The 124,941-nt window shown below is 39.8% G+C and overlaps 1 protein-coding gene and 1 non-coding gene across 11 annotated transcripts; one reads left to right on the top strand and one right to left on the bottom strand.

The window, feature by feature from the left end:
• The first annotated feature begins 10,707 nt into the window (after positions 1–10,707).
• METAP1 (methionyl aminopeptidase 1) lies at positions 10,708–123,189 on the top strand. 10 transcript variants are annotated; one of them, XM_031664410.1, is made up of 15 exons: positions 23,740–23,996; positions 24,084–24,133; positions 25,234–25,567; positions 47,749–47,851; positions 90,075–90,126; positions 93,053–93,146; positions 95,736–95,848; positions 96,898–96,958; positions 100,806–100,897; positions 102,486–102,569; positions 104,698–104,836; positions 106,941–107,072; positions 110,495–110,638; positions 119,007–119,072; positions 121,530–123,189. In XM_031664410.1, the coding sequence occupies exons 6-15, from the start codon at positions 93,104–93,106 to the stop codon at positions 121,691–121,693; spliced, it is 1,038 nt and encodes a 345-aa protein (XP_031520270.1). In that variant the 5' UTR covers positions 23,740–23,996; positions 24,084–24,133; positions 25,234–25,567; positions 47,749–47,851; positions 90,075–90,126; positions 93,053–93,103; the 3' UTR covers positions 121,694–123,189. The 10 variants fall into 10 exon arrangements, with proteins under 10 accessions (XP_031520271.1, XP_031520270.1, XP_017814365.1 ...); XM_017958876.3 differs by adding an exon at positions 46,862–46,946 and having other exon boundaries at positions 23,740–24,133; XM_031664411.1 differs by lacking the exons at positions 23,740–23,996; positions 24,084–24,133 and adding an exon at positions 10,708–10,772.
• On the bottom strand, positions 28,119–28,180 carry LOC116274317. Its single transcript, XR_004182945.1, has one exon. It is a non-coding gene; the product is annotated as a U7 small nuclear RNA (small nuclear RNA).
• Positions 123,190–124,941: the final 1,752 nt, after the last annotated feature.

The following is a 124,941-nucleotide window of genomic DNA, read 5'->3' as shown; positions in this document are numbered from 1 at the left end:
TCAAACAAAGAAATATGTTAATAGGTGGGAGTTGACTGCTTGACATCTATAACAGAACAACCTAGAATGACAATATTTGGTAATCCATCTCCAGCATTGTCCCAGGGACAGGGTGCCTTGGCACAAAAATATGAATCTCTGGTCCATTGGACTTTGTTGGGGTTGGTTGCTTGAGGACACAAACCGTACGACTAATTCACCTTGTTTGAATTCCAGATTCATCAGGCAACTATATGATAAACGTATCTTCCCATATTGGTTTACATGTAGGGCTGATCAGAAAATATAACTATCCAGACCACAATAGTTACATTGCTCAGAGTCCGTTTTAAAAATGGTATTCGGTTTTCTGCTTTGTTGGCTTGTCATAATTACCCTCTATGAGTTTGGCTAAGGGAAAGATACCCCTCTGGACTGGATTTTCTCTGAGTCCTGAGACTGTGATGATTCTCTGAGGAAATGCTATCCTATAGGTATTGTCTGGGTAACTGACCATCCTTCCCCAGGAATTGCCATGAGCCTCTCTTTGTACTCTAACTATATCACTGGAGACCTGTGAATTAGGAACTCTTTTAAAATATAGTTTAAATGGGGTCTTGCTCTGTCACCCAGGTTGGAGTGCAGTGGCATGATCATAACTCACTGCAGCATTGTACTCATGGGTTCAAAAGATCTTCCCACCTCAGCTTTCCAAGTAGCTGGGGCTACAAGGCATGTGCCACCACACCTGTCTAATTTTAAAATTGTTTTCGTAGAGACGAGGCCTCGCTATATTGTCCAGGCTGGTGTCAAACTCCTGGCCTCAAGTGATTCTCCTTCCTCAGCCCCTAAAAGTGCTGGTATTACAGGTGTGAGCCACCATGCTCAGCCTTAATGTATTTTAATAGCAAACTTACAGGAACTGCACAAAAGACAGACACCGTTAAAAACATGTACTTGCTGTAGGACAACCCAGAAAAGTATAGTGAATGGATAGAATCTATTGAATGATAAAAACTATAGATATCATTTAGTTGCCATCAATAATAAATTTACTTATTTTTATAAAATTCAGATACTAGCATTTAACAGGTTTCTTTTTAATTGTTATAAACTACTGAAACTTGCTCACTGAAATATTTGACCTGCATTAATGATTAATGCTTCATTTAAACACTTTTTTCTTTTTTTTTTTTGAGACGAAGTGTCACTCTGTCGCCTAAGCTGGAGTGCAGTAGTGCAATCTTGGCTCACTCCGCCTCCTGGGTTCAAGCAATACTCCTGCCTCAGCCTACTGAGTAGCTTGGACTACAGGCGTGCACCACCACGCCGGGCTAATTTTTGTATTTTTAGTACAAATGGCCAGCCTGGTCTCCAACTCCTGACTTCGTGATCCACCTGCCTCGGCCTCCCAAAGTGCTGGGATTACAGGCGTGAGCCACTGCGAACCCTTATTTTAATGTTACAGTTTGAGAGATACCAATTCCCATGACCTACTCAGGACATTGCTTAAAAACATGGGATGTACTCAAACATGACCAAGGAATCTTGAAAATTAAAAGATTGGAGCAAAATTGGAATGTAAAAAATTATTTTATTATTCTAGTTAGTTTTTTGTTTACTCTTTCCTTGGTGATTTTTATGAGACTGAAGCACTACCTACTGCCTAATAAGGCACCTTGGTTTTTTTTTTTTTTTTTTTTTTTTTTTGAGACAGAGTCTTGCTCTGTCACCCAGGCTGGAATGCAGTGGCACTATCTAGGCTTACTGCAAGCTCCGCCTCCCAGGTTCATGCCATTCTCCTGCCTCAGCCTCATGAGTAGCTGGGACTACAGGCGCCTGCCACCACGCCTGGCTAATTTTTTGTATTTTTAGTAGAGACGGGGTTTCACTGTGTTAGCCAGAATGGTTTCAATCTCCCTACCTCATGATCCGCCCGCCTCGGCCTCCCAAAGTGCTGGGATTACAGACATGAGCCACCGCGCCCGGCCAGCACCTTGATTTTTAAAAGAAAATCAATAAAAAGAAAAAGTAAAGAAAAAAAATTTTTAAGGGAAACCTCTTCTATTCTAATATATCCATGTGCCAACACTTTATGCTTTTACAATTATGGGGTGCAAAGAGTTTTTGTTTGTTTGTTTAGAGACAGGGTCTTCCTCTACTACTAGGCCGGAGGGCAATGGCACAATCCTGGCTTACTGCAGCCTCTAACTCTGCGGCTCAAGCAATCCTCCCACCTCAGCCTCCTGAATGGTAGTTAAGACTACAAACATGTGCCACCATGCCTGGCTTTTTTTTTTTTATTATTTTTTGTAGAGAAAAGATCTTGTTATGTTGCCCAGGCTAGTCTCAAACTCCTGGGCTCAAGAGATCCTCTGGCTTCGGCCTCCTAAAACTCTGAGATTATATGCATGAGTCACCCCCAGCCTGCACAAACAATTTTGAATTCTACATTTTTTCCGCATGACATCTTATTGCAAATATTTTGGACATTCCCTATAGATGGGATAACAGTTTTTAAACTTTTTTTTTGGAAAAATTTTAAACTTACAGAATACTTGTAATAGTAACTCTTCTTCTAAGCCCTTCTAAATTCACCAATTATTAATTTGTTGCATTGCCTCTCTTAATCTCATTACTTCTGAACCATTTGCGAGGAAGTTGCAGGCAAGATGATCCTTTACCTCTAAATACTTCAACATGTAACTCCTATGAATAAAGACGTTTTCTTACAGCACCGTAATACAAATAATGAAATCATGAAATATAATAGTAGTTTTATCTAAAATAAAAATCATAAAATCAATATTCATATTTTGCCAGTTTCTTCAGTCATTTTGACAAATAGTACAAAAATAATATTGTATTCTTCCTGGTGCATCACATCATCATTGGTAACATTAGTGGCTTCAGAATATTCTACTGAGTAGATATATCACAGTTCCCTTAATCGGCTCCAAATGGTTACATATTCAGGTAATTTCTGTCTTATGTTATTATAATGTTCTAATGCATACATTTATGAGAAATGTGTTTTCCTATTTAGATGATTTCCTCAGGATAATTTTTCATCAATAGAATTAGTTCATAGGATACATAGTTATGACTGTTTATACATAATGGAATTCATGTTGCTCTCCAAAAGTGTGGTATCAGCATAAGATGTCACAGCCAACTTATCAGTGTTGGGTGTTAAAGGAATTAAGAATGTATTGTTAATGATTCTTGTTGCTAGTTTCAATATTTACTTATTCACAACCTTTACCTTTGTTCCATTACCTGTTATTTTGGAAATGTTGAAATCTACAAAAAATGTGAAACAATACAACAAACACTTATAAACCCTTCACCTAGATTCTCTAGTTGTTAATCTTTGAATCAATAAGGATTGATAAGGGCTGGGTGTGGTGGCTTACGCCTGTAATCCCAACACTGTGAGGCTGAGGAGGGTGTATCACTTGAGCTCTGGCGTTTTGAGACTAGCCGGCCAACGTGGAGAAACCCCATCTCTACTAAAAATGCAAAAATTAGCCATGCATGGTGGCGTGCACCTGTAGTCCCAGCTATTCAGGAGACTGAGGCAGGAGAATCACTTAAACCTGGGAGGCGGAGATTGCAGTAAGCCGAGATCGTGCCACTGCACTCCAGTCTAGGCGACAGAGTGAGACTCTGTCTCAAAACAAACAAATAAGGACTGATAAGAATACTGGTGTAATTTTGAAAAGTATGTAGTAGCCAAGGGGCCTGTCCCATATGGAAGAGTTATGGAAATGGTTAATAGAACATGGAGTCTCTAGGTGCAATACAGATGGGTAGCCAAGAAGGGTACTATTCAATTTGTACTATGAAAAAATATAAATAAATAAAAATAAGGGCCAGGTGAAGTGACTCACATCTGTAATCCCAGCATTTTGGGAAGCCAAGGCAGGATTGCCTGAGCCCACCAACCTGGGCAGCATGGTGAGCCCCAGCCTCTTAAAAAAATAAAAATAAATGATGGATGATAAGGAGGCCATACGCAGTTGTACCAATAAAACATCACAATCTCCTGCCAAGTTCCTGGACCTGAGCCAATTTTTAGACCCCAAATCCATTGACTAAAGAAGTTAGGTGCCAGAAGAAAGGAACTGTGGCAAGCAACGGAGTTAATGATTCCCCAGTTCTTCCCCCAAAATGATCTCTGGCTGTTTACTTGTGTAATTGTATACTTTGTAAAGGGGAACACCCAAGCAGTTCTAATACTGTCGGACTCAGGTTTGACTTGACATTCATACCCAGAGCCTGAAGTACTATCCTAGCCTTCCTGTTTGAGTGAGGATATATGGGGTTCAGGTAATACATGAAAAGCAAATAAAAATGGAAGATCCAAAATTCCTTAAACGTGTTTTAAGCGACATTAATAGGACACTATTACATACAGTTTACCCTTGAACAACTTGTATTTGAACTATGTGGGCACATTTACACATGGACTTTTTAAATATAAATATATTGCAAAATTTTTTGGAGATTTAGAACAATTTGAAAAAACTCACAAACTGCATAGCATAGAAATACTGAAAAAATTAAGAAAAAGGTATGTCATGAATGCATAAAATATGTGTGTTAATAGATAGACTATGTTATTGGTAAGGCTTCTGGTCAACAGTAGGCTGTGAATAGTTAAGTTTTGGGGGAGTCAAAAGTTATATGTGAATTTTCAACAGGGCATCTCATGCCTATAATCCCAGCACTTTGGGAGACCAAGGTGGGTGGATCACATCCAGGAGTTCGAGACCAGCCTGGCCAACATGGCAAAACCCTGTCTTTACTAAAAATACAAAAATTAGCTGGGCATGGTGTCATGGACCCATAATCCCAGGTACTTGGGAGCCTGAGGCACGAGAATCGCTTTAACCCAGGAGGCGGAGGTTGCAGTGAGCTGAGATCATGCCACTGCACTCCAGCCTGAGCAACAGAGCAAGACACTGTCTCAAAAAAAAAGTGTTTTAAATTTTTAAAAAATTTAAAAATAGTTATATGTGAATTTTCAATTGTGTGGGGGGCTCAGCACCCCTAACTCACACATCGTTTAAGAGTCAACTACTTGGAAACCAATGGATGTGTCTTCTATAATGAAAACCACACAGACTCTGTAGAATGTAGTGGTCACTGATTTTGTAGATTTGAAATGAAGAGGGAATAGCTGTTGTACTCTCTGGGAGAAGACTATCTGTAAGAGAAATAACATCCAGGCTGATGAAATTGGTAAGGTACTGGCCAGGCGTGGTGGCTCACGCCTGTAATCCCAGGATTTTCGGAGGCCGAGGCGGGCGGATCACAAGGTCAAGAGATCCAGACTGTAAGATCCAATGAATTTCTTTGAGCTTCTCCTCAAAGGTTTAGCTTGCTAACATCCTTGTCCTTTCTTCTCAAACTCAACTTTCCTGTTCCTCCTTGCCCCTAGTTACTGTAAAACAGCCTACCCCCTTCCCATCAGCTCTAATCAATAACTCACATCTTTTCCCTTGGCTACCTGCACCCATTGTTCTCCCGAAACTGCTCGTCTCAAACAGTCTCACATGCTTCACCACTGTGCCTCACATCCCCCTTCCCTTCCATATTTAGAAAAATATTTGCAAGTAGCCAATTGGGTCAGCTCAAATTGTGCAGTCTGACCCCAGCCCATCGGGGAGGGACAAAGAGGTAGGGATTGCATTAAGAATATAAAAACCCCCTGGTCTCCTTTATTCTCGGTGCTCTTGTGATCTTGATTGACACAAGTGGCACCCTTCTTCAGAAGTAAATTGCCCTGCTGAGACAACTTTTGTTTGAGTGCTCGTTTCACTTTGCGGCACCAAGCATTTATTTCCAGAACATTTTTATATCCAACAAGACCATTCTGGCCAACATGGTGAAACCCTGTCTCTACTAAAATACAAAATTAGCTACTTGGTGGCGCGCCTTAGTCCGAGCTTTTACTTGGGTATAATTTGAGGCAGGAGGAATCTGTTTTGAACCCAGGAGGCTACGGAGGCTGGCAGTAGGGCTGAGATAGCTGGCCACTGCACCCAAAGTCTGGTGGACAGAGCAAGACTCTACCTGAAGGAAGGAAGGAAGGAAGGAAGGAAGGAAGGAAGGAAGGAAGGAAGGAAGGAGAAGAAGGGAAGGGAAGAGGGAGGGAGGGAGGAAGGAAGGGAGGAAAGAAAGAAAAAGAAAGAAGAAAGAGAGAAAGAGGAAGGAAGGAAGAAGAAAGAAAGAAAAAAAGAAAGAAAAAATTGGTAAGGTACTGATATGAAATTACAAAGTGCATTTTAGTCTAAATAAATAAGAAAGAAAAATAAGGTATTAGAGGAATCTGAGACAAGAGAAAGTTGGCTGGGGATAGTTAAAATATTTCTAAGGCCCAGTCTCTTGAGATAGAGCTGTAGCCAATAATTTACAAAACAATAACAAAAATTGCAAGGGAGTGAGTAAACTTAAGTGGTTCACAGAGCTAAAAGCAAGGCATGATGCAAGGTGTGAACGGAACAAGTAAGTGAAATGTGTTGTCTAGGTATGTAGAACTTGATATTTGTTTTAACAAATTTAGAAACTATCAGCTGCTACTTTAAGTGGAGACAGAATTTCCCCTTAGTATGTTTTTATTCTGAGAAGAATCACAGTAGTGGCTGCTTTTAGTTACGTAAATGTATGGACAAAAGCATAATTGCAAACTAGGGCTGCTGGTAGACTGGTCCACTTCTCTAATTCTCTCTTCAAGCTAAGGAGCTTGGAATTAGGACAGTCCTCTTGGACTGGTAAGTTTCTAGGCTTTTTAATTAATTCAAAGGAATGCAACAACATAAACTACTTCCCCAATAATGAGTGGAAAGTACCAAAATCAAATAAATATAACTAAGGTGTAATTTTAGGGAAGAACAATTGGATTGTGATTTTAACCAAGGAATGTAAAACTGTGTGGTTGCAATATACTCTGCCTGAACTAAAAAAGTGCTTTAACAGAGGAAAGGAAATTGGTGGTAGTCTCCCTGTCACATTGAAAAGGAAAGTCCAGAAAGATTTGGCTGTGTGTTGCCTGCACTACTCAGGGCCCTAGAATACAAATATGGTAGCTGACTCATGGGTTAAGTATCTCCCTATATCAGACTAAGAAATTTAGTGACACTTGTCATTATTGAATAGGTTATAAAACTCAAGAACAGGACAGGTGTGGTGACTCACGCCTGTAGTCTCAGCACTCTGGCAGGTCGAGGGAGGAAGACGACTTGAGTCCAGGAGTTTGATACCAGCCTGGGCAACATGATGAGACCGTGTCTCAATTTTTTGAAATAAATAAATAAATAAACAATCTCAAGGACAACCTTATAAAATTAATCCTGATAATTGCTCCCAGATGAATGCTGATGAAGGTAAGTGAAGTCTAAAAATAGTACTAATCTCTCTTCTACCTCACCAAATATGTTTCTTTTCCTGAATTCTTTATCCTTGTTAATGATAAAATCATCTTCCAGTCACTCTTTTCCTAAAATCTTGTCATCATCTCTCCAATGATGGTCACTCTTTCATCCTCCACATCCAGTAAATCAGCAAGGTTTAGCAATTATTATTATTTTTTCTTTTTAAGACTGAGTCTCCCTCTCTTGCCCAGGCTGGAGTGCAGTGGCTCAATCTTGGCTCACTGCAACCTCTGCCTCTTGGGTTAAAGCGGTTATTGTGCCTCAGCCTCCTGAATAGCTAGGACTACAGGCACACCCCACCATGCCAGCTAATTTTTGTATTTTTATTAGAGACAGGGTTTCACCATGTTGCCCAGGATGGTCTTGAACTCCTGACCTCAAATGATCCACCTGCTTCAGTCTCCCAAAGTGCTGGGATTACAGATGTGAGCCACCACACCTGGCCATATTTTTATGTTCTCAAATATTCTCTCTCCTCTTCATTCTCACTGTCTTAGTATAGTGGACATTTATAGATCTATAATTCAGCTTTCTTTTTGTAATAATTGCAATTCTTATCTTTTGGGGACCTATTCCTTCTCACTCTAACTATGTGGTTCTACTGGGACTTGCCTCATGGTTCCCCTTACACCATTATTGGAGGCACGTGACGTGGGTGGAAAATTAGAAGGAGTCATAACTGAAAGGGTGAATGCAGACACTTGACTTTATGCAAGTCAAGGTTATCGTAGTGGTCATGGTGGATGACTTCTCAACAAGAATCTCTCACAATGATTAGTCTAAGTCAGAAGTCACCATACTGTTGACATTTAGGGTCAGGTAATTCTTAGTTGTGGAGGTTGTTTTATGTATTGTGAGATGTTTAGCAGTATCCCTGGCTTCTATCCTTTAAATGCTAGTGCACCCTTTCTCTAATGTGTGACAACTAAAAATATCTCCAGATATTGCCAAGTGACTCCTAGACAGTGAAATCATCTCAGGTTGAAAACTACTGGTCTGAACTATTTGTGGCAATCCTGTTGCTTTTTCATTGGTCTCCAAAAACAGGCCGATGTATGGTGTTAAAGTTTTGTCCACTAGAGGGCTTCTGGGAAGGTTTCTACAATCCTGAGAAAGTAGACTCGAAGTAAGAGCGTTTTCTTGAGAGAAGTTGGTTTTATGTGAATACTTAAACTGGCTGCAGTCAACATGGAGGGGGAAATGGAGAAATAAGGAATGTAAAGTAGGAGATGGAATAAATTTTACTCCTTAATTATTGAGCTGATGATTTCCCTGCATGCACCTAAAACAATCTTATCTCCGTACTGCCACTTATTTTTGAGTATATATGTATGTACTAAAAAAAAAAAAAACACATGCTCAAATGGGAGTATACTGTATATGCTTTGTGTTACTTATTTTTACATATTTGTAGGTGATACTTTCATATAAGTATATAGAAAGTTGCCTAATTCTTTTCATTGACTGCAAATTATTTCATTTCATAGATGAGGAATAATTCATCTAACCAGTATCTTGGAGTCTTTTCTGTGTGTGTTTTCTTTTTAAAAAAACAAAAACAAAAACATTTTTTCTAATGCAAAGAATGGTTCCATAACTTTCCATTATACACAACTCATTGGAATAGACTTGAGAAGAGGAATTATTAGGATGGGTGCCATGGCTCATGCCTGTAATCCTGACACTTTAGGAGCCCGAGGCAGGTGGATCTCTTGAGCTCAGGAGTTCCAGACCAGCCTGGCTTACATGGTGAAACCCCGTCTCTACTAAAAACACAAGAAAGTTAGCTGGGCGTGATGGCTCACACCTGTAATCCCAGCTACTCAGGAGGCTGAGGCAGGAGAATCACTTGAACCTGGGAGGAGGAGATTGCAGTGAGCCGAGATCATGCCACTGCATTCCAGCCTGGGTGACAGAGTGAGACGCTGTCTCAAAAAAAAAAAAAAAAAAAAAAAGACAAATTATTAGGTGTGCATATGTGATTTTCATAGATATTGTAAAACATCCTGGGCAGAGATTGAATTAACATTCTCATTATCAGCATATGATAGTGCCTATTGCCTCATACTCTGATTAATAAATTATCAACCTTTGAGATGGACTCTCGCTCTGCCGCCCAGGCTGGAGTGCAGTGGCGTGATTTCGGCTCACTGCAACCTTCGCCTCCCGGGTTCAAGACATTCTTCTGCCTCAGCCTCCCAAGTAGCTGGGATTATAGGCATGGGCCGCCATGCCTGACTAATTTTTGTATTTTTAGTAGAGACGAGGTTTCACCTTGTTGGCCAGACGGTTTCGAACTGACCTCAAGTAATCTGTCCACCTCAGCCTCCCAAAGTGCTGAGATTACAGGCTTGAGCCACTGTACCAAACCAGTTATCAAAGTTTTTGTGCTTTGGTGATTTCATGAAATATTACATGCAATGTAATCTCAGTTTATATAATAAAACTTGTCAGAATGAAAATGGAATCATTTGTGTAAAACCCTGGCAAATGGAAGGCCTTGAAAGGAGGGTTCTCACACACGTATGCCTGATAACAAGAACTGTCACGAAAGACAGCAAAAACCACGACCTTACGCAGAGGCTACTTCAAGCTCACACACAAAAAATACTTCTGTGAAAAATAAAAATACTTCTGTGAGCACATGTGCTGAGCAACTGCATGTCCAGCCTTGGACCGACACCATCCTTGTTATTGGTCTCTGTAGTCAAAGATAATTGTTTCAAAATAGTTATGTAATCCCCCTCATTTTTCCTTGAAAAACCTTTTTACCTCCCAGAACATGCTCCCTGTATTCTCATTGCAATGCTCAATCCCCAAAACCATTATTTTCTTTTATAGAGTCTCTCTCTGCCTGTTATCTAGGTTGACACAATCTGGTGTTGAGAAGTGGGACCAAAGTGAGCTCGCCTTGATGGATCGGTGACCCTGGAATCACGTGAAGTTCCCACGTTGACCACTTTGAGCTCTCCAATCCTACAGCTCACCTTTTCTGTCATGGTGAATCTCCTCTCAGGTTCTTGAACTCCCTCATTTTGGTGAGTTCTTTTGACTTTCTTTGGGATTTGTTTTGGATAATGGCTGCCTTAATAAAGGACCTTGTATCGCTCTTGAGACTAGAAAATACATATTTTTCTGACAAATCCTTTCTGGTACAAAGACATTTTATCTTTCTGGAGAGTATACTCTTCTGATTTCTATAAAATTTACCTCATGTATTTTCTGGTGAGTTCTTTTTTTTTTTTTTTTTTTTTGCATGCCTCAACAGCCATTATACAATTCAGTGAGTCCTAGCTGAAATGTAAAAACACTTGAGAAACTAACCACTAAATTTGAGGCTTTAAAAAAAAAAAGGTAAGAGAATTTTTTCTTTTTACCGACTGCTATGGGGATGTAACTTAGATCCAACCAATGAATTTGTGTTACTATATTGTACAGTCTTATGAATACATTTCAAAGTGAAAGCTATTAAGATCTTTGTTAACATATGTGTTTATGCATGTTATATGTTGTGTCTACATGGTAAAATCTGGCATAATTGACCAGAAATCCCTAAAAGAATCCTATTTAGATTGGCTTAGAGATAAATGGGTACTCATGTAAAATTATATCTAAAACTGTTGAAATATGGAGTAATTAACCCAAATGACTTTTCGTTTATGTGACTTAAGTGAATCTTTGATAGATAAGCTGGTTTTAAATTTGTCAGTAAAATAGAAATGTTTTTAGAATTGTGAGCATATATTTTTGCCTGCATTTATTGTTCAGACAATTTTATATTTGTTCTAGCTGTTTTAAAGTGTCAGGACTCAACACAAAGGTCATAAAACTATAATTCCAGCCTTAAAAGCAAAATGATCTTTGTGTGATGGTTAATACTGAGTGCCAACTTGATTGGATTGAAGGATACAATGTATTGATCCTGGGTGTGTCTGTGAGGGTGTTACCAAAAGAGATAAACATTTGAGTCAGTGGCCTGGGGAAGGCAGATCCACCTTTAATCTGGTGGGCACCATCTAATCAGCTGCCAGCTAATATAAAGCAGGCAGAAAAACATGAAAAGGAGAGACTGGCCTAGCTTCCCAGCCTACATCTTTCCCCCATGCTGGATGCTTCTTGTCCTTGAACATTGGACTCCAAGTTCTTCAGTTTTGAGACTTGGACTGGGTTTCCTTGCTCCTCAAGCTTGTAGACAGCTTATTGTTGGACCTTGTGATCATGTAAGTTAATACTTAATAAACTCCCCTATATATCTATAAACATATATATGTATATATATGTATCCTATTAGTCTATCCCTCTAGGGAACCCTGACTAATACAGTTTATGGCACCTTTTTTTTTTTTTTTTGAGACAGGGTTTTGCTCTTATTGTCCAGGCTGGAGTGCAATAGTGCAATCTCTGCTCACTGCAACCTCTGTCTCCCAGGTTCAAGTGATTTTCCTGCCTCAGCCTCCTGAGTAACTGGGATTACAGGCAAGCGCCATCACGCCCAGCTAATTTTGTATTTTTAGTAGAGATGGGGTTTCACCATGTTGGTCAGACTGGTCTCGAACTCCCGACCTCAGGTGATCCTCCCGCCTCAGCCTCCAAAAGTGCTGGGATTACAGGCATGAGCCACCACACCCGGCCTTCCTTTTTTTTTTTAAAGACAGGATCTTGCTCTGTTTCCCACTCTGGAGTGCAGTGACATGATCATGAGTCATTGCAGCCTCAACCTCTCAGACTCAAGCAATCCTCTCACCTCAGCCTCGCAAATAGATCGGACTTTTTTTTCTTTTCAATTTTTTTATAGAGACAGGGTTTCACTATGTTGCCCAGGCTAGTCTCAAACTCCTAGACTCAAGTGATCCTTCCACCTTAGCCTCCCAAAGTGTCAGGATTACAGGCATGAACCATCATGCCTAGCCTATTTTTGTGTAACTTTTTGATGAATAAGACTAGTTTAATATTATTACTTTAGTGAAAACAGCTGTATCTTCTAAGTTATCGATAAACTATCCATATACTTAACTTTAAGGTTCTTACTTTAGGTGAACATCTAGCATTCACATGCTGTAAAAATGGCTAACAGAAAGGTAACTTGAAATAATGATTAGCTCTGTGTAATATCTGTTTTCATAAGTAATCTAGGCATAATTTTAAAAAAATAAATTAGGTAAATGAAAAGGGAATAAGCATTTATAAATGAATTTTTCATATAATTTGAGATCTTAAAGTTATGTTAAATAAATAATAGTTATTCATTAAATGTCTAGGTCATAGCCAAATAAGATAAAATATAAAAACATTAATTACTGAACATAGATTCAAATTAATTTACTTTTGGCTTTTTATTTTCTTTTTTGAAACAAAGTTTTGCTCTTGTCCCCCAGGCTAGAGTGCAATGGCAAAATCTCAGCTCACTGCAACCTCCGCCTCCCAGGTTCAAGTGATTCTCCTGCCTCAGCCTTCCAAGAAGCTGAGATTACAGGTGCCTGCCACCATGCCCGGCTGATTTTTGTATTTTTAGTGGAGACAGCGTTTCACCATGTTGGCTAGGCTTGTCTCGAACTCCTGACCTCAGGTGATCCACCCGCCTTGGCATCCCAAAGTGCTGGGATTACAGGCATGAGCCCCTGTGCCTGGCTTTTTTTTTTTTTTTTGTGAGACAGGATCTCACTCTCACCCAGGCTGGAATGCATGATCACAGCTCACTGCAACCTCTACCTCCCAGGCTCGAGCAGATCCTCCCAGCCTAGCCTCTCAGTAGCTAGGACTACAGGTGTGAACCACCATGCCCAGCTAATTTTTTGATTTTTTTTTTGAGCTGGAGTTGCACTTTTGTTGCCCAGGCTGGAGTGCAATGGTGCAATCTCGGCTCACTGCAACCTTTGCCTCCCAGGTTCAAGCGATTCTCCTGCCTAGCCTCCCGAGTAGCTGGAATTACAGGCATGTGCCACCACACCCAGATAATTTTGTGTTTTTAGTAGAGATGGGGTTTCTCCATGCTGGTCAGGCTGCTCTCAGACTCTTGACCTCACGTGATCTGCCTGTCTTGGCCTCCCAAAGTGCTGAGATTATAGGCGTGAGCCACCAACGCCCGGCCTTTGATTTTTTTTTTTTTTTTTTTTTTGTAGAGATGGGGTCTCTGTATGTTGCCCAGGCTTGTTGTGAACTCCTGGGCTCAAGAGGTCCTCTCACCTCAGCCTCCCCAAGTGCTAGGATTATAGGCATGAAGCACCACACCTGGCCTACTTTTGGCTTCTTAAGTTTCAAAGAAAGAGAAAAGGTATTTGGGCTTATTAATAAATACGTTCTGTTTCACACTGGAAAATTGTTTTATGAGAAAGCAAGTGTTTCTACAGATTATGAAATACATATTCATAGGAGGTTGATGTATGTCAGATAGTTCCGAGTTTGCTTGCTTCCTGGGCTTTCACTAGAAATTAGGGTTACTGAGAGTTAATAATTCTAATTACCATATGTGATTCTGCATGCAAGATGTGCAAGAAATTAAGGTGTATTTTTGATGAGAAAAATTGTGAAGATGAGAATTTTTTAAAAGAATAGTTTTGTCTAAATTCAGAGGTTATTTAAGGTTATTTTAAAAGTAAATTTAGAAAGAAGATAGCAGCAAGACAGAAAGCAACCAGTAGGTAGAAGACAGGCTTGCATAGAAAGTTATAGGTATAAAGATGTATTTTTGGAAAGGGAGGTTAAAAAGAGAAGAGGTTTTTTTTTTTTTTTTTTTTTTTGGTATGAGAGAGAATCTCAAGTGGTCAAAATCAAAAGAAAAAAAGTAAATTTTGTCCTAAAGTAAAATGACTGGTTGTTAAAGAAAGAGCAACTATAAATAGGACAAAACCAAAGGTCTGAGTAGGTCACAGATTTTTTTGAAAGATGACTCTTACGAAAGAAATTTTGTGTGTGATCAAGTTGGCTAAAATTACACTTGGTTTCAGCGAAAGGGCTGAGAAGTGATGAAGTTGGCTAAAATTAGAAGATAATTATTTATAAATATTTCTAAAGATTTAGATTTAGGCCGGGCGCGGTGGCTCAAGCCTGTAATCCCAGCACTTTGGGAGGCCGAGACGGGCGGATCACGAGGTCAGGAGATCGAGACCATCCTGGCGAACACGGTGAAACCCCGTCTCTACTAAAAAATACAAAAAAAACTAGCCGGGCGAGGTGGCGGGCGCCTGTAGTCCCAGCTACTCAGCAGGCTGAGGCAGGAGAATGGCGGGAACCCGGGAGGCGGAGCTTGCAGTGAGCTGAGATCCGGCCACTGCACTCCAGCCTGGGTGACAGAGCAAGACTCCGTCTCAAAAAAAAAAAAAAAAAAAAAAAAAGATTTAGATTTAATTATATGTATTATTAAATAAAAATGGCTACATATGTATACATATATACAAATATGTTATGGATACAAAACTAAAATTTTAGTTCCCTATGTTAGAACAACTTTTTTTGGAGTATTGATCTGCTCTTCATACAATTTGTAAGAGGTTTTGATTTCTAATTCTGAAATCTGTTTCAAGTTTTTAACCATCTTTTAAACTAAGCTTTTTTCTGTTTTATAGTCTCCATTTAATTTCCGTAATTCCAGGTTAAAAATGCTATCTTCTTCATTTAGAATAGTAATTTAATTTCTCAAAATAGAGTTTTTCTTTGGAAGCTTTTCAGATTCATATCTCAGAAGTTCAAATTTTGCTACATCTCACTGCATGTGATTTGCGGGTCAGGCATCATTACCTTCTGTTTCTTCTCTTTTTCTCCTTGAGAAAGTACTCTTTTTGTTTGGCTGGGGTGATGACTCTTGCCTTTTTTGTCAGCTATTTTAACTTTTTTTCTCCAGTCCTAACTCTGCTGTTGTGACCTGACACTGAGTATGTTTGTCTTGAAGGCCTAGGAGAGCAATGCTTTCCTCCAATATAACTAGATTCTGTGCTCTTGACTTTTCTTGATGTATCTGGAATGTTCCATGTAATCAGGAAATTTCACATGCTTTTGCTTTTTTTAAGAGCCATATATTCTCTGTGCTCAAGGGACTGGTTTTCTTGTCTACTTCTATGAGGCAGTGTACACTCATAACCTTGGACATACACTCTTCCAGTGTCTGACTGAATTCAAGTACCTTTATATCAAATCTGACTTCCAGGTTATCTGAATGTGCTTCCCATAAAGAAAAGCAATCACAACGCAGGAGGTTTTTCTTTATGCTTTGGTAATTGGCCTAGGAAACAAAGATTTGGTGTTTTATCAAGATAATTTCCTGTGTATCATATTGTTTTTATTAGGTTTTTTATTATGTAGGAAAACTGAGCTTTCAAAGAGTTAAAGTTCCTTTGTTTTATTTTGTTTTTGTTTTTATTTTGCATCTATGTAATATTCTATATTTGCTTTTGAAATATTTTAATTACCACTCTGGTTAAGTGAATGACTATTATTTCACAATGACACATAATCCCATTTTGATCAGATGTTTTAAACCTTTTGACATCTTTGGCAGGCTTCCTCAGTATCAAACTTCTAAATTAAGTTTTCTTGACCTACAATTAACTTTGAGATTTTTCCACTTGGACCTCTGGAGAGCCTCCAAGAATGTATTTCTCTCTGGTAGAAATGTTAATAATTAGGCTTGTTAGATGTATTAAATTGTATGGGAAGCATTGTCAAATAAACGATGTTAAATCTTTGTTAAAGTTATATTTATATGAATATGATATTGATATTCTATATATTAACACTGTGACTGTTCCGAAGATTATGTAAAATTTCTGAAAGTCTGATGATCCTGATGTGTTGCTGTCAGTCATGATTCTGGTTATCTTAAAATGATATATGAAATAGAAATAACTGAATTTCCTTGTCAATTGCTAAACTTTCATTAGATTTTTCACCATGGTTATTGAAAGTCTCTGTCATCCACAGTTTTGATTTTTCACTAAAAGCATCTGCATTCAGCCTGGGTATGGTGGCTTATGCCTGTAATGCCAGCACTTTGGGAGGCTGAGACAGGAGGATCACTTGTGGCTACAGGTTCAAGATCAACCTGAGCGATATGACAAGACCCTGTCTCTATTTAAAATAAAATAAAATAAACAAAAAATAAAAGCATCTGCAATCAGATTCATGGAAAGACTCTAGCAAATGCTCTTGAATACAGGTTTCTGATAATTTTAAAATCAATGGTTCTAGTAAAAATTTACAGAATTCTAATGAAGAAACTGATGAGTTCATGAAACTGTTCATCAAGACCAAGTAAAACAAAAATTAATTACATGAGATTGTATAGCTGAAAAGGATAATGTTTTTATAACTTTTATTTGAAACATTGTTGGCTTTTTACTTAAATGTTTTGTTTTCTAGATTTAAGGAAACTTTTTCTCATAACTAGTTATAGTTTGTCGAAATTTGATAATGCATACATTTGTAAATAAAACCGGAAGAATTTACTTTTTCTTCCTACTTGATTCCTTAAAAATTCGGAAACTATTTGTATTTTAGTTTAAATTTTTAAAAATCAATAGTTTTGGCCAGCCATGGTGGCTCACACCTGTAATCCCAGCACTTTGGGAGGCTGAAGCAAGTGGATCACCTGGCATCAGGCGTTCCAGACCAGCCTGGCCAACGTGGTAAAACCCTGTCTCTACTAAAAATACAAAAATTAGCTGGGTGTGGTGGTGGGCCTCTGCAATCCCAGCTACTCCGGAGGCTGAGGCAGGAGAATCGCTTGAACTGGAAGGCGGAGGTTGCAGTGAGCTGAGATAGCACCATTGCACTCCAGCCTGGGCAACAAAGTGAAACTCTGTCTCAAAAAATAAATAAATAAACAAATAAATGATGAATTAAATAAAATAGTTTGCATAAGTTCAATAAGATCTGCTCTCTTTGTAACAGGATACAATTGAAAATGTTGGCTTTGCTAGCAAGATTTTGACTGGGATGTCATATTTAAATAATTTAGGCGAGGTGTGGTGGCTCACGCCTGTAATCTCAGCACTTTGGGGGCAGGCGGATCACGAGGTCAGGAGATCAAAACCAGCCTCGCCAACATAGTGAAACCCCATCTCTACTAAAAATACAAAAATTATCCGGGCATGGTGGCCCGTGTTTCTAATCCCAGCTGCTTGGGAGGCTGAGGCAGGAGAATCGCTTGAACCTAGGAGGCAAAGGTTGTAGTGAGCCGAGATGGCACCACTGCACCCCAGCCTGGGCGACAGAGATTTAAGGAAACAAATCTGATTGATAAAAAAATTAAAAAAATTTTACACTGAAGTAAATCTGAAGTCCCTTTCGGTTTGGCTTCCCAGCCTCAAATAGTTTTTAAATATGATATTTCTGCCAGGCGCAGTGGCTCGTGCCTGTAATCCTAGAACTTTGGGAGGCTGAGGTTGGCGTATCACTGGAGGCCATGAGTCTGGGACCAGCCTGGACAACATGGTGAAACCTATCTCTACAAAAATGCAAAAATTAGCCGGCCATGGTGGCACATGCCTGTAGGTCCAGCTACTTGGGACACTGAGCTGGTAGGATTGCTTAAGCCTGGGAGGCCGAGACTGCAGTGAGCTGAGATCATGCCACTGCACTCTAGCCTGGGTGATAGAGCGAGACCTTGACTCCAAACAAAACAAAACAAAACTAAACTAAAACAGAAAAGAAATGAAATTTCTGTGTGAAAAATAACTATTCTTGCTGCACTTCTGTAAAAGATCATACCAATATTGATGACACTAAATTATTTTACAAATAATTTTGTCTTTTTGTGATTGTTTTTAGTAGAAATTGGGATGGCTGGAAAGAAAGTTATGTGTTTTTCTTTGTTGTTGTTTGTTTGTTTTTTAAAAAAGCTATAATACACCTGTGACTAGATTGTAGCCCTGTGTCATGGCTGACCTCTGTTTAAATTGAAAAACAAAATTGTAGCCCTGTGCAGTGTTTTGAGTTTTTGATATCTGCTTATAGACTAGATTAGATCCTGAATTCACCTCATTCCCACCAATATCTGGCTACAACTATTCAACTAAGTTTAAGAACTGTCCTGTTTTAGCCAGGCGCGATGGCTCATACCTGTAATCCCAGCACTTTGGGAGGCCGAGGCGGGCGGATCATGAGGTCAAGAGATCGAGACCTTCTTGGCCAACATGGTGAAACCCCGTCTCTACTAAAAATACAAAAAATAGCCAGGCGTGGTGGCATGTGCCTGTAGTCCTAGCTACTTGGGAGGCTGAGGCAGGAGAATCGCTTGAACCCAGGAGGCGGAGATTGTAGTGAACCGAGATTGAGCCACTGTATTCCAGCCTGGTGACAGAGCAAGACTCTGTATCAAAAAAAAAAAAAAAAAAAAAAAAAAGAGGAACTGCTCTGTTTTTCAGGCCTTATAAGATAACACCGAATAACTTTTAAGGGACAAATCTCATGCTTAATGTAAGGGCTTCCCCAAAAGTTCACTGGACCACCCAGTGCCATGACCAGAAACATTCACACTGAAACCAGGATATGAATTTGACAGTTTCATACTGTGGATGGGTTTTCCCAAGACAATGGAATAAGATTCTCCATCATAATGACTCTTATCCCTATTAATTTTTGCTTTGCTTATGCCTACCTTCTGTCTTTGACAGGTGTAATGGAAATTTCACAATTAGTAGCTATTGCATGTAACTTGACAGAACCTGATCTAAGAAATCCTTTAGTTAATGGATAACTTTGGCAACATCCCTAATACAACTTTCTGTTCATATTATGCTAATAATTTTGAACTAGCTCTCTCTACTTTAATTTAACCAAGCCATGGAATGCTAACTAACAGGATTGCTACCTACTAGCTAAACAGAGATATCTGTATCAACACTAACACTACATGCTGTACCAGGACAAATTCTTCTGGGGACATTGAGACCCAAATACACAAAATAAGAAAAGAAGCCATGGTTACAGCAGATCTCATATGGCTGGGTGCGGTGGCTCGCACCTGTAATCTCAGCACTTTGGGAGACTGAGGCGGATGGATCACTTGAGCTCAGGAGTTCAAGACCAGCCTAGCCAACATGGTGAAACACCATGTCTACTAAAAATACAAAAATTCGCTGGGCGTGATGGCATGCACCTGTAATCCCAGCTACTCAGGAGGCTGAGTCAGGAGAGTCACTTTATCCCAGGAGGCAGAGGTTGCAGTGAGCCAAGATTGTGCCACTGCACTCCAGCCTGGGCAACAGAATGAGACTCAGTCTCAAAAAACAAACAAACAACAACAGCAGCAACAAAAAACAAACCAGGGTCTCATCCAATTTCCCATGGCCATTTGATTTATTCAATTGGTTGCCTTTAAGCATAGGCTCATGGCTTAAAAACATTATGCAAACTGGGATTATCATATTACTATTAATTTTACTTAGTGTTTTCCTTTTTAACTTTGTACCTGTTGCCTGTCACATTTCTGCAGATATACAACTCTTTGCAGAATAATGCTGGTCCAACACTTTGAGAGGATAGACAACACTTATGGAACACACAAAAACTTAACAATGGACTCCCGGCTGATTTAGCCCGAGAGTCACTTCCTCCAAACCTCCCTCGCTAAAAACATTTTGCTACTCTTAGTCATGAGTCACTCCCTCCAATGTAGGACTAGACAAGAACCTGGGACACATAAGTCTTGGTAATGAGGGACAATCAAAACCTAACTCCATAGCTGGGTGTGATGGCATTTGCCTCCAGTCCCAGTTACTCAGGAGGCTGAAGCAAGAGGATCACTTCAGCCCAGTTCAAGGCTATAGTGCACAGTGACTGAGCCTATGAACAGACACTCCAGCCTGGGAAACATATCAAGACACTGTTTATACTTTTTTTTTTTTAAAGACAGTCTCACTCTGTCACCCAGGCCGGAGTGCAATGGTGCAATCTTGGCTCATGGCAACCTCTGCCTCCCGGGTTCAAGCGATTCTTTTGCCTCAGCCACCCGAGTAGCTGAGACTACAGGCATGCACCACCATGTCTGGCTAATTTTTGTATTTTTAGTAGAGACAGGATTTCACCATGTTGGCCAGGCTAGTCTCGGACTTCTGAGCTCAAGTGATCTGCCTGCCTTGGCCTTTCAAAGTGCTGGGATTACAGGCGTGAGCCACCACACCTGGCCTACTTTTTTTAAAAGTAGGAAAAAACAAAAACAAAACAAAACAAAAAAACCCTAACAACGGGATAACTGATCAGCAATGCTTGTAGAAAAAGATTTTGATCAAAAGGGGGACATATGAAAGTTGTCAGGATCAAAAAGGAGTCACTTGTGTCAAATCCTGAAATATGGAGCCAGAGAAGGCCACAAAGGGAGGGTTGTCACGCTTGTATACCTGATTAAAACTATCAAAAAAGACTGCAAAAACCACAACCTTGCACAAAACCATCACAACAGTACACAAAAAATATTTCTGTGAGTACATGTGCCTAGCAACTGCCTGTCCAGCCTTGCACTGATGCCATCCTTGTTATTGATTCTTATAATGAAGAATAATTGTTTATAGACACTTATGTAATCTTTTCATTTTTTAACAACTCTTGTCTTTCATTACCTCCCTGAATATGCTCACCATGTTCCCATTGCTATGCTTAATCCCAAATATTATCAATCCTGAATAATTATCAATATTTTTAAAATATCTTATATGTAATATATGTATATAAAAATATATATTTATAGTATATATAAATATTTATAATATAAAAGTATGCATGTTATACCTTTTTTTGAGACAAGGTCTCATTCTGTCACCCATGCTGGAGTGTAGTGGTGTGAACATGGCTCACTGCAGTCTTGGCCTCCTGGGCTCAAGTGATCCTTCCACCTCACCCCTCTGGGTTGCTAGGACTACAGATGTGCACCACCGTGCTTGGCTAATTTTTTAAAAAAAATTTGTAGAGACAGGATCTCCTTGTGTTGCCCAGGTTGGTCTCAAACTCCAGGCTCAAGTGGTCCTCCTGCCTTGTGAACCTCCCAAAGTTCTAGGGTTACAGGCACTTACAGGTGAGCTACTGCACCTGGCCCTATTTATATATATATTTTTAATCTACCCATCTGCACACTGAGTGTGTGTGTGTGTGTGTATTTAATTATTTTTTTATGTAGTTTCATGTTTTTAGATCTTAAGTTTAAATCTTTGGATTGTTTAGCAATTTTTTTGGCTTAATGTGTTATATAAAAACCTTTATAGAGTGTGTTATATAAAAACTTTTATATAAAAACCTTTATTTTTTCTGAACTATTATCCAATAGTACCATGATGTTTTCTTTCTTTTAGTTTGTGTACTTATTTATTATAGTAGACTTTTTCCATGGTTCATTTATGAGCAGTTCCGTCCAAATCTGCTTTTCACCCAAAAAATGTTGGTGAATTCTGCTTGACTGTCCACTCTCTTTTTACCTGGGAACTGTAAACTGTACCATAATATTAGGAATGGGTATATTATCTTTGTAATAACATCTACACTATATTCTGTGATATGCAGTGTGTACAAACTCAGCTTCTGGAATGAGAATGTCTGATTTTGTCTGTTGTTTACCATCTGTGTGCCCTTGGATTTCTTTTTTTTTTTCTTTTCTTGAGACAGTCTTGCTCTGTCGCCAGGCTGGAGTGCAGTGGCATGATCTCAGCTCACTGCAACCTCTGCCTTTTGGGTTCAAGTGATTTTCATGCCTCAGCTTTCCAAGTAGCTGGGATTACAGGCACGCACCACCACACCCAACTAATTTTTGTATTTTTAGTAGAGATGGGGTTTCACCATGTTGGCCAGGCTGGTCTCAATCTCCTGACCTCATGATCCACCTGCCTTGGGCTCCCAGAGTGCTAGGATTACAAGTATGAGCCACCGTGCCCAGCCGCCCTTGGACTTCTAAACTTTTCTGTGGCTCAGTTTCCTTATCTGTAACAGGAGAATACAGTTAGGATTGAATGAGTTAATGCTTGTAACATGTATGAAATGGTTCCTGGTACATAGTCAAGGCTTTATAAGTTTTAGAATTAGGATTATCCCCTTCTATGGCTTAAGAGAGAGAGGAAGAGGGCTGAAGCTATGGGAAGCTTGAATATTTTGTGGGTCTTGGTTTCTGATTTAGAAATGAACTCAGTCTTGCTTACAGACTGTGTTCCTAACCTCTAATGTTTTTGTCTTTCTATTTTTTCTTCAATTTAGTCCAAATTCTTCTGTATTTGAGAGATGTTTCTCAAAATTTAAAAAATTATTTAAATTTTTTAATATAAAAATCTCCAAACATTAAACAAAAGCTGGAGGAATAACAATAAATCTCATTTACCCATCATCCAGTTTCATTTTTTATGTTATGTTTCTTCCATCTTTTAAAAATAGAGACGGAGTCTCAGTATGTTGCCCAAACTGGTCTTGAACTTCTGGGCTCAAGTGAGCCTTCTGCTTCAGCCTCCCAAAGTGCTGGGTTTTGAAGGCATGAGTCGTCATGCCCGTCCCATCATCCAGTTTTAATTGTTATTATCCTATGACCTTCACAGTTCTTGGTATGGTGGGAGGATTACTTGAGCCCAGCAGGTTGAGACCAGTCTGGATGATATAGAGAGACTCTATCTCAAAAAAAAAAAAAAAAAAAGAAAAAAGAAAAGTTATTGGTATAAGATTGAGAACTCTTCCCTAGTTTCCACATAGATGGTGCTATTGTTCCTAGCGCCTAGGAGAAAGAAGCTTTGTGGGTCTGTACCTGTCCTTTCAGATTTGCTGTAGGTCATAAACCCAATACTTGAGCTATCATGATTTAACCACTTTTTCTTGCAACTGTAGCGGCTCATCAGGCTGTTATATCTATATCTATCTCATCCTCTTTATTTCTACTCTAATTGCCCTACTTGGACCTTCACTGCTTTTCATCTGAATTATTGCCACAGCAGCCTAATTGGCCTTCCTGTATTCAGACCTCTATATTCAGTCCACCCTTCATACTGTTGAAAGTTTATTATTTTTTATATCACAAACCTAATTACGGCACTCTATTCTAGAAGCCAAGCAATTGCTCTCGGCTGCCTATAGAGTAAAATTCAAATGGTCTTTTTTCCACAAGAATCTGAGATAGGCCTTTTCAGCCCTTCACTAGAGTATCTTTCACTATATACCATAGTTCCTCAATTCTAACAAGCCATTGATTATATGACTATGTATTATGATTATATGCCATTGATTTCACAACAGCTTTGGGTCAGGGACCAAGAGGCACAATGGAACCTACGCATCACTGATAAGATACATTGTGATTTCACAATTATGAAAATGTAGAGGCATGTTAAATGATTCCCGTAATCACAGCAACAGTATTAAGGTAACAGCAAGAAATGGGTGGCATATTAGCCTGCGTAATTATAGGAGATTTTTAGTAAGGGAATTATTTACAAACATGGGCAAAGTTTAGGGAGCCAACAGGACATGGTATAGTATTCCCAGGCTGGCTTTAGGGTGTGTGGGGGACTGTTACAACTGAATATCTAGGTTTGAAGGCTGAGGGGAAGGAACTCTGCCAGGACCCAGAGAGAGAAGTGTACAGAGCAGGACTCTAGACAGAAGTTGTGGACTTCAGCAGAGTGAGTGAGCCATGGAAACATGGTAGGGGAAGGGTACAAAGGAATAAATATCTCGAATACTTCACTCTCTCCCCACCCTCTTACCTCCAAGCTAGCTAAACCCAACTCGAATCCAGAGGATAAACAAGTCCACCAATGCAGGTAAGCTTCCCAGGGCACGGAGCATGATGGAGAAGAATGGAGCACAGTGGAGAGGGAAGCGAAAGGCTAAATGGGCAGTGTCAGGCACATCTTCCATTCCATTTACTCTCCATTTTATTTTATTTTATTTTATTTTATTTTATTTATTTATTTATTTGAGATAGAATCTCACTGTTGTCACCCAGGCTGGAGTGCAGTGGCGCAATCTTGGCTCACTGCAATTCTGCCTCCCGGGTTCAAGTGATTCTCCTCTCTCAGTCTCCTGAGCACCTGGGACTACAGGTGCGTGCCACCACACCTGGTTAATTTTTTGTGTTTTTTTTTTTTTTGGTAGCGATGGGGTTTCACTGTGTTACCCAGGATGGTCTCGTGAGCCATCACGCCCGGCCTTTTGTTATTGAGTTCTGTGAACTACTGACAGCTTTCTAAATTATTCTAAGATTCTAGATTTCAATGATTTATTATTTTTGAAGAAATTTCTGTAAAGTTGCTGAAAACTGCAAGTCTGTAATGGTACATATTAGACTAAGCAGTTGGCTCTGACACAAATGAAGTGGATTTTGTTTTTCTCATCTCAACAGTATTTTTAATCATTATGTTATCACTTGCTAATGTCTGTGGGGATGTCTTGGTTCTCTTTCAGTGGCAGAGACAGCATATGTATTTGTGCATTACTTGAAGATATTTCCACTAGATGAAACTGGGAAAGGACAATGTACCAAAGAGTATCCAAGCACAGAAGGGAATCTCAATTTGAAGTTAGGTGAATTCCAAACATGAACAGGAATGTCTGGCAAACTGGTAGTGTGGGCCCAGTAGGTATCACTTTTATAAGGAAAAATTTCCCTCTTGGGAGAAATCACGTTGAAGAAAAGCTGAGTCAGAAACAATAAACTTGAGTTGGTAAGAGAGCCTTCATAGGAGGAAAATAGTGCTCTGTAGGCAGGCTGGTGGCTATCATTCAGTTTCTTATTATATACAAGTCCCCTGAGTGGGTGTCTGGGACCTAGAGAAAGAGTGGTCTGTAAGTAAAAATCGAAAGTGCTATTTCACTGAAGGTTGTAAAACACTGATGCCACTGGTTTGAATTCCTCCTGCAGAATTGAATCCTAGAGGAAGAGAAGCATCCTTCCTTCAGTGCCTTTGTGGTGGTGCTTGGTGAGAGATAGTGGTGAAGGCATTGCCTAAAGAGAGAGGCACTAACAGGCAGAGGAGTGGTTGAGACCAGTAAGAACTGCCCTGCCTGGTGGAGCAGAGGCAGAAGCTGATGTCCAGGCTCTGCAGCATCTATAGGGAATTTGGTGCCTACAGTGCTCATCAAATGATCCAGAGGCCTCCCTGAACACTGCAAAACCCAGAAGAAATTACCATGTCAACAGAGCAGAACCAGATCCTCTGAGGAGGCACAGTGCTGGTGGAAGAACTATAGCTCCAGTAAGCAAATGTGGTGCCTGGTGGGTGGTTGCTGAATCAGTGTGTGTTTGTGAGCATATGTGAGACACCCACTGAAGATGCCTAAAATCACCTCTAGAAACTGACATTTTAAAAGGAGACTGAAGTCCTGCATTATGCAGGTGCTGTGAGCCTGTGACTACTGGGTTATTCCACTGAATGTGACTTATTTGTATCTACAAGCTAGTGGAAGCTGGGTGCTATAGTTTAGATATTTGTCCCCCCAAACCTCATGTTGAAATTTGATCCCCAATGTTGGAGATGGGGCCTAATGGAAAATATCTGGGTCATGGAGGTGGATGCTTTATGAATGGATTAACCTCCTCACTGTGGGGGTGGTGAGTTCTCACTCTCTTAGTTCCATTGAAAGCTGGTTGTTAAAGAGAGCCTTGCTGGACGCAGTGGCTTATGCCTATAATCCCAGCACTTTGGGAGGCCAAGGTGGGCAGATCACCTGAGGTCAGGAGTTCAAGACCAGCCTGGCCAATATGGTGAAACCCCATCTCTACTAAAAGTACAAAAATTAGCCAGTTGTGGTGGTGCATGCCTATAATCCCAGCTACTTGGGAGGCTGAGGCAGGAGAATCACTTGAACCTGGGAGGTGGGGGTTTCAGTGAGCTGAGATCATGCCACTGCACTCCAGCCTGGGCGACAGAGAGAGACTCTATCTAAAAAAAAAAAAAAAAAAAAAAAGAGAGCCTGGCACTTCTTCTCTCTGTCTCTCTCATTCCTCTCTCACTGTGTCTCTGCACATACCAGCTTCCCCTTGCCTTCTGCCGTGAGTGAAAGCAGCCTGAGGCCCTCACCAGATGCCAATTTTGAATGTTCCAGCCAGCAGAGCTGTGTGCTAAATAAACCTCTTTTCTTTATAAAATACTCAGCCTCAAGTATTCCTTTATAACAACACTAAACAAGCCAGGTGCAGTGGCTCATGCCTATAATCCCAGCACTTTGGGAGGCAGGGGTGAGCCCATGTGTTCAACACCAGCCTGGGCAACATAGTGAGACCCTGCCTCTACAAAAAAAATTTAAAAATTAGCTGGGTATGGTGATATGTGCCTGTAGTCCTACCTATTCAGAAGGCTGAGGCCAGAGGATCACTCGAGTCCAGGAATTCAAGGTGACAGTGAGCTATGATCATACCACTGCACTCCAGCCTGGGCAACAGAGTGAGATCTTATCTCCAAAAAAGATAAAATAAAATAAAACAAAATATAACAACACTAAACAGACTAAGGCATTGAGCAAATGGATCTACAAAATAATCTAGAGATTAGAAGTTGTCATCAGAAATGTTGGGAATATTTAGGGGGCCGCTGGGCAACTTATGTTATAATGACTTAGGTACAAATAGAAAGTGGAATTTCATTTTGTAGTCATAGGTTACAATGTTGTATAAGTTCTTATTTAAGACTAAATAACCTAGACTGTGAGAATGTACCAATTTACACTTTGGTCATCTCATAGAAGTCGTAGGACCAAACAATGTCTTCATGAGTTGGGGTGGGATTTTATTCCCAAAGAGGAAGGATATATGTATACCATCCTGAGAGTAATATTTGCCTTATGCATCTTACTTTTAACAGCAATACTGAATAAGCTAAGCCTTAAGATAGCTGTCTGCTTACAGTCTCTTAGAAAGGATTTTCCCTATAGTCTTCTTCTAGAATATTACTTCTGTGTGTAGTTCTTTTCTTGTATAAGACGACCCTGTCACCTTAACCACAATTGATGTGAATGAGAGCAGTTATCTAATCCAAGGAAAAGCAACCCATCGTTCAGTCAAAAACCTATGATTTGTCTGGTCATGAAGACTGTTCATCGGAGATAATTGTAGCTAACTAGACTGAAGAATATCACCTTTCTTTGAAAGGAGTTCAACTGTTAGCAAAGGCAAAAACTGAAAGAAAAAGAGAAATGTAATTAGTAGAAGCCTACAAGCAGGAGAAGCCAAGAAGGAGAAGCTAATACAACAGAGGCCATTATGTTGAGCAAAAGAAGAGGGTACACGTATTGGTGACTTATTGGAAGGACAATCAGATTCAGAATAATTGTCTCCATTATAGTGGAGCATACAATGGAGCCATTAGAAGCTACCCAGTTACCAGAACAGCTGGACATCAAGAAGGAATTTTCAATTCTCAAATCATGTTCTGTCCCCTTGAGTCCTGCAGGATAGCTTCAGCATGTCTTTATTCCTGTAACCTACTAAACTCTAGCTACGCCCACATGGCTGCAATGAATTTTACCAGTTTTAAAAAAATCAATACTGATTTAAATAAGTAGGAAAGCATATTAGTAGGCATTAGTAACGAAGTGAAACAAGACTGACAGAAATCAAAATTTAAGAAAAATAAACTAATAAATATTATTTTTTCCTTTTCTTTCTTTCTTTATTGTGAAGATGAGGTTTTGTTTTACTGCCCAGATGGTCTCAAACTCCTGGGCTCAAGCTATCCGTCTGCCTTGGCCTCCCAAAGTGCTGGGATTACGGGTGTGAGCCACCATGCTCAGCCTTCTTTTTTTACTTCTTTTCCCCCCCCGGTGAAAACTGGAAAAGCTGCTAGACAAATTCTAAAAGAGATGTAACACTGGTAAATATTCTTAGTCTGTGGGTACTGAGCATGAAATTCCAATCTTGGCTTCCAAGTATCTAAGGCAAAAAGAAAAAAAAAATGAGAACAAAAATATTTTAAAATATTTAACTTTTATCTTCATTTATTTTTCCCTTTCCTTCCTCTCATATTAGCCAGATCTGTGCTTTCTTCTTCAAGGGGAAGTCTGTTGTAAGGATGGACGTTGAACTTGCCTGGTTTTATTTCAAAAGGCTAAGCCTCAGTAAAGGAGAGAAATAGCGGGAAAAGATAAAATGACTTGCAGAAAGCTGAAGTAAAGAACTTTGCTCAGTTGATAAAACAATATCCCACACACTCGATAATACCAGAGGAACTTGTATTTTGGACATGAGGACCCTGATCCAGATTTGTGGTAGTATTGCTAGGGAGAGAGCAAGAGACCCCAAAGTATGAAATTCTCAGCCTTGGCAAAAAATACCCATGCTGCAAACCTGGTGTGGAAGCAGCTAAGTGCTACTGGACCTGAAGGGATGATTCAGAAAGAGCATGGACAGGACTATGAAGAGTGGGTCAACGACCAGTGGGTCTTTCTGTTACCTCCTTGATGCCCTGGTACTGCATAAGATTCCAGAACCATGAACAGCCGTGGGGAGACTGGCATCAAGCTTGAAGAATGAACAAAGTTAAATTTCTACATGCTGGGTAGAATTGTGGGTGGGGGAGTATTACTCAGAATCAGAAAGTATCTTGATGTACAAAATTTTTTGCATATCTATACCTGAGAACTGATATTTCCCCCCTCCCCACTATACCTGAGTTATCAGAAAAGACAAGAATCAAGCTCACTTCTGAGTTTCAATGGATCACAGTGGTTGCAAGGACAGTTAGGCTCTTTCTAATCACAAGACAAAACGACATGCTCAGGGAATCTTAGGTAATGGGACGTTAAAGTAAAGAAGACAAATTTCTGTCTTACAGCCAGTCCTTTCACCCGTGTTGGAATGAATCTGGGAAGTCATTTGGGATATTACCAGTTCTTGCCATTGTGTTCTCATGCTGCTGTAGATTCCTGTTGCAGTCCTATACCATTCTGGTGACTCAGCTAATCTCTGTAGCTGCTATTCCTGCTACTGAGCAATGAACTGACTTCTCTCCATTGTCTTTCTTAGCTTTTGCCATTCATGGTTTCTGACTACTCTTGGCTTTTATTGTCTCATGGCTTCTGATCATTGCCTTTTCTCTGGGTGAGAAAAGGTTGGCTTTGTTCTTTTCTTTTTTTTGAATTCTACCCCCGTGATAAACTGCTGACTTATTCTGTGTGTTGTACACTCAGCTTTGTAAGAGAGAATATTGATCCATTCATTCAGTCATGGCCACCTCTGTTGGGCAAGGCTATCACTCCTGAATCATTTGCTTATGCCTGGTCCAAGCTGCAGCCAGGGATAGGAGTTCTCAAGCTTTTCTTTCTTTCTTTCTTTTTTTTTTTTTTTTTGAGCTGGCTTCCTCTCTTGCCCAGGCTAGAGTGCAGTGGTGAGATCTCAGTTTACTGCAACCTCTGCCTCCTGGGTTCAAGTGATTCTCTTGCCTCAGCCTCCCAAGTAGATGGGTTACTGGCTTGTGCCACCAAGCCAGGCTAATTTTTATATTTTTAGTAGAGATGGGGTTTCACCATGTTGGCCAGGCTGGTCTTGAACTCCTGACCTCAAGTGATCCACCTGCCTCTGCCCCCAAAGTGCTGGGATTGCAGGTGTGAGCCACCACGCCCGGCCGGTTCTCAAGCTTTTCTGAGCTTACCTCACAAGGAATTGTAATCGTGGCAGACCCTGTGAGAAGAAGACTAAAAGCAAACACTTATGTATTGCTAACCGTGGGCCATTGTTCTAAATGCTGTATAGTCTGTTCGCCCTTCCAAATAATATACCCATTTTACAGATAAGGAAGCTAAGATGGTTAAAGTTGACAATATTTCAAAGATCACATAGCCAGTAAGCAGCAGAGCTAGGATTCTAGCCAGGCAGTCTAGCTTTTTTACAAGCAGTGCTCTCTGCTTGTATTCTGTGAAATATCTTTATGTTAGGATCTGTTCCTTTATTTTCTGAATTGAGACCGATAATCCAGCTTTTCAATTAAGCCAAGAATATTCTTACTAAACCGTTGATTGCATTTCAATCTTTGAATATCACTAACAGTATTAGTAAGGACGATTCTTTCAACAATCCCAGAAATTCATCAAATGCTTACTTCCTAAGTGAAAAAGAAAAAAGAAATGTTATTAGGGTAAATATTTTCTTTCAATGTTATTCAGCATTCCAAACTATCAGGAGCATAACATAATTCTGTTCAGGGACCTGTACTGTTGTTTATTTTCAAAGAGGACAGAAGCCTTAAAAGAGCAGTTTCATTAATATCAGATTTTTCAGAGTCCTCCAAAAATGTTTTATGGCATGTCCTATTCAGTTTTTCTAAATTAGAGACTCAAGTATTTATAGACAATAGCATTGCTTTAAGTAAGATGAAATGATGTTAGGAATCGAAAGCCTATCCTGTTCATCTTTGTAAAAAATATCAGAATAGTGGGAGCTTAAAAAATTAAGACAATTGAACTCATGAAGATAGACAGTAGAATGATGGCTACCAGAGGCTGGGAAAGATAGTTGAAGAGAGAGTGGTTAACAGGTACAAAAATGTAGTTAGAATGAATTAGCACAACAGGATGACTACAGTACAACAATAATCGTACATTTTAACATAACTAAAATAATATAATTGGATTGTTTGTAGCACAAAGAAAGGATAAATGCTTGATGTGATGGACACTCCATTTACCCTGATGTGATTACTATGCAATATATGTCTGTAGCAAAATATCTCATGTGCCCCATAAATATATACACCTAGTATGTACCGACAAATTTTTTTAAAAAATTAAAAAATATCAGAATACATGTAATAAACAGTAATGAATATAAAATTACTTGAGAATCCCTAAAGACACATTACTTATATTCTTGTAGTAAAGACTATTATTGGAAAAAAACTTGCCTAACTGCAGCAAGTGTTTTGAGAAGAAATATGATTTAACTGTAAGATACGGAAGGAGACTGAAATGCATTATTCAATCGCATTATTCATTTTGATGCTGATAAGACTGAGATAAAGCAAAGTGGATGGCTTATGCAATCCCAGGTTGCATATTGCCACTTTTTGAATTACCAAGAGACATTTAATTAAATAGCATCACACAGTCACGGTGGTCATTCTCACAACAGCAGCTGGACTCACAGCTGGGTGTAGTGGCATTCTCACAAAGGCGTTCTGACCTCGGCAGCATGTCTGACCTCTCCTTTGAGACTTCTCTGCTAGCCCCTGTGGATCTCATCTCTTGCACTGCTTTCAGACATGCCCAGAATAGAGCTGAAATGGAGTCCTGCCATAAATCAAAATCTGTGAATGGATACTATACAATTCCTAATTTATATGCTATGTGGTGTGTGTTCCTTTGAGAGACATGAAGATATGTAAATAGAGTAACCAGAAAGGACTGATGTAAAAGTACTATTTTGCTAAGAAAAGAAGCAACAGAAATCAGTAAACTCACTTCATGTGAGTGTACCACTAAGCAGTGTGGAACGGCAGCTGGAGAGGGGCTTGTAAGAAGCTGATAAACATCTATCAAACAGAGGCTTTTCTTTCATTTCCAAGCTGGTTTGGTGTGATGTAGTTGTCTTTCCTGCTGTCTACTTGGAAGACATGACAAATTATTCTGTGTAATTTAAGCCCAAACTGGAAGGTAGGAAAGAATTCCTCTTTCTGGGCCTCTTTCTGCTAAAAGGGTTGTTATGAACTCAAGCAGAATATAAAAGGTTATTTCCTAACACAAAAATGTCATGTTCCTGGAGAATCAAGTTTTTAGATACTACTAGTCTGTGTGATGTATTACTTTTGCAGTTCAAATGAGAAATAAAGTTTTGCAATGAGGCTTTGGTGTTAATGTACATATCCAATATTCCACAATTTATGGATATTTGTCTTAAGTCTAATTACTCATTTTCCACTTATTTTAAATTTGTCACAAGCACTCAAGACAGAAATCAGAATGGTGCTTATTTTATACCACATCCCTAGACCCACTTTGTAAAAAATTACTTTTAGTTCAACTTGCCTCTATAATCAATCTTAGAACAGTTTTGTAATACATTGTATAATACGTCAGCAGAAATCAATTCGAGCAACTCTTCAGCATCTCCTGCTAACCTCAAAGGAATAGCAGATGACACCACTTGCCATTTTAATTTGTTAAATGGTATCGAGGAAAACCAGATATGCAACACATATTTCCAATTAAACTTTGTAATGCCTGGTTGATATTTATCTGAGGCATTGCATTTTAGATGGTAGAATTGTAGTAGCACAAAATTTTAGTCAACTAATTTTGAGGCTGAATTGTAGAATGAAACATGTTGTTTTCTGTGAAAAGTAGAAAGGGTAGTACCTGCAGTGTGTTAGGCTTGTGAGTCCAGAACTCTTTCTCATGCTACTTTTTAGAAATGCTGATGTAGAATTCTCCATTGTTATATTTGAACTGAAATTTAGACCTTGTAATAAATTAAAAAGAAATAGAAAAGTTTGGACAAATAATGTGGGCATTACATTATTGTAAATAGCATACTATGTAAGTTTAAAAATAATGTTCCTTCTTTTAAAAATAGCTTTTCCCCTTCTTTTAAAATTATTTTAAATTAACACATAATTGTATGTACTTATGATGTTCAGTGTGATATTTCAATTCATGTAGACAATGTGTAATGATAAAATCAACCCCTTAATTTATAAAAAAAAAAATTTTTTTGAGAAACGGTCACTCTCTGACACCCAGGCTGGAGTGCAGGGATGCGATCACGGCTCATTGTAGCCTCAACCTTCTAGGCTCAACCAATCCTCCTGCCTCAGTCTCATGTAGCTGGAACCACAGGTGTGTGCCACCACACCCAGCTAATTTTTGTATTTTTTGTAGAGACAGGAGTCTCACCACGTTGCCTAGGCTGGTCATGACTCCTAACCTCAAGCGACCCTCCCACCAAGGCCTCCCAAAGTGCTAGGATTACAGATGTGAGCCACTGCACCTGGCCTCAATCCCTTAATTTTAAGAAAGTACATATTCGTTAATTGATACTAGAAAATTTGGAAAAGTATAAAGAAAAAAACTGTCGTTGTCCAACTAAAGATAGGTATTATCTATATTTAGGTATGTTTCCTCTCTCTATGTTTTTTTTTTCTTGAGATGGAGTCTTGCTGTGTTGCCCAAGTGGCAGTGCAGTGGCAGAATGTTGGCTCACTGCAACCTCCACCTTCTGGGTTCAAGTGATTCTCCTGTCTCAGCCTCCCAAGTAACTGGGATTATAGGCGTGCGCCACCACGCCTGGCTAATTTTGTATTTTTAGTAGAGATGGGGTTTTGCCATGTTGGCTAGGCTGGTCTCGAACTCCTGACTTCAAGTGATGCCCCTACCTGGGCCTCCCAAAGTACTGGGATTACAGGAGTGAGCCACCGCGCCTGGCCTTTCCTCTATACTTATTCTTTTGTTTTGCGTTGTGTGTTTCATTTATTTTATTATATTATTATTATTGTTTTAGAACTGGGATTTCACTGTGTTACCTAGGCTGCCCTCCAGCTCCTGGGATCAAGTGATATTCCTGCTTCAGCTTCCTGAGTACCTGGAATTACATGTGCATGGTCCACTGTGCCTGGCTGTGATTGTGTTTATTTTTAGAAAATTTTTTTTTTTTTTTTGAGACGGAGTCTCCCGCTGTGTCACCCAGGCTGGAGTGCAGTGGGGCAATCTCGGCTCACTGCAAGCTCCGCCTCCCAGGTTCACGCCATTCTCCTGCCTCAGCCTCCGAGTAGCTGGGACTACAGGCGCCCGCCACCACGCCCGGCTAGTTTTTTGTATTTTTAGTAGAGACGGGGTTTCACCATGTTAGCCAGGATGGTCTCGATCTCCTGACCTCGTGATCCACCCGCCTCGGCCTCCCAAAGTGCTGGGATTACAGGCTTGAGCCACCGCGCCCGGCCTTAGAAAATTTTTTAATTCTTGCCTTTTCAGTTAACAATATATATTAGCATTTCTCTATGAATGCTAATATATACCTTTACAAAGAAATTTAAAGTATAGTACAATTTTACATTACTTGCAGTTTCCATGATTTATTTATCTAGTCTCAGATCTTTTTAGGTTGACCTACGTTTTCACTTTCATAAAGTATGCTATTATATCTTTATGTATGGAAAGTACTCTTATTTTTGAATTTTAGATTTTATATTTAGGCTTTTTTCTCAGAAAGGAAATGAAATTTAAAGATTCATTCAAAAAATGTGTTATCATCAGAAATCTATGACAATGCTTTGCTTTGTGGCAGGCTTGCCAGCATTGAATAGCATCATGTATATGTATATATGACTTCCTATTAAACATGGTAAAATGACCATATACATTTATTTTCTCCTCTACTCAAAATTTTATTAAAGAGGCAGCAAAAGAGTAAAATATATGTACAGACCCATAAGATCAAAGAAAATGAGAGTGAAAATAGGAGATCTGGAGCACAGAAAGCTGTGACTTCAGGAGCTGAGTAGGAGAATAAAAGAAAAATAGATAAACTCTTCTGAGTCTCCTAGCCTCAAACACAGACAGTCAGACGTATGCCTTTTTGGCATGAAATAGGAGAGTTTTTTTTCTTTTTTGAATTACAATATTAGGAGAAAGAACAACCAAATAACAATATTCTGGGCTCCCAGTACAATTTCCAGCTTTTTGTCCGAAATATTCAAACAAAAACTTGGAGAAAACAAAGGATAGAAATAGAAAAGAGCTTAGAAACCATATGGCACATGAAGAAGTAATAGAATATATGTGTAATTGAAATTTATTTTTAAAATTTCAGTATAAATTGATAATTATATATATTTGTGGGGTACAAAATGATGTTACGATTTATGAATATGATGTGGAAAAATTAAACCAAGTTAATTAACATATTTATCACTTCAAAAACTTATTATCTTTTGTGGTGAGAACATTTGAAATTTGCTTTGTTAGCAATTTTGAAATATACAATACACTATTATTAACTATGCTCACCACCTTTTTAAAACCACCTTATTCCTCTTGTCTAACTGAGACTTGTAGCCCTTTGACCATCATCTCCCCATGTCCCCCACCCTCCAGCATCTCATTACCATTCTACTCTCTACTTCTATGAATTTGATTGTTTTAGATTTCATATCTAAGTAAGAACAAACAGTAATTTGTCTTTCTGTGCCAGACTTATTTCACTTAGCATAATGCTCTCTAATTCCATCTAAGTGGTTGAAAATAACTGAAAGCTGAATGGTATTCCACTGTGTGTATGTGCCACATTTTCTTTATTCATTCTTCTGTTGGTGGACACTTAGATTGATTCCATAATATTGCTGCTGTGAATAACACTGCAATGGTCATGGAAGTACAGATATTTCTTTGACACATTGATTTCAAAATTTTTGAGTAAACACCCAGAATTGGATTACTGGATCATATCGAATTCTATTTTTAATTTTTGAGAAACCTCTACACAGTTTTCCATAATGGCTGCGTTAATTTACACTCCCACCAACAATTGTACAGGGCTGCCTTTTTTCCACATCCTTGCCAACATTTATCTTTTGTCTTTTTGAGACTAGCCATTCTGACATATGTGAGGTGCTTTGTAGTTTTAATGTGCATTTCTCTAATTATTAGTGAAGTAGAACATTTTTTCACCTATCTACTGGCCATTTGTACATCTTCTTTTTTTTGAGAAATATCTATTCAAGGTCCTTGTCCCCACCAACCTTTTTTTGAGACAGGATCTTGCTCCTAAGCTGGAGTGCAGTGGCACCATCATAGTTCACTGTAGCATCAAACTCCTGGATTCAAGCAATTCTCCCTCATCCTCCAGAGTAGCTAGGACTACAGGTATGAACCACTGTGCTTGACCTTTTTGCCTATTTTTAAATTGAATTTTTTTGTTTTCTTACTATTGAGTTCCTTATATATTTTGAATACTACCTCCTTTTGGATGTAGCGCTTTGGCTTACAAATGTTTTCTCCCAATCTGTAGGTTGAGTCTTCACGCTATTCATTGTTTCTTTTGCTGTGCAGAAGTTTTTTAGTTTGATGACATCACATTTGTCTACTTTTGCTTTTATTTCATGTGCTTTGGGAACCAACTCAAAAAAAAAAAAAAATCATGTCCGGAAAAATGTTACAAAGTTTCTCTTCTATGTTTTCTTTCAGTAGTTTTACAGTTTCTGACCTTTAACCCACTTTGGGTTGATTTTGTATACAGCGTGAGGTAAGGGTCCATTTTCATTCTTCTGCACATAGATATCCAGTTTTCTCAGCACAATTTCTTGAAGAGACTATCCTTTTCCCACTGTGCATTTTTGGCAGTTTTGTTGAAAATCAATTGACTGTACATGTGTGAGTTCATTTCTGGGATCTCTGTTCTGGTCCATTGATTAATGTGTCTATTTTTTTTATTCCCAGCACTACGCTGTTTGGGTTACAATTGCTATATAGTATATTTTGAAGTCAGGTTACTGTGGTGCCTCCAGCTTTGTTCTTTTTACTCATCATTGCCTTGGCTATTCTGTTGTTGTTGTTGTTGTTTTTAATGGTTCCATATGAATTTTAGGATTATATTTTCTAAAATGACATTGGAATTTTGATAAAGATTGCATTACATCTGTAGATTGATTTGAGTAGTATGGACATTTTAACAATATTAATTCTTCTAATTCTTCTAATCCATGAACATGGGGTATTTTTCCATTTATTTATGCCTTTTAAATTTCTTTCCTCAACTCTTTTTTTCATGAAAATCAAACTATCTTGTGCACCCAAAGACACTATCAACAAAGTAAAAGGCAACTCACAGTATGGGAGAAAACATTTACGAGTCGTAGAGCTGATAAGGGATTAATATCCAGAAAATATAGTAAATTCCTAAAACTCAACAATAACAACAACAACAAAAACAACATGTTTAATGCCACCTGACTATTTAAAAATGGTTAAAGTAGTAAATTTTATAATTTTACCATAATAAAAAAATTGGAAAAAAACTTATAGGATATCCAAGGTTTCAACTATATTCTCAACACTTATACCACTGTATCCGCTGACTCCCTTTCCCAGCCCAAGTGTGTGTAAAAAAAAAAAAAAAAAATGATGAAAACACTAAAGAATGCTGCAACTTCTTAAATGAGTTAAAATATTTAAAGTCTCTCATACGTAGTAAGTGTTCATAAAATGTTAGTTATTATTCTATAGATGCTAATTTTTTAGGAACAGGTAGAGGCATTTTTTCAAATTCATTTATTTATTTAATTTTTTTTTTGAGATGGAGTCTCGCTTTGTCACCCAGGCTGGAGTGCAGTGGTGGCATCTTGGCTCACTACAACCTCCGCCTCCCAGGTTCATGCAGTTCTTATGCCTCAGCCTCCCAAGTAGCTGGGATTACAGTCATGCGCCACCATGCTCGGCTAATTTTCTATTTTTAGTAGAGACAGGGTTTCGCCATGTTGCCCAGGCAGGTCTCTAACTCCTGACCTCAAGTGATCCACCCTCCTTGGCCTCCCCAAGTGCTGGGATTACAGGTGTGAGCCACCGTGCCCGGCCATTTTTTCAAATTTAAAAATAAGTTGCAATCTCGTTATAGAAAAGTATATTATAATCCAAGAGAAAGTATAACAAATAGGATGGAGCAATCCTTTATTTTTTACACACTTTGACAAAAACGTTTTCAGTAAACAATGTTTCCTGTGGAGAATAGAGAACATGAAAATCAGCCTCCAGCCATTAGCAGCTGCTCTGCTCAGGGCCTAGGATCCCCTTGCCGAATCCGTGAGGTGGAGAGGTATACTTCCTTTACTAGCTTGTTCTGTTGCTTCTGGATGGTACTCACACATCACATTGTTTCCTGCCAAAACAAACACTATGAAATCATCAGATTTTATCTTGTACTCTTTCTCTGCCCGGATACTATGGATTCCTTATGCACATTCTTTCCATTCTTTTTCAAGCCCATGGCATTGAGCAGGAATCTTGTAGGGCTGTTCAGCACTTTGGATTGTCATCCATCAGTCTATGTTAAGGCCAGACCTTTTTTGCACATCCAAGAAAGGCATGGGCTGGGCATGGTGGCTCATACCTGTAATCCCAGCACTTTGGGAGGCGGAGGAAGGAGGATCACTTGAGTCCAGGAGTTCGAGAACAGCCTGGGCAACATAGTGAGTCCTCGTCTCTACGAAAAGTAAACAAAATTGGCCAGGTGTGGTGACATGCACCTGCAGTCCCAGTTACTTGGGAGGCTGAGGTGGGAAGATGGCTTGAGCCCAGGAGATTGAGGCTGCAGTGAGCTGAGATTACACCACTGCACTCCAGCCTGGGTGATACAGTGAGACCCTGTTGGAGGAGGAGCAGGAGAAGGAGAAAGTTTGTGGAATTTAGTGGAATTTATTTTTATTTATTTATGTTACTATTATTTTTTGAGACAGAGTCTTGCTCCATCACCCAGACTGGAGTGCAATGGCACGATCGCAGCTCACTGCAACCTCCACCTCCTGGGTTCAAGCAATTCTCCTGCCTCAGCCTCCCAAGTAGCTAGGAATACAGGCACCCGCAACCATGCCCAGCTACTGTTTTCTTGTATTTTTAGTAGAGATGGGTTTTCGTCATGTTTGCCAGGCTGGTCTCAAACTCCTGACCTCAGGTGATCCACCCGCCTCGGCCTCCCAAAGTGCTGGGATTACAGGCATGAGCCACCGTGCCCGGCCAGGAGGTTATTTTTTAACATGTGTTGTAATGAGAGATATTGGCTAAGAATTTTCAAAATCTGGCAAGAGACATTCATCCAAAGCATTCGTAAGCTCTAGACTCCAAGCGGGATAAATACGAAGAAAATCACATCTATGTACAAATATAGCAAAACTACTGAAAGCCAAAAACAAAGAGAGAAATCTTAAAACCATTTGGAAGAAAAAAAAAATTACTTTTGAATAAGCAATAAGACTAACATCAAACTTTTAAACAAGAAGTATGAATAAAAAAAGACAGAAAAAGTGTGAAAACCAAGAGACATTGGAATAATAACAGTAAAGTCCTTTTCAGGAGGGAGCACTTCCAGGAGTCAGCCTTTATATCTTTATTTTTCTTTTCGCTTTGCTTCAAAGTTATTTTTTAAATCATGAAACCACAGGACACAGAGCAAAGTAAATTTTTAAAATTGAAATATAATTAATCTACCATAAAATACAGCATTTTGCAGTGTACAATTCAATGACTTTTAGCATATTTACAAAGCTGTATAACTATCATCACTATCTAACTCTAGAATATTTTTACCACCCAAAAAGAAACCCTTAGTCACTCCCCATTTTCTCCTCCCCTAAACCCCTAGAAACCACTGATTTATTTTTTATGGATTTGCCTGTTCTGGATATTTCATAGAAATGGAATCATAAAATATGTGGTTTTTTAAATGTTTGGCTTCTTTCACTTATTATAATGTTTTTCAGATTTATCTGAGTTGTAGCATGTATTCATTTCTTCATATGGCTGAATGATATAAATTATAGGGATATAGCACTTGCTTAAAAAAAAGTCCACTCATGGGTGGGAGGAGGGTGAGGATTGAAAAACCACCTACCAGGTAGAATGCTGATTACCTGGGTGACAAAATTAACGCTACACCAAACCTCCATGACACACAATTTACGCATGTAACAAACCTGCACGTGTACCCCCTGAACCTAAAATAAAAGTTGGAAAGGCAAAAAAAATAAAATGTTCTTAGTCTCTAGGAAAAAGCAAAGTCCATTCATCACTGGATGGATATTTGGTTTGTGTCTTAGTCTTTTTAGGCTTCTGTAACAAAAGACTTTAAACTCGGTAATTTATAAACAACAGAAGTTTATCACTCACAGTTCTGGAGGTGAGAAAGCCCAAGCTCAAGGTGCCAACTGATTCAGTGTCTGGTGAGGGCCCACTAGTCATTGATGGTGCCTTCTATGTATCCTCACATGGTGGAAGGGGTAAAGAAACTCCTTTGGGTCTCTTTTCTTTTGTTTTCTTCCTTCCTTCCTTCCTTCCTTCCTTCCTTCCTTCCTTTCTTCCTTTTCTTGAGACAGAGTCTCACTCTGTCGCCCAGGCTGGAGTGCAGTGGCGAGATCTTGGCTCACTGCAACCTCTGCCTCCTGAGTTCAAGCGGTTCTCCTGCTTCAGCCTCCCAAGTAGCTGGGATTACAGGTGTGCACCACCACACCTGACTAATTTTTATATTTTTAGTAGAAACAAGGTTTCACCATGTTGGCCAGGCTGGTCTCAATCTCCCGGCTTTGGGCCTCTTTTATAAGAGTACTAATCCCTTTTATGTGGATGAAACCCTCATGCCCTAATCACCTCCCAAAGGCACCACTTCTTAATACCATCACATTAGGGATTAAGTTTCAGCAGATGAATTTTGTGGAGACACAAACATTTAGACCATAGCAGATTATTTTCATGCTTTGAAAAATAAATGTATGAGTTTATTTCTGAACTCTCAATTATATCCCACTGATTCATGCCTATTTATAAGCCTGTATGTTCTTTTTCTTGATAGTAGTTATCTACTCCTGATATTTATTTGATTATTGTCTGAACCTTCAAAAACATAAATTCTATGTTGTCTACTGCTCATTGGTGTATCTCGAGAACCTAGAACAGTGCTTGCAATGTCGTAGGTGCTCAATAAATACATGATAAAGTTGAATTTTGGACATATTCTTCCATTTTTAATAATTTTTAAATATAATTTTAGAAAATTCTAAATATCCAATTGTATTTCTTCTAGTTATTCTTTGGCTAATCTTATTATCTTTAATTTTTTACTTTTGCTCTTCAATTCATCATTTAAGATTTTTTCCAAATTGTTAACTAATTTTTCTAAAATTATTTATTTAATCATTCTTCCCTTTTACATGAATTTGTCATATTTTCATTAGACATCATATATGAAGAAATCATCATATATAGGAGAGGATAGGGAGAAACTAACTGCAAAGCAGATGAATTATAACTTGAACTATGGCCAAGCATGGTGACTCACACCTATAATCTCAGCACTTTGAGAGACTGAGACGAGAAGATAGCCTGAGCCCAGGAGTTTGAGACCAGGTTGGGCAACAAAGCAGGATCTCTTCTCTACAAAAAAGAAAAAAAGGAAAAAAAGAAAAAGAGAGCAAGAAGAACTTGAACTCTTGAACTCAGATATTCTTATTTTTCCCACTCTGCTTTCTAGACTGTTTTGTCCTTTGGGACTACATTATTATTATGGTAGTATCTCTATATGGTAGAATTAGGCTTTTCATTTAATTTATATCTCTTCCATAATTTTGTGGCTATCTTTGCCTTCTTCAAAAAAATTATTTAAAACATTTCAATACAATTAACAAAACAATATTTCTCACTGGTTTTGTAGTTGTAACTAACCTATATATTAAGTTGGGACAAACCGATAATTTTTTTTCTTTTTTTTTTTTCCTGAGACAGAGTCTGTCTCTGTCACCCAGGCTGGAGTGCAGCGGCATGATCTCGGCTCACTGCAACCTCCACCTCCTGGGTTCAAGCGATTCTCCTGCCTTAGCCTCCGGAGTAGCTGGGACTAAAGGTGACGCCACCACACCCAGTCAATTTTTGTATTTTTAGTAGAGATGGGGTTTTGCCATGTTGGCCAGGTTGATCTCAAACTCCTGACCTCAGGTGATCCAACTGCCCCAGCCTCCCAAAGTGCTGGGATTACAGGCATGAGCCACTGTGCCTAGTCTCAAACTGAATTTTTTGAAAAATTTGTCTTCCTGTATATAAATATGTGTCCCTCCATTTATTTAAGTCTCTCAATAAAGTTTTCTAAATGTTTTCATCTGATAGTAATCCATTTCTCAACAAGCTACTCGTTGGTATTTTAAAAATTGCTATTATAAAAGACATATTGGCCGGGTGTGGTGACTCAAGCTTGTAATCCTAGTACTTTGGGAAGCTGAGTAGAGTGAATCATTTGAGCCCAGGAGTCCAAGACCAGCCTGGGCAACATGGTGAAACCCCCATCTCTACAAAAACTACAAAAAATTAGCCGGGTGTGAGGATGTGTGGCTATAGTCCCAGCTACTTGAGAGGCTTAGGTGGGAGGATCACCTGAGCCTGGGGAGGTCGAGGTCTCAGTTAGCCATGATTGTGCTACTGTGCTCCAGCCTGGGCACAACAGAATGAGACCCCATCTCAGAAGAAAAAAGAAAAGAAAAGAAATATTCTTTGTTATTTTTCTTAGTTTGTTATATCTACTAGATGTTCTTTACAAAGTGAGAAAATCATCCTCTTAAAAGCACTAATAAGGCAGGGGGTGGTGGCTCACACCTGTCTGACCTCAGGAGTTCGAGACAACCCTGAGCAACATGGTGAAATCTTGTCTCCATTAAAATACAAAAAAATTAGCCGGGGTGGTGGGTGCACCAGTAGACCCAGCTACGCAGGACAGGAGGCTGAGTCATGAGAATTGCTAGAACCCAGGAGGCAGAGGTTGCAGTGTGTTGAGATCACTCCATTGCACTCCAGCCTGGGCAACAGAGAAAGACTCCGTCTCCAAAAAAAAAAAAAGCACTAACAGATGTTTATCAGCTAATATTTATTGAAAATCCATTTCTGACATGGTTTTAAATGCAAATTTCATATTTTAAATATTTTAAGAACCTGTGTTATGTGTAAGGCACATCATCATCCCTGATGATGATTCCACATACACATTGGTAATTTAAGACTAACAGAAATTTTGTTATTCATATAATTTAATCAAAACCGCTATTAAAATGCATTCAGTTCTTTATAATTTAATAAGAACAAGATGCCTTTGTTCAGAATTAAAAACAGCCTGTCATAATCTGTTTTTTAAAGAAAATTTAAAAAGCATATTCTGGAAAGGCACTCTATGACAATACAGTAAAGGAAATACTGACTTTTAGAGGGTCTTCAGCAAAACATGCTAATTCTATTGCAATTCCTTGGTAAGAACCATTATTGGAGATGCAATTTACCATGTCTATTGTCTAATGATCCCATGGATATTGAATATACGCACACAGAGATATATTTTATGTAGCTCACGGCTGAAATGTGCATTTGTGTGACTCTGTTCTGTTATTTTGTTACTCAGTACACATAGACATCCAAAAATGAATGTACAAGTATATAACATTTGTTTGTTAATTGTAAAAACTATTTTTCAGTAGAATTAAAATATGCATATGCTAAAATTAAAGCATTTCAATCAAAGTCAAGGTATCTCCTCGGAATAGGTCAGACAATTTTCACAACATCTGTGGGTCAGGCACTGGCTCTGCCCATAATTAAAAAAATAGTTTATTGTACTATACACTAGAAAAATGCATCAAGTTAGCATACATAAAGCATTATTTTATAAATATCTTGCATTGGGTAGGCAACATTTCTTGAAACAATCTGAAACTTACAGAAAAGTTGTAAATATAGTACAAAAATTACTTTTTCTTAAACCATTTGAGAGTAAATTGCCAGCCTGATGTCCCATCAGTTCCTCATACTTCAGAGTATATTTTCTACAACTGGGACATTCTCCTACATAGCTAAACACTACTAAAAAAATCAAGAAATTACCATTGGTACTTTACTACCATCTAATCCTCAGACCTCGTTCAAGTTTCACCAAATGTTGGAATAATGTCCTTTAGAGCAAAAGGATCGATTTCAGAACCGTGTCTTAATTGTTAATATCACGTCTCATTAGTGTCCTTCAGCCCTGTCTTAGTTCAGATGGAATGGCTTAAACAATCAGCATTTATTTCTTACAATTCTGGAGGCTGAGAAATCCAAAATCAAGGCACCTGCAGATCTGATATCTGATGAGGATATCCTTCCTGGTTTATTGGGTGCTTTCTTGCTATATCTTCATATGGGGCCGCGGGGGGAGAGAGACAGAGAGAGGAAGCAAGCCTTCCTGTCTCTTTTTTATGAAGGCACAAATCTCATTCATCCAGAAGTTCACCTTCATGACTTAATTACCTCCCAAAGGTCTCACCTCCTAATAGCATCTCACTGGGAGTTAGAATTTCAACATGTGAATTTGGGGAGGAAGACATAAAACATTCAGTCCATAACAAATTCAAAAACATTTCCTTAATCTTTCCATTATTTTCATGACCTTAACTCTTTTGAAAATTATAAGGCATGTTTGTATAATGTTCCTCAATTTGAGTTTGTCTGATGTTTTCTCATAATTAGATTCAAGTTATGCATTTTTGGGAGGGGCATCACAGAAGTCATGCTACATTCATTTTATTGGAACCTATCATGTGGAGAGCACAGTTTCAATTTCTCCCATTGCTGATATTGTTTACTTTGATTACTTGATTAAGGTCGTGTCTGCCTGGCTTATCAACGCAAATTACTTTTCACCTTATAATTAATAAGCATTTTGTGGGGAAGTACTTTGGGATTATGTAAATATTCTATTTCTCATTAAACTGTCAGTTTATTCATTTATCATTTTATATCAGTATGATTCATCGTTTACTATTAGTATGAAATCATAGCCTATTTCAACAGGCTGTAACCTATTGCTATCATTATTTATTTTGGTGCTAATATTCTCTGTGATTTTGACTGTGGGAACTTCATCAAGCATACTTTTCTGGTTCTTTTGTATACTTGTTTGTTTTATATGTCCCCACAATTATCTGATCACTTTTGCTTTCTGGCATAGGATATTTCAGATTTTGTGCTTTCTTGCCCCAGCTGAGAGATCAGTCATTTCTTCAAGGTGCCCTGGTTCCTTGAAGCAGAGTCTAATATTTAGAAGCTGAGATCAGGGTACTAGGTATGATCCTGGCTATTGGGATGTTTTAGACCTCAGAATTGCTCAATGGACAGAGCTGGTGAATGTGTATATTTATATACACACATATAAATATATATATTCACATCTATATTTAGTTCTATAACCATCTATATATATTGAAAACTGTTGTTCACACTGATTCCTCCAAATCCAGTTCAACACTACACAGTTTATTTTCATTTTCTCCCTTTCCATATTTGTGACTTCCTTCTCTGAGAGTGAGAAACTGGCCTAAATTATCCTTAGCATGTTCATTCGCTTCATTGATATCCCTGTATAAAACCAATCTCCATAGCTGCTGCTGCACCCCTCTTCTTACCATCTTTGGGCTCCAACATCCCACATCAATCTTCCCTTTCTTTTCTTTTTCTTTTTTTTTTGGAGACTGGGTCTCACTCTGTTACTCAGGCTGGAGTGCAGTGGCGTGATCTTGGCTCACTGCAACCTCCACCTCCCAGGCTCAAGCAATCCTCACACTCCAGCCTCCCAAGTAGTTGTGACCATCAGCCTCACAAAATGCTGGGATTACAGGTGTGAGCCACCATGCCTGGTCTACAGTCTCTCCTTTCTAAGCGATGACTTCCTCATATGGCTTAGGCTCCGACACCCTATACCTGCCCCTTTCCCCATGGACTCCTCCTCACCGCACTAGGGTTCTGACTCCCCATGCTGGTTCACCCCTGGAGGACACCCTCCTGACCCCACCAGGTTCTGACTTTTCATCCTGAGCCTCCTCCTGTGTGGGCACCCTCCTCATCACACTTAGCAGATGACTCCCCTTGCCAGGCTGCCCCTCTGTGGTAATGCTCTTGTCACCATACCCAGGTTATAACATCCCAGCCTGGACCTTACACTGCAGAGACACTCTCATCATTGTTCTGGGGCTCTGACATCCTACTCCAGGCCATCCCCTTCAGGGAGACACCCTCTTGATACTGAGTATTAGAGCCTGACCAAGATGAAAAGGGAATTCCCAAAGAGAGGACGTCTAGGGTGGTAGTCAGAACCTGAGCAAGGTGAGGTGTGTGTCAGGCTCTGGCAGTCAGTCTCAGTGCTGAGCTGTTTCCTTGCATGGACCCCCTCCACATCTTGTGTAGGTTCTGACAGTCTATTCTGAGCTGCGTGGATCCCACCCCTGCACGTACCCTTTCCTCTTGAGCTCTTATACTCTCAGCCTCCCTTGGTGTTAAGGACTGCAACAATCTTGAAAAAAGAACTAAATGTGAGGGTTTGCTCTTTCAGATATCAAAAGTTATTATAAAGCTACAGTAAATAAGGCCGTATTGTACAGAGGCAAGGGATAGTCAAATAGAATAATAAAGAATGTTAAGACATGACTGTGCTCACATATGGTCACTTGATAGAAGACAAAGACGGTCTGCAGAGCAGGGGGGAAAGGGTGGGCTTCAATAAGTGAAGTTTTCCTGTCCTCTTTAAGGAATCATTGCCTTCCATAAGGTTGTGAGGATACTGTCCAATGTTATCATCTAGAAGCTATATTGTTTACCTTTCTTATTTATGTCTCCAATCCCCCCAAAATCAAATTTTTAGGCAGCTATCCATATAAGACAAAGAAAAGAAATGTGACCTCTACACAAAAGTCTTATATGGTTGTTGGGTACCTACTGAGAAAGAGTGTTATAAGAGGGTTAAGGTTGAGGCTCCAGATCTCTGAAGGCCTGACTTCAGAAGTTTTAACATTCACTTGATCCAGGGCTGCCCACCTGTGAAGAAGATTGAGGGAGTAGGAGCAAATCCTCAAGTGGTGCCGTTTTTGCTTCAGAATGGAATAGAAAAAGGTTAGTTTCTTGGCCAACAGAAACATATTCTGAACCATCCAAGTGAGATTTTGGAAGCAAAATTTCAAGAAAAAGAACTTTTGGCTCTGTCTCTTCAGGAAGGTAGATGCTGTCACAACATTATCGGAGAATGGGTCTAGTCCGTGAGGCCCATACTAGAGAATGGACCTCCTAATGAGAAAACAGCAGTAGTTGGTGACAAATTTCTCCAAATCCACCTCTGGGAAATGGAACTTTTTTTTTTTTTTGAGCTGGGGTCTCGCTCTGTCTGCCAGGCTGGAGTGCAATGACAAGATCATAGTTCACTGCAGCCTCAACCTCCTGAGTTCAAGTAATCCTCCTGATTCAGCCTCCCCTGTATCTGGGGCTACAGGCATGTGCCACTATGCCTGGCTAATTTTTAAAATTATTTGTAAAAATGGAGGTCTCCCTATTTTGACTGGGCTGGTCTTGAGCTCTTGGACTTAAGCCATCTTCCTGCCTTGGCCTCCCAAAGTGCTGGGATTACAGGGATGAGCCACCACACCCAGCCGGAAATGGGACTTTTGGGAAGCTACTATTCTCTCAGTGGGGCCTTAACAGCAAACAGAGAAAACGCTTTAGGCATTTTAGCTGATGCAAATTCAACTTTAAGGCATTATTGAGAAGCTAAAAAACCAAACCAAACCAAAAGGAATATAAGCTACATTTAGATATGTATATTTTATTTATTTATTGATGTATTTATTCTATAAATATTTATCAATTGTTGTAGCAAAGATTGGCCAGATGTTGATCAAACCAATTTTGTTTCATTCCTAAGGCCACAGCTGAACTACATTTTCTAGCAATCCTCAGAATAAGATGCGGTCATCGACTGAATTCTGGACAACGGAATGGAGTAGAGTGAAATACATCACTCCCAGGTTTGGCCTGTCAAATCTCATGCACAATTCTGTACATTCATGTGCCAGCATCTCCTCAGGTGGGGACTCCAAGCACTTTGGAGTTGGTGGAGCCACAAGATGGATCTGAGATCTTTGCTAAGATAGGGTTTCCCTGGTTGGCCTATAGCTGACGATGACATAAGAGAGAAATACATTTTGATTTTCTTAAGCTCCCAAAAGTTTTGAGATTGTTTGTTACAGCCATTAGTCTTCCCTGATTAATACATATGCAATGCCTATTCTGTGCCAGCCTTATTCTGGGTACTAGGGATGCAATGGGAAACAAATAAGAGAGACATGGTTCCTCCTCTCACAGGAGATACCTTATAAAAGGGGTGGCACACAATAAACAGTGACAACTTACATTTGCATGGTGCTTTACTGTTTACAAAGTGCTTTCATGGGCACCAACTCATTTAATTTTTTTTTTTTTTTTGAGATAGAGACTTGCTCTGTTGCTCAGGCTGGAGTACAGTGGCGCAATCTCGGCTCACTGCAACCTCCGCCTCCCAGGTTCAAGTGATTCTCCTGCCTCACCCTCCAGAGTAGCTGGGATTACAGGTGCATGCCACCACACCTGGCTAATTTTTTTTTTATCTTCAGTAGAGACAGGGTTTCTCCATGTTGCCCAGGGTGATCTCGAACTCTCAACCTCAGGTGATCCACCTGGCTCGGCCTCCCAAAGTTCTGGGATTACAGGCGTGAGCCACTGTGCCTGGCCCGATTTTTATAACAGTATTTTACAGATAAGGAAACAAAAGCTCAAAGATTTTAAGGGTCTTGTATGAGACAAGGAATTAGGAACTACACACATGAATCAGCTTTCTGGCTCCCAATCCATTACTCACGATGATTCTAAGTATGAAGATATGACAGACCAAGGAAAGTGCTAATCCTTGTCAGAAAATTCCATTATTCAATTTTATGTCTTAAAATAATGTATTCTACAGAAGTGTAAGACTATTCATGGCAGCATTGATTGTAAGGGCAAAATATGGAAAACAAAGATTTAAATATCCGTTGGCAAGAGAATACACATATTGTGATATATTCAGAGAATAGAAAATCATATGGTAGGGAAAATAAAGAAATTAGGGATTCAAGTATCCCTAATTTCAAGGTGAATCTCACAATCATGATGAAGAATAATGAAGGCAAGATGAAGACTACGGAGTATAATGCCATTACAAAGGTTAAGGTCTTCCTAGGAATGATAAACACCAAATTTAGGATAGTGACTCCACAGAAGAGGAAGAGGGCAGATGCAATCGGAGAGGGTTACGCTGAGGAGATCAACTGTATTTGCCATATTTCACTTCTTAAGCTGGGTGGTGAATACAGCATTATTCTGGATTATCTTTTGTTCGTCTGAATCCATTTTCCACCTTCTCATTTCTGCCCTCTGTCCTGAGAGGCTGACTTGTGTGGACTTCTGTAGGATCAGTGGGCTCCTTGTCCCAGCTTTCAGAAGATCATAAGGTGGAAGAGAATGAAGTCTCAGCTTCCTGACCTTTTAGGATGACCTTGGGCTGGCCAGGTCTCTTAAGCAGAGGTCACATCTCCTGTTTGGCGGCCCTCTCTACCCAGCCCACTGTGAGTTTTGGTAATTGCCCAGTCCCCTTGTGCCTGCAAGGCCAGAAATGGAAATGTCCTATTGTTAACACTGAGTTACCGCACCATTCCTTACAGTTTTCCAAAACCCTGCCACCCAAGTTGGAGTGTGGTGGCTGGATCATAGCTCACTGCAGCCTGGAACTCCTGGGCTCAAGCAATCCCAGGGAGCTGAAGCTAAAGGCATATGCTACCGCATGTGACTAATTTTAATTTTTTGTTTTTATTTTTTTAATTTTAATTTTTAATATCTTTTTTTGAGATGGAATCTCGCTCTGTCGCCCGGGCTGGAGTGCAATTGTGCGATCTCAGCTCACTGCAACCTCCGCCTCCAGGGTTCAAATGATTCTCCCACCTCAGCCTCCCCAGTAGCTGGGATTACAGGCACTCGCCATCATGCCTGGATAATTTTTGTATTTTTGTAGACATGGGGTTGCACCATGTTGTCTGGGCTGGTCTCGAACATCCGCCCACCTCGGCCTCCCTGAGTGCTGGGATTACAGGTGTGAGCCACTGCACCCGGCCTTTTATTTTTTAAGGAGATGAGGGTCTTGCTATATCGCCCAGGCTGGCCTGGAACTCCTGGCCTCAAGCCATCTTCCTGCCTCAGCCTCCCAAAGTACTGGGATTACAGGTAATTTGAAAAGAATGAAGAGTTTAATCGAGACTATAGCCATCTTGAATTAAGGACCAGAGGAGGGGGCAAAGAAAAAGAAGAGACTATAGTTGGACATGGTGGCTTGCACCTGTAATCCCAACACTTTGGGAAGCTGAGATGGGAGGATGGCTTGAGGCCAGGAGTTGGAGACCAGTCTGGGCAACATTTGGAGACTCCGTCTGTATAAAAATTAAAAACAGCTGGGCGCGGTGGCTCAAGCCTGTAATCCCAGCACTTTGGGAGGCCTAGACGGGCGGATCACGAGGTCGGGAGATCGAGACCATCCTGGCTAACACAGTGAAACCCTGTTTCTACTAAAAAATACAAAAAACTAGCCAGGCGAGGTGGCGGGCGCCTGTAGTCCCAGCTACTCGGGAGGCTGAGGCAGGAGAATGGCGTAAACCCGGGAGGTGGAGCTTGCAGTGAGCTGAGATCCGGCCACTGCACTCCAGCTTGGGCGACAAAGCGAGACTCCGTCTCAAAAAAAAAAATTAAAAACAAAATAGCTGGGAGTGGTGGTAAGTACTTATAGTGTGAGACATTCTTATTTGAGCCCAGAAGCTCAAGGTTACTGTGAGTCATGACTGAGCCACCGCACTCCAGCCTAGGGGACAGAGTGAGACCCTGACTCTAAAAGAGATGAACAGAAATACCATTTTATTCATTTGGTATTACCCAGCTTGAGAGTGCCATCTGTGTTTTTGCTGGGTTGCTGAGTTCTGACTGATAGAATAGATACTCTTTCTCTTTTTCTCTCTCCAGACACACAAATCTTTTTTTTGCATATTTGACATAATGTGCTAACAAGTTGAGAAGAAAAAACTTTTATTTTTAATTTTTGATACAAGGACTTGTTCTGTAGCCCAGGCTTCAGGGCAGTGGTGTGATCATAGCTCACTGCAACCTCAATCTCCCAGGCTCAGGCGATCCTTCTGCCTCAGCCTCCTAAGTAGCTGGGATGACAGGTGTCCACTACGATGTCCAGCTAATTTTTAAAATTTTACTTTTAGGCTGGGCACAGTGGCTCACGCCTGTAATCCCAGCACTTTGGGAGGCTGAGGCGGGTGGATCACATGAGGTCAGGGGTTTGAGACCAGCCTGACCAACATGGAGAAACCCCATCTCTACTAAAAATACAAAATTAGCAGGGCGTGGTGGCACATGCCTGTAATCCCAGCTACTTGGGAGGGAGGCTGAGGCAGGAGAATTGCTTGAACCCGGGTTGCAGTGAGCCAAGACTGTGCCATTGCACTCCAGCCTGGGCAACAAGAGTGAAACTCTGTCTCAAAAAAAAAAAAAAAAAATTTACTTTTAGCAGAGATGAGGTCTCGCTATGTTGCCCAGGCTGGTCCCAAACACCTGAGCTCAAGTGATCCTCCTGCTTTGGCCTCCCAAAGTGCTGAGATTGTAGGTGAGAGCCGCCATGCCCAGCCAAACACTTATTGAGCACCTATTATATATCAAGCATTGTGCTAGGGTTAAGGTTTGGAGATAGAGAGAAAAATAAATTAAATCTCTTGTTACAAGGAAGTCACAGTCTAGTAGCAGACACAGGTGAAAAATTAAAGGTAATGAAGTATAGTCGCTAAAAACATGGGATTTGTAGTCTGAGAAACCTGAGCTCAATTCTAGGCTCTGTTACCTATTGGCTATGTGACCTTGGGCTACAGAAATAAAAATGGGATTACTACTGGTACCTTCCTTATAGGGTAGTTGTGAGGATTAAAAGTAAAAGCACTAGTATCTATACTTTTACATCTCACTAGTTATGTGTTGCTTAACCATGGGGATATGCTCTGAGAAATGCATTGTTAGGTGATTTTGTGGTTGTGTGAATATCATAAAGTGTCCTTACACAAACCTAGGTGGTATAGCCTACTACACGGCTGGCTCTATGGTGCACAGGCAGTCTATTGCTTTGAGGTTACAAACCTGTACAGCATGTTACTGTACTGAATACTGTAGGCAATTGTAACACAGTAGTATGTGTGTATCTAAACATATCTCAAAATACAAAGGTCCAGTAAAAATATGGTATAATAATCTTATGAGACCATTGTTGTTGTATATGTGGTCTGTCATTGACCCAAGTGTTAGAATGTCATACACATGTATGTCTATGCCTAGGATATATTATGTCCTTAATAAATATTACCTAAAATTATTGTCAATTGTAGCAATAGCACTTTGTACTTGGTTTAGAGGTAGCACAGAGGAGGGACTGATTAAGTAGAGCTAAGGAGGTCAGCAAAAGTTTAATGGGTGAAGTGATGTCAGAGCTGGATCTTAAAGAAATAGTACTTTCACCAAGAGATCAAATGGGGAAAGGCAATCCAGACAGAGGAAACAACATGTATAAGAACATGGAAGAATGAAATAGCACTATGTGTTCAGGAAAACATGAGCATATTGCTCTTGCTAAATGGTCAAGACCTAGGCATGAAAAATAATGAGATGAGGCTGAGTTAAGTGGAGGTATATAGAAAGAGCCTGGATTGGACTTGATCCTGCAGTTGTGCATCTAGGAAGAATTTTTAATTCTAATTTTTAATTTTTAGCACCATTTACTTGCTTTTGAGAGGAAGAATTTCTAAAACTTTATTTTATTTTAAAATAATTTCAAAGCTGTAGAAAAGTAGCAAATTGAAAAAATAAAGAACTCTGGTATACCCAGGTTCTCCAATTTTTAATGTTCTCTCACATTTGTCTTATCATTCATTTCTCTTTCTGACTCCCACTATGTGTAACTGTCAAAAATCAGGGAATTCATAAGCATACAATGCAACCTAATTTCCTTTATAGCAAAAACATTTCTTTCTTTTGATCCAAAAATCCAAACCATGATCATGTGTTGCATTTAGCTGTCACGTCTCTTCAGTCTCTTTGAGTCTGGAAGAGTTCTTCAAATCTTTGTCTTTTGGGACATTGGCATTTTGAAGAGTACAGGTCAATTATATTGCAGAATGTGTTCAGCTTGGGTTTGTCTGATATTTCCTCGTGATTACAGTCATTTATGCATTTTTTTCAAGAACACTGCAAAAGATAATGCTGTATTCTCCTGAATGGTTCATATAGAGAGGGTACAATATCTATTTGTCACATTATTGGTGATTTTCACTTTGATCACAATAAAGAGAGTATCTCCCAGGTCTCTCCACTTTAAAGTTACTATTTTTCCTTTTTAAATGATAAATGCTTTGTAGAGAGTTACACTGAGATATGTAAAAGTATGGCAAACTATATAAAGAGTAAAAGACAGTGAAAACTCTTAACGTGGCAATTCCACTTTTAAGACTATATCTGAAGGCCTCCTCGCCTCACGCCTGCATGCAGGCTGCATGCCTGCTCATCCCAGCACTTTGGGAGGCCAAGGCGGGTGGATGGCTTGAGACCAGGAGTTCGAGACTACCCTGGGCAACATAGGGAGACCCTGTCGCTATTAAAAAAAAAATAAAGAATATATCCTAAGTAAATAAGGATGTATGTAAAGTTTTAGGTAAATGGATAGTCACTGAAACCTTGTTTATGATAGATAACAATTTAAAATAACCTATATATCTATTATTAGTGGATTTGGTCCAGTAAATTACCCGTACAATAGAATATTATACAGACATTAAAATTATGTAGTAAAAGTATAATTGATGGCAATAAAGAATGTGTGCAGTGGCTTATGCCAGTAATCCCAGCACTTTGGGAGGCGGGGGTGACAGGATCACTTCAGCTTAGGAGTTCAAGACCAGCCTGGGCAACACAGCGAGACCCCCGTCTCTACAAAAAAGGGAAAAAATTAGCTGGGCAAGGTGGCGTGTACCTGTAGTCCTAGCTACTCCAGAGGCTGAGGCAGAAACATCACTTGAGCTCAGGATGTTGAGGATGCAGTTAGCTGTGAACACCACTGCACTCCAGCCTGGTTGACAGAATGAGATGCTATCTCAAAGAAAAACCAAACAACAAACAAAAAGTTCACATCATAGTAACTGAATAAATCAGGTAAGTAAATTACTTTACATGGTGTGGTACAGTTTTTATTTAAAAAATATTTTATATATACATACATACTTATACCGATTTTTCTGTTTTCTTGTATACAAAACTGTATGTACGTATGCATGTAAACATTTCTACTCCTTGATTTTATTACATCATTCGTACTGCTTATATTGCAAAACTAAGTTCTTTTTTTTTTTTTTGAGACATGGTCTTGCTCTGTCGTCTGGGCTGGAGTGCAGTGGCGGGATCATAGCTCACCATATCCTTGACTTCTCAGGTTCAACGGATCCTCCTGGCTCAGCCTCCTCAGTAGCTGGGACTACAGGTGCCCACCGCCACGCCCAGCTAATTTTTTAGTTTTTAGTTTTAGTTTTTGTAGAGACGGGGTTTTGTCATATTTCCACGCTGGTCTCGAACTCCTGGCCTCAAAGAATCCGCGGGCCTTGGTGCCCTGGATGCCCTGGCCTCTCAAAGTGCTGGGATTGATTACAGGCGTAAGCCACTGCTCCTAGCCAAAACAAAGTTCTTAAAAATAAAAGTAATATGAGCTTTTCCGGTGTATTAAGTACGGAGAAGCTAAAAAAATACAGTAAGATAACAAAGTTCACAGCCTTTTGTGATCAGTAAATGCTAGTTTTTCGCTCCTCCCTAGTGACAGGGAGGCACTCAAGCATGAGTTACAACACGGCAGACCTGGAATACAGATGAAAAGATTGAGGCAACAGGTTCGCAGCGGAAGGCCTCTGCAGCTTCTTTCGACTCTGACATTTCAGGATCAGCACAATTCTCCCCTATTTACCGCGGAAGCAATCAACTGGGATAATACAAACAATTATTATTTGTATTGAATACCTGATAGTTGTGTTACTATTACTAGCGCTATCGTTTTTGAAGGGGGGTTGGTGGTGTGGAAAAAAAAATCGGGCAGGAGGGAGGGCAGATGTGAATTCCAGTCCAGCTTCTCGTTGACAGTTCTATGGCTCTCCTTTCTGTGAATGAGCGGTAGTCTTTAGGCCTCAGACCTGACAATGTCAGTGAGAAATAGAACTTAACCCAGGGGACTGTTCTCCAAAGAGCGTCCGGGGGGAACCAACGCAGAGGAGCGCAGCGCCCTCTCCAGCCGCCTGCGGGTGTCGGGGATGATCAGGGCTCTTGGGTGTTTGTCAGTGAGGACAACTGCCTTATCAGACTGTAGGTACAGAGAGTGCGCCGCGAGAGGGCGGCTCCTCACAGCCAGGCGCAGGCAGGTCATGCTCTGCGCTGGCCGACGCCCGAAGGCGCCGAATGGGAGGGGCCCTGCCGAGCTCCCTTACAGCCCCAACGTGCGCGCCGCTAGGAGGCTTGGGCACTCAGCCACCGCGAGCGGCGGGCGGGGGGGCGGGGCGAAGGTGGCGGGGCGGGGCACCAGCTGCGCGCGCGGGGCGGGGGCGGGGCGCGCTGCGTGGTCCCGGTCGGCCCTGGGCTCCTCCCCCTTCCGCGCCGAGGCCCGCGGCAGGCCTTGCTCCTCCCCCGACTCGGTCTCTCTCTCCCCTCCCCTCCGCCCGGCCGTTCTTCCCTCCCGCCGCCGCCTCTTCCTCGGTGAGGCGCTCTTCCAGCGGGCAGGCAGCATGGCGGCCGTGGAGACGCGGGTGTGCGAGACAGACGGCTGCAGCAGTGAGGCCAAGCTCCAGTGTCCCACCTGCATCAAGCTGGGCATCCAGGGCTCGTACTTCTGCTCGCAGGTAGACGCCCGCTGCCCCGCGGATCTGCCGCCACCGCGGGACTCCTCTTCGCCTCTCCCTTGCTGGCTCCTCCCGCTCTTGGGGCGAGTCGGGACGCGCTCCTCCTCCTCCCCCCGGCCGCGTTTCCTCCTCCCCCCACCCGCGTCGCCACCGCCCCCTCCTGCCTCCTGGGGTCCCCGGGTCCTCGGGAGCCGCGCGGGGCTCACGCGGGGGCGGGGGCCGCCGCCCGCCGCGGCCATGTGGGCTGGGGCGGAAGCTGGCTTGTGCGGGGTCGCGCGGCCGCGCTAGACCTCCGCGTTCTGGGGCTGGTTCCTCGCGCTGGGGCTGGGGCCGGGGCCGCCAGGTGTGCGGGCTGCCGGGGGCAGGTAGCGGCGCCGTGAAACAGGGCAGCCCGAGCGTCGCGAGCCTCCACAGCCGCGGCACCGGCGGGGCTCGGGTCTGGGCGCTGGAGGCTGCCGGGCCGTCCGTCGGGTCCCTGCGGGGTGGGGGGTGGAAGCGACCCGCCGGTCTCTGAGAGATGGGTGGCCGGAGGACGGTCGGAGTAGCAGAGAGGAGGAACAGAGGGGAGAAACGCTAGGTAGGTCCAGCCCCACTTCTTTGTGCTTTACTACCGTGCGTTGACACTTAAGCAACTTTGGGGGTGGGGAAGGGAGAGGTCTGTGTAATTCGTTCTTTTCCCTCGGTATATAAAATTATTAATTTACTAAACTGTAAGCTAACGGGATGAGTCACCTGTGACTGAGTTTCCCAGAGTGAAAAGGACAGTTCCATTGAGGGTTAGGCGTGAAGGCTGTAATGTGTTTTAGTAAGTTTTGTGCAGTAGAGCAAACCCAGCGTTGAATGGGGTCCTGACTGAAGCGCGTGCTCGTGTTTCTGTTTACTGAAGAGTAACTAGTGTTGCTGCTGCATTTCGAGACCCAGGGTGAGGGCTGGGCGGCAATAGTATGGCTCTTACTTACAGTCCAGGTTTACTGAAGAGAGGCACATGAATATTGAAATATTAAATTGGTAGTGTCCTGTGGGGAGGAGAGCAGGAATAAAGAGAAGGCCTGATTGGGGCCCTGCTCTTGCCAATTACTGTGCGATCTTGAATTAGTAAAGTTACTTAATCTTTCTGAGTTCCAGTGTTACCCTGTACAGAGGGGATGATTATAGCTTTCTTTGTAAGTTTCACAAGCTTCTTCTGAAACCCAAATTATCCAAGGAACGTGAAATGCTGTTATAATGTAAGACCTTTTATTTTTTCAAGGATTGTAGTACAATTTAACTCTGCCATAAATAAAAATATGAATAAGAGTGAAGGCAGACATATGAACACAATACAAATAATAAAAGTATTTCCCAACATAAAACATATAAAAACGTAAAGATATAAATAAATACAATTTTTATGTCACAGTACTTGTAGATAAGCCATTGCAAGAGGTCTTAGCTGTGTTATATCGTCTTGTTTTTAGATAGGATATGATCCTTGACCTTGTTAGTATCATTTGGAAAAACTTGCACGTGGAGGAGTGTTGCTTGATCTAAAAATAGCATTACTCAACAATCTAAAGGATCTGTGCTAGGTTTAACATGTTGAGCATTACTCATGTTAAACCTAGTACAGGTCCTTTAGATTCTTTAAAATTTCCAAATTCTATCCTTTTGTGGCCTGTGTGGGACCTGAACTTAAGAAACAGTGTTTGCTTTTGACATTTGTGTACCATCTGAGTAGAATAACTTTAAAAGTAGGTGGCATTTTGAATTAATATCTCTGACCCTCTTCTGTTAAGATTTTAAAAAGGTAGCATGAAACACACATTCATGAAACAGGTAGAAAGAAGGTTGAATCATTGGGGTTTGTGGGAAAATGCTAGACACATTTGCGAAAACAAAACATTCAGGGTTTATTCCGTGTATTAGGGTTTGAGGTATTTACATGTTGGATTCTGCAGGTATATTTCTGGTATCGCTGTTAGACATGCACTCAAATATTCCCAGAGTGGCTGTCCCAACTGTCTCTTTTTCTTCTTTTCTCTTACCACCTCCTCGGGTCAACTTTTAAAATTTCCCACCAAATCAGTTGTCGTAGTCTCTCAATTTATTTCTCTACTGTAATTCCTCCCCTTGCAAACAGACACCCACAAAAAACCCTATCTCAAACAAAACCTTTTGTACAGAAGTTGTTTTTCCCGCAGTCTGATTATGCATATCCCTCATTGCTTTCAGGATTCCAGCCCCACATTCAGGGCCCCTCTTCTGAGTCTCTTGCTCTAGCCAAAAGCTGTGTTTATATTCTTTCCTTTCCAAAATGTCACCTGTCTTCTGAAATCACAACTGTTTCCTCAATCCCATCTTGAGAACTTGATCAAGTCACTGTAACTTATCCTAAGCCACTTTATACATCTGTGATGAAATATGGGCTTGGCCAGGCATGGTGGCTCATGCCTGTAATCTCAGCGCTTTGGGAGGCCTAGGCGGGTGGATCACCTGAGGTCAGGAGTTTGAGACCAGCCCGGGCAACATGTCAAAACCGTGTCTCTACAAAAAATACAAAAATTAGCCGGACGTGGTGGCACACGCCTGTAGTCCCAGCTACTTAGGAGGCTGAGACACAAGAATCACTTGAACCTCGGTGCTGGAGGTTGCAGTGAGCCGAGATTGCACCACTGCACCGCACTCTATCCTGGGCAACAGAGCAAGACTCCGTCTCAAGAAAAAAAAACCACAAAAAACCAAAAAGAAGAAATTAGGGATTTTCCTTAACACTCCTCTGATCACTAGGATGATCTTTCTTCTTTCTACTGCTCTGGTCCCCGGCCTGGCTGTCTGGCCAGCTTGTCTTTGGGAACAAACAGAACAAAACTGCGAGAGGCCTTTCTGATGCACCATTAACAGAAGTAAGGCATTCCCAGTTACTCTGTCACACCACCTTGTTTATTCCTCTGTGACCTTTTGTACAATCTATGATTACTTCACTTGTTAGAAAAATGAGGATATCTTTTTTTTTGTTTTTTTTTTTTTTTGAGACGGAGTCTCACTCTGTCGCCCAGGCTGGAGTGCAGTGGTGTGATCTCGGCTCACTGCAACCGCTGCCTCCCGGGCTCAAGTGATTCTCCTGTCTCAGCCTCCTGAGTAGCTGAGATTACAGGTGTGCACCACCACGCCTGGCTAATTTTTTTGTGTTTTTAGTAGAGATGGGGTTTCACCGTGTTAGCTAGGATGGTCTCTAACTCTTGACTTTGTGATCCGCCTGCCTCGGCCTCCCGAAGTGCTGGGATTACAGGCATGAGCCACCGCACCCAGCCTAGGATGTTTAATTTTAAGGAAAGTTTTCGTTCTTTAGAGGAGTACAACCAGTTTTACTTGAAAATTGAGTTTTCCAAGAGTTCTTGATGTTTGATTGTATTTATTGATAACAGTGTTCCTTCCTATTTAATAGTTCGTGTATGTCTTTTTCATTTGTGTGTAAGAATTTTTTGAGGACAGAGGGTGTGTTTTACTTATTTTTGTATTTTCCAAAGTGCCTTGCCCACAGTAGACCTCCCTCATTTCCTTAAATGAAAGAAAGGAGATCAGTGGGCTTGCAATGGAAAACAAAGAAATTCTGTATTTACATTATCCTTTGTAAACACTGAATAGTATGCTATATTGTGGATATACTGTCATTATTTGCTTATGGTTGAATTTAGTAACTTTTCAGTTTTTTAGCTGATATTTGTGAATAGCATAGGGCAGTTGCTGTCTTCTCTGGTTAGAGGATCAGCTGGAAGGGACCTGAGTGATATGTAACTATTTGTATTTATAACACATAAAAGGTAGTAAGCATAGTGTAAGTGGAAGGAGACCTGGATTTTGCTCCCATGTGCTTGGATAAGTCCCTCCTATGCCTAATGAAGCATCCTCTTCAATGGAGTTGAGTGGAAGGTGACTTAAGAGAGCATCCAGAGTGCCTAGTAGAGCATATAGTAAATTTGGGCCTTATTACGCATATAACCTCATATGTAATGTTTTAAAATCAGTACCAAGGAGGGCTTAAAAATCTTTGAGGAGAAATGTTACTTGTTTGTGAACATTTTTGACAAATCCAATAATAGGTTCTTTCGAAGAAGTGGCAGGTAACATGATTAACTGAATCCAAGAAGAAAGTCTCTCTCTCTCTCTTTTTTTTTTTTTTTTGAAATAACAAGACAGTTACTCTTCTTTTTTTTTTTTTTTTTTGAGTTGGGGTCTTACTCTGTCAACCCAGGTTGAAGTGCAGTGGCGCAATCTTGGCTCACTGCAGCCTTCACCTCCCAGGCTCAAGTGATCCTCCCACCTCAACTTCCCAGGTAGCTGGGAACACCAGTTTGAGCCACCACACCTGGCTAGTTGGTAGAGATGGGGTTTCACCATGTTGCCCAGGCTGGGCTTGAATTCCTGAGTTCCACTTTGCCTCGGCCTCCCAAAGTGCTGGGATTACAGGCGTGAGCCACTGCACCCAGCTGGAATAAAGTCTTGTTGAGCATCTTGTAGGTTGGAGTTAGAAGGTAGGGAAGAAATTGCCCTTATAACATGCAGTATCTTTGAAGTGCAACCCTTTCTCTTTCAGTAACAACATTCCCACCAGTGCAGTGTTTCTGGAATTCATCTTCATTAAAGGAGATATTATCATGTTCTGCTTTTTTATTTATAGGGATTTTCTTTAAATTCCTCATATCACTTTAGACCACCCTTAAACACTGCTGTAAGTTAGCTGAGTTTAGGTACAAATGTCATAGCTTCTTATAAGCAAAAAGATAGGATGGAGGTAAAGAGAAATTACGAGTCTTTTTAAAACAAAAATAATTCATGAATTATTTATTGTAGAAAAATAGAAAATATACGTGAAGGTAATCAGTTACCCAGAGATGATTTCTGTGAAATTTTGGTGTGTATTCTTAAGAACATATTTGCGTATTTATTCATGTGCACATAGTTGTGTATGTTTTTACAAAAATGGCAACCATAATACATATAATGTCAGATAATTTTCTCATCCTTATGTCTTAACCAGTGTTTTGGTAGTGTCATGTCGTGGCTACGTTTACATGATTCTTTATAAAGACTGTTATGGGTGTACTGTCATTTATTTATTGACTTATAGTTGAATTTAATTTCTTTTCCATTTTTTAGCTGCTGTTTAACTACTCTTCAATCAATGTTCCTCGAAAATTAAAATCATCTTGACTTAAGAACATATAATAATGGTACATGATTTGGTGCATGAACCCAGAATTGAACCATCCTAAACTAATTCTGTATCCTTGTCCAGAACGGTGGTTCTCACAGTGTAGTTAGTGGATTATTGTTGGTTTGAGGGCCTTCTGGTCATCTATGAAGTTTTGGCATGAAATATACCTATGTTACAGTAGAATTTGTAAAACAACAACAAAAAACAGGCATCGTTTGGCTGATAGGCAATCAAAAGTTACACAAGTCTTTTGTTACCTTTTTGGAAATTGAAGTGCTATAGGAAATGTGATCTTACATTGCTCATTTGGTTTGTGGGTTGAAATCAAGTTTTAGTCATGTTTTTTAAGGTGAATTTTTTTCATGTTTAGCATAGCTGCAAAATTTTAGTTAAGTTTTAGTAAATTTGGTAGAGGTGACAGACATAAGTGCATAGCTAAGCTCGTTCCAGCTCTAGATATTTGGAAGAAAAGCAGTGGCATGGTAACTGCTTCTGTAATTGTCTTTGGTATTACTGCAATAGCAAACCCTTTTAGATAGATATTAAATAGGCAGAAATACTTTATAAAGCAACCATTGAGCTTCATTCTGTATTAAATGTTTAATATAATGGAATATAAATGTAATTACAACCCTTTCTGCTTGATCTGAACTTCGCCTGACCTCACAGTTTTAACATGAAGCATTCTTTTATTCATGCTTGGGCAGGTAGTGCTCCCAGCTCAACAATTATAAGTCTTTTACTTTGATTTCCTTGATTGGTATCAGTCTTGTCTCTGGCTTTGAATAAAGAGCAATTCAAAACACTCTGTAAACCAGGCCTGCCTTTCTCACTGTGTGTGTGTGTGTGTGTGTGTGTGTGTGTGTGTGTGTGTGTGATCTTATGGATGAAACTAGGATAGGGACTGTGTGTGTGTGTGTGTCACCTTATGGATGAAACTAGGATAGGGACCCCGTGGAATTTCTTATGCTTTATAAGTTCTCTCCTGTTTTTATCTTCAGTAACCTGACTTATTGCAAGGCTTAGTAAAGATTTCTTCCTGATATACCAGAGCTGTGCCATGTCTGTTGGAAAGCATTTCTAAAAACCCTGTTAAGGCCAGGCGTGGTGGCTTATTCCTGTAATCCCAGCACTTTGGGAGGCTGAGGCGGGCAGATCTCTTGCTACGAAATCAGCCTGGTCAACATGGTGAAACCCTGTCTCTACTAAAAATACAAAAATTATCTGGGTGGTGATGATGCATGCCTGTAATCCCAGCTACTACTCAGGAGGCTGAGACACAAGAATCTCTTGAACCCGAGAGGTGGAGGTTGCAGTGAACTGAGATTGTGCCACTGCCCTCCAGCCTGGGCAACAGAATGAGACTCTGTCTCAAAAAAAACCAAAAAAAACCAAAAAAAAAAAAACCAAGAAAAACCCCTGTTAATTGGGGTCTGCTATCCGCTAATGTGGCATTTATCTGGGTCACAGGCTCAAGCCTTTAAGGAGTGGTTAGGATATAAATGATAAGTGAAATTATAACTTTAGCAATTTCCCTTGCAACAGAGACTTCTCCGTGTTTTGAATGTGTGTTTAATGATTCTGCTGTGATTTAAGTGCAAAACGCAAACCAATCTTTGCATCACATTCTGAAGGTTAACCCTGTCTTATCCAGCAAGTTACAGGCTTAATCATTCAATAAAATAGGTAAATGTAAGTTCTGTTAGGTTTTAGAAATGTCATAGCTTTTTTTTGTCTTCTGAGTGGGGATTTATGTTATTACTGATTATTTCACTAACTGGTAATAGGGATGGGATTGACTGTTCGAATACTGATAGCTTCTTTACTAAACAAATGATAGAGAAAAATGTAAATGTTGTTATATGAATAATTTAATATTGCTTTTGAATTAAAATTTTAAGGACTATAAAGTCAGGATCTATAGATGTTTGTTTTCTAAATTGTTTTTGATACTGAGTAGAATAAAATATGAGTAAATGTTTGGGAAAAACTCAAACTTTTTTCCCGCTGTTCTCATACCACAACAGTCATCAACACAGAAGACTTCTGTAACCCAAACGTATGGGGGTTTCTCCTTACCACCAAGCGAGCAATCATTTCTGCAGTGGACACCAACTGGGTGTCTTTTAGTTCATTTCCTACCCTGTTTGACTGGATATAATGTCAGATCCCACAGATTGAGGGCTTAGTCCTCAAAATTGCCCCTTTCTCACCCCGTTCAGATACCAGTCACGAGTTTCGGCTTCTGGAACTTAAAACTTGACTGGCCTCAAGTTGGGGTTCCCATGGCCCCTGCTTTGGGTTTGGTTAATTTGCTAGAGCAGCTCACAGAACTCAGGAAAATACTTATTTTACTAGTTTATTATAAAGGATATTGCAGAGGATACAGATGAAGGGATGTATAGGGTGAGGTATTGGGGAAGGGATGCCGAGCTTCCACGAGTTCAGTGTTCAGCTAGCTATTTGGAAGCTCTCTGAACCCAGTCCTCTTGGGTTTTTATGGAAGCTTCATTCCTTCATGGTATGGGGTGGAACCCTCTCTGGAATGAGAGTCTTATGACCCACATCAGAAAGGTGGGGGGTTGGGGTTAGAGACCTGCCTTCAGGTAGGGTGAAAGGAAGAGAGGAGAAGGCTGGAGAGAGTCTGTTTCCTGAGGCCTAAAGCACCCAACGTTATAACGAGACTGCAACAAGGCTAGGGGAGTTATTAGCCAAGGAACTGTGGATGTATACACACACAAACACACACAGTAACACAGCAAATCATCCACGGGATCTAAAGAAGTATGATATAGTAAATGCCTATATACCTACCATCTAACTTACTATAAAGAACATTACCAGGAAAACGAGTGAAAACAGAAGGCTCCTTTGTCTTTGTCCCTCATCTAAGAGGTATTCCATATCCTGAATTTTTTGTGAACAAAATGACTACATGTATTCTTCTACAACATGCCTTTTTGTGTCATTATGTTCCTGAGATTTATCCATGTTTCATTGTAGCTCTGGTTTGTTCATTTTCATTGTTTTCACTGCTATGTGATATTCCAATCAATTAATGTATCATAACTTTTTCATTCTTCTGTCAGTGGAAATTTGGGTTGTTACAGGTTTTTCTATTATAAATAGCGCTGCTCTAGACATTCTTGTGCCTGATTCTTGGTGCCTATTTGCAAGAATTTCTCTTGGGTATGCCCCTTAGGAGAAAATTTTTTGGGTCGTAGGATATATGTTTAGCTTTACTTTGATGATACCAGATTGTTTTCCAAAGTAGTTGTGCTTCAAAATAAATAAATGGGACATAATTAAACTAAAAAGCTTCTGCACAGCAAATAATAATATAATCATCACAGTAAACAGACAGCCTGTAGGGAAAAAATATTTGCAAACTATGCATCTGACAAAAGACTAATACCCAGAATCTACAAGGAACTCAAACAAATCAGCAAGAAAAAAAATCAAATAATCTATCAAAAAGTGGGTAAATGACCTGAATAGAATTTTCTCAAAAGAAGATATGGCCAACAAACATATAAAAAAATGCTCAATATCACTAATCATCAGGGAAATGCAAATTAAAACAGCAATGAGATACCACCTTACTCCATCTAGAATGGCCATTACTAAAAAGTCAAAGAACAATGGATGTTGGCATGGATGTGATGAAAAGGGAATACTTGGGCCGGGCGCGGTGGCTCAAGCCTGTAATCCCAGCACTTTGGGAGGCCTAGACGGGCGGATCACGAGGTCGAGAGATCAAGACCATCCTGGCTAACACGGTGAAACCCCGTCTCTACTAAAAAAATACAAAAAACTAGCCGGGCGACGTGGCGGGCGCCTGTAGTCCCAGCTACTCGGGAGGCTGAGGCAGGAGAATGGCGTAAACCCGGGAGGCGGAGCTTGCAGTGAGCTGAGATCCGGCCACTGCACTCCAGCCTGGGCAGCAGAGCGAGACTCCGTCTCAAAAAAAAAAAAAAAAAAGGAAAGGGAATACTTAAACACTGCTGGTGGGAATGTAAATTAGTACAACCACTATAGAAACCACTGGGTATCTATCCAAAGGAAGAGAAGTCATTATATAAAAAGACACCTGTATATGTATGTTTATTGCAGCACAGTTCACAATTGCAAAGATATGGAACCAACCTAAGTGTCAGCTGATGAGTGGGTAAAGAAAATCTGATATATATACATCATGGAATACTATCCAGCCATTAAAAAAAGAATGAAATGATGTCTTTTGCAGCAATTTGGAAGGAACCAGAGGCCATTATTCTAAGTGAAGTAACTCAGGAATGGAAAACCAAGTACCATGTGGTCTCACTTATAAGTAGGAGCTAAGCTGTGGGTACTCAAAGACATTCAGAGTGTTATAATGGACTTTGGAGACTCAGAAAAGGGGAGGGCGGGCTGGGGGTGAGGGATAAGAAACTTCGTATTTAATACAATGTACATACTCGGATGACTGCACTAAAATCTCAGACTTTAGCATTAAACAAAAGACAAAAGTGGTTGTACTTACAGAGCGTTTATGTTGTTTCATATGCTAGCTAGGACTTGTCGTTAACAGACTTTATTTTTGCCAGTCCGGAGTTGTGTATTATTCATGAACAGCAGTGTTCACTGGGCTATTTGCATCAGTACACTTGCAAAAATTTAAAAGAGTTTAACTGTCTTCAAGGGGCTTATGTTATTCTTATATAGACGGGAAGTACTGGAAAAAAGGTAACAGTGAAGTGCTAGTGAAAGTTATAGACAAGGAACTATGTTTTCCGTGAATTTTTTAATAATTTTACTGAGTTTGTCTAGCTTTTTATTGTGAAAAAATTCAAACAAATAGAAAAGTTTAAAGAAGAATATAGTATAATTGCAGTATACTCATCACCTAAGTTAACATATTGCTGTATTTGTTTTATTTATGTGTGCTTGTGTGTGTATTGGGTGTGTGTGTATATGTGTATTTGTTGAAACATTTTGGAAATAAGACACATAAAACACGACACTGAATCTGTTAAATATTCAACAAGCATTTTCTAATGACAAGGGCATTCTTAACTATAATACCATTATTATACCTAAGAAGATTAATAGGAATTCTCTGATTTCATCTAATAGGCCAATCTTACTTAAATTTCTCAATTATCTCCCAAATGTCATCCATAAAAGCTTTTTTGTTTGTTTTGCTTTTTTGGTTGTAGAATCAGGAACCTATCAAAGCACAAATACAGCATTTGGCTGTCATGTCTCTTAATTTAGAATAGTCCTCATCTTATTTTCATGATACTAACTTTTTTAAGAGGCTAGTCAATTGTCTTGTAGAATATTACACATTTTTGATTAACTGATTGTTTCCTCAGAGTGTCTTTAAGTTGTTCTTTTGTCCCCTGTGGTTTCTGTAAGCCAGAAACCCGACTGCTTTGTTAGATTTGTGAAACTTTTTGTTTTTTTAGGCAGGTTCTAAAAAAAAAAAAAAAAACCTGCCCAGGCTACAGTGCAGTGGTGTGATCATGGCTCACTACAGCCTCCGGGGCTCAAGTGATGCTCCTGCTTTGGCCTCCAGAGTAGCTGGGACCACAGGCATGCCACCATGCCTGGCTAATTTTTGTACTTTTTGTAGATATGGAGATCTCCCTATGTTTCCCGGGCTGCTGTCTAACTCCTGGGCTCAAGTGATCTGCCTGCCTCGGCCTCCCAAAGTACTGGGATTACAGGTGTGAGCCACTGCGCCTGACTGTGAAATGCTGTTGACAGGACTCACAGGTGATGTTACCCACTTCACATTTCATCACATCAGGAGGCACAGAGTGGCTGGTGGTTCTCTTCCTAGCAGAGCACCATTGATTGCACAGGTGCTTCTTTTTAACCTCACAATTGGCATTTAATCTGTGGGATCATATTCTGGCACTTGGAGAATATGCATTTTCTTAACAATCTTTCTCTGAGTAGTTTTAGCATCGCGATGATCGTTACCTGATAATTATTTCAGTGGAGGTTGCACATGGTGATTTTCTCCCTAATTCTGTCATTTAATAGCTGATTTTTTTTTTTTTTTCCTGTAAGGAAGAGTTTTCTCTCATCAAATGATGAATGAACTATGTTCCACCATTCCTACCAAGAAGATAGAAATGGTTGTGTACTGGGCACTTCCTAGTAGTTGCAAATGTTTGTTGTTTTCAATTAAGACCTTTGTATTGTTTTCTTTTTCATGTTCAAATTGTCTCAAATTTGATTAGTGTTATCACCTTTAAAGTTGCTTCTATATCCTTTTGAGTCTCCTCCATTACTCTCTTGATTGCTTCCTAGCTCTCTGGCATATGATAAAACACATTCCCTTATAGTTTCCCAACCCCAGATCTGCAGTCAGTCTTGTTTCTAAGCAGCCCTGGTTTCTGGGAGGAATGTTTTTAGAAATCTAGATCTGAGTGCTAGGTATGCTTTCTCCTGTAATGTCCTCGCCTTTAGAAGTGGTAGTGACATCTTCAAGGAACATTGCTGATGTGGAGGACACAGATAAAACAGCTAAAGAACAGTTTTAAAAGCAGTGCACTAAGTAGCTGAACGATGGACTAGGTAAAGACAGGCTCTGAAAGGCCTCATGAAGGAATTAAGAACTGAATTTTGATAAATAAAATAGGTGAAAATCAAATAGATGAGTAGGTAAATAAAACGGTATATATTAAGGTGAAGGAGAGGACATTCTCTGCAGGGAAAGGATGTGTTTATGGAAGTAGGAGCAAGCTGAGGCATGTAGGTAGTAGCAAGTAGATTAGCAGCTTTAAGGAAGAGTCCAAGAAATATAAGGAAATGAAATGATTGTTAGTAGGGATAGAGGCCTTGCTGTTCAGTTGAATATTTTTTTTCCAAAATGTAAATATTTCCTTTTAAATATTTTATTATAAAAAGGAGTACATAATCTTTGCAGAAATTTAAAACAGAGGTGTGTTAAGTGAAAACTATCATAAATCTAGCATCCTAAAACCAAAGCATTGTTTGGTTTCTTATCTTTCCAGACTTTTACATATGTATTATATACAGGTTAAGAACATGGATGCTGTCTTAAGAGGGCCTGCATTCAAAACCTGTACTTGCCGTTAATTACCTCTGTGTTTTTTGGACATGTTAATCTGTTCCTCAGCTCTCTTATCTGTAAAATGAGGTATCTGTGATAAATGTGATGGTGTTGTGAGGATTAATTCTCTGCCTGATCAGTGCTTGTTATATAGTAAAATCTCAAATGTTAGCTGTTGTTTTTTTCTTTCAAAATAAAATAGAATATTTGCTCTGCATTATATACACCTATACGGTTTTGTAATTTACCATTTTTTACATATCTTTTAAAAATTTGTTACAAAAAACACATTTAACTTTACTGTCTTAAATATTTTTATGTGTGTAGTTCAGTAGTGCTAAGCATATTTACATTGTGAAACAGAGCTCTAGAACATTTTCATTTTGCAGAACTGAACTCCATACCCCTGAAACAGCAACTCTTGTTTTTCCTGTTTCCCAAACCCCTGGTAACTACTATTCTACTTTTTGTGATAATTTGACTACTTTAGATACCTCTTATAAGTCGAATTACACAATATTTGTTCTTTAGTGACTGGCTGATTTCACTTAATGCCCTCAGAGTTCCTTCATGTTGTAGCCTGTAACAGGGTTTCCTTTGTAAGGCTGCATAGTATTTCATTTTATGTGTACCGCATGTTGTATTTATCCATTCTTCTCTTGTTGGACATTTGGGTTGTCTCTACCTGTTGGTTATTGTAAATAGTGCTTATGAACATGAGAGTGCAAATATCTCCTTGAGACCATGCTTTCAGTTCTTTTAAACATATACCCAGAAGTGGGATTGCTGGATCACACGATTATTTGTTTTAGTTTTTTGAGGAGCAATCATTCTGTTTTCTGTAGTAGTTGGATTGTTTTACAATTCCAACACAATGTGCAAGGGTTCTGATTTCTCCACATCCCCACCAACATTTGTTCTTTTCTGTTTTGCTTTTTTCATAGTAATCATCCTAATGGGTATGAGCTGATATTTCATAGGGGTTTTGATTTGCATTTTTCTGATGATTAGTGATGTTGAGCACCTTTCGTATGCCTGTTGGCTAGTATATATCATTTTTGGAGAAATGTCTGTTTAAGTCCTTTGCCCATTTTTAAAATTGGTTTAATTCATTTTTTGATGTTACGTTGAAGGAGTTTTAAAATATAACCTAGATATCAACCCATTACCAGATATATTATTTGCAAATCTTTTCTCCTATTCCATCGGTTGCCTTTTACTCTGTTGATTGTGTCCTTTGATGAACAAAAGTGTTTAAGTTTGAATAATCTCATCTGTCTGTTTTTACTTTAATTGCCTGTGCTTTTGGTGTCATATCCAAACAGTCATTGCCTAGTCCATTGTCATAAAGTATTTCCCCATTTCCCGTACGTTTTCATCTAGGAGTTTTATAGTTTTGGGTCTCATGTTCAGGTCTTTACTCCATTTTTAGTTAATTTTTATATATGGTTAAGACAAGGGCACAACTTTATTCTTTGGCACTTGGATCCAGTTTTCCCAGCAGTGTTTATTGAAGAGACTATTCTTTGTCTATTGGCACCCTTATCAAAAATCATCTGAGGCCAGGTGTGGTGCCTCACACCTGTAATCCCTGCACTTTGGGAGGCTGAAGCTGGAGGATTGCTTGAGCCCAGGAATTCAAGACCAGTTTGGGCAAGATGATGAAATCCTATCTCTACAAAGAATACAAAAATTAGCCAGGCGTGTTGGCATGTGCCTGTAGTGCCAACTACTTGGGAGGCTGAGGCAGGAGGACCCCTTGAGCCCCAAGAGTTTGGGGCAGCAGTGAGCTATGATTGTGCCACTGCACTCCAGCTTAGGTGACAAGGTGAGACCCCATCTCTAAAAAACAAACAAACAAAAAACCCCAAAAAACACATATGACCAAATACACAAGAATTAATTTCTGGATTCTGTTCCATTTGTCTGTGTATCTGTTTTTATGCCAGTATTACACCGTTTTCATTACTACAGCTCTGTAGTGTGTTTGATATCAGGAAGTGTGAGTCTTCCAAATTTGCTCTTTTTCTGAATTGTTTTGGCTATTTGGGTCCCTTGAGATTTCATATGAATTTTAGAATTTTTTTCAATTTCTGCAAAATATGCCTTTGGGATTTTGGTAAGGATTGCATTGAATCTGTAAACTGCTTTGGGTAACATTGACATCTTAACCATATCAAGTTTTCAGATCCATGAACATGGGATGTCTATTTGTGTTGTCTTTACTTTCTTTTGGCGATGTACTGTAGTTTGCAGTGTACAAGTCTTTTAACCTCCTTAGTTTAGGTTTATTTCTAGGTATTTTATTTTTAATGCTATTGTAAATGGAATTGTTCCTTAATTTATCTTAAAATTATTCATTGTTAGTGTATAGAATTGCAACTGATTTTTGTGTGTTGATTATCCTGCAACTTTATTAGCTCTAACAGTTTTTTTTTTTTTTAATGAAATCTTTAAGGTTTTCTACATGTATAAGATCATGTCATCTGTGAACAGAGATAATTTTGCTACTCCCTTTTTAATTCGGATGCCTTTTATTTCTTTTTCTTGGCTAATTGCTCTGGCTAGGACTTCCAATACAATGTTGAGTAGAAGTGATGAGAGCTGGCATCTTTATCTTGTTCCTGGACGTAGATGAAAAGCTTTCAGTCTTTCACCATTGAGTTTGATGTTAGTTATGGGCATCTTGTATATGAGCTTTGTTATGTTGAGGTAGTTTTGTGTATTCCTAGTTTGTTGAGTGTCTTTGTTTTGAAGGAGTATCAGATCTTGTCAGATGGTTTTTCTGAATCAATTGAGATGATTATGTGATTTTTATCCTTCATTCTGTTAATGTGATGTATTAAATTGATTTTTGTTTTCGAATATTCTTGCATCCCCGGAATAAATTCCACTTGGTCATGGTGTATAGTCCTTTCAGTGTGCTGTTGAATTCATTTGTTACTGTTGTTCAAGATTTTGCATCAATATTTATAAGGGATACTGGTCTTTAATCTGTATCTGGCTTTGGTATAAGGGTAATGCTGGTTTCAAAGAATGAACTTGGGCTGGGTGTGGTGGCTGACGCCTGTAATCCCAGCACTTTGGGAGGCTGAGACAGGTGGATCACCTGAGGTTGGGAGTTCGAGGCCAGCCTGACCAACATGGAGGAACTCTATCTCTACTAAAAATACAAAGTTAGCCAGGCGTGGTGGCACATGCCTGTAATCCCAGCTACTCGGGAGGCTGAGGCAGAACTGCTTGAACCCAGGAGGCGGAGGTTGCGTTGAGCAGAGATCGCTCCGTTGCACTCCAGTCTGGGCAACAAGAGTGAAACTCCATCTCAAAAAAAAAAAAAAAAAAAAAAAAAAAAAGAATGAGCTTGCAGGTTTTCTCTCCTCCTTTTTAGTTATTGAGTCTTATCTCTTTTTTTCTTCGGTAATCTAGCTAAGGGCTGGCCACTTTTTTTCTTTTCATTGTTTTTGTTTTTTTGGGTACAGTTGGGGTCTTGTTATGTTGTCCAGGCAGGTCTTGCATTCCTGGCCTCAGGCAGTCCTTCCACCTCAGTCTTCCTTATTGCCTATTAGTTGCTAATATTTATTATTCTGTTAGCCTTAGGTTTTATCTTTTTTTCTTTTTCTAGTTCTTGAGGTAAAAGTTGGGTTGTTAATGTGAATTTTTTTTTTTTTTTTTTTTTTTAAGACAGCGTCGGAGTGCAGTGGCACGATCTTGGCTTACTGCAACCTTTGCCTCCTGCATTCAAGCAATTCTTCTGCCTCAGCCTCTCGAGTAGCTGGGCTTACAGGCGTCTGCCCCCACGCCCGGTTAATTTTTGTATTTTTCGTAGAGACAGGGTTTCACCATGTTGGCCAGGCTAGTCTCGAACTCCTGACCTCAGGTGATCTGCCCTGCCTTGGCCTCCCAAAGTGCTGGGAGTACAGGCATGAGTCACCACACCCGGCTGAGGTGTTTCTTTTTTAGTGTATGTGTTTACAGCTGTAGACTTTCGTTTTGAGACATCTTTGGCTGTATCCCGTAAGTTTTTTTTTTTTTTTAGGATTTAAAGAAGTTTATTCTGAACCAAGTAAGAGTGACCAAGATCTGTGACACAGCCCCAAGAGTTCTTGAAAACGTGTACCCAAGGTGGTTGGGTTACAGCTTGATTTTATACATTTTAGGGGGACAGAAGTTACAGGCAGACATTAATCAGTACATGCAAGGTGTGCACGAGTTTGGTCCGCAAAGGTGGGACAACTTGAAGTGGGGGCTTCCAGGTCATAGGTGGGTTCAGAAAGATTTTCTGATTAGCAGTTGGTTGAAAGAGGCAAGTTATTATCTAGGGGCCTGGAATTAATAGAAAGGAGTGTCTGGATTAACATAAGGGATTGTGAAGACCAAGGTTCTTACTATGCATTCCATAAGGTTTGGTATGCAAAACTTATGGGGTATGTTTTTGTTTTTATTTGTGTAGAAGTTCCCTTGCGACTTTTTCTTTGACCCATTGGATTGAGAGTATGTTTCATTTCCACATATTTGTGGATTTTTCACTTTTCTAACTTACCTAATTTTTTTTTAAACCTAAGACATTGTAGACTTCTTTGCATGTGTAAGATTAATTTCATTACTTCTTTCTTTTACAAAAATATTTTTATTTTCTATAAATACATTTGGAAGAAATTATTTCTTCCCAACTGAGTCCACCCCATTAACTGTCAATTTTTTCTACATAAAAAAGATGCTAATACCACCCTCACCTGTGACTGCTAAACAGAAAAAGATTACCTGGACTAAGCATTATTCCCCTAGTTGGAAATAAAGGCTGTTGGGCACGGGAGTTTGATCTTGTAAAGAAATCAATACTGACAAAGGATCTCAGCAAGGCTAGTTTACTTTCTGCAGAAAGGGTGCACTCGCCAGCAGTCCAGCCACGAGAGCATACTGGACAAAGGAGACGGGAACATTTATAACCTTTACATCCTGATGCAATCCCCGATGGCTGTGCCCCATTCCCATCGGCTGGGATGGGACCTCACACTCTAAACTTAACTCGGTTGGCTAATAATTTAAAACTTTCCTAAATAGGAAGAAGGGAAAGAGGACAAAGAAAAGAGGAAGTTAGTGATGAGAAGTCAGAGGGGTTCCCAAATAAGGAATGGCACGTATCCTGATCTGGGACTCATTTAGCCTTGTGTCAACCTTCCGGAACAAGTTGGGGCAGCCTTGGAATATACACATACAAACATTTAAGTGGGGAATGATAAATCCTTTATGGATTTAAGAAACTTTGAAGAACTTCTCCATTCCTTACAATTCCCTCCTCTTTTTGTTTTACAATTCTTCAAACCTGTCTAGCAAGTCTCTACTTTGTTGTTTGGCTTGATCCCCTAATAAAAGCAACCTTTCCAAATAGGGTTGGGGAGAGGCAGAGGATAGATTAAGGGTTGTACTGATGAGCCTTTGTATAAGCCCTTGAATACAGGGTATAACACAACGTCCCCCAAGTAGAAGTATACCTAACACAGTTATTGAGGAAGTGAGGATTGAGGTTGGGGTGTCTTTCCAATTTCCAAACCAGTTTTCTAACCAGCTAGAGACGGGTTATTTATGCCAGAGTTCTTAGCTAGCTCGTTTGATAAAGCAGCAAGTCCCTCTAGGGCTCTTGTTATACTTCTGTCTGAGGCCGTGTTATTCAGAATGAACGTGCAGCACTGGGTTTTCTGTTTTCCTGTGTCATTTGGCTGGTAGATCTTAATTGATCTATAGTTCCCCTAACCACGTCTTTGGTGTAGTTAACTTATCATTGTTGATTATACTAAATATAGCTTATCCAGTCTACATTTTTGTTTATCCTGACCCACCAAAATAATGTTGACTCGAATCTAGTAGTTATCTGATCTCTGACCTTAAATTCATCAGGAACCCCCCCCTTGGAACACCTGTTGCTTCTAGGTAGATAAGAGGATCAAAGGATCCGCAAGGAGCTCTTCTAGCATGTTGGTGGTGGGGCGTTTCCTTTTTTTGTTGGTGAAATGCCAGGGTAAAAGGGATAGGCGATTGGACTGGAGTGCAGGTACCACTCCAGTTATCCGGTGGAGTATCCAGTAAGTGCCCTCCCACAATGCCACCATATGTTCCACTTAAGGATGGCTGATGGAGGCCTGATGGGTTAGCTCTTAGAAGTGCCTTACCTCCTTGCATTCCTGTGAAATTTCCAAGGAATATTGAGTTCTCCTGCCGTGAGAGGCATGAGGCAAACTTTACCCTGGAAGATGGAGGCTGAATGGCCCTCAGGGGCTGACCTGCAGGGTGTTGTATCTCTCTGCAGGATATAGCAGAGAGAGAGCTTGGCAAGATTCATCATTCCAGGCTGTAGAATCTTGAAAGAGAGCTACCACACACTCCAAATCCGTCGCATGTGAAGACCATTTAAGTGGAAAGGGGACAGTCTGGGCCTCTGGCCTACCGTGTGCACAAGTTTAACAGTCGATTTTGTTTAGAGTGCGGACAGAATATTTAATCCATTCTAACCAGGCATTTGCATCTTGATACCCTGTCTCAATAGCTAAAGTCTGCTTTAAGTCATTTACTTGTGCTACTGATGCTTTTGTCTTATCATTTAGTAAGGGATTAATCAGGATAATAAAAGTTTGATTTAAAGCCAAGACTACTGGGGTTGGAGAAGGGAAAGGAGGAGGAGGGAGAAGGCGTATTTCAAACATGCCTATAGGATCCTTCCTGTTGACATTTGCCCCAATACCATAGAGATGGCTGATAGCTGGCTGATTATCCATATTAGTTGAATCAGCAATAGAAATAAGAAAAAGGTTACACTGACAAAGCTTGCAATCAGGGGAAGTGCTTCCTTTGGTAAAATAAAGATTAGGCCTAAGCTCAGTACAAACCCTTCCTGTAGAGGTCCAGCCTCTGTATTGAGTGGTCTGTAGAACACCATTCCAACTGCTGCAAGGCTGCCATTCGGTGGGAATGAAGAAGCGGTGTCTTGGCCGTAATTGATCGCATCTATGGGAGTGAGAGACTGTTAGATTAATTGGGGGACCAGGACATAAATATTTTTCTGAGGAGGCCAGTTGTTTTTGGTTATGTAGGTCCCCGCATAGTGTCACTAGACAAGTGTCAAAGGGTATCACTTGAGGCGATTCCAATCTAGTTATGTTAATAATAAAATGAGAGATAGTGAGAGGAAAGAAAGAAAAATAGAAACAAAGGTATATTAGGTTCTTCTTAATTTTAACTTGGTGGGACTTGGCCCGGGGACGACAGCCCAGAATTCTGAGAGTGTCGACACTTTCTTGACTCAAGTGTGATGGGTCTGCCCCTTCTCGGCAGCGCGAACTGCGGTTTTGGTGGTCAGTAACACGAGGTAGGGTCCTTCCCAGATTGGCTCGAGCCTTCCTTCCTTCCATCCCTTTATGAAGACGTGGTCTCCAGGCTAATGCAAGTGTACTGGCAATTCCAAGGGTGGTGCTTGTGCTAAAAGACCTTTGGTTTTAAGGGAAGAAAAAGTAGAGGAGAGTCCAGATATGTATTTTCTAAGGAACTGATCTTTGGTTTCAAAGGTAGGCACATCAGCTGAGGAATGTAAACAAGGCAATCCATATAACATTTCACAGGGGGATGAACGTATATCTCTTCGGGGAGCTGTCCCAATTCTGAATAAAGCAATAGGGAGGCATTTGGTCCATGTTGGGTGAGTCTCTAAAATTTAGTTAGATGACTTTTAAGAGTCTGATTCATTCTTTCTACTCTCCCGGAGGAGGAGGGGTGCTAACGAATATGGCATTCCCATTCTGTGTCCAGCACCTGGGCCAGTTTTGTAATAATGTGTGCCGTAAAGTGGGTCCTATTATCTGAGTCAACATTTTCTATTAATCCAAACTATGGTATAATATGTTCAATTAAAGCCTTCACTACATTACTGGCAGTGGCCTTTGAGAAAAGAGTGGCCTCTACCCAATGAGTGAGATGGTCTACTATCACTAATAGGTATTTTAGTCAGCCTACTGGCAGTATTTCGGTATAATCAACTTGAACACTTTGGAATGGTCTCAGCCTAGGTGTTCTTCCTCCTCGAGGTAGTTTCTTTAGGGCCTGCTTATTAGTTTTCTTACAGATAATGCAGCTGTCAGTGACCTGTCTGGCCAGGGTATAGATCCCAGTACATCCGTAGCCTGAGGACAGCGTCACATAGGGCCTGAGGGCCCCAGTGCGTTCCTTGGTGTAAGTGGGACAGAACTTCTCTCATAAGGAGTTTGGAGAGCATCTCTTTCTGATCTGAGAGAATCCATTTCCCTTCTGTATTTTCTTTAGCCCACATTTCGCTCAGTTTTTCCTTTTAGGCGGAAGAGAAAGTAGCTAATTTGGGGGAGAGGAGGCAGGGGGTTAGATGAAATATTTGTTTCACAGCCCTTGCTGCTCTTTTGGCTACCTGATCTGCAGGATTATTACCTCTATTTTCAAATGAAAAGTCATGCTGGTGTCCAGGGACATGTACAATTGCTGTTTCTCCTGGTAGCTGGAGATTATTTAAAACACAAGTCACTAATGACTCATGAGCAAGCTCTCGACCTTGGCTGTTCATCAGGCCTCTTTCTGTCCCAATTTTTCCAAATGTATGCGCTACCCCAAAAGCGTACTTAGCGTCTGTGTAAGTGGTTCCTATCTCATTTTCTAGATATTTAAGGGCCTGACTGAGAGCAAGTAGTTCACATCCTTGGGCGGAATAGGTATCAGATAATTGCCCTGATTCAATTTCCTCAAGAGTTTCTCCATCCACCACAGCATATCCACTGTGCCTGTTTCCATCAAACATCTGAGAGGACCCATCTAGGAACAAATGTCATCTTGTTTTATAAGGGGTTTCAGATAGGTCTGGTCGAACCTTGGTATGATAATTAATTAAATCTGGACACAAATGCTCTGTCTGCAGCAATGGATTCCCTGTTAAGAATCCGGCAGGGTTGAGTGAACTGTCAGTGGTTATAGTTAGATCATCTCTTTCTAATAGGATAGCCTCATACTTTAAAATCCTAGAATCAGTCAGCTAGCTTTCCGCTTTTTGATTTAGGATGACTTTGACCTCAAGGGGTGTACTTACTGTTAAGTATCCCCCAAAGGTAATCTTTCTGCTTTCTTCCACTAATATGGCAGTGGCTGCCACAGACTGGATGCACTGGGGACACCCACTGGCAACTGGATCTAAGACTTTGGACAGAAAGGCAACTGGTTGCTGGTGGACTCCACGTTCTTGAGTGAGTACTCCAAGGGCCACTCCACTGTCTATGTTAACAAGAAGATGAAAGGGTTTTTCTAAAGAAGGCAGGGCTAAGACAGGGGCGGATACCAATCATGCTTTTCATTTGTTGGTCTACTTCATTAGAAGTCCTTATAAGCGGGTCTGGCCCATTTTTAGTTAATTTCTCATATAGCAATTTACTTCTTAATGCATAAGAATCAATCCATAATCTACAGTATCTAATCAATGCCAGAAATTTTGTAAGTTCCTGTTTTGTTTGAGGCAGGGGCAAGGAGACATTTCCCTTGACCTGTTCAGGTCCTATTCTCCTTTTGCCCGTGCTAATTAGATGACCTAAATATCTAACTTCTGGTTCTACATATTGGAGCTTTTCTTTGGAGACCTGCAGTCCCTTAGAGTATAAGTGATTCAGGAAATACACAGAGTATTGACTTTCTTTTTCTATATCTTCTCCAGATACAAATATGTCATCCATATATAGGATTAAATGTAAATGTGGTGGAGTGTCTGTCTCGCTAATAATGCCGTCTAGAGCATGAGTAAAAATATTTGGTGAATCCGCAAATCCGGGGGCAGTACTATCCACTGGTACTGCTGCTTCTGTCCTGTATGGGGGTCCTCCCATTTGAATGTGAATAGATCTCGGCTGTCCTCAGCCAAAGGACATGCCCAGAAAGCATCCTTTAAGTCTATTACAGTAAACCATTGATGACTTTACAGAATTTTACTAAGGTTAGTATATGGATTTGGCATAGCAGGGTGAGTGGTTTGAACTATTTCATTTATAACTCTGAGATCTTATACTAATCGGTAGGATCCATCTGGCTTCCTGACAGGTAGGATAAGGGTATTATACGGAGACATGCAAGGCTCTAAAAGTTCATCTTTAATAAGGCCTTCAGTCACAGGTTTTAGTCCTACCTGGCCTTCCAAGGAAATCAGGTATTGCTTCCTCTGGGCTACTGCCCCTTGGAACCTTTAAATGTATTTATGTCGGGGGAATCTGTAACCTCCCTTGGTTTCCTTCTCTTGACCATAAGTCCGGATGGATTTTCCTCTCCTCAATGGTAGTTAGCAGGTGGAGAGAGGGAAGGAACCCCTTTGGCCGTACTTGCAGTCCAAGACCTAACTTTAGCATTAAGTCTCTTCCTAACAAATTAGTGCCTGCTTCAGGAAATAATAGAAATTGAATATTAGCTGCCCGATTTTTGTATCTGACTTCTGTATCTTCTAGGATTTTGGCCTTAAACCTCTCTCCTTTCACCCCAGATGCTAGTAGCTCTTCTGGAGAACAGCTTAGGCCACTTGGAGAAAAGCATAAGGGAGAACAAGTTGCTCCAGAACCAATGAGGAATGTTATTAGTTTATGGTTTGGTCCCACCTCTAAATTTATCAAGGGCTCTTGGTGGGAATCAAGGTGGAAAAGAAAGAGCCCCTGACTCCCCTGTTCTTCCTCTCCAAAGGTTGGCATGGAATTTCGTCTGTGGCCTTTAGCTCAGGGCATTCTCTCTTAAAATGGCCCAGTTTTCCACATTTATGATACCTATCCTGTCCCCCTTCTCGTTCTCTTCTGGAGCTCCTTTGTTTTGATTTCTATTCATCTGTTCTACATCTCCAACTTTTATGACACATGCTATGGTCTTCCCATGTTCCATTTCGACCTTGCCCCCTAACTGTCTGTGCGATGGCCCCCGTGGGCGCTGGTCAAAATCTCATCCCAGGTATATTTGGTCCTGGTGAACTCTGCCAAAAAATTTTTGCCTTTTATTTTTATCTGTCTTCATCCCTTCTCATGTATGCTTTCTGTGCTGCTTCTAAAAGTTCTTCAGTTGACCGAGTTTTCCACCTCTCTATCTTTTATAGCTTCCTTGCAATATCTGGCCAACTATTGGTAACAAAATGTAATTTTAAGATACCTTGTCCTAGTGGACTGTCAGGATCTATATCAGTGTACCTTCTCATCTGCTCCCTTAGTCCGTCTAAAAAGTGCGTAGGTTCCTCATCTTTCTCTTGTTCATCAAAGACCTTAGTGAGGTTTTGGGGTCTGGGTGCAGACTCCTTGATACCTTTTATAATTAATTCTTGTAGATCCCTCATATTCTCCTGGTGAACAGCATTATTATTATTCCATTGTGCGTCCAGAGCAGGAAATGTAACATTCGCTGCTGGAATATTTTGACCGGCAGGGTTATCACGTTCCCAGGTCCCCATAGCAGCTCTACGGATCATGTTTCACTCTTCCTTTGAAAAGAGTATACCAGCTGGGTGCAGTGGCTCATGCCTGTAATCCCAGCACTTTGGGAGGCCGAGGCAGGCGGATCACAAGGTCAGGAGATCGAGACCATCCTGGCTAACACGGTGAAACCCTGTCTCTACTAAAAACACAAAAAATTAGCTGAGTGTGGTGGCGGGCGCCTGTAGTCCCAGCTACTTGGGAGGCTGAGGCAGGAGAATGACGTGAACCTGAGAGGCGGAGCTTCCAGTGAGCCGAGATTGTGCCACTGCACTCCAGCCTGGGCCACAGAGCGAGACTCCGTCTCAAAGGAAAAAAAAAAGGAAAAGAGGATACCCAGGATTGACATTAATTCAGTTCAAGTATATAGTTTGGGACCTAAAAACTGGTCAGTTTGCTCTACTGCTCTCTCTGGGTCATCTAGCAAAGGCTTAAGCCCTTTCTTTAGACCTCGGACTTCAGAGGGGGTTAAAGGGGCGTTCAAGAATCCAGTTGCGCCCCTACCCTGCGGCACCTCCTTTAGAGGGAAGAGCTGAAAAGCTGGCTCTTTGGAAACACAGGGAAAGGGAAATTTTTGAATATTCCTTCTACATTGTTCTCTCTCTCAAGCCCTCTTTTTAAGGAGAGATCAGAGGCTTCTGCCTACGGAGCCTGAGGAGGAGGAGGTGGGAATGCCGTTGCCTGAGGAGGAGGAGGCGGGACTAGAAATGGAGGAAGATGGTTTAGGGGATCCCACTGGATATTCTCTTTTTACCCTCCTCCATCCCTTTCTTCAGATCCCTTAGGGGATAAAGAGAAACTGGCCCCTGCTGCCAGCACATGGCATAGTCTATCTCTTCTGAAGACATAGGACTCTTGCTATTAACATAGAGTTTTAGAAGCTGGCAGACCCAGTCTTCATTTGAGCCATACTTTGGCCAGAAAACAGCAGGATTTAAAATTGGTTCTTGGGTCCACAGAAAGCAACAATACTTGATCATTAGTTGCTTTTTCTTATGTTTAGTCCTTTCATTTTCTTTCCAGTGTGTAAGCATAAGTCCTAAAGGACTATGAGGAGGGATTCAGTCTTTCTTGCCTCCTTCATCTCTGACCTGGTTTCCAGTTCCAGGCCTACCAGAAGTATTCCGCATATTGGGTGAGACTTTTTCCCAGTAGACTCAATCCCCCAGATCCTCCAGCTCAGAGGTATCTTGTCTGCTCAAATGTATTTCCTCCTTTTCCCCTGGGATTAGCCTTCCCCTTTTTAGTCTTAGTTTCTTTATTGCCTGTATTCTCAGTTCCCTGGAGATAACTTTCTCCCCTCTGTTCCCTGTCCTGAAGATAATCCACACTCGTCTTACAGTCACTTTCTCTCAACCGCAATCATTCACTCACATACATCCCACATATTCCCTTAAGGAAGGACCACTAAAGTAGTTGTTTGCCGCCTTCTAACAGTTTTTCCTACCTTGGCTCACGCACGAGGTCTCCTGGTCCCGCGATTTTAAAAGTTTCTCCTTGTCCCCTGCATTGCTGAGAATCCAAATGTATTCCTCGCAGCAGGTAAGCCCTGGCTATCTCCCTGGGGCTGCCGCAACAGGATGGTTGGGCGCCTCCCTACAAGAGAGGACCAAGGACCGGAGGGGAAACAGTGTCCCTCTACAGGCCACGAAATTTATGGGCACAGGAGTTCGATGTAAAGAAATCAACTCCGAGACAAAGGATCTCTCAGCAAGGCTAGTTTACTTTCTGCAGAAAGGGTGCACTCCCCAGCAGTCCAGCCATGAGAGCACACCGGACAAAGGAGACGGGGACATTTATAACCTTTACATCCTGATGCAATCCCCGATGGCTGTGCCCCATTCCCATCGGCTGGGATGGGACCTCACACTCTAAACTTAACTCGATTGGCTAATAATTTAAAACTTTCCTAAATAGGAAGGGAAAGAGGACAAAGAGAAGAGGAAGTTAGTGATGAGAAGTCAGAGGCGTTCCCAAATAAGGAATGGCACGTATCCTGATCTGGAACTCATTTAGCCTTGTGTCAACCTTCCGGAACAAGTTGGGGCAGCCTTGGAATATACACATACAAACATTTAACTGGGGAATGATAAATCCTTTATGGATTTAAGAAACTTTGTAGAACTTCTCCTTCCCTTACAAGGGGCAGGAAGTGGGATTTTAAGAGGACCCTATAGCAGCAGGCAGCCAAGAGTCAAACAAAACAAGCATATGCAATAGTCATAATCATGCTATTGTGACCGTATGAATTAGCCAGGCATGTACAGGAGTTCAGATGGGGGAATAGTGGAAGCCCACAAAACTTCCACTTTTGGGCCCTCACCAAAGCAGTGAGACTGGGCCCTCACCAGTGCAGAGACACTGGTCTGAGAAACACAATAAAATGTCTACCTGGGTAGTCATGATCATTCTATTATGAGGTAGACAGGAAGCAGAGTGGGGCCAGGAGATGGAAGGGGCCACCCTCGCCCTCAGGAGTCCCTGACTAGGGAAGGTCCTTCTACGCTCTCTGAGGGTGGCGGGGCCCCAAATATCCTGGCCAGGAACGCTTTGTTGGAGCGGGTCTTGTCCTGGGCAGTTGCCAGGTGAGCCCATTCACGCCCCCTGGCTGTGCTGCTTTCCGGGCCGTCAGTTCCTGCTCAGTAGGCTGCTGGGCAAACGTCCAGGAGCCATCTGGGTGAACAAGGTCCCCATCAGCAGCAAAAAAGCGTTGTCCCCATTCCACACTTTGAAGATAGAAGACGGTCTCACACTTGGCCTGAGGGACCTCCGCTCTCAGGCGCTGTCTGCCTGTGTACCTGGCGCTCGCTGTGGTGGGACCAGGTGAAATGGTGCAAGTACTCCAGATTCCATAGGTCATAATGGAAGGGGCTACACCTGCAGGCACCCATAGGCGTGTTGTGTAGACTGGCCGCCACGCTCTTGGCTCTGTGCTTGTCACGGAACTCCACCCATCCCTCGTTGTAGTCCTTGCTGTAGGACTGCTTTTTTTCCCTCCCATGGCTGCTGCTGCCTTCTTCTTACATCTCATGAACCAGTCCTCAGCCTGAAAGAAAACGCGTCTGACCTCACCACAGGTGCTAAGAAGGTTGCTGATGTGCAGGGGCTGGAAGTGTGGTGGGATATGGCCCAGGTACACAATACCTGGCACTACCTGCTTCTTGTTGCCACAGGCCTTTTCTTTGGATTCCTCCTGTTTCTCCTCTGCATCTAGTGTCTGGTTTGTCCCTTCCAGTGCCTTTGTTCTGTTGCGGCCTTCTCCGATTCCTCTGCCTCCATGTTGACTGACAAGAGCAGCACGACCTAATTTCATTAGGTCTAATGACTGCATAGATTCTAATGACTGCATAGATTCATTTGCACGATTAAATCATAATTTAACCTATTTTATATTGATGTATATCTGAATTCTCTTTAATTTTTCACAATTATAAGTAATGCTATAGTGAGCATTAAGTTGCATATGTTTTGCTCATTTGTCAGATTATTTCCTTTGGTTAAACTATTTGGAATTGAGCTACTGGGTCAAAGTATTTTTTTGTCTTTGTATATGTGTTTACATATTAAGTATTTGAAAGTATTTATATATATGTTGTATCTTGATACATGCAAATCCTTGTAGTTACCAGGTGACTACTCAGCTTTCTTGCTAACATTGTATGGTGTGCTTATTTCCTCACTCTCTCATCAACATGAATTGATGTTAGATTTGAGATGGTGGAAAAGAGATAATACAGGATTTTAAGGTAATAGGACACATTATGGGTGGTCACATTATGAAAACTATTTAATGTTAATTCTAGCCACTACTTTAGGATGGTTTGGAATAGGAAAGAATTTGAGAGAGGTTCAAGATGGGGAGATACATCGTGAAGCTGTTGTAGTTTGGCAAGTCAGTGGGGCCTAAAATAAGGTGGGAGTTAGTTGCACAGGTTAATTTGATAGATGCTAAAGTAGTGTAACCATACAGTGGGTTCACCTTGCTCGCTGCCTAGACAGAGCTGATTTATCAAGACAAGGCAATTGCAGTAGAGAAAGAGTTACTTACTCATGCAGAGCCAGTGTGTGGGAGATGGGAGTTTTATTACTCAAATCAGTCTCCTCAAGCATTTGGGTAAGGAAGGAGACCACCCCTTATATTGTCCTATGCCCAATTTCTGCCTCCAAAGAAAGAAGTAGTAAAAACTTAAAGGCAGAAATGAAATCCACAAGCAGACAGCCTGGCGCTGTGCCCTGGGCCTGGTAGTTAAAGATCAACCCCTGACCTAACCAGTTATGTTATCTATAGATTCCAGACATTGTATGGAAAAGCATTGTAAAAATCCCTGTCCTGTTCTGTTCCATTCTGATTACCGTTGCATGCAGCCCCCAGTCATCTATCCCCTGCTTGCTCAATCGATCACGACACTCTCACATGGACCCACTTAGAGTTGTGAGCCCTTAAAAGGGACAGAAATTGCTCACTCGGAGAGCTTGGCTCTTGAGACAGGAGTCTTGTCAATGCTCCCGTCCAAATAAACCCCTTCCTTCTTTAACTTGGTGTCTGAGGGGTTTTGTCTGCGGCTCTTCCTGCTACATGGGGATCAGCGTTTTTACAGATAATTTGGTTGGGGGGGTGGGCAGTGAGTCGGGAGTACTGATTGGTTGGGTCAGAGATGAAATCAGAGAGAGTCAAAGCTATCTTCTTGTGTCTGGAATTGGTGGGTTCTTGGTCTCGCTGACTTCAAGAATGAAGCTGTGGACCCTCACGGCGAGTGTTACCGTTCTTAAAGATGGTGTGTTTGGAGTTTCTTCCTTCTGATGTCTGGACGTGTCTGGAGTTTCTTTCTTCTGGTGGGTTCGTGGTTTCGCTGACTTCAGGAGTGAAGTTGCAGACCTTTGCGGTGAGAGTTACAGCTCTTAAAGGCAGTATGTCTAGAGTTGTTTGTCCCTCCTGGTGGGTTCGTGGTCTCACCGGCTTCAGGAGTGCAGTTGCAAACCTTCATAGTGAGTGTTACAGCTCATAAAGGCGAAGCGGACCCAAAGAGTGAGTACCAGCAAGATTTATTGGGAAGAGTGAAAGAACAAAGCTTCCACTGTGTGGAAGGGGGCCCAAGTGGGTTGCTGCTAGCTGGCTCAGGCAGCCTGCTTTTATTCCATTATCAGGCCCCACCCACATCCTGCTGATTGGTCCATTTTTCAGAGAGCTGATTGGTCCGTTTTGACAGGGTGCTGACAATCCCTGAGCTAGACACAGAGTGCTGATTGGTGCATTTACAATCCATTGGCTAGACACAAAAGTTTTCCAGGTCCCCACTAGATTAGCTAAACATAGAGTACTGATTTTGGTGTGTTTATAAACCTTGAGCTAGACGCAGGGTGCTGATTGGTGCATTTACAATCCTTTAGCTAGACATAAAGGTTCTCCAAGTCCCCACCAGATTAGCTAGATACAGAGTGCTGATTGGTGCATCCACGAACCCCGAGCTCGACACAGAGTGCTGATTGGTGCATATACAATGCTTTCGGCTAGACATAGAAGTTTTCCAAGTCCCCACCTGACTCAGGAGCCCAGCTGGCTTCGCCTAGTGGATCCTGCACCAGGGCCGTGGGCAGAGCTGCCCGCCAGTCCCACGCCACGTGCTTGCACTCATCAGCCCATGGGCGGTTGATGGGATCAGGCACCGCAGAGCAGGGGGTGGCATTCGTCGGGGAGGCTTGGGCTGTGTGGGAGCCCACTGCGTGGGGGCTCAGGCATGGCGGGCTGCAGGTCCCAAGCCCTGTCCCCTGGGGAGATGGCTGAGGCCCAGTGAGAATTCAAGCGTGGTGCGGGTGGGCTGGCAGTGCTGGGGGACCCGGCGTACCCTCCACAGCTGCTGGCCTGGGTGCTAAGCTCCTCACTGCCTGGGGCCGGCAGCACCAGCTGGCTGCTCCGAGTGCAGGGCCCTCCGAGCCTGCGCCTACCTGGAACTTGCGCTGGCCTGTGAGTGCCGTGTGCAGCCCCATTTCTCACCCGCTCCTCACCCTCCACACCTGCCCACAAGCAGAGGGAGCCGGCTCTGGCCTCCGCCAGCCCAGAGAGGGGCTCCCGCAGTGCAGCCGCGGGCTGAAGGGCTCCTCAAGCTTGGCCAGAGTGGACGCTGAGGCTGAGGAGGCGCTGAGAGCAGGGGCTGCTAGCACATTGTCACCTCTCTCTCTTGTGCCGAGTCAGTTCCTGTGTAGGGGCCACAAGACCACATAAACCAGTTTACTCATCTGGATGATGGCAGCTGATCCATCAAGTGAAGGGTCTGCAAAATATTTCAAGCACTGATCTTAGGTTTTACAATAGTGTTGTTATCCCCAGGGGTGATTTGGGGAGGGTCAGAATCTTGTAGCCTCCAGCTGCATAACTCCTGAAACATAATTTCTAATCTTTTGGCTAATTTGTTAGTCCTACAAAGGCAGTCTGGTTTCCAGGAAGAAGGATTTGGTTTGGGAAAGGGCTGTTATTGTCTTTAAGTTGTTCCCAACCTGTTTGGCACCAGGGAAAAGTTTTGTGGAAGTCAGTTTTTCCATGGACTTGGGGGTGGTGGGGATATGTTTTCAGGATGAAACTGTTCCACCTCAGATCTTCAAGCATTAGTTAGATTCTCATAAGGAACGTACAACCTGGATCCTTGCATTTGCAGTTCACGATAGAGTTTGTGCGCTTTTATAAGAATCTAATGCCACTGCTGATCTGATAGGAGGTGGAGCTCAGGCTCCACCCGGTAATGTGGTAATGCGAGCCCATCTGCTGCTCACCTTGTGCTGTGCAGCCTGCTTCCTAACAGGCCACTAACCAGTAGTAGTCTGTGGCCTGGGGTTTGGGGACCCTTGTTTTAAACTATAAGTTGCTCCCAAAGTTAGTTTGGCCTGTGCCCAGGAATGAATAAGTTTGGCCTATGCCCAGGAATGAACAAGGACAGATTGGAGGTTAGAAGCAAGACAGAATTGGTTAGGTCAGATCTCTTTCACTGTTTGAGTTATAATTTTGTAGTGGCGGTTTCAGTAGGAAATGACTTGTTCTAGAAATGAAATGCGAGCACCTACTCTTAACTGACTTTTTTCCTCTTCAGTGATTCACAGTACTGGAAATAAATAAGAATTATCTACGTAGCAAATTCCCAGAGATTCTGATTGAATTTGAAGTGGGGAATAACATGGCTATTTATTTGTAAAGAAAAGCATTCCATAGGATTTTAATGAAGAGCCAGAGCTGAGAACCACACTATCCCATTTTAGCTTATAAACCAAAAAAAATAAAATTTGAACTGCCGTCCTACCCTGGCCCCCAGCAACTATCCGAATGGACTCTCCCTTCTTGGCCAGGGCACTCTGACCTGAAAGACTGGTTCAGGCCATGTCTGGAAGTGGAAGTTGGACGTGCCCTTCCAGCATTAGCATCAACACAGACCTTGAGTCTGATAAGAAATATTTACAATCTATTTTCTCTGAAGCCTGTTATGTTACCTGGAGACTTCATCTGCATGGTAAAAACCTTGGTCTCTATAACCCCTTGTCTTAACCCAGACATTCCTTTCTACAGCTAGACATTCTTTCTGCCAGTCAGAATATGTTTAAATCTACCTGTCACCTGGAAGGCTTCTTCCCCACTTTGAGTTGTCCCACCCTTCCAGATGGAACCAGTGTTAAGTCTTACATGTATTGATTGATGTGTAAAAGCAAACTGTACCCTGACCACCTTGGGCACATGTCATCAGTACCTCATGAGGCTGTCACTGGTGCATCCTTAATTTTGGCAAAATAAACTTTCTAAAGTGACTGAGGCCTGTCTCAGATATTTTGGGTTTATAAGCTCCTAAATTTAGTAAATTCCTGTTGGTGCTAAAGAAAAAGCATGTTGTCTTGGGTTGAAAACTGAAGTTTTACCTACTGGTTATAATAATGCCTTGGTGTTATTAAATAAGTGGAGAATAAAGAGTAAGACAAAGTGCTTGTCAGCGAGTATTGAATAAGTACATGTGACATGTTAAGCTTGTGGGTGGAGTGAAGTGTGGACATTTTTTAGAGAAAGTAGTATTTGAAACAGACCTAATGGAATGGGTAAAGCTTCTGAGGACACAGTTATAACGGTGAGTGTTTGGTGAGTGTTAGGATTAGGTAGGTCAAGTTGTACAAAGGGAAGAGATTGAGAAGTGTGGTGTTTGCCTGGGGAACTCTAAATCTAGGTTAGTTAGGTCTTTGGTTCATTTGTTAGAGATGAGGAGGGAAAGATTGCCCAGTTAAGGAGTCAGAAATTAACTCTTCGGAGAATGGATAGTCTTTCAGGATTTTGAGTATTCCTCTTCTACTGGTGAGTAAGAGGAAGAAAAAGAGTGAAGTTGTGATTTAGGGAAGGAATATTATTTAGGTTTAGAGAGTTCTTAGGAGATGTGGGAATGTTTTGACAACATTAATGATGTTGAAGACCATGACTTGATTGCCTCATGGCCCCAGTAAGGAAGAGAAAAATCGGTGTCCTTACGGAGGTGAGAGGGGTTTATTATGAATATTTTGGTTACTTTTTGCTCATATATTTTAAAATATAAGCCCTTAGCTAATGAATCTGTTTTGTGAGACAAGTCCTTATTTAATGAGAATAATTCTATCAGCCCTCTTGTTAAAAAGCTAGAATTTGATGGATGTTTCATGAACCAAGTATAAAGCACTCTGAAATCCTCTGAGGAGAATACATGGCTATTTGAGTGGCTACTTTTCAATGTATATGCTGAATTTCAAAATATTAGTTAATGATGGCTTTGAAGACCTAAGGGAAAATTTCCCCTTTGCCCTCTGAAGTTTCACCAAAAAATCAACTTACAAAAAGCAAATTAATAGGAGAAATGGTATACAAATTTATTAGTGTGCATAGGGGAGAATCACAGAATGTCTAATAACCCACTGGGGTACAGATGCTTATACCCTAGTTCTTAGGGGAAAAGGAGATGGGGAAATGTGGATGTTTTTATGGGGATTGTAAATGATTTTTAGGGGGGAACTCAATGGGCTTGAAGGACAAGTGGCCTGGGACAGTCTTTTAGGCCTGCAGAACACACATGGTTTGTGAAGAGTCCTTCCAGGTGTGTTGACAGACTTTAGTCTTTCTTGCTGCAGTATGAATTCAGTTAATGAAAACTCAGAGAAGGGACAAGAGGTCAACCCCCCACCTTTTGTCATATAACCTAACATATTTACACATTCCTTGGATTCTGAGGAATATGACAGGGACATTTTTGAGGTGCCATTGTTCTGCTTACCAGACTAACCCAATCTCCCCAAAAGACTGAGCTCGGTTTTAGCTTCAAAACTGAAAAATCTCTAATGTTGTAGATACCTTTTTATACATTTGGAATCTGTTTAGGTTGTAGGCTGTAGAGATAGGGATGACCTGGATTTTCTTCACTTAACTGTTGCCGGCTGTGGAGGCTACAGGAAGAATAAAGAGAAAGTAGTGAAGATTCTAGTCAAGGATGGGGAAACTGATCTTTCAGAGTCCCTTGGGCAAGTCTTTACAGAAGGCAGCTTTAGTGTAATATGATTTGATTAACTACATAGTCCTGGGGATTTTTTTTTTTCTGTTTTTTTTTTTTTTTTTTTCTTGGCTTTCTTCTTGTCCATGTCTTACTAGTTTTATGTCTACAAAGATAAAACATTTGTAGGACTTTGTGAATTTTCTTAGCATTTTTAATAATTTATTTGCGTTAACTTTGAACTCTTTGAAGGAGAAGCCATCAACCTCAAAACATAAAGTCTATGTCTGGTTGAATTATTCTTTTCCTTTATTACTTGAGTTCCTTACTTGAATTCAATTAATTACTTGAATTCATTTTCCTAGTTTGTCACTTCTTACTAGTGTCTGAAATATGTTACATGAACATTTTTTCCTAAATGAAAAGTCTTTTCTAGTTATTAATTCTGATCATTCAGTCAAGCATTTACTGAAACCCTAGCAGAACCAGGCACTCTGCTTGGCTCTGAGCAATAGTGGTAAACTTTGATACCATCCCTTCCCTCACACAGCTTATGGCCTCAGGGCTGTGTCACATAGTAACTACTCACATGGGTGATTTTAGTGTGTGTGTATGACTGATTTGCAACCTAACTACTGTAAATAAAAGAATCTGCAAAAATTTTCTTCCAATTTTTTTCAGTGTGTGATTGGTTGTCTAATGATTCTTTTGAAATACTTCAGAATAATTTGTTGACATAAAATTGAAATATAACTATGACTACTATATAACATTTAGCCTAATGTTCCTTGCTTATTTGAAGTAAAGTTTAGGTTGCTTTTTGAAGTGAATATTGAACAGGTGTCATTTCTTAATTTTTTCCAAATATTTATTTTGCAAAGTTACAGGTCTTGATTTTTGCAAATAGTTTATAGTAACTCTTGCTTATATACAATATTCCTTAAAATGTTTCTCATTAAGGAAGGCCTGACACTAATTTCCTTTTTTGTTCTTTTAGGAATGTTTTAAAGGAAGTTGGGCTACTCACAAGTTACTACATAAGAAAGCAAGTAAGTACAATCACAAATTTTTATACCATTTGTCTTAGAAGTGGCATTTGTGCCAGAAAATAAGAATTCTTCCAGTTCTGAAGGTGTATATTTGAAAGTTCTGAAAGTATAATCCTGAATACTAGAATTATGACATATTTTAAATTCTTTGTGATATGTAATGCAAATAAAATATGTCTGAATAATATCTTAATCTTGTTTTACATATTTAACATGAAAATATGAGATACTTGTTAGTATAGATGGATCTTACTTGAGCCACACCTGATGATACTCTAATCTTTTGACACCTTCTTGTGTTGCTGGAAGTGTTTGCATATAGTAGTCAGGGCTTATGTGAGTGATTTGGCTTCATTTAACCAGATCCCTTTTGGTTTCTTTTAGTTTCAATTTGTATTGCTTTTTCTACTCAAAACTATATTACTTTGTTTTTTGGTGTTTTAATGTTACTACCTGCAGTCTAACGTTTAATTTTCTTTTTTGAAGTTTTGTGTGTAATACCACAAAGTAAAACTATTAGCAGCTTTTTAGCTATTACTGTCAGCCACAGTGATGTAGCTGAAATTCACATAGCCTTTTTTGCTCCAGCTAATTTATCCTGTAAATTCACGTCATTAGTGTGGCTGGTCTAAGAAAACCTGTCACAGTTGCCTGAAAGTTGACAAGGGCTTTCTGTTCTGTATAGCATTGCCATCCTGATGGATCGAAGCTTGATTTAATTTGAAGTGGGAAATAACGTGGCTATTTATTTACATGGTTCTTGGTATAAGGTTTCTGTTTCTACATACGTAATCTTGGTGTCTTATATTCATCTACTTGTGTATTTTTTTTTTTTTTTTTTTAGGAGTTAGCTGATTTAATGGAGTTTGAATGTAGTTTGTTTTTACCAAAACAAATCTAATTGAGGTCAGCCAAACCACCATTTGAAGGAACAGGGAAATACAGATGTGAAAAAGATAAATTTTCTGTGGTTGTATAAAGCAACATCTACATTTAATGGACATGCTAGGTTGTTGTGGGAGAAATGTGGTTAGAGATGAGGATAGATGATGTGACTCAGTGTAAGTTTATTAACGCATAAAAGATAGGACTTGTTGATTTGTTACCTCTGTCAAAGTTTAGAGATGGATTTAAGTAATCTCACTTAACTTTATTCATTCATGCATTACATACATCCTGTATTTCTAATGTGTTAGGTATTTTGCAGAACTCTTTGAGCCAGTTATTAGCATTTTGTATCCAGGAAGTTAAAGCATTGGTAAGTAATAAAGGGTTGAGGTTAAACAGTATGTTAGTAAAAAAGCCTATAATGGGCCTCTCAGATTTGCTAACTCATTGATGTGTGCCTATTTCTTCAATACTGGATATTTAAGGGAAGGGCTATTTCCTTTTGATTGACACTACAAGGGAATAAACAGCAGGTGTTCCCTATATAAAAAGAAGGTAATTATTACAACACTGGATTTAGGCTATTTACATTTTACTTATATCTCTAGTGTTTAATATGGTGCCATCTTGTAGCTGTTGCTCTCTTGGATCTTTTGGGATAACTTTTTTCGGTGGATAAGCCTGCTGTATTTAATCCCTTTGGCTATGGTGGATAGAGATCATCCTCAGGTGGCTAGCTCCGTATCTTTCATACCCTAATAAGTTGACTACAGTAAACGTTGAGTGACAGTCCTAGAGGAGGGAATGGTGTGGAGAAGGGTGATCTCCAGAGACAAGAAGAGTATCGAGAAAAGCATTGGGGAAACACAATGTTGTGCTAGGAAGGAACCAGTGCATCTTTAAAGTTAGCACTTCAGTCCAAGAAACGATAGTGAGATAACACATAGCAAGCATTTCTTGTCATGAAGATGATGTAGTTAGGTTTTTTTTTTTTTTTTTTTTTAAGTGTAGTGTCTACTGATGTCTGATTAATATTCATATGGGATATATTGATCTATAATTTGCTTTTAATATATTTGGTTTTGGTATTGAAGCAATTCTGGACTCATGAAATAAAATGGGATATATTTCCCACTTCTATTTTCTGGAAGAGATTATATAGAATTGGTATTATTTCTTTTTTAAATGTTTGATAGAATTCATCACTGGAACATCTGGATCTGGAGTTTGCTTAATCATAGAAGCTTAATTTTTTAATGTAGGCATTAGGAAATTTTCAAGCGAGTTAAATGACTCAGGTAGTTTTTTTTTTTTTTTTTTTTTTTTAACTTGTCATAGTAAAGACCATTCAGATGGTAAAGTCCTTAATTAAAAGCACATAATGCTGATTCTTGGGTGCATGTTTTTTATATTGTATCTTCTGTCACAGTGTACCTTAAGCAGCGTTTACTTTTAGTATGATCTGTAGAAGTTGTAGCATTTCACATCTCAAGACTGTATTACTGTACACTTTTTAATGTATCACTGGCATATTCAGTGTGTTTGTTTCTCATGTTCCTGAAGTGAAGGTGGAAGAATTTGACAAGTATCTTGAATAGCCAAAATTAAGGTATAAAAACCGCATTTAGGCCAGGCACGGTGGCTCACACCTGTAATCCCACACTTTGGGAGGCCAAGGCGGGCGAATCACGAGGTCAGGAGATGAGATCATCCTGGCTAACAGTGTGAAACCCCATCTTTACTAAAAATACAAAAAAATTAGCCGGGCGTGGTGGCGGGCCCCTGTAGTCCCAGCTACTCCGAAGGCTGAGGCAGGAGAATGGCCTGAACCAGGGAGGCGGAGCTTGCAGTGAGCCAAGATTGCACCACTGCACTCCAGCCTGGGTGACAGAGCGACACTCCATCTCAATAAAAGAAATAAAAAATAAAAAACAGAACAAAACAAAAAACCCCGCAATTAATAAAATAACTCAAAGTGATACTTTTTCTTCCACTCCCCTACCCATTCACACTAGTGTGCCTGATTTTTGGGTTACAGAGAGAAGGTGTTATGTAATGTCTTAAACTGGCTCCACCAAACTTTGCGACCATGGGTTACTCTAAGTCTCACCTCCAAGATGCTGGAATCACAGGTTTGTGTGAGGATTAAATAAGCAAATCCATGAGAAGTGTTTAGCATGTGTACCACACATAGTAAGTACTCAAAAACTAATTATCATATCTGGAAGACTTGAGTCAGAATTTTGATCAGAAAATCCCGTCCCATGCAAAGCTTAGTTATTTTGTGTCAGCTGGCCAGAGGAAGCAGCCTGCATACAACTTTTTAAAGAACAAAGCCTGACTGTGATGAACTTTGGGCCAGACCTTGCATGTATCACGTACATATGACACTACCTGCATTTTACCTGGGACTGTTGCATTGTAATGTTTGGAAGACAGCTTACAAATGTTTATTTATACTGTCCTGTTGTACAGTCTTTTCAAAAAGATTAGTTATTATGCAGTTGTGCTACCATCATCAGCTCAATTCAGATTTATTAATGGTCTATTATGTGGTTAGCACCTAAGGCTAATTGATCCTAAAATGTAAACGAATTTTCTTTTCAAGCGTGAATTTCCGTTAAGCAAATTATACCTAGAGATGAGAGAAGAACTTGTGATATTCAACTTTAGTTGTCGTGGTAGTTTTGGGTTATACTATTTGTTTGCTTTACTTTTTTTTTGAGACAGTGTTCCTCTGTTGCCCAGGCTGGAGTGCAGTGGTGCAATCACGGCTCACTGAAGCCTAAACCTCCTGGGCTTGAGCAATCCTTCTACCTCACCTCAGCCTTCTGAGTAGTTGGGACTACAGGCATGTGCCACCATGCCCAGCTAAGTTTCGTATATTTTGTGGAGATGGGTTTTTCCATGTTGTCCAAGCTGGTCTTGAATTTCTGAGCTCGAGCAGTCCACCCACCTTGAACTCCCAAAGTGCTGGGATTACAGGCCTGAGCTGCTGCTCGTGGACCTAAATTCTCTTTTGAATATAGACTGTGGAAGGGTAAAATCCAGATCAACAGGAAGCTTTAAAAGATTTTTACACCCTCACCTTCTCCCTGTTCCCTGCCCAGGAGTATGCTAGTGCAAAAAGCCTGTGTCTTGATTGCTGTTCTCTCCTGGGTTTTGGGAGAAAATTATTTTTGAGGTTCATGTTTCAGACAAAATCACTTGATGCACTTCATAGCTGAAGCAGGCTCAGTTGGCCCCCATTTCAAACTGTTTTCTGTCATGTTTGACCCAAGTAGCAATGGATGAAGTTTGTTTTTGTCCTGTGATGAGAAAGTTTTCCCATTGATATTAACATTCACAGTGACTTTTTGGAATTCCAGAGGGGAGAAAGATATTTTAAAATTCAGTAGCATGGTATCTTTATTTTAAAATTCAGTAGCACGGTATCTTTCTATTCCTTTATATGTAATAGTATAAATATATTCTCTTCCAAAGTAATATGAATGGATTTTCTATATTTTTGCATTCTTGTCAATTGTACCTTAAGGGCCTTTCCAAAGTTAGCCACATGCTCTTTAAGAGTACTGGACTGGGGCTGGCATTCTTGTGTCACAGCTATGTGAACCACACAGTCTCTGTTTCCTCATACGTACAATAAAGAAACAACACTAGATTGTCTTTAAGATCTTCTCTAACTTTAACATTTTATGATTACATCTAGTTTCCTTCATTTTGTATTTTAAATAGATTTTTTAAGAGGGGAGTTTTATTTTTATTTCTTTCAGACACTTCTAAAATCAGTTTGAGGTTTGACTCTTAATACCTATGGTAGAATGACAATAATCAGGAAAAGGTCTGAGTGCACTGGGAGGTGTTTAGGCCAATACTTGGTCCACGAGGGACTTGTATTCCTGCTATTTAAAGTCTTAGGTTTGTAGTTTTATTTTACTATGTGGATAAGAGGTGCAGCCAGTGTGTTGACATCACAGGCACCAAAGAGGGTCTTCTGTGTGAGTAGAATTCTTGCGTATATTTCAGTCAGCACATGTAGATTAATAACTGACAGGATTGTGTGCATGGGTGTGATTCTTAATTTTTCTGCTGAACTTTCAACAGATTGTTCCCTCCCTTGTCTTTGCCTTTTTCCTACCTCTTTCCTTTACCCCATTTCTGAAAAGAGGCAAATGATGATCATAAAGTTTTCAAAGTGAATTGAAATACTGACTTGAAAGCCATTGATCAGCTTTGTGAGAAATAATTATTTTTTATTTTAAAGTTGCTTTGGGATTACTTAGGATCTGTTCTTTTAGTAAGAGGATAATTCATTTGTAACATCTGATCTCAGTTGGGTAGGTTTAGGTTTTACTAGGGCTTCATATTTTAAAATGGGTTTTCTATAAATTGATGTGGCAAGAATGCATTAGGAAAGCTGTGTATGGGCTGTTCCTGTTCGATATTATGTAAAAACGTAGTATATGTTTACATGGAGTTTTTTCCTTCTAAGACCTTAGATCTTCGAAAAGGAGTTATAAGGGTTTTTGAATATGGCAGTAAAGCAGTTGCTTTGGTGATTTAGGTTAGGGTAGAAGTTTGGTGGATTTTTGTGCCTGGGCTTGCTGGCTTGGTTTTAAACGAGATATTCAAAGTATGCTGCTGCTCACTAGCTTGACAACTGAAACATTCCTTTCCCTCCTTCTCTTCTTTCCTCTCACATCTATTCTTCCGTCTCCCAGAGGATGAAAAGGCAAAGCGAGAAGTGTCTTCCTGGACTGTGGAAGGTGATATTAATACTGACCCATGGGCAGGTTATCGATATACTGGTAAACTCAGACCACATTATCCACTGGTGAGTAAATAAGGTAATAAAATCTTAACATTCCAATTTTGAATTTTCCAAAAATGATACTATAGTGAATCATATAATCAGGATTGAGTTTACAAAGGAACTTGCATTTTAGCTCTAAAGCTCTTATGGTACATCATTTGGGAGCTGTTAGTTTGGCAATCATGGAAGAAGTGGAAAAAAAATTAGATGAAATAGGTAAAACTTTTAAAAAGAAGCGTGGGCTAAGGTGGAATAGATATTTTGTTGTTGGCATGATGGTAGTGTGTATAGTCGTCCCTTGATATCCATGGATGATTGGTTCTAGGGCATCCTCACTCCCACACAGTTTCCAAAATCCACTGATGCTCAAGTTCCTTAAAGTCAACCTTCCGTATCACGGATAGTGCATCAACAGATGCGGAACCAGGAGGTATGGAGGACTGACTGTATTACACTTTTCTAAAATTATTTTATTATGATATATTTCTCCCTTAATTTAGATATGGCTTTTCTGCCACTCTTTTCACTTCCTCTATTCTTGGCGGATAAGAGTCGGAGTTTTAATGTAAGAATTCATTCAAGTTGAAATCTATTTGTCACCCTTAAATATTTAAATTCTCTTTACTGATGATTTTTTTTTAATAAAAGGAATACATCTTTAATCTTTAAAATTTGGAAAAATAGGAAAAACATAACAAAATCTTCTTAATTCTGCCTCCCAGAGAGAATGACTACAAACATGTTGGTATATATTTACTTTGAGACATGATTTTATTGTTGTCAGCTTGCCAATTTCTTTGGAATAACATGGGTGTCTTGTTATTAGTCTCTGTCTAATTTTAAATCCTTAATGGCCTTGACCACTTTCCCCCTTTCTAAAATACCCTGTGAAAGGGGTGGCATTACCACTAGGAAAAGTAAAGCATAATATTAATGAAATATATATCTGTTATAATATTTAAGGTGCCATTTAAAACTTCTAAAAACTTTTGAATGGACTTTTTTTCTGCCCAGTTTTATTTATTTTTTCTTGGTAAATCAGTTTTAACTAACTTCTTTGATGTTTTTAGATGCCAACAAGGCCAGTGCCAAGTTATATTCAAAGACCAGATTATGCCGATCATCCCTTGGGTAAGCTCTGCTATGTTGATGACTACTGCAAAGGGAAGGAATGCTTTTCTTGTAGAAATTTTTCAGTGCTGGACTTCTAATAAATGTATTTTCAAGCAGCATTAGAACATTAAAGATAATTAAAGATTCTTGCCCCCCCATTAGAAATCTACCTACCTCTGAAAGCACTATGTAGCTGTTAAAGACTATATTTAAAATAATACTGTATTTTATGTTGTTATAACAACTTCTAGACTTACTAAAAAACAGTTTTAATTTTAATATTCCCTCCGATCTAAATTAAACAATATCTGTTTAGGTAAAAGCGGATAGTAGAGACCTGAGTGAATGCATAACTAAAGACTTTGGACTGTAACATTAACAGAAGTAGTAATGGTGGTGATAGTGATAGTAATGATGAGAATGATATGATGATGGTTCTCTAATAATAACTGATATTTATTTTTGCTTAACTGTGTGTCAGGCACTGTGCTAAGTTCTTTGCACGTGTTACTACATTTAACACTTTCAACATTGCTGAGGTAGGTTCTGTTGTCTTCTCCATTTTTATAGATAATGATACTGAGACACCCAGCGAAGATAGGTAATTTGCAACACAGGTCAGTGGAACAGTCTCTGACCTTAGGGCCTGTACACATAATTAATTTAGACTTTGTGAAATTACTGATTTTGCATGTCAAAGAGGATCAACTCTCAGCAATTTTGTGTGGTTTTATCTACCAAGTTAAGCTATCTTTGCTTTGTTCTCTAAGAAGTGGGGAACTGTATTACATACATTCTTATGATTATCATTTTAAAATTTTAGTTAAACCCTACTATTTCAGAAAAATTTAAGGGAAAGATAGTCTAAATGATAGCATACTGTTGAGGATGTATAATTTCATTATTTTTCTATTTAATCTTAAATGTAGTATTAGCTTGTATTTAAGAAAAACAAGCATAGACAAGGTAAATTCTAACAAATGTTATGCAGTGAAAGTAAGTTCTAGTCCTTAGAGGTAACTGCTATTCCCCTTTATATACAGAACTTTTCAGAACTATTCTATGTATAAGCACATTAGGACCCCGTCCCTGCCATCTATACACAAATAGAAAAAATTATATATACCTTTTTACTTTGCTGTATTCACTTAATATGTCTTACAAATGTGTCATATAAAGCCACCTCCTTTTTAATGAATGAAGTATTCGGTTATGTGGATGTATCATATTTCGTAAGCCAGGCTCCTACTAATGAATGTTTAGAGCATTTCGAGGTTTTTGCTTATTGCAATTTGACGGCAGTAACTACTCTTATATTTATATCTTTGTCCATGTGTCAAGAGTATTTCTATAGGTTGATAATCTAAAATAGCGGGATCAAAGGATACATACATTTTTGATTTTGAGAGATATTACAAATTTCAGAGATTTTTCCAGTTGTTACTTCCATTAAAAATACATGGATGTCTCTTTTCTGCTATATTTTTCCGCAGCATAGTGTGTTACAAAGCTTTATGATCTTTGCTAATCTGAAAGACAAAAAATGTTATTTTGCTAAATTGTGAGTAAGGTTGAGCATCTTTTCATATATTAAAGTCATTTATATTTTCTTCCCTTTTGTAATGTTTATTCATATCCTTAAGCTTTTTTCCCTGTTAGAGTACTGGTTTTTTCCATATTGATTTATAAATGTTCTTGGTATATTAACAAAAATAACCTTTTGATGTATGTTTTTAAAACTTTTTTTCCAATTGACTGTTTATGTTTTGTCATAACATTTATTACAGACTTTGAGTATCCTAACATAGTAAAATTTATCAGTGTTTTATTTTACAGTGTGTATGGCTTTATGACCTAGAAAGACCTTTTTGGTGCAGAAGTTATAAAATATATATTCCTATGTTTTCTTCCAGCATTTTTATGGTTTCAGTCTTTTTTATGTATGATAAAAATCATTTATAGATCTAAAACTTACTTGGTATAAGGAGTTAAATAGGGATGCAACTTAATTTTTTTTTCTCGGAAGAATACCTGGTTATTATTTAAAACCAATTATTTAAAAAAATCAGCCTTTCCTTACTGATTTGAAGTGCAGCCTATATTGATGTGTTATGTTCTCACATGTCTTTGGGTCTGTTTCTGGATTCTATTCTGTTTCACTAACCTATTTGTCTAATCATGTACCACTGCCAAACTCTTAATTATCCTAGCTATATAATGTTTAAAATTTGGTAGGCCTTGTTGCCCCTACCTTTCCTCTTCTTCAGAATTTTCCTGGCTATTCTTGCATGTTTGTTTTTCCATGTGAAATTTAGAATCAGCTTGTCTGGTTCTCAAAATTATCCTGTTGACTTTTTTTTATTGGGATAGTATTAAATTTATAGATTAATTTTGGAAGAATTGACATCTTTACAATATTGAGTCTTCTTGTCCAGGAACAGGGTATGTTTTTAAAATTTTATTTGACTCCTTTTATGTCTTTCAGTTGGGTTTTCAGATTTTCTTTATGTAGGGATTTTATTGTTAAATTTATTCCTGGGTACTTTATCTTTTTAGTTGTTTTTGTATATAATAGCTTCTGTATTTTTTAGCTCATTATTTGTACGTGGGAAAGTTACTGATTTTGATAAATTTGTCTTACAATATGCCAACTTGCTGAATTCTTATTTCTGGTCATTTACCAGGTGATTCTTCTGTTCTAGAGATATTTAATCATATCTGAAAATGATAAGAATTTTGTCCTTTCCTTTCTAGTTTTATATGTCTTATTTCTTCCTCTTGTTAATTTCATCTGCTAGTATTGCCAGGTGTTAAATAATAGTGCTGATAGCGGGCATTCTGTGATGTTGGTTCTCAGTTTGAGATTTATATTTATCATGTCAAGGTGGTAGCTGGCCATGTTATCAGAATTAACTTTCCTTCTAGATTATTATTTACTTTTACTTTCTTAATTTATGAATGATGAATTGGATTAATAGATTTGCCAGTATTGAACTATCCCTGCCTTCTGGTACGAATCTCACTTGCATCCTGATGTATTGTGTTTTTTTTGGATTCTGTTTGTTAATATTTTATTTGGAATTTTTCCATTAGTACTTGTAAATAAGATTAGTTGATGACACTATTTTTGTTAGATTTTGAGTTAATTGCTACCCTGGCTTTATTACTTTTCATGTATGTAAAACTGTAAGTTAACAAATTTTATTCGTGAAGATTTTTAGGACAATAGTTTTAAAACTTTTTGAAGTTGGAAATGACTTTTATAGCATGATCTTTGCATGTGTATATAAATTAACAAAGATTTAATGGCAGCACTTATTCCTACTCCTTATAATACAAGTATAATACTTTGTTATGCCGTTCTAATATTTTCTATCCCATTTATTTACTTTTAAAAAATGTAAAGTGTAGCCCAATAAAAGGTCACAAACTGGAATTTGAAAAACGCTTGCTTTGGTTCCTGTTTCAGAAAATAGTGTAATTAATTCATCAGTTGTTGATGTATAGTTGCTTCATGAGATGATTATGAAAGTTATTTGTAAATTCTATGGTACTTTTCATATTGTATCATTTACTGAGTTTGATTATCACACTGCCTGGCATATAATAAGTACTCCATAAGTATTGGCTGATTTCTAATAGGTCTGAAAATTTATCCTTTATAATTTTTTCTTTAATTGGTTTAGCAAGTTTCCCTTTGATGTTGAAAATGTTTTTTAAAAAAATCTAACCTAGACCATCCCAAATTATGAATTACTGTTGTGTGAAACAGACTACTGTTTTTATGCCACAGGTATATAATTATGCAAATAAATATTACATTTTTGCATTCATTTTGGTTTTACTTACCGGTTTTTCATTCCAGGAATGTCAGAATCCGAACAGGCTCTTAAAGGTACTTCTCAGATTAAATTACTCTCATCTGAAGATATAGAAGGGATGCGACTTGTATGTAGGGTAAGAGTTATTTTTTTGCCATGGGGTAGGAAATGTTTAAGCAGTACTTAGACATGAAGTCAGTGGTTTGCTGATTTATAAAGATAGCAAATGTTATATTGTTAGACTGACTAACCGTGCTTTTTTTTTTCTTTAACTTTTTTTTGAGACTGAGTTTTGCTCTTTCGCCTAGGCTAGAGTGCTGTGGCGCGATTTCTGCTTACTGCAACCTCCGCCTTCCGGTTTCAAGCGATTTTCCTGCCTCCCGAGTAGCTGGGATTACAGGTGCCCGCCACCACACCTGGCTAATTTTTGTAATTTTAGTAGAGACGGGGTTTCACCATGTTGCCCAGGCTGGTCTCGAACTCCTGACCTCGTGATGCACCCGCCACGGCCTCCCAAAATGCTGGAATTACAGGCATGAGCCACCATGTTCTGGCCTTTTTTTGTATTTTTAGTAGAGATAGGGTTTCACCATGTTGGCCAGGCTGTTCTCTAACTCTTGACCTCAGGTGATCTGCCTGCCTTGGCCTCCCACAGTGCTGGGATTACAGGCATGAGCCTCTGTGCCTGGTTTAGCCACGCTTTTCATTAAACTATTGTTAGTGTATAATTTTAGTCAACAGTTGTTTTCTTCTTAAAAGCCTGTTTCGGAATTAATCTGATGGATAGTCTATAGATGACAATCCTTTTCATTTATTTTCTGTATTCTTTTTTAAAAGAAACAAATTCTTTATGATATTTAAAAACATCATGTCATTTTATTTTCACAAGTCATCATAACATAGGACAAAGTTTAAGGTTCAGAGGGTTACGCTATTGGCCTTTTTGTGAAATACCTGTGATGAGTGATAGTAGTGGTTGGTACTTACCAGGTGAAATCACATATTTATTCTGAAGAAAATATAATACATTGGTATTATTCATTTAGATAAGATTCTTAAGGTTTCTATTCAGTGCTTTAAAGTGATTTGATTCTAATTTTGTTTGATATTCTGGAGAACTTTCTATTCCTATGACTTACTTGCTGTGATTCTTTGAGGAATTCATTTATCTTTTTTTGTTTTTGAGACAGGGTCTTGCTGTCACTCAAGCTAGATAGAGTACAGTGGCACAATCATAGATCATATAGATCATAGCTCATAGCTTACTGTAACCCCAAACTCCTGGGCTCAAGCTGTCCTTCCACCTCAGCCTCCTGAGTAGCTGGGATCACGGGCGTGTGCCCACTACACCTGACTACTTTTTTTTTTTTTTTAAGAGACAGGATTTCACTGTGTTGCCCAGGCTCATCTGTTCCTTTTTCTTTTCCTCTACTTTTCCCCATTATAGAAATGAGAGAAGACTACCTCTATCATTTGATGATTGTTTAGATTACTTAGGATGTATATTTTCACATAGAAATCAGCCAAGCTTACTGCTGCTTGCTCGTTAGCCCAATTTTTATATAAAATTTATCTGTTTTTATGTATTTACATTTTATATATTTTCTATAAAATTGTAATATTCAAGGGGAGATTAAGTTTTACCAATCTTCTACAAACAGTTGAAGGGGTATGGATTTCTATTTCTGTGTCTTTTTTTAATGTATTGTGTTCCTTTTATACAGCTTGCTAGAGAAGTTTTGGATATTGCTGCCGGCATGATTAAACCAGGTGTAACTACTGAAGAAATAGATCACGCTGTACACTTAGTAAGAACTTCACTTTTTTACTTTGAGAAATTTTGTTACATTACTTGATGCTTTGAACTTAAACATTAAGTAGACAAATTCTGAGTGTCTAAGGTAACTTAGGTAAGTTCATTTGAAAGCAAATTTTTGCTTTGTTTCAAATATGGAAAACATTCAACAGTCATTATTCCCATCTTTAAGAATCTATAATATTAAGGTCTGAGGTAAGCTTGAAAAATACCTTGTTTCTGAAACAAGATATTCATAATAAGCATTTCAGTTGCGCTTTTATAAAATGATTGATTTTATCTGCTTTAAATAAATCCTGCCACTACAGACATCTAATATTCTGAAATAAAAAAAAAGAATATAACTTCTGATGGTAGATTAGTTAAATGTTTCCTTTTATATCTATAGTGTCAAGGCAATGAACAGTCCAGATAAATATTTGTAGTAAGTATAGGGATTAAAAATAAATAAATAAAGATTGTCCATCAGAGAGAGACCTTAAGACTTTAGTAGATGAGTGTACACATTATATGAATTAAAAAGAAATGAGTGATAAGTAGTTAATATATGGAAAGCAGATCTCAAACATGTTCTAGTAAACAAATGCAAATTACAAAGGCCTAGTAAATTTGTATTTTTAAAGATGTTTCTATCCGTTGCTTGTGTGGAGTGATGAAACTGGTCCTCTCTTCTGCTTGGTGATGGTATTGTAAATTGGAAGAACCCTTTTGGAAGGATTTGACCATGTATCTTGAGCTATGAAAATGTTTATAGATTTTTTATTCAGAATCTTACTAATCCTGACTTTTGGGTATTGTTTCATATGTTAGTATAAGATATATCATATGCAATAATAGCATTTTGAGTATGTTCTGTGGGCCAGGTGCTCAAGTGCTTCTTTTACATTAACTCGTTCGTCTTACCAACAACCCCTTGAGGGTAGGTACTGTTGTAATCTCCATTTTATAGGTAAGGAAACTGAGGAGGAGAGAGGTTAATTAAATTGTCAAAAGTTACATGACTTGTAAATGATGGAATTGGCATTTTCAATCTAGAAAGTCTAATTCTGTATGCTCTAAACTATTATTTGTAATGCTATGAGAAGCAGAGAAGTATATTCCTAAATGAGGGAAAAGCCACAAATGTAGTTATTGGTTGTAAGATTTTTTTTTTCTGTAATTGAGGAAATTTCACATTAATTTAAATTTCCAGTAAGAATGAAATTGCTAGTAAAATCATGGTATATTCTACATATTCTGCAAATGGTGTATTGTGCAACCATTAAAAAATATTAGCCTGAAGACTAGAGCAGGATGGAAACAGAAATTATGTATACTGTGATTACTACTGTGTAAAAGCATCCAGTAAAGTAAGACTCGTTATGGAGAGCAAACCATGTTTTTCTGTAAGAGTTCTTTTGTTGTTCCACTGAATGTGGTTATTAAAATGTCTAGAAGTACTTTACCATTTCTTAATTATGCTAGTAGTAGTCATTTTTGGGGCATAGTGATACAGGCTTGTTTCAACATAAAATTATAATTACATAAAAAATGCTTGTTAATATTTACTTAAAATATTATATTTTTACTTTGATATATTTTTCACAAGGACTAGTTAATTCTAAAGTAAAATCTTCATATGTGGTAATATTTATATATATATTTGTAATAGAGGTTGAGTATCCCTTATCTGAAATGCTTTGGACCAGAAGTGTTGTGGATTTTGAATTTTTTTGGATTTTGGAATATTTGTATTATACATAACTGGTTAAGCATCTGTAATTTCAAAATTTGAAATTCTAAATTCTCCAATGGGCATTCCTTTGAGTGTCCTGTTGGTGTTCAAAAAGTTTCGTATTTTGGAGGATTTCAGATTTTTAGATTAGGAATACTTAACCTGTATGTCATTTTAGTTTTCCTTTGTGCAGTTACCAGTAAACTGGTTTGTATATGTGTACCTGACTGGCACAAACCCTGTTGTATATTGTTTAAGATAATATCCACTACTGTTACTAAAATAAAATATTAAGTTCTTTATAATGACATGTGTCCAGCTTTTTTCACATTTTTCAAATTTTAAAATCTGTAATTTCATACAGATTTTTCTTTATATATTCCAAATTATTTTTTCTGTATTATAGGCATGTATTGCAAGAAATTGCTACCCTTCTCCCTTGAATTATTACAATTTCCCAAAGTCTTGTTGTACATCAGTGAATGAAGTCATTTGCCATGGAATACCAGACAGACGGCCCTTGCAAGAAGGTGACATTGTTAATGGTAAGAAAATATGTTACTTTCATCACCATGGGCAAAGAAGCAACAAAGCTTGGGGAAATCTGACAGTGACTTGTGTTTTCTTGACTTGCTTCCTGTACTTACTCTTTTTTCCTTTTTAAAATTCAGTGTCACTAACTCTTAAATCTATGGAAAGCTCTCTCATGGTTTTGTGCATTTTGCTTTTAAGATACTTCTGGTGTGATATGTTTGGTGCAGAGTGTATTTCTTTAATGCTTACCTCATATGTGATTGATTAGGTCAAAGATGTCAGTGAAATGTGGAGTCTAGTTTTTTTTTCCCCAGAAGTTCATTAATGGTTTTGAAGAGACCAGGGCAGGCTTTGTTATAGATACAGGAAAACCCTTTATAATATATGAAGACCTAAAGGAAAGCTGAAAATCTTGCAGAAGCGCCTTACTTGAGTGGAAGTAGCTTTAAAGACCCCTATGTTAAGCTGCCTTGGGAAGCTACAAGTATAGAGAGTGGAGGAAGTAGCTTAAAAGACATTATTCCTTTTCTTTTTTTTTGAGATGGAGTCTCGCTCTGTCGCCCAGGCTGGAGTGCAGTGGCGTGATCTCGGCTCACTGCAAGCTCCGCCTCCTGGGTTTTCGCCATTCTCCTGCCTCACCCTCCCGAGTAGCTGGGACTACAGGCACCCGTCACCATGCCCGGCTCATTTTTTGTATTTTTAGTAGAGACGGGGTTTCACTGTGTTAGCCAGGATGGTATTGATCTCCTGACCTCGTGATCCGCCCGTCTTGGCCTCCCAAAGTGTGCTGAGATTACAGGCGTGAGCCACCGCGCCTGGCCAGAATATATTAATGAAGGCTTTCCTAGATGGTATTTGTTTTTGTTTTGTGTATCATTTTATTTTTTGGAGACAGGGTCTGTCACCCAGGCTCGAGTGCAGTGGCGCCATCATGGCTCACTGCTGCCTCGACTTCCCTCGCTCAGGTGATCCTCCCACCTCAGAAGTAGACAAGACTACAGGCTCATTGCTACCATACTCAACTCATTTTTTGTACTTTTTGTAGAAGTAGGGTTTTGGCATGTTGTTCAGGCTGGTCTCAAACTCCTGGACTCAAGCAGTCTGCCCGCCTTGGCCTCCCAGAGTCTTGGGATTACAGGCATGAGCTACTGTGCCTGGCCTAGATGGTATTTTAATATTGATGAAATTAGACTCTTTGTTAATAAGATATCTTAAAGGAACTGCCTATCAAATGAGGAAGCATGAGCCCAAGTGTTAGAGGCTGCAGATAATTGACTGATTGTGATGCTAGCTGTGAATGATAGCCAAAATTTAACTATGACACAATTTTTATTAGAATTGCTACTGCTTTAGTTAGGGTATCTGTTCATAAAGTTCCATAGGTTTTGAGGCCAACCCTGTTTTTCATATAAACCCTGTTATTTTTATTACATGCAGAATGTGTGAGGTTTTTCAGGAGTGTATGTGTTGTGCTAGAACCAAAATATCTATATTGTGATGTTATAGGTTGATTTAAATATATGGTTTAAAAATACTCAATGTGCTCTCTAGATACATTATAATGGTATAATAGTGTATAGTATAATGGTAAAATAGTAATCTGTATTCTTAAACATGGGGACAAAGAGAAGAATGAATATTCACAAATAAGTGAAAAGCAAATGAGTTTTTAAAAAACAGGTGTAGAGCAGTGTAAATTTTTCTGTTATTCCCTAGCAGGAGTAAGGAACTTGTAAAAGATAAATGAAAATGGTATTTTGTAGCAGTGTAGCAAAGTCTTCAATTTAATGTTACTAACTCTAGTAATTTATCTTGCATGATTGTATCCCACATACATTTTTCTTTTGCCACAAGCGATACAATTTCTGTAAGAGTATAAAAACCCACTATCTGGCTTATGTTACTATGGCCATATTCCTGCTCTCCACAGTGAGTTCAGTTACATTACACTCAGGGAGCTTCTGTTGGGCAATAACTATCTATCCATTGGTGTCTAATTTGAGAATGCAGAAGTTATCTTTTTCATTAAGTTGCTAGATGCTGTCATGTTGGAAAAGCACTTGAATTTTGAAATGAAAATAAGTATGGTCTTTGTATTTGCACATTATCTTGCAGTGGACATCACTCTTTATCGCAATGGTTATCATGGGGACCTGAATGAGACATTTTTTGTTGGAGATGTGGATGATGGAGCACGGAAACTTGTTCAGACTACATATGAGTGCCTGATGCAAGCCATCGATGCAGGTCAGCCTCAGTGTTGAGCACCTATTGGCAGTCCTGTGCGCTGATGGGCTAGGAGTGACAGGGCGCCACAATTCTGTGCATTCCTTGTAGTTTTGCCCCTGTTCTACCTGAGTTAGCTTTGGGTGTTAGCAGTAATGGGTGAAAGGATGATTTGGGAATCCCTTGGTGGAGATAGACCAGATGATTGGTTAGCATCCTTTGTTTCTTCTGTGATTTATCTTCCCTTTCTTTGCCTGATAAATGAAGAGGAGTGTGCAGATGGTTTCTTAGTGCAACTTTTATTCTATTTTTCAAATTCTTTCCACTACATAAATATTATATTCTCCTTATAAAAAATTAAAACTGAAGATTATAAGTGAAAAAATGTGTGATCCTCCTTTATACTTGCCTCCCCTCTTTTCTTGTCTCTCTCTTCTCTCTGGAGATATCCCCTGTTACCATTTAGGTTTTTTCTCTCTCCTGTGCATTAATGCACACACGTATGTGTATGTGTTAAATTAGGTTAAATGGAATCATAGTATTTTTAATGTGTAACTGGGTTGTTTTTTTCAACTGTCATAGAGATCTTTTCAAGTTAGCATATGTACCTACAGATATATATTTACCTCATTCTTTTAATGGCTATGTATTATATTCTGTAGTATTACAATTTGTGTAACTATTCTGTTGGATTTTGGTGATTTCCAGATTTCTTGCTATTGTAGTAATGGGTAGGGGTGTATTTCTGGAAGATTTTTCTCAGGCTGTCTTTGTACATAATAAACAACTTATCGAGGCTTTTTTGTTTAATCAATATCTTATGGGGATAAGAGAAGGAAAGGGGCTGGGCATGGTGACTCACTCCTGTAATCCCAGCACCTTGGGAGGCTGAGGTTGGCGGATCTCCTGAGGTTAGGAGGTGGAGACCAGCGTGGCCAACGTGGTGAAACCCTGTCTCTCATAAAAATGGAAAAATTAGCCAGATGTGGTGGCGGGCGCCTGTAATCGCAACTACTTGGGAGGCTAAGGCAGGAGAGTTGCTGGACCTGGAAAGTGGATCGTGCCACTGCATTCCAGCTTGGGCAACAGAGCGAGACTCCATTTCAAAAAAAGAAAAAAAAAAAAGGAAAGGAAAGCTATTAACAGCATCTTGTTGGAGTTGTTAATAAATGGGCAAACAGCCTTCAAGTTAAATCTTTACCATTTCAACTTTATTATCCAGTGTACTATCTGCAACCCTCCCCAGTCTCCCCAAATCTTGATGTCATCAACAGAATAGTGAACAGGACAGAGTTCTTAGACAAACATACAGTTATCTCTAACAACATTGATCCAGTATTTTTATTGTTTTTAGTGCCTTCTTTAATGGGTATGGGAGATGAAATTTTTACTCAAGTTGGAGGAATGGAAATGATGGAATATGACATTTTTGTGTATCAGGTGAAATTTTGAAAACTTATTCATTGTTGATTATTTTAAAACGTTAATACAGGAGGTAGAATTGAAGAAATTTAATGTTTAGTTTGTCATTTGTGAAAGCTTAAGTTTGAAATAATTTTTAGAGTTTCTGCCAGATAATATAGTCAATGTTTCTATTCTTTTTGCTTCTCTGTGAATCAACTGAAGAAACAAAAAAAAGAAAAAAGAAAAAAAATGAGATAGTTAGAATGCTGTTTTATATGACGTATGACTGGAAGGTGCCAGTAGTTTTCAGGAAAGAATGAAAGTAGCTAGGAAAGAACGAAAGTGGCTTGATCTTTTTTGGACAGTGCTATGAATTCCTTTGTATAAGTCATTTTTGCCCCCCTTTTTGTCCCTCATTTTGCACCCCTCTCATTCCCCCAGGTAGAGGGTTTGAAAAGCTGTTGAAATTAGGCTTCTTAAGTAGGGTTTCTTCGTCTATGCACTTAGTGGCTTTTGGGCCTGATAATTTTTTGTTGTAGAGGCCTGTTCTGTACATGTAAGATGCTTCACGAGCATTCCTGGTCTCTACCCAGTAAATGCCAGTTATACCACACCCTGTGTTTGACAACCAGAAATATTAATATCTCTAGATACTACCCTTTGGGGCCACAGTTGGAGCAGTTTGAAAATCAGGGAAGACTTCCCCTGTCACTCCATGCAACATGGATTACAATTTTGTTCCCCCTCCCACCCCAGGCTGATAGGAAGGCCTGGATAGGAATGAAAGAAAATCATTATGAAAGTCAGCATGATTTTTCAAAACCAGAAACCTCCTTCCTTCTCCCTCCAAAATCAAGCTGGAAGGTACAGTTAAGAGCAAGTAAAAATGTTAATTGAAGTGATTCTTTGAGCTATTTACCCTGAAATGGATGGGAAAGATACATTGTATCTGAACCTCAGTCTGGGAATCAGATAGCTGAGTAGGAGAGTGTAGAGAGTTAAGGATCCCCAGAGCCATCTTGAGGTTCCCTAGGAGTCTTGACAGTGCCCAGCTCCTGAGTCTTAGTGTAAGGGAGAACCTTAATAGTGATGAGAACCACTTGTTTTGTTTTGTGTTTTATTGAAACACCAGTAAAAGTCATAAAAGCTAAACAGAGCAGAAAGTGTATATAGTGAGAAGTATCTTTCCTATGCTGTACCTCTAGAATTGTCTGTAGAGGCAGCTGTGGAAAGTTTGAGAACGTTTTTATGGGGATAAAGAAGCCCAGGGGAAGTAAGTCTTTCAGAAGTTGTCCAGGCTGAAACTCAGGACAATTCGTTACTTTTTGAACATTCCTTTTACTCCTAGTGCATTTTCTTATCTCTTCTGCTCACATAAATAGAATGGAACACTTGGCCTTAGGGAGGGATGCGAAAAGAAGTATTTTCTTCTCTATTGTTCTCTATTGTTAAAGAAAGCAAAAGGTACCTACTTCCAAGCCTTTAGTACTGTTATGAGTCTAACGTTTTTGGCATGAAAGGAGGAACTACGAATGCCCTTGGTTTGAATTAGAACTCTACCAGTTACTGGCTGTTTGGCCAACAAACAGCCATCTGTAAGTTGAGGCATGGATGCATAAAAGTGTTTCAAAAGCTTCCTAGCGCAAAGATAGTAATTAACTTTTTTTTTTTTTTTTTTTTTTTTTTTTTCTATTTTGAGACAAGGTCTCTCTCTTTTGCCCAGGCCAGAGTACAGTGGCAGGAACACTGCAGCCTCGACCTCCCGGGTTCCAGTGATCCTCCTACCACAGCCTCCCAAGTGTAACTGGGACTATAGGCATGCACCACTATGCAGGGCTAAATTTTGTATTTTTTGCAGAGACAGGGCTTTGCCATGTAGCCCAGGCTGGTCTTGAACTCCTGAGCTCAGGCGATCTTCCTGCCTTGACCTCTCAAAGTGCTGGGATTACAGGCATGAGCCACTGCACCCGGTTGATAGTAATTGATTAGTACATGTTAGTTATTATTAGTTTATCACGAATTTTCTCTTTTCCTTTCAGTGAAGCCTGGTGTTCGGTACAGGGAACTGGGAAACATTATCCAGAAGCATGCCCAAGCAAATGGGTTTTCAGTTGTTCGAAGCTATTGTGGGCATGGAATCCACAAGCTTTTTCATACAGCTCCCAATGTACCCCACTATGCCAGTAAGTACTATCTGGAGATTTGGTATAAGCTCACCATTTATTCAACAAATACGTATTCATACATTTAACAGTACCTACTATTTTGTATTCACTAGAGTAATCTGTTAGCTGTAATAGATAGAGTCCCAAAATGTGTATTTGCTGAAACACAGTGCAGGTTCATGTCTTACCCACATAATAGTCCAAAGCAGGTGTGTTTGGTCACTGTGGGGGCAGGGCAGTTACTGTGTGACACAGGCTGTGTCATCTTCGACCTATGGCTTTCAAAGTCACTTTGGGAGTTGCCCTCCTGGCCAGTAGATAGTGAGGGTGTTGGGGGTTGAAGCTTGGAGGGGTATACTTGGGAGTTTTTAACAGTCAGCTGGAATTGGCATAAATCAAATTTATTTTCCATTGGCAGGAATTCAGTCACATGGCTGCATCTAAATGCAAGGGAAGTGGGAAAACGTAATTTAATTGTGTGTTATGGAAGAAAAGTAACCTTATATTGGTGAACAATCAACAGTCTGCCACAGGCCTAGCCTTTGCTATTCTGATTCCTTAGGTGAAGTCAGTTCGTCTTGCTTGGTTTTAGTGCTTAATGTATGTCAGATCCTGTAATATTTGTTCATATAAATAGAGGGGAATAAACAAAGTACCTTTCCTCAGGTTGAGTGCCATATGATACAATAACAAAGAAAGTGTAAGATAGATAATGTCTTACAGAAATATTTTCTGTAGAGAGAGAAGACATGTACAGGAATGAATCTGTTATTTGGTGTTGGAAATGAAAGCTGTCCACAGTAAGTGACCTAGAAAGGAACTTAGCACATATATATTGAGCCACTGCTAGATAAACACTTTCATCTCCTTGTGCTTAATTTTTTTCATCTGTACAATAGTAGGGAATGGTACTTACTGTAGAATTGTTATGAGGGTTAAGTGAGATGATACATGGAAAGCACTTAGAACGCTGCATGAAAACAGTACACTAAAGCATTTAATCAATGACAGTAATATGTAATATCTCATTTGATCATCGCAACTCTGGATAATTTCTTAGCCCAGTTTTTTTAATGCAACTCTGTGCTTACAGAGGTAATTGGCTTGCTCAAGGTCACACAAACTAGTAATTAAATGCCAGACTAGCATTGATACCTGGGTTCTGTCTTGCTTTCTGGAGTCAGTCTTTTCTCCTATACATCATGCTGACGAGTAAGGATTGAAGAAATTTGGAGCTGGGTGCGGTGGGAGAACTAAAGAGTGATTGAGGTTTTGGTTGGGTGGAGAGGAGAAAAAGCTTTCCAGTTGGTGGGTGAACATGAGTGCTTCAAATAGAGATGAACAGAGAAAATATAAGGTTGGCTGAGTTATATGTTAAGAACTAGCAGCAGGCAGTCCAGGTGTGTTGAATGCCAGACTGAAGAAATGTGACTTCTGTGTCGGAATCTTCAGAATTATTTTTGAGCAAAAGAATGGCATAATGAAGCTGATATTTTGAGAAGGCTAATTTGGCAGTGGTGACTAAGATGGATTGCAGGTGGAAGTTCTGAAGATAGTTGGCCTGATGGGCAGTTGTTGTTGTAGTTGAGGTGTGACATGGTAAAATCCTAGACATGGATAGTTGTGAAGAGAAAGTGAAATGAGTGAGCAACTTTTCTAAAGGAGAAGCTGGAGCAGTCATTCAGAGCAGGGGTCCCCAACCCCTGGGCCACAGACAGGTACTGATCCATGGCTTGTTAGGAGCTGGGCTGCACAGCAGGAGGTGAGTGGCAAGCAAGTGAGCTTTACCACTTGAGCTCCGCCTCCTGTCAGATCAGCAGAGACTGAAGACAGTAGTATTTATGGGAGAAGGGGATTTTGGTCAGTGGTTATAGTGTCAGCAAAATATGTTGCCACTGTTATACAAAAGATGTCATGTGAGTTTCCTATTAAAGCATTTAATTAGACATAAGAAACAATTATGAAAAGAGGAAAAAGGACCCAGGTGTACTTTACTTTATATAGTCATTTTGGGATAGGATCTCACTGTGTCGCCTAGGCTAAAGTGTAGTGGTGCAATCATGGCTCACTGGAGCCTTGACCTCCAAGAGCTCAAGCAGTCCTCCTACCTCAGCCTCCTGAGTAGCTGGTACTACAGGTGTGGGCCACCATCCCTGGCTGATTTTTATATTTTTATAGAGACAGGGTTTCTCCATGTTGCCCAGGCTGATATCAAACTCCTGGGCTCAAGCAGTCTGCTCACCTCAGCCTCCCAAGGAGCTGGGGTTTCAGGTGTGAGCTACCACACCCAGCCTCATATATTATGTTTATGAGGAGTAACATTTATATAAAACAAAATATGCTGTGATCACTCTAGGGAAGTATTAAACAATTGAGGGTTTTTTTTTTTTTTTTTTTTTTTTTTGGTATAGCAGAGATATCTTTTGAAATGTAAATCTCTGCTTTCGTTTGTAACTCTATATTCCTAACCCAAATGAGGGAAGAACCAGGAAATCGTTGTATAACATTCCTCCACTGCTTCTATGTGGGAGAAATCCTTGTTAGGTGAGAGTTTATTTGCTTCTATGTTTGAATCAATGGGTGGAAAGTAATGATGATAATATTTTACATTTAAACTGAACAGGCATACCTCTGAGATAACTGTTTTGTTCCAGACCCTTGCAATATAGTGAATATCGCAATAAAGCAAGTCATACAGATTTTTTGGTTTCCCAGTGCATAAAAAAATTACGTTTATACTGTAGTCTATTGTGTGTGTAGTCTTAACAATTCACAAACCTTGATTTAAAAATACTCTATTGCTAAAAAATGCTAACAGTCATCTGAGTCTTCAGCGAGTTGTAATCCTCTTGCTGGTGAAAGGTCTTCCCTTATGTTGATGGCTACTGACTGATGAGGGTGGTGGTTGCTGAAGGCTGAGGTTTGTATTACATTCTCACATTGTTAGAAATTCCTGAACCTGAGTAATTTATAAAGAAAAGAGGCTTAATTGGCTCATGGTTCTGCAGGCTATACAGGAAGCATAGCAGCATCAGCTTCCAGAGAGGCCTCAGGGAACTTACAATCATGGCGGAAGGCAAAGGGGGAGTGAGTGTCTCACATGGTGGGAGCAGGAGCAAGAGAGAGAGCACGTGGGAGGAGAAACAACCAGATCTCATGACAACTCATTCACCATACAGTACCGAGAGAGGTGGTGCTAAACCATTCATGGGAACTCTGCCCCCACGATCCAGTCACTTTCCACAAGGCCTCTCCTCCAACACTGGGAATTATATTTCAACATGAGATTTGGGTGGGAACACAGATCCAAACCATATCAGGGTGGTCGTGGCAATTTCTTGAAATAAGACAACAAAGTTTGTCACATTGCCAAACCATATCAGGGTAGTTGTGGCAGTTTCTTGAAATAAGACAACAAAGTTTGTCACATTGATTGACTCTTCCTTTCACGAAGATTTTTCTGTAGCTTGTGATGCTGTTTGATACATTTTATCCACAGAACTTCTTTCAAAATTGGAGTCAGTTCTCTCAAACCCTGCTCCTGTTTTATCAACTAAGTTTAAGTAATATTCCAAATCTTTTGTTATCATCTCAACAATGCTAACTATGGGTAGATTCCATCTCAAGAAACTACTTTCTTTATCCATAAGAAGCAGCTATTCAGCTGTTCAAGTTTCATCATGAGATTGCAGCAATCCACTCACATCCTCAGGCTCCATTACTAATTCTAGTTCTCTTGCTCTTTCCACATCTATAGTTACTTCCTCCACTAAGTTTCAAACCCCTCATAGTCATCCAAAAGTATTGCAATCACCTTCTGCCCAGCTCATGTTAATATTGATATTTGATTTCCTCTCATGCATCACATAATTTCCTCCCATGAATCACAATTTTTTGGTTTTGTTTTTGTTTGTTTTGAGACAGGGTCTCACTCTGGTTGCGCAGGCTGGAGTGTAGTGGCACGATCTCAGCTCACGGCAGCCTCCACCTCCTGGGCTTAGGTGATTCCTCCACCTCAGCCGAGTAACTGGGATTACAGGCACGCACCACCATGCCCCGGTTTTTTTTTGTTGTTGTTGTTTTTTTTTTTTTGTATTTTTAGTAGAAATGGGATTTCACTGTGTTGCCCAGGCTGGTCTTGAACTCCTGGACTCATACATTCCACCCGCCTCGGCCTCCCAGAGTGCTGGGATTACAGGCATGTGCCACTGTGCCCAATCTACAGATGTTTTTAATGGCATCCAGAATGGTGAATCCTTTCAAGAAGTTTTCCAGTTTACTTTTGTCCGGATTCATCAGAGGAATCACTATCTATGGCAGCCTAAGAAAATGTGTTTCTTAAATAATAAGACTTGAAAGTCAAAATTCCTTCTTGATCCATGAGCTACAGAATAGATGCCGTGTTAGCAGGCATGAAACCAACATTCATCTCCTAATACATCTCTGTTAGAGCTCTTGGGCGACCAGTGCATTGTCAGTGAGCAGTAATATTTTGAAAGGAATCTTTTTCTCTGAGCAGTAGGTTTCAGCATTAATATTATTAATTATGTTAACTATATTATATTAATTATATATTAAGTATATTAACTATATATTATATATATTAATTATATATTAATATTATTAAAATATTCAGTAAACCATGCTATAAATTGAGGTGCTGTCATCCAGGCTTTGTTGTTCCGTTTCTAGAGCACAGGCAGAGTAGATTTCGCTTCATTCTTAAGGAATCTTAAGGAATGGTAGATGAGCATTGGCTTCAACTTAAAGTCACAGGCAGCAGGATCCCCTAACAAGAAAGTCAGCCTGTCCTTTGAAGCCAGTTATTGACTTCCCTCTGGTTAGAAAGTCCTAGGTGGCATTTTCTTCCATGAGAAGGCTGTTCTGGTCTGCGTTGAAAATCAGTTAGTATAACCACCTTCATCATAGCTGTATCTTCTGGCAAATTTGCTGCAGTTTCTAGATCAGCACTTGCCACTTCACCGTGCACTTTTATGTAATGGAGACGGATTGTTTAAACTTCGTGAACCAACCTCTGCTTTCAACTTCTCTTCTGCTGCTTTGTCACCTCTCTTAGCCTTCGTAGAATTGGAGAGAGTTAGTGCCTTCCTCTGGATTGGGCTTTGGCTTAAGGGAATGTTGTGGGTTGTGTGATCTTCTGTCCAGACCATTCAAACTTCCTCCATAACAGCAGTAAGACTGTTTTACTTTCTTTGCATTTGTGGGTTCAGTGAAGTAGCGCTTTCAGTTTGCTTCAAGAACTTTCCCTCTGCATTCACAACGTGGCTAACTCTTTGGCACAAGAGACCTACCTTTTGGCCTATCTAGGCTATTGACATGCCTTCCTCATTAAGTTTAATCATTTCTAGCTTTTGATTCAAAGTGAGAGACATGTGACTCTTCCTTTCAGTTAAACACTTAGAGGCCATTGTAGGCTATTAAGTGGCCTAATTTCAGTATTGTGTTTCAGGGAATAGGGAGGCCTGAGGAGAGGGAGAGAGAAGTGGGGCAGGCTGATGGAGCCGTCAGACCACACACAAATATTTGTTTGCTGTCTTACATGGGCACAGTTTGTGGTGCTGCAAAACAATTAAACTTTTAACATCAAAGATCATTGATCACAGATCACTATAATTGATACAATAATAATGAACATGTTTGAAAGATTGTGAAAATTACCAAATTGTGACACAGAGACATGAAGTGAACATGCACTGTGGGAAAAATGACATTGTTAGACTTGCTCAGTGTAGGGTTGCCACAAATCTTCAATTTATTAAAAAAAAAAAAAAAAGGCTATATCTGGTCAGATGCGGTGGCTTATGCCTGTAATTCCAGCACCTTGGGAGGCTGAAGCAGGCAGATCACTTGAGGTCAGGAGTTCTAGACCAGCCTGGCCAAAATGGTGAAACCATGCTTCTACTAAAAATACAAAAATTAGCTGGCCATGGTGTGTGTGCCTGTAGTCCCCAGTTACTCAGGAAGCTGAGGTGGGAGGATCACTTGAACCTGGAAGGTGGAGGTTGCAGGGAGCCGAGATCGTGCTACTACACTCCAGCCTGGGCAACAGAGCAAGAGTCCGTCTCAAAAAAGAAAGAAAGAAAAAGCAGTATCTGTGAAGCATAATACAGTGAAGTGCAATAAAACAAGGTATGCCTCCATATTACAGTCATTCTGTGAGAGACTATAGATTAGGTACAAATTTTTTAAAAAGTGCCTAACAGTGTCTGCAATATTATAGTGACTCAGATAGATAATGTATATTTGTTGAGTGAGGTATGTTGGAAACTGAAACTTTAATCAGTGTAAAAATTATTGAGAGAAATGTTACATGTTGTTTTAGTCTTTGAAATCCAAATTGCTTTTGCACTTATAGCCTTAGTTCTGATTAGCCACTTTTCAAGTACTTCCTAGCTATGGAAGTAGCATGGCTAATGCTGCTATATTGGACATGAGAGTTCAAGATCCTTTCATCCTTTTTACTTTCAGTGACATCACACGGACATCCTTGACATTTTCTTTTTGGTTTCTCCAAGGAAATATAGACCAATTCTGTATATGTATTAATAAGCATGTCCTTTTGAAGGTTTATGAGTTTAGAAATTAAAAGTCAATTTTTTTTTTTTTAATGACCTTAGGAATTTATATCAGTTTAGAAGCTCCAGATTTGAAATCTGCAGTAAGTATAATTTGGCAATACCTAAGATAGTGGAAAGCAGCACGATAGCTATTCATCTGGAAAGTTGTGCAGGAATATAAACGTGTAGGGGAGATTAGACCATTCCTGGAAAGAGGAGAGTTTAGTTGAGTCAGCCTCAAAAGGCCGTCAAATTTGCCATTGAAAACAAAGTTGCAGATCAGAACAACCTCACACAGGAACCCTGAAAAGCTGATGTGTTAGCCATCTGGTGGTCAGGTTGGGCATTGCAGTCATTCGCTCAGCTGATACTCTTATTAGGTTTTGTTTAACTTGAAATTTAAATTAGTTCTCCATTTTTGTCTAAAAAAGCCTATTCCTAGTTTTAACATTTTTGGCCTTTTTGAGGGATGTGGCAGGTCTGGTCACTGTAATTTATTGTTATATTTCTCATGATGATCCTGAAAAAAGCATTATTAGTAAACTTGGACAATGGAGTTTGCTTTTTTGCTTTGAATTAAAAAATAGTGGTTTCCTCAGTTTTTTTTGTTTTGTTTTTGTTTTTGTTTGTTTTTTTGAGACGGAGTCTTGGTCTGTCGCCCAGGCTGGAGCAGTGGCAGGATCTCGGCTCACTGCAAGCTCCGCCTCCCGGGTTCATGCCATTCTCCTGCCTCAGCCTCCCAAGTAGCTGGGACTACAGGCGTGTGGCACCACACCCGGCTAATTTTTTGTATTTTTAGTAGAGACAGGGTTTCACCGTGTTAGCCAGGATGGTCTTGATCTCCTGACCTCGTGATCCGCCCACCTTGGATTCCCAAAGTGCTGAGATTACAGGCGTGAGCCAGCGCACCCGGCCTTGTTTTTGTTTTTGAGAGTCTCGCTCAATCACCCAGGCTGGAGTGCAGTGGTGTGATCGATCTTGGCTCACTTCACCCTCTTGTCTCCTGGGCTTCAGTGATTCCCTGCCTAAGCCTCTTGAGTAGCTGAGATTTCAGGTGCATGCCACCACGCCTGGCTAATTTTTGTATTTTTAGTAGAGACACAGTTTCGCCATGTTGGCCAGGCTGGTCTCAGACTCCTGACCTGCCTCAGATGATACACCTGCCTCGGCTTCCCAAAGTGCTGGGATTATAGGCATGAGCCACTGTGCTTGGCCTATTTTTTAAAAAGTAGGTTAATGTGCATAGACTTAGTTCTTCTTTGAAGATGAGAAAAAGACAACAGCTTATGAAATGTTATGAAAATCATGTAGTTTCTATGGGCTGTGCCCCTATGTACAAATACATACTTCCCCCCCAAAGCGGTGGGAGATTTCTGGCATAATCTGAATCATTCTCCTTTAAACTTCTCTACCCGGATGAGTAGTGGAACTCTTGGTTCTGTGATTGCCATTCTAATCATGAGGTAATAGAAATCAAGGTACTTTTCTTTTATTCTTTATTTTTATTTGCCACTTTTCTTTTTATAGAAGTGATACTCATATCTGAAATACAGCCTACAAATACCTCTGTCTTCCTAGAGAATACATAAGCATAATGAAATGTCCCTAGGACAATATGTGCACCATATTAGATGGCTACCGGTGTCATACCTGTTTGTTGAACTTTAAGAAAGGGAATCAGGAGAGGAGAAGGTAATTGATTTAATAATCACTGATAGGAATTTGAGTTGTGTACTCTTTCTAGTTAGCTGTTCAACAGTACACTGTTGGTTTTGCTACCTTTTGAGACTTTTTTTCTTTAATTTCAGAAAATAAAGCAGTTGGAGTGATGAAGTCGGGCCATGTATTTACAATTGAGCCAATGATTTGTGAAGGTGAGAAAAAAGGATGCCATGATATTCTTCAGTTGAATTTGGATGTATTTTAGGTTATTCATCGTGTCAGTGGTCTTTTCTACCTACTTGCTTTTTGCTTCCTACTCATTCCCTTTCCCACCTCAAACTTGATTCAGTATCGTGGAGAACTGAAAATTGAGAGGGTTGGCAAGAAGACATGGTTTCTACGTGGTAATCTTCTGTCAGGAGATGCTGAAGTGCTTGAATCCTGGTCGCTTTTCATAAAGCTCATGTCAGAGGGTGCATTGTAATAATGAGGCGCCCAGGTCAAGTCTGTGCGGATGTTCCTGCTTGACGTAGGAGAGGGAAGAGGAGGCAACAAAGTAGAGCATTTGATGAGCCACCCAGTTTGAGGCAGATATGATTATATGATTTAATTCTTCACAATTTATAAGGTGGTATTATCCCCATTATACAGAGGAGGAAACTGGTCCTTGAAGAGGGTGAGTAGCTTGCCTGTAGCTTTTAGCTCGCTACCTGGCAGAATTTGTCAGACTCAGCTCATGAGCTGTTTTGACCCTTCATGGTCTGCACTCATGTCATCACATGGCATCATATAGCTATTGTGGGGAAAGCACACCAAGGACACACTTGGCTCTGGCAGCCTCCCCACTGTTGTCGTTTCCTCCAGACAGGCTTGTAGCAGTGATAGGAGACTTGGAGTCACAATCAGGGCTCCTCACCGAGATTTTCAGAGTGATTCTAGTAATGGAGCTTCCTGGTTAGGGGATGTAAAGTGAGGCAGTAGCAGTAGAGCTTGTGTGTCCTGAGCCCTGTATTAAAGGATACTCCTCTCTGGATTCTTCCAGTCTTTTTATAGCCCAGTCTCGGGACCGACTTTTATATTCTCAGAAGTGATTCACTGAGTCTAGCCTGCACTCAAGGGGAGCAGAAGTTCAAGGGCATGCATGCCAGGAGGGTGGGGATCACTGAAGTCACTTTAAAGGCTGCCTTCTAAAGCTGATTCCTTATTGCGTTTTCTGTAAAATGAAAATTAGAATCCCTATCTTGCCAACACCCAGGGCTGCTTGACTGAGATGATTTATATTAACATAAAGTACTTTATATACTTCAAAAGACTGCACAGATGTGCAGTAAAGTTTTTGTCATCCTCTTGTAATAAGGATAAAGTTCTGATATGTGCAACCAGTTGTAAAGATGGTAAGTATTTAGCAGTGAAAAGAAAGATAGTGGGAGGAAAGTGTCATTTTGGCTACATATTTCCATTAACTAGCACCTGGTTGGTGAGCCATGATGTAGTATTTTCAGTAAACAAATAACTTTCTATACAGCCAGCACAGGTAATTAATCATCAAATTATATTAGATATACTTTAGTATAACTCAGCTAGGTTAAATCCCTGGAATAGAAAGTCTCAAATCTGCAGGAGAATTTCCTCAGAATAGCCAAATAAATTTGACTTGACATTACTAAAAATCCTGTTTTATCAGATTACAATAAAATCATAGTAGTAGTGTTTTAAATCCATTTGTGTAAAGGCCATTACATTGGAAAACATTGATTTACTCATCTTTAGTTGCTTGATGAGGCATGAGTTTAACTTTTTTAGGCTGCCTCATATTTTCTTTTTAGCCTGGGATTTAATATTGCAAAAGTAGTTTACTTCACTACAGAGTTTATGTTCTGGGATTTGTCTGTCTGAGTCAGTGAGTCCTAGAGGTTAGTATGTTTCACCTAAAAATTACTAAAAATGAAGAAAGTATTGATTTTTTTTTTTTTAACATCTAATTTTGGAAGAAGAAAGCTTGCAAATACATCTTTTACAGTAGGATCTGGAATTGCCTTTCTCATTCCACCTCTGCTTCATATTCTCTTGGGCCTTTGCTTTCTCCTTTCCCTCATTATGTCCTCTTCACCCCCATTCCCTCCTTTCCCTAAGTTTTCTTTCATGGCCTCCCAGGTTCACTGTCCCTTCGCGTCCCTTCTCTGGTTTCAACTCCTATCCAGACCATTCTGTTTCATATTTTCTTATCCTCTCACACCAGTCTTTCTTTTGCCCCTCTTTCTGGTTCCAGGGGTACAGTTCACAAAAACTTTACGGTATAATCTGTTCTCACCATCTGTTTGTGTGCCTACCATTTTGAAATTATATCAGGAATTGAATGCTGTAATAAAACTGTAAACATTTACATGATTTCCTTCACTATATATGCTGACTGTAGTTTTATCAGATGCCAAAGTTATACTAGGAAAGAGCTAAATTCATTAATTCAAGTTTTTTTTCTTTCTGATTTTTAAATTGTAAAATACTTCAAACATCAAACATACTGAAGACCAAAATGAAGTTGGAAGGGCATTAGCTAAAACAATTGGCATGTAAATAAGGATCGTAGTAGTGAATTTTCTACTTGGTTTTCTTGATAGAGTTCATTTAGAAAACTGAGTGACTGAACTAAGAAATTGTTTTTGTTGAAGGCGGATGGCAGGATGAAACCTGGCCAGATGGTTGGACTGCGGTGACAAGAGACGGAAAGCGGTCTGCTCAGTTTGAGCACACCCTCCTGGTCACAGACACTGGCTGCGAAATCCTAACCCGGCGACTTGACAGTGCACGGCCTCACTTCATGTCTCAATTTTAATTTCTCCCAAGATGGCACATCTCAGTGATACCTTCTTCCTGTACTATGCATTTCATTGATAGTACAGAAAGGAAGAGGAACCTTTTTTTAATCACTTGTTTTGTTTTGACTATACGTAAGACAGGACTGCAGCATTCGACGTGTGTCCTCAAGAACTTGTCTCGGGTCTGAAAAAGCTGAGAAGAATAGAGGAGACATTGCCCAACTCTTCGGCCCTCCCCCTGCACACCTGTTTTCTCATTTGCCCTTTGAGCACTTTTACTTAAACTTGCTTCTAGTTGCTTTTATCACTGCCACAAAACAGCCATCAAGAGCCAGCTGCTTTCCAGGTGAACATTGGAAATGAGAATCTTTGAAACTTTAGCAATATATGTTGCACCAGATTTTAAAAATTATATATATGGAAATATATATGTATACATTTTAAATTCCATATACATAATTACCAAACACTCTGTGACCCGGGGTTTGTGTTGGTTCTGCTTTGACAGGTTTATATGCTCTTACAAATGGATCCATAGTTTGCAGTGATTTAATTCCTGGTTGGGATTTGGCCTCCCCTCTCCCCCATGCTGATTATTTATCCTTGTAATTGTGCATAGAGAAGCACTCACCCAATGAGACTTTCTCCAACGTGGACTGTGTGTGTGTCAGTGAATGAATGTAGTAAAACTCATTTTGGAAGGTTATCAGGCTTTTAAAAATCGTTTATGGCAAAAATAGCCATTTTCCAAGTGGTGGCTGACAGTTGCAGGGCATGAGAATTTCATAATACACTGCTATTTCAGACCTTTATTTGGTCAGAATTGGAAAAGAAAAAGCCCCCTTTCTTCCCTTTTCTGTTTTACTTCAAGGGCATACCTTGGAGGTGCTCAGAAAAGGGTGAAGGTTGCACTCTGGTGGAGGATGGGGAAAGAGTTCTAAACTGTCTCCAGCTGTGAGCCCAGGAGGTCAAGTGGGCTATTAAAATTTAACGTTGAGTAAACGTGATAGTGATGAGAAAGGAATTTTGTGTACTGTAACCTTGCAGTAGAGCTGCAGCTGTCCTTGGTGTGCTGAAACACACCTCTCCTTTATGTAGTTGGGAACCTCATTAGAAATGACCTCAGCTGCCCATATCTCCGTTCCTTTCAGCAGTTGTCCAAGTAGGAGTGTATCCAATGAAGACATATCAGATCACAAAGTCATTGTCATTAGAGTGTACTTGATTACTGGGCATCCTTGTAATATAATTTCATACCACTGACACATTATACTTATAAGAGAACATCTTTCCCAGAGTGCCTCAGACCTTATTGCTTTAAAATATAATAATGTTTTCATTACTTTTATTATTTGAATGATTTAGTAAAGTTGACTGAATCTGGTATAGACTTTGGGAGTATGTGAAATTTTTATCAAACTGTAATATTTGTGAATGGAATGCCTTGCAATATGAATGTTAATATAATGTGTAAAGGGAGATTAAAAAGTTTGAATAATTATTCTACCATGTAGTCATTAACTTGGCTGCATTTCTTTGGGATTTCAGAGGGAAATGGTGGGAATGGGGAGGCTGTTTGATAATCTAAAATAAATTCATGACCATTTGAGTAGAAATGCTTTTTCAGGTGCAGTGACTGTACATAAACTCAATAGAGTGCCAGCAGCATTTGAGATGTAACCATATTTTTGAGAGCTTTTAAGACAGAATGCTGAATATTACGGGAGCATTTTATGTACTGATTGTGGAATTAACAGTGTGGGCTTATTCAGTGTCTGTCATTAGAAGATAAGCTCAAGGAAAAAAGATCTTGGTGGAATAGTTTTTTGGTTAAAAGATAAAAAACACTGGTGATAATGCTTTTCTTAGTTTGGGAGATTTTAAAACAATATGGGCTCTAGTCCAATTGCATATAACTAATTACAAGTGTTCATTGGATTTAGGTGACAAAACACCTAGTTTCATCATTCTGCCACCTTTTTACGAAATCACTAGCTACTCGTGAGACTGAGGTGGGGGGATCGCTTGAGCCCAGGAGTTCAAGGTTACAGTGAGCTATGATTGTGCCCCTACACTCCAGCCTGGGTGAGAGAGACCTCATCTCAACCAAAAAAAAAAATCGAAGTATTAACTTTTTCTACGTTAACTTTTAGAATACTTTTTTTTCCCTCCCTGCCAGTCTTCCAAGTCCTTTGGAATTATAACTTAGAAGAAGGGAAACATGAACTTCATTTTATGTCTTTTGTTGATAAAATGGATTAACCAATCTTTATACCACTTGCGCCCACATATCTAAATTAATAGGCAAGAGTTGGTGAGGAGGTTTAGGAATTTGTTTGCCTGATTCCTCAGTTTGTTCTCTAACGACTTCTGGGTTTTCATTGGATTTGGTTAAATCTGAGAGCAGGATGCTCTACTTTGCTTAAGCTCTACCCTCATGGTATCTGTAAGCGATTTCCTTCTTGTTTTTCCCTTCTTTTAAAATTTTTATTTATCTCCAACTTTTTATATTGAAAATTTTCAAATTATAGGAAAGTTGAAAGTATATAGTACAGTTTAATAATCATATATCCGTTACCTTTAACAGTTGTCATTTTGTCACCTTTATCTCTGCATAAGCACATTTCTTTTGAAAGAAGCAACATCGTACTTCACCCTGCTACATCAGCATGTATCTCTTAACCTAATGACATTCTTTTACATGATCATAATATAATTAGAAATTTAATATTAATACAGAATTATATAATGTATAGTACATACACTTTAATTTTCCCCCAAAATGTTATTTAAAGCTTCCAATTTCATGGCACTTAGTTGTCATGTATCTGTAGTCTCTTTTTTTGGTGTGTGTGTGAGATGGAGTTTCATTCTTGTTCAGCCTGGAGTGCAGTGGCACAGTCTTGGCTCACTGCAACCTCCACCTCCTGGGTTCAAGCGATTCTCCTGCCTCAGCCTCCCAAGTATCTGGGATTACAGGCCCCCACCATGATGCCGGCTAATTTTTCTATTTTTAGTAGAGACAGGGTTTCACTATGTTGATGCCAGGCTGGTCTCGAACTCCTGACCTCTGGTGATCCACCTGACTCGGCCTCCCAAAGTGCTGTGATTACAGGAGTGAGCCACCGTACCTGGTCTTAGTCTTCTTAACTCTAGCAGCCGTGTCTAATCCTTTGCAAGGATCTTTTGTTAATCTGTGGTGGCGGATATCACGAAAATTATGGATGGGCCTTTGGGCTCATCAGCTATCGTTAGCATATTTTAT

This window comes from Papio anubis, chromosome 3, assembly GCF_008728515.1.
Source record: "Papio anubis isolate 15944 chromosome 3, Panubis1.0, whole genome shotgun sequence".
NCBI classification, from domain to species: Eukaryota; Metazoa; Chordata; class Mammalia; order Primates; family Cercopithecidae; genus Papio; species Papio anubis.
This window is presented reverse-complemented; position numbering and strand designations above follow the sequence as displayed.

What these genes read in the sequence shown, in the direction of transcription:
- METAP1 (XM_003898993.5), top strand. Translation starts at nt 55,742, where the DNA reads ATGGCGGCCGTGGAGACGCGGGTGTGCGAGACAGACGGCTGCAGCAGT. An exon ending in TCAGACCACATTATCCACTG is followed by an intron (nt 95,849 to 96,897) that starts GTGAGTAAATAA and finishes TGATGTTTTTAG; the next exon opens with ATGCCAACAAGGCCAGTGCC. An exon ending in GGATGCGACTTGTATGTAGG is followed by an intron (nt 100,898 to 102,485) that starts GTAAGAGTTATT and finishes CCTTTTATACAG; the next exon opens with CTTGCTAGAGAAGTTTTGGA.